Genomic DNA, 144,179 nt, shown 5'->3' on the forward strand with positions numbered 1-144,179 from the left:
CCCAGTACGTTCGAGTCCTACCCCCACCCGTGTACGTGTCGTACCACCGTGTATGTACACCCCAGTACGTTCGAGTCCTACCCCCACCCGTGTACGTGTCGTACCACCGTGTATGTACACCCCTGTACGTTCGAGTAGTACCCCCACCCATGTACGTGTCGTACCACCGTGAATGTACACCCCTGTACGTTCGAGTAGTACCCCCACCCGTGTACATGTCGTACCACCGTATATGTACACCCCTGTACGTTCGAGTCGTACCCCCACCCGTGTACGTGTCATACCACCGTGTACACCCCAGTACGTTCGAGTCCTACCCCCACCCGTGTACGTGTCGTACCACCGTGAATGTACACCCCTGTACGTTCGAGTAGTACCCCCACCCGTGTACGTGTCGTACCACCGTGTATGTACACCCCTGTACGTTCGAGTCCTACCCCCACCCGTGTACGTGTCGTACCACCGTGTATGTACACCCCTGTACGTTCGAGTAGTACCCCCACCCGTGTACGTGTCGTACCACCGTGTATGTACACCCCAGTACGTTTGAGTCGTACCCCCACCCCTGTACGTGTCGTACCACCGTGTATGTACACCCCAGTACGTTCGAGTCCTACCCCCACCCGTGTACGTGTCGTACCCCCGTGTACCTACACCCGTGTACGTCAGAGTCGTACCCCCACCCGCGTATGCATGGAGCGTACCCCCACCACAACATCCTAAGGACGGAGCGCACCCCAGGCCCCAACATCACAACCGAATGTACGACTCGTACCAAGCCACACACAAGGACAGCACTGTACAACAAAATGGCCCATGTACACACCGTATACACGCCAAAAAACGCACGTACACAACCAGGACAAACCAAAACGACACAAGAATACACCATTCGAATGGCACAAAGCCACAAAACATGTCCAACAACTACCAAAACAACACATTCACTGACCTGCAATAGCCAAAAACAAACAGAGGCCCAAAACACCACCACCACACAGTTCAAACACAGCCACACCCACCAATGGACCAATAAAAAGGGCCCACACACACAAACCATGAGCCTTTGCAACAGACTCACTGCTGCCAGACCCCACAGACAACTTACAGCACCAAACTAAAAGCTTCACCACACCTTACACTTGCACACCTTCACACAACCACCTTCTCAAACACACCCTCATCACATTCACACACACACCTGCACAACCACACCCACACACCCACAACCATCCACACCCCCCCCACCATCCACACCCACACCCCTCACCATGCCCACTAACAAGAATCCAAAGTTCATTAACCGAGAGTTGGAGGTCCTTGTCGATGAAATCCTCAGAGTCGAGCCACAGCTCTTTGGAACCTTGGTCAGACAGACCAGCATGTCAGAAAAAACAGCCATGTGGCAGACCATCGTCGATGCTGTGAATGCTGTTGCGGACACCAGAAGGAACAAGCAGGAATGCCAAGCCAGGTGGTACGATCTGCGGAGGAGGGTCCGAGCCAAGATGCTGGATGAACACAACCAGGCCAACGTCACTGGAGGAGGGCCGTCCCGCAGACCCATACACTACCATCCCTGGGAGGAGAGGGTGATGGCCATACTGCCGGTGGAGGCAGTCGAAGGATTAGGAGGACTCCGAGACCCGGGTGAGTACACAAACAACGCACCTCACATGGGGGGAACGTCATCCACAACCAAAATCACAAACAGGCACGCAACCACCCCAAGCTATCGCATGACTCAACCACACTCCATGAACACGCACATGCCACTGCCGCCACCATGCCCCATGCACCCAGCTGGACAATGTCAAGTCACAGGCCACAGAAGACACCAACACATGACACGGTAACCCGGATGGCGGGCCCCAAAATTCACATAGTGCAACTCAGAAGCAGACAACAATGCCCTCTGCCCATATGGCCTAGGTCACAGCCAAACAAACAGTGTGTCCCCACACAGGAAAGACTCGCCAGCAAATGGCGGACGCCTTGCATCAACACATGGGGGTGAAGGCACTGTTTTGCACATGACAGCAGCTAATGAACAGCCAACATTGTGAAAGAGTGGCAGCACTCACCACCACAGCAGCAGCGCAGAGACACACACTACACCCAATGGGTGCCTGGAGATCAGAAACAAACTCACATCAACAAGCCAAGGGCCATTCAAAGATCTGCTAACAGTGTGTGCCCAGGAAGCTGGGCTGAGGTGACAGAGGGTGACACACAGAGGGAGGGAGAGGGGGACAGAGAGGGAGGGAGAGGGGGACAGAGAGGGAGGGAGAGGGGGACAGAGAGGGAGGGAGACACAGGAAGACGGACAGAGGGAGGAGGCTGACACACAGAGGGAGGGAGAGGGGGACAGAGAGGGAGGGAGAGGGGGACAGAGAGGGAGGGAGACACAGGAAGACGGACAGAGGGAGGAGGCTGACACACAGAGGGAGGGAGAGGGGGACAGAGAGGGAGGGAGAGGGGGACAGAGAGGGAGGGAGACACAGGAAGACGGACAGAGGGAGGAGGCTGACACACAGAGGGAGGGAGAGGGGGACAGAGAGGGAGGGAGAGGGGGACAGAGAGGGAGGGAGACACAGGAAGACGGACAGAGGGAGGAGGCTGACACACAGAGGGAGGGAGAGGGGGACAGAGAGGGAGGGAGACACAGGGAGAGCAATTCAGTCCTTTGGTGTGTGGGAATGTCTGCTCGTCAGCAGGTGGACTGCGTGCATGTAGACAAGGGTGGCCAGTGCCAGCACCCCCCCTCTCCTCCATGGCAAAACACAGGGCCATGTCACAACCTGTGCACGAGCACACCGACAGCTACCTGCATCATTGAAGTGTGTGTAACTACTTCATGTGCCCACGTACAGTGCAACACGGAAGGCGCCAATGCACGGCTCGCCACACCTGCCCACTCCACTGCTGACTGCAGTCACACTTGACGCAGCAAGTAAGACTGTGCCACACATAGTTAAAGGCGCCAAACCTGTGCCCAAGGTACACACCCATGCACAAGTGCACTGTGAGTGGAATGCCAGACAGATCCAAATTCCCAGAGGAAATGTTCCAACTTTGAAACTGATGAAACATGGATGTTGCATGGACCAAAATTAACATTGTCTCTCTCACACACAGGTCAACCTCGTGGTTCACCCCCCAACACTGGGGGGGAAGACTCACAGGACCCGGCTCTGCGGGAGGCCGATCCCACCGGCAGCGACGACTCTCACCACCCTGTGGACGACCCCGACCAACCTGGCCCCTCTGGTGTCCAACGACCTGCAGCACCTGCGTCAGGTACAACGGGGCCAACCACCACCCCCACTCCTGCCACTTCCCAGGAGACACCCAGGATCCCTGCCCCACCACGACAAAGCAGCCAGGCTGGCCAGGAGGGACACAGTGTCCCGGGCACCCAGGAGGAGGCAGGCGACAACGCCAATGCCACCCCTCAGGGGTCCCGGAGACCCGATGTGCCCACAAGGGCAGGCCAGGTGCAAGTGGGCAGGGGTGGTGGGAGTGGAGGACGGCGGAGGCGCCAGCCTGACCAGTTGGCTGGGGACCCGGTATATTCCCATGTCAGAAACATCCTGGACACATACCGGCAGGACACCACGGGCCTGGCCCAGGTTGTGTCCGTCCTCGTGGGGATCAAGACCCAGCAGGCCCAGCAACATGCGGAGCTACATGCCTGTCTACTGCAACACCAACGGAGGATGGAGGACGGACAGGCAGAGCTCGTGACGGCGTACACGGGAATTCACGATACACTCCGTCGGATGGCCGACAACATGGGCAACCCTCCCTGTGCCAGAAGGCGTAGAACATCACCACCCACAGGGAGGGATCAGGAGGAGGAGGAAACATCCGATGGAGCATCCCAGACGTCGTCACGGCCTGCTTCTGAGGGTCCCCGCAGGAGGGCGGGTCGTCCACGGAAAAGACCGTGAGGGTCGGCACTACAGCACCATCTCCCAGGACACCTGGCCTGGCACCTGGCCCACTGGAGCAACAGCAGCACAGCATCAAAAGACATTCTCTGCCACATGGCCTTGCTGGTCCCTGTCTGACCAATGTTGACAAAGACTGTGGCATGGACTCTGAGGATTTCAAATGGCAAGGACACCAACTCCCCATCTGAACTTTGGATTCCAAACACCCGGAAAGCCCCTCATGTCATACCCACCCCCCCACCCCCTCCACTAAAATAAAAAGTCACACCATGATGAGAAGATGCCTGCTGGTTGCATTATTACCTTACATGTGTCTTGTAAAGTCTAACCATGCCTGAGTTCTCTTTTGACTTCAACCATCCACACCCTGGGGCATGAGTCTGGCACAGGACACACGGGTCACAGTGTATTAGGCAAGACAGACATGGAGCACCATACACACCGGTGATGGGCCCAACCAGCTGAGGGGGTGGCCGCACAACCGTGCTGACAGACATATTGAGTACAGCAACAGTCATGCGCAGAGGTCAGGGATCATGTCCAGTGTCCTGGGGGGCACCCAGGTATGTGTAGACAGGTGGCAGAACCATGTCCTGCAAGCTTGAGTCAGGTGGATGCAGAGAATGGTGGCCTGGCCAACGTTTGATGCATGGGGATGGCACATGTCACAATACCCACACAGTCATGGACATCATGCACAATACACAGTCCCATCCCACACACACAGCTTGCATGTTGCTACTCGACACATAGACACATAGCCACTATCAGGGAAAACCATGCCAGACATGCTGGATGCACCGTGGCAACACACCAGCATTGACTGAGAAGAGGCACCTTGGAGGCCTAGGGACACCTTTATTAGTCATGTTTTCGGGATTGCAGAGGCAACTTGAAGTACACATGAACACTTCATGTGGAGTAACATGTGGGTCCAACACTGGCACCCCCCTTCTGCAGCACAAATGCGTGATAGCCATGGAACTGGCACACAAGCGTCGGCTAACAGCTAAACACCCACAGCTGCTCACGGAGAGCCTGCCATACACCATTGATCAGCTGATGTAGAAGTCCCACAGCATGTCAACCCAATGCAAACCGTATGTGTCCGAGGGCAGTGTTACACACATTGATGCCATCATCACAATCCACTATCCCATCACTGATGACTGTCAACAAGTCTGACCATCTATTCAGGTGTACCCAGCTGCATGTAATGTGCACCATGGTGATGCGACATGTCTGCAGAGGAACCAAACATCGACAGGGGCAGTGTGCATACATCGTGAACAACTGCCACACCCAATACACCCCTGATGCATCCCTTACCCTAAGGAGACTTCCAAACTTGTCCGTGCCTGTAACGCTGAGTCAGCACACGATGACGTGTCCATGAGGAATAGCAGTGCCACAACAATGCAAGCAGCAGACGGCATGCGCAAGTACCTGGGGAAGAGAGACACACAAGAAGTCAGCCACAAAAAGCACAGCCACTTGCATGTGCATTTACTCGACACATGTATGGATGACAACATGCTAGGTCACAATTATGACTGGGGAAATACAACCATCACTGGCACCATCACTCCAGTGACACACCCACACACACCTCTGACTCACGTGCCATACATGCAGGTGGAGACACACATCACAACACATGCCACACGGGGACCAATGCGTGCACACTCAGACACTGGTACTCACCACTACGCAAAGAAGTCGCGTATGAGCCGAGTCCGGATGTCCTCTTGCGGCTCCACATCCTCCACATCACTAGCCCCATTGCCAAGCCCTTCGTCCTCCACGGGTGGATGGTCCTCGTCATCTTGATCCAGGATGAGTGGCACAGCTTTCTCAACTGCCATGTTGTGCAGCATGCAGCATGCAGCAGACCATGAAGATCTTGCAGACCTTCGCCGGGGCATATGGGAGTGCACCGCCGGTCTTGTGTAGGCACCTGAATCGGCTCTTCAGCAGGCCAAACGTCCTCTCTATCACTCGCCTTGTCCGGCCATGGGCGGTGTTGTAGCGGAGCTGGGCCGGCGTGATGGGGTTGCGGAGAGGTGTGATCAGCCATGGCATGTTGGGATAGCCAGCGTCCCCTACATGGGAAGCACATGGACATCGTTAGAACAGGAGAAGCGGTTGTGCTGGAAGTCTACGCAAAATACAGGACAGACAGACTGTACCCACCAACAACACATGCTTGTTCGTTGCGCAGCTGTGTCATCATTTCAGGCATCCTGCTACGCCTCATGATGTAGGCATCGTGTGCTGATCCTGGGAAACGAGCACAGACATGTGAAATCACCATGTTGGACAGACACACCACAAGGGCATTGATGGAGTGGTAGTGCTTGCGATTGCGGAACGCTACCTCCTGTGCGTGTGGTGGTACCAAAGCTACATGTGTCCCATCTATGGACCCAATGACATGGGGCATCCCTCCCAGGGCATAGAATCCACGCTTGACCCCAGTCAACATTTCAGGGGTTGGGAAATGGATAAACTCATCCAGGTGAATCAACATGGCCTCTAAGAAATCATGCAGCACACGGCAGAACATGCTCTGGGACATGCCACCAACATGAGCTATGGTATTTTGAAAGGTACCCGTGGCTAGAAAATGTAGGGCTGCCATTACCTTCAGCTTGGGTGTCAGTGCCGTAGGATACCTGTGCAGCGGTTGCAGGTGTGGTGCCAGTCTCGCCGTCAAATCCAGAATCAACCGTTGGGGGAAGCGGTAGCACCGGATACAATCATTCTCCCGCATGGCAGCCAAGTCCGGAATTGCTCGGGGAAGAGGCGGCGCTCTGCAGGAATTTGGAAATGACAAGGAGGAGTGAGTGCACCACAACAACAAATAATTTGTCCTGAGCACATGTTAATCTGTCTATACACATATGCGACATACGGAGTGAGGTATGTGCCACATGCCCTGGACACGTATGGCTGGCAGGTGACACTCCTCCCAAGACCCAGCGACACACGCAGATTGAGAACCTCCACATGCCATGGCATGGGATTAGCTGTGTCCCAGTGCAAGTGAACAGCCAGACGCAAGACAGGAGTGACATACACCCACACATCAACAGAAGTAGGATGTCGATTGCAGAGACTGGTAGCGGAACACTAGAGCCACAGGTCACATGACATTACACTAGGACAGGCCACACACCTTGCCATGAAGGTGCACATGTGATGACTCACCACACATTCATAGAGAGGATGCAGACATGTCCTTGTTACGCTACTCCGTGTCCCATGCATGCATACGCACCTCACATCCGATACCACATGTGGCCTGGTGTGCGGAACAGTGTGCCATGGCCATCTACACACAGACACATGTTGGTTGCTGCAACGGCTGCAGCTTTTGAGGGAGCTCAAACATCTACCTAATGTGAACCCCCCACACATACATGACATAGTCACATCGTGCACCGTGGGTAGTGACATGTCAGGTGTGGTAACTCCTGTACCGGGCCTCAGGGGACACTTCCGTGAGTTGGTGTCCGTGCCATGCCAGTGACGCTCATGCCAAGTGTGCAGTACGACATGCACACATGTCAAAGGAGTCAAGGGCATGCCTGGCACACATTGCACCGTCACACATTACATATGTACACATCTCATCATACATCTGGTGCCTTCTCCACTCAGGAGTATTGTGCCACATCACACCATTTCACACCTGTGCCCCACACATGTAGTACTGCCCAGACAATGCCTTGGTGTCCATCCATGGACAAGTATGTCAGCCCTATCCCTTCCTGTGTGCTGCCTGTCACCACTGTGATGTGTGAAAAACACCGTACTTCTGCTAAGAGGGCCTGTGTACCTTCCCGTATCACTATGGGAGTGCTGCCGTATGTGTACCCATCGTGATGGTGAGCGTACAGGCGTGTGTACGAGCCGTACCACTACGAGTACGCATACGCAAGAACACTCATAGTGGTACGGCGCGTACACATGCCTGTACGCTCCCTATCACTATGGGTGTCCTCGCGTATGCGTACTCGTAGTGGTACGGCTCGTACACACGCCTGTACGCTCCCTATCACCATGGGTGTCCTCGCGTATGCGTACTCGTAGTGGTACGGCTCGTACACACGCCTGTACGCTCCCTATCACTATGGGTGTCCTCGCGTATGCGTACTCGTAGTGGTACGGCTCGTACACACGCCTGTACGCTCCCTATCACTATGGGTGTCCTCGCGTATGCGTACTCGTAGTGGTACGGCCCGTACACACACCTGTACGCTCCCTATCACTATGGGTGTCCTCGCGTATGCGTACTCGTAGTGGTACGGCCCGTACACACGCCTGTACGCTCACTATCACTACGAGTATGCATACGCTTGGACACCCATAGTGATAGGGAGCGTACAGGCGTGTGTACGAGCCGTACCACTACGAGTACGCATACGCGAGGACACCCATAGTGATAGGGAGCGTACAGGCGTGTGTACGAGCCGTACCACTACGAGTACGCATACGCGAGGACACCCATAGTGATAGGGAGCGTACAGGCGTGTGTACGGGCCGTTGCTATGCATTTGGGGTGCCCTAGGGCCCCGGAACGCACCGTACCTGTGTGTGAAGATCCAAATTACATAGGGGACACATGGGGGACAAGTATTAAGGCCTACATGCATGCTGGTTGTCATGGAGACCAAGTTTTAAGTTTGAATTTGTTCTGGAAGGTGCACAGCAGAAGTCAGTTGGAATGAATCTACTTTGTTGCAATGTGTTTGTGGGGTTGACATCATGCTGAAGAAAAAAACAGAATAAGAACCCACTGACTGCTAGGTTTGAAGGGATTGGAGGAAACATAGGATGCAAATGTGAGTGACCAATCACTCTGCACTCCTGTGAATGAAATGGGCCAGCAAGGCAGATATAAGGCAGCCAGGTCCCATGAGGTAGCACTTGCCTGCACATCTCTGTATTCCACGACCCAGCTGCTGCTACTGATTCCCTGGAACCATGTCAAGGGCTGTGGAGAGGTCACAGCTATTCACCCTGGAGGAGAACATGGCTTTGGTGGATGTGATCCTCCCACAGTACCCCATGCTGTATGGGCGCCCAGGTTATCAGGTGAGTGCAGTGTCCACTGGCACAGACTGTGTCCCTTTTTTGTGACTGTGACTTCTGCCATTGTGTCCAGGTGTGACACACATGCTATGTACTGTAGGGGGGGGTCCCAGGGGGGGGAATGCCTGATGTCTCCCAGCAGTGCCCAGAGACAGGAGGGGTGGGTGCCTATCACTCCCAGCAGTGCCCAGAGACAGGAGGGGTGGGTGCAGAGTCCTCCCAGCAGTGCCCAGAGACAGGAGGGGTGGGTGCCTATCACTCCCAGCAGTGCCCAGAGACAGGAGGGGTGGGTGCCTATCACTCCCAGCAGTGCCCAGAGACAGGAGGGGTGGGTGCAGAGTCTTCCCACCAGTGCCCAGAGACAGGAGGGGTGGGTGCCTATCACTCCCAGCAGTGCCCAGAGACAGGAGGGGTGGGTGCCTATCACTCCCAGCAGTGCCCAGTGACAGGAGGGGTGGGTGCAGAGTCCTCCCAGCAGTGCCCAGAGACAGGAGGGGTGTGTGCAGAGTCCTCCCAGCAGAGCCCAGAGACAGGAGGGGTGGGTGTGATGCACAGTGTGAGCCTGGATCATTGATTGTGTAGTTGCCCTCATTCCACCTGTGTCCTTTCAATAGCACGTACTGCTTTTGGCCTTCCCCAGAGGATCATGTCCCTATGCCAGAGGTGCAATGCGTTGGATGCATACTATGCCTTGTTGTAAACAGCAAATGTGTTCTAATATGTGTCTCTGTGACATGTGCCAGGTGTATTGATGTAGTGTCACTTGTTCATCCTCACAGGTAGACGCCTCTGCCAAGGAGCAGATATGGCTGACCGCCGTCAGCGCCGTGAGGAGTGCGGATGGTCGGAGGCGGCGCCTGTCCCAGGTGAGGAAACGCTGGCAGGATATCCGGTGCTGGACGCGGAGGATCGCACGGGTCCTGCTGGGGGACTCACCTGAGAGCCATAAGAACCGCGGGCGCCGCCGTCTCTCCCACATCCACAAGCGTGTGCTGGCGGTGGTCTTTCCAGACTTGGACAGGCACCTACAGGAGATGCAGCAGCAGGAAGGGGGTAGGTACATGTGTGTTTGTTGTGTTTCACCAGCATTTGTACGTGCACTGTTCCATGGCTACACTGCCAGGGTTTTATGGTGCTGTGCAGATCCTGTTACCCACAGTGTTGCAGTGCTCTCCTGCCTCCCTTCCCCTCCTTGCAATGTGTTCCCTGGTCTGTGTGTAGTCACTCCGTCACAAGGTTATGTAGCCTGGCACCTTCTCAAAGTGTACTATGCCTGCAGCATCATGTGTGGGGGTGGTGTGTAACAGGTATTGGGACCTTGCCTGTGCCCTGTCCCGTTCTGGACTTGTGGGTTCCATGTCAGACATGGGAGTTAATCTCTCAAGTGCGAGGCCTTCCAGCACGCATGTCCTATGTGGTGGCCTGTGACATGAAGTGCATGAGTGTGCGGTACGCATAGTGCAGGGATGTTAGCGTGTGTTGCAGTCATTCCCATTCAGGAGCATGGAGTTGTGTGGCCACTACTGTCCCCAGGGGCATATTTACCTAGGTCTCATGTGTGTAATCCGAAAATGTCGACAATCAGTGGGGCCGATTCACAGAACTAACTTAAGACAAAATCCTAAACTTACTACTTTTGGTATTGACAGAAGTTAGGATTTTGTCTTAAGTTTGTCTTAAGACAGACTTAAGACAGACTTAAGACAAACTTAAGACAAACTTAAGACAGACTTAAGACAGACTTAAGACAAACTTAAGACAGACTTAAGACAGACTTAAGACAAACTTAAGACAAAATCCTAACTTAAGTCTGTCTTAAGTCTGTCTTAAGTTTGTCTTAAGTCTGTCTTAAGTTTGTCTTAAGTCTGTCTTAAGTCTGTCTTAAGTCTGTCTTAAGTTTGTCTTAAGACAAACTTAAGACAAAATCCTAACTTCTGTGAATACCAAAAGTAGTAAGTTTAGGATTTTGTCTTAAGTTAGTTCTGTGAATCGGGCCCTCTGTGTCTACAGCATAGGTTGTGCTCTGTGCCATTGTCCCCTGGCACCATGTATATTGACGTGAAATGTAGTACAAGTGTCCACTGTCCAGCCTGACCTGATTTTCCCAGTACATACTCACGGTGGCCATTGCCTGTGTGTCTTGTTACAATCATCTCATGATGCCCATTTGTACATGATTATTTGGACAGGCGCACCTTGGGTATTTTGTGTGCAATATAGAAATTTTGCATCCCATGTGTATTTCACCCAGACTAAGAGATGTACGTGCTTCCTGTTTCTCCAAAGAATTGTCTCATGTAGGGGGTGGGTGGTGCGGGCATGGCCGACATGTCAAGACCTGAAATCTCCTTGCTAGGACTGGCCAGTGTGTGATGTTTGCCTGGACATACACTCAAGGTGCAGTGTGCCAGTCAGGGTGGGCATGTTATCAGTATTACCTATGCTGCATGTGCCTCTAGTTCCTGGCTATGGTCCCTGCTCATCCCTATTTCCTGCCACGCTGTGTGGTGCAGATGCAGTGCTGGATTGTCCCCAGGGCCTTGCTCCTCACTCAAAATTCCATGTCATCTCATTTGCTATTGTGTCATGCTCTCCATAGTTTTTCGGTGGCATGGTGGGTCAAACAACTGTGTCTTGCAGGGCCTACATATGTACCTTGTTTAGTAGTTGTAACTCTTCTTTTGTTTCAGGCTATGCACTGTAACCTAAGTAGATTGGACTCATGTGACATATGTATACAGGTGTACGATTAATTTCTGTCTCTTCACCCTGCCCACAGCATCGTCGGGGGACACGGAGGGAGACATGGACACAGACGGCGCAGAGGGACCGAGCACCAGTGCCAGCGGTGACATCGGGGCTGGCACATCAAGTGGGCCTGAGGCGGAGGAGAGTGAACCCGGGGACCTGTCGACTGGCACAACAGAGTATGAAGCTGACGGGTCCGAGGATGATCTCTCCGAGTGGGCGGTGGCTACACCACCATCTGACAGCAGCCCTACATCTCGCACCGCCCCCTCCATTGGCATCAGCCGCCTCCCACGTGCTCGTGTCCCTTCCCAGCGTGCCCAGTCACCGCATGTCTCCTTCCTGCCAGGCACCGCACCCCCTGCCCCTGTCTCCACTGCTGCCGCCAATGCCGAGTCTGTGGACATCCAGCGGCAGTTGCAGGTTGGTCAGACTGCGATCCTTAATGTCCTCCATGCCCACAGCCAAGTCCTCAACAACATGGAGGCATACTTGGAGGGCATTCATTCATTTCAGGCTGACCAACGCAACTTGCTGAGGTCGATAGACTCGACACTGACTGCAGCAGTGGGTCTCCTGCAGCGCTACGTCCCACCCCCTACCCCTGCCCCTTCCACACTTCCCACTCCCATACCTGTCCCACATACACCCAGACGTCAGCATGCACCCACCACAACAGACACAGGCACCACACCAGCAGGGAAGGTCCGCCGCAGACCTCCTGACACGCACACACAGGGTGTAGTAGGCACACCCACTGGGTTGGGGGGCAAACGTGTGACACGCAGCCAGAGTGGGAGTCCGCATTCCACCCAATCCACTCCCTCCAAATCCCCTCCCCTCAGCTCTCCTGGCCACATCTCCCCCAAAGACTCGTTCATGGCCGCTCTGTCCCTGAGCCCCACATTGACACCACCCCACAAGCGGTCAAGGAAGTCCACGGTCAGGGTGCTTGAGTCCCCCCCCTGTCCACACCCTCCCCCAGTGGCGCTGCGACCCATCCCTCTGACCCCCCACCCTCCTTGGGGCCTGTGGTTCCTTCGGGTGCAGGGGAGTCCCTGGAGGACCTTGCCAAGGTGTGCAGCGCGCTCCTAGAATCCACCTTTGGCCCTGCCCCACCCCCTGTGGTGAAGTCCTTCATCCCTGCACCCACGTCGCCTACCCTTCGCCCTCCTGTCCCTGCGGTGCCTGTTCCTTCCCCTCCACATGATGCCCTCACCCCTGTGGAAGACGACGGCTTGTAACTGTGCAGGCAAGCTAGGGGACACGCATCCCACTGTGTCCCCCATCGAGCTGTGACTTCTGGACTGCCCTATGGGCTTTGTAACTATTGAACTGTCTACGAACAAACAATTTTTGATAATGCTGATTAAAGCCATTTTTGTTTCCTTTGAACACTACTGCTTTACTGATATTGCTGTTGGTGGGGCTGCTACATGAATTTGGGTGGTGATCATGTGTTGGGTGTGTGGGAAATGTAGTAGTGTGCTGGTCATAGGGGGGACCCTGGTATCTGTGTGCCATCACACGGTGTTAGCTAGGTTTCTCTGTCCATGTACGCAGTTGCTGCATGGTGGAATTGTACCAGGGTGTATTCCTTCCTCTGTGTACCCTGACATCTTCCCTGCAGGGTGTTCCCAATATGTGGTGCTGAGCTGTGTCTACATCAGCTGGGTGTGTGACGGACTCCTTCAACTTTGCACATGCATGCTGAGCGATGTCTCCACCTGCATCATTCGTGGCATCCTTGGTAGTCATAGTACTTGTGTGTGTGGACTATTGACATGACTTCATGTGGACATGTTTTCTTTTCTGCGCTATGCATGCGTATACTCCCAGCCTCGCACACATGTGGTACATGTACTGCAGGGTCTTTGTGCACCTGACTGACATTTGTGGGCATGGTATCTGTGGCTACTCCACCCTTTGCGTTTCCTGGGCACTGCTGTGAGTGTTAGGCACACACCCCTCCTGTGTCTGGGCACTGCTGGGAGGACTCTGCACACACCCCTCCTGTCTCTGGGCACTGCTGGGAGGACTCTGCACACACCCCTCCTGTCTCTGGGCACTGCTTGGAGGACTCTGCACACACCCCTCCTGTGTCTGGGCACTGCTGGGAGGACTCTGCACCCACCCCTCCTGTGTCTGGGCTCTGCTGGGAGGACTCTGCACACACCCCTCCTGTCTCTGGGCTCTGCTGAGAGGACTCTGCACACACCCCTCCTGTCTCTGGGCACTGCTGGGAGTGATAGGCACCCACCCCTCCTGTCTCTGGGCACTGCTGGGAGTGATAGGCACCCACCCCTCCTGTCTCTGGGCACTGCTGGGAGGACTCTGCACACACCCCTCCTGTGTCTGGGCACTGCTGGGAGGACTCTGCACCCACCCCTCCTGTCTCTGGGCTCTGCTGGGAGGACTCTGCACACACCCCTCCTGTCTCTGGGCACTGCTGGGAGTGATAGGCACCCACCCCTCCTGTGTCTGGGCACTGCTGGGAGTGTTAGGCACCCACCCCTCCTGTCTCTGGGCACTGCTGGGAGGACTCTGCACCCACCCCTCCTGTCTCTGGGCTCTGCTGGGAGGACTCTGCACACACCCATCCTGTCTCTGGGCACTGCTGGGAGTGATAGGCACCCACCCCTCCTATGTCTGGGCACTGCTGGGAGGACTCTGCACACACCCCTCCTATTTAACAATATGTACGCTTTGTCCATACACGTGTGTGGGTTCGCTCCATGGGGGTACGGGTCGTATTTACACTGTTGGGGTGGGGGGTACGCTCAATGCATACGGGTGGGGGACGTGTCATACTTACACTGTTGGGGTGGGGGGTACGCTCCATACATACGCGTGTGAGGGTACGGGTCGTACATACACTGTTGGGGTGGGGGTACGCTCCTTGCATACACGGGTGGGGGTACGTGTCGTACTTACACTGTTGGGGTGGGGGGTACGCTCCATACGTACGCGTGTGAGGGTACGGGTCGTACATACACTGTTGGGGTGGGGGTTCGCTCCATACGAACGCGGGTGAGGGTACGGGTCGTACTTACACTGTTGGGGTGGGGGTTTGCTCCATACGTCCGCGGGTGAGGGTACGGGTCGTACTTACACTGTTGGGGTGGGGGTTCGCTCCATACGTCCACGGGTGAGGGTACGGGTCGAACTTACACTGTTGGGGTGGGGGTACGCTCCATACGTACGCGGGTGGGGGTACGGGTCGTACTTACACTGTTGGGGTGGGGGTTCGCTCCATACGAACGCGGGTGAGGGTACGGGTCGTACTTACACTGTTGGGGTGGGGGTTCGCTCCATACGTCCGCGGGTGAGGGTACGGGTCGTACTTACACTGTTGGGGTGGGGGTACGCTCCATGCATACGCGGGTGGGGGGACGTGTCGTGCGTATAATGTTGGCATGGGGGGTACGCTCCTTGCATACGCGGGTGGGGGTACGTGTCGTACTTACACTGTTGGGGTGGGGGGTACGCTCCATACGTACGCGGGTGGGGGTACGTGTCGTACATACACTGTTGGGGTGGGGGTTCGCTCCATACGAACGTGGGTGAGGGTACGGGTGGTACTTACACTGTTGGGGTGGGGGTTCGCTCCATACGTCCGCGGGTGAGGGTACGGGTCGTACTTACACTGTTGGGGTGGGGGTTCGCTCCATACGGCCGCGGGTGAGGGTACGGGTCGTACTTACACTGTTGGGGTGGGGGGACGCTCCATACATACGCGGGTGGGGGTACGGGCTGTACTTACACTGTTGGCATGGGGGGTACGCTCCATGCATACGCGGGTGGGGGGACGTGTCGTACGTATAATGTTGGCATGGGGGGTACGCTCCTTGCATACGCGGGTGGGGGTACGTGTCGTACTTACACTGTTGGCATGGGGGGTACGCTCCTTGCATACGCGGGTGGGGGTACGTGTCGTACTTACACTGTTGGGGTTGGGGGTACGCTCTATGCATACGGGGTGGGGGTACGGTCCGTACAAATCCGTCCCCACGCTATGTGATGCTTGTGCGGCCCGTACCCAGGCCTTTGCCACGTGGGTACGAGCCGTCCTGCCATTGTTGGGGTGACGTAGGTGTGGGCGTGGTACGATTCGTACCCACGCTCTTAAGGCGTGGGTACGGGACGTACCTGTCTCGTTGTGTTGCCGGTTCGCGTCGTCAAGAACTTCCGTTGTGGCGGTCGCTGGCTTAGCTGGACACGCCCCCAACCCCTCGTAGTGACCAGGGCCTGAGGGTCAGGTATGTCCAGGGCATGTGTGCTGTGTGACTATGGTGGGGGTTTTGTGGCCTGCCCCTGGTCCTGCCCCACCCCTTTCCCCCCTCCCTTTGTTGTTCTGACCTTCTGCGGCGTCTGCGTCGTAACCTGTAGAGGAGGTCGACTGCTATGAGGGCCGGGATGACACGTAGGTTCGGGTCCATGTCTGTCCGTCGCGTACGGGTACTCCTTGTTCGCGTCGTCCTGATTTCACGGCAGTATTTGGCTGCCAGAAAATATTCACCGTGCGGGATGACGTCGGTGCGAATTGTAATTCCTGGTTCGTGAATGGCAGGCTGCGAGCCTCCCGACGTCAGGTCGGCGCTTTCCCGGATCGCATTTGTAGGTTTATTTTCTTCGGTCGGGGTTTTGTACGATTCGTACGGAAATGGTGTTTCCGTGCGAATCGTAATTCCATGTTGGTAGATTTTGATGACCGGGTACGCGTCGGACGGAGAATATGCTCCGTCCGATGGTTCGTACCAGGTTTTACAGGATCGTGATCGGGGCCTGTCCTATGCCACACATTTCTGTACTATTTGAACAAGTTTGTATGGCTAAGGTGTTTGCAAAATATGATTTTAGGGGGGCACACAGCTTAGTTCCCAATAAAGCAGGAGACAAATGGAAGACCGCTCTTAATACTAGATATGCACATTCAGAGTATTTGTTTATGCCATTTGGTCTTTGTAATGCTCCCGCTGAATTTCAACACCGTGTAGATGGTATTTTTTTGGGTATCATGTGTGTATGAATAATGTGGTATATTCAATAGCGGTGACATAAAAACAGAAATTGCTAATCAGACAATGGCAGCTTGATCCTTCCATTAATATTTTGCATCAGGTTTCTAAATCCTTTGCATGCCTGTGCTTTTTCACTTTTGGCCAAGAGCCGCTCCTGTCGGCAGCTGAGCTATGCTTTTTTCTTTGCCAACTGCTAGAAGATGTGAATGATATCTTCCAAAGTCCACAAAAGAAAGAGATGGCTGTGGCACAACAACCCTATGATGTATGAGATCATATGCAGCCTGCTTCCTGTCCCCCATGGCTCCTTCTGCGCCACAGTGTTTCTTGTGCCCCACCTGGCACACCTCATGTCGGAGGATAGTGATGACGTTAACATTTTGCCCCCCCCTGGAAAAATTTCTGCGGATGCCCATGGGTGAGCGTAAGAAAAATCGCCGCTCTGCTGCCGCTGAGCGCTCGCTACCGGAGATCATCACTTCATCTGTCAGCGGGCCTGAAAACGCCCGCTATCCCGAAGATTAACGCATCACCCGCCAGCGGGCCTGAAAACGCCCGCTATCCCGAAGATCGTCGCAGAGCCTGTCAGCGGGTCCCAAAACACCCGCTATCCCGAAGATCGTCGCAGAGCCTGTCAGCGGGTCTGAAAACACTTGCTAACCCAAGTATTTGAATCGCCTGATGGCGGGCCTGAAAACGCTCGCTAAATCCAAGGATTGTCGCATTGTTTGTTAGCGTGCCCCAATGCGCTCGCTAACCCCGAAGTATTGCACCAAGCTCATCACAGCGCAGACGCCAAGCGTTCGCCATTTTCCCTGCAGCGCATCAGGATTGTCGCTCCCTCGCGGAGCGCCACTTTCTTCTGTCGCAGCAAGATCGCACACGCAACAGGCTTGGTGCATCATCCTCCCTTAGCGGCAAGGATTTTATCGCATCACCGGCTTAGCGTGAAGAAGTTTGTCGCTTTGTCCTGCCCGCAAACCCAGCGCATCATCCTCCCTTGCGGTAAGGATTCAACGCATCGCTGGTTAGCGTGAGGAAATTTATCGCTACAACTCCTTAGCGACATTTTTGTTGCCTTGCTACAGAGTCCAGATACCTTGTGAGTAAAAGGGTCGCAGAGACCCCTGCATTGAACTGAACATCATTTTGTGCACCTTGAACTATTTTTGCAGCATTTTTAAAGTAACCATATTTTTCTAGTATTGTGGATTTTTACTGTTATTGGTCTTGTGATTAAGTCTATATAAATATATATATTTTTTATAACTACTTGAGTGGTGTCCATTTGTAGTAATCCTCATTGTATTACTGTGTATGGTCATAAATGCTTCACACACTGCCTCTGAGATAGGCCTAACTGCTCGTGCTACGTTACCACAGGGTTGAGCAGGGGTTATCAAAGGGTGTAGGCTGCTTACTCTGACTTAGGAAGAAGGGTCCCTACTTGGACAGTGGCCAGCCATTGCCAACTAGAGACCCCCATTTCTAACAGGAGTCCAAACATTGGGCCTTCGGCAGGGAAAAAGCACTATCCAAAAACAGATCTCAGTAGCACTTGCCATGTTTTGAGAAGCCGGCGGCCTTAAAAAGCATCCATGAAGGAGTGTGTAGTAAGCTCGCCTGCCAGTCTATAAGCCGAATGCCGTGCAGACAGTGCACGATCCTGTCCTCCCGGTGTAAAAATGACATAAAGCATTTTGTCATACGAATAACTATCCAATATTATTCTGGATAAAGTGACTTTCTTGGAGAGTGCTTGTTGCGGTTCCTATATATGCTCATATTTTACACATTAGCGTGACTAATGTGCAGGGGTAACCTTGGGTAGTAGGCTGCCGGAACTGCCATAGCACCTGTGCATGTTCTTGTGTACACATTAATCTTTGAATTGTGTGTTTTCCATGGTAAAATTGCCTTTTGACACTAACCTTAGACCGAAGTGTGATAATTTCCCTATTTTTTGGACCCTACTAACCCATTTCTTTTTTTTTCCCATACAAAATAAAACAAGTTTGCTTTTCAAGTTAGTGGTCTGAGAGGATGTGTCGTAACATACAGAGCTGTCCACTTTAGGACTGCGGAACCGAGTTCAAGTCTCTGCATCAGCTCTCCTCATGCCTACAAAAAACATGCTGATCGGAGCAAATAAAATTTAACAATGGTGAACCTGAACAAAATACCGAACAGAAACAAAATTACAAATGCTGTAGAAATACTAATCCGTACTAAGGCAATTGTTGAACTCCCTTCGAGTGAATGCATACAGGATTGGATGAACGCTTATAGGAACAAAAGGACACATTTCAAATAAAACGGCATATACAAAATACAACAAGCAATAAATGGCACAGGACCAATTCAAAGAAGAGTGCACTGAAAAAACCATAAAGAAACAAAAGAGTAGGGAGACATGTAACAGGAGCAGTAGCCATGAAAGTGAAAAACACACCCACAAGCGGGACAAATAGCAACGTTTAACCAATAAAAAGAAATAAATTTAGAAAGGCACATGAAGGACTAAATGAAAAGTGATGGGCTTGATGAAAGCCCATAGAGTAGATACAGCATATCTCGAAGAGACAGCGTATGCTCTGCCTAGGCGAGGCCTAAACAGGGCTTGGAGCCCACCAGTTACTTACCATTTGTTGGCTTGCATGGCACTCTTCGTTGCAGCCTCGTAATTTGTCCTTGCAGGCCTAACAATATTTCCATTTCTCTATGTGGAGCAGGGACCAAGCACTGATTGATTCAACTTAATCAGTGCCAGTCCACTGCTCCCAATGTGAGTGAGGAACTATTTGGCTCTGTTTAATTTTTAGTGCCTGTCAAACAGAAGGCGTATGACTGACAAAAATGTGCCCAGCAGGAGAAACAAAACTGCAAAGATTTATTTTCTATAGTTAACTTTCTTTTATTTTGCCAAGTCTTCTTTTCTCACTTTGCACCCATGTTTTCTTTTGTTATTTTTCGTGGGCGCTGTACTCAAAAGATGAGGATTATCTTATTGCAAAGTGACATTATTTCTTTCTTATGTGTAATTTCTGAAATGATGCTCGAACACATACCTGCAGAACACCCAATCCACCCCGCACCAATCTGCCCCACTCAATCCACTCCACCCCAGATCAACACAATCCACCCCACTCCAATCCTCCTAACTATCCCCATTCCAAACTGCTCGGCTCAAATTTTCACTACTCCAATTTTCCACACTCCAATCCAAAACAGTTTGCCCCACTCCAATATGCCTCACTCCAATCCAAAACAATCTGCCCCACTCAATCCAAAACAATCTGCCCCACTCAATCCAAAACAATCTGCCCCACTCCAATCCAAAACAATGTGCACCACTTCAATCTGCCCCACTCCAATCCAAAACAGCCTGCCCCACTCCAATCTGCCCCAATCAATCGAAAACAATCTGCCCCACTCAATCCAAAACAATCTGCCCCACTGCAATAAAAAACAATCTGCCCCACTCCAATCGAACACAATCTGCCCCACTCCAATCTGCCTCACCCCAGTCCAAAAACATCTGCCCACTGCAATCCCCCACTCTAATCCGCCCCAGTCCAATCCAAAACAATCTGCCCCACTCCAATCCATCCAACTCCAATCTGCCCTACGCCAATCCAAAACAATCGACCCCACTCCAAACCACCACACTCCGATCTAAAACTGTCTGCCCCACTCTAATCCGCCCCACTCTAACCTGCCACACTACAATCCAAAGCAATCTGCCCACTCCAATCTGCCCTACTCGAATACCAAACAATCAACCCCACTCAAATTCATACCACTCCAATCCAAAAAATCTGCCCCACTCCAATCCAAAACAATCTGCTCCACTCCAGTCCGCCCAACTACACCCCACTCCAGTCCATATTACTCCAATTTGCCCCACTCCATTCCAGTCCACCTCACCCCACTCCACTCATTCCATCCTAATTCACCCCACTCCAATCTACCACAATCCACCCCACTCTAATCCAATCCACCCTACATAAATCCAATTCACTCCAATCCAGCCCAATTCAATCTACCCCACCCCACACCAATCCAGTCCACCTCACCTCAATCCAATCCAATCCACCCCACTCCCTCCCCAATCCACCCCACTCCCAACCAAACCCACCCCACATCAATCTACCCCACCCAATCTACTCCACCTCAGATCAATACAATCCACCCACTCCAATCCAATCCAAACCACTCACCCCAATCCAATCTACTACAATCCACAACACTACAACCCTTCAAGTGACCCCACTCCAATCTGCCCTACTACAATTTGCCCAACTCCAATACAAAACAATCTGCCCCACTTCAATCCAAAACAATCTGCCCAATCCAATCTAAAACAATGTATCCCACTTCAATCTGCCCTACTCCAATCTGCCCTACTACAATTTGCCCCACTCCAATCAAAAACAATCCGCCCCTCTCAATCCAAAACAATCTGCCCCACTCCAATCCAAAACAATCATCACCACTCAATCCAAAACAATCTGCCCCACTCAATCCAAAAATATCTGCCTCACTCCAATCCAAAACAATTTGCCCACTCCAATCTGCCTCACTTCAACAATCTGCCCAGTCCAACAATCTGCCCCACTCCAATCCAAAACAATACGCCCCACTCCAATCCAAAGCAATCTGCCCCACTCCAATCAAAAACAATCTGCCCCACTCCAATCAAAAACAATCTGCCCCAGCTCAATTTGCCTCACTCCAGTCCAAAACAGTCGGCCCCCCTCAGTTCAAAACAATCTGACCCACTCCAATCCAAAACAATCTGCCCCGCTCCAATCTAAAACAAAATGCCCCACTCCAATCTGCTCCACTTCAATTCAAAACATTCCGCCCCCCTCAGTTCAAAACAATCTGACCCACTCCAATCCAAAACAATCTGCCCCACTCCAATCCAAAACAATCGGCCCCACTCTACTCTGCCCCACACCCATCTTCCCACTACAATCCAAAACAATCTGCTCACTCCAGTACCTCCTCTAATCTGCCCCACTCCAATCTAAATCAATCTGCCCCACTCCAATCCATCCAACTCCAAACTGCCCTACTCCAATCCAAAACAATCTGCCCCACTTCAATCTGCCCCATTCTAATCCAAATACACTCCATTCTAAACCAGTCTGCCCCACTCTAATCCGCCCCACTCTAACCTGCCCCATTACAATTCATACAATCTACCCACCCCAGTCTGCCCCGCTCCAATCCAAAACCTGCAGAGACAGAATATCAAATCAAAAATATAGAATCACACAAATATCGAGGTAAAAATATTGTGTGTCAGGAATATCGACAGACAAATTCTGGTGGTCAAGAATAACGATTTTAGGTAAGTAATATTGATGTTTAAAATATTGAAGAGTTTAATATCATTTGCAAAAATTAAGTGGTCTATTAGGATGTCGGGCCATGCCTGCAGTGGCGGAAAATGCCTTTTTCCGCACGCCAGCAGCTGGCCTCACACCTGCCATATTAGTATGGCCAAACACAGCCAATTTCCCATCCGCCGCGGTGCGACGCGCATCGCCATCAAAGTGCACCCGCCACCGCGGCGGTGGGACACAATGGAGACTCACCGCCGTGCAGAAGGACGTCCCGTCCACTGTACAAATCAGGATGCCACAAAAAGCCAGTCGCACCGCAGGGGAGAAACCACCCAACTAGAGACGGAAGAAGCTCGACAGCGGAGCGCGAAACCTGATTCCCGGTCCAGACCGCAATGGATCCAGCTCTTCACGTCTTTGCGGTGCTGTACCTGATACATCTCTAGCAACTCATGGACCGTCGCGGACGCCGCCGCAGGTACGCAACAACACAATCCCGCACACAACCACAACACACAACTCATGGGCTGATACAGGGTCCCTGGCCACACCAGACACCCTGGTGGGGACAGGAACACACCCACAAGTGTACCCACACAGTTCCTATCTGCCACCAAGTCACACCTCCGCAGCCAGGTCACACATCACCGCGATCTCCAAGTAGTATCCCGGTCATGTCACCGCAGCGGTCAAGACAAGGGAAAACATGCGCACAATGCAGAAGGCAGGGCCAGCGCCAGGCATGGGCAGGGCATAAAGTACTCAGGGCCACACCTCCACACTCCACACACTGGCCCCTCCGTGAATGGACATGCCATGTGCACCCCTCTGTGCACCCCCATACCCGACACCAAGCTAGGTGAATCCACACCCTGCACCACACAACAAACAACAAGGGAGACAGCCACAGCAGGAGTGGTTGCAGAGGAACACACAGCACAGAAGCACAGGCCCAGGGCAACCCACACACCACAACATCACCACTTTTATGGCAAAAAAGCTGAGTAAAAGCACAAAATGAACACACACACATTCAATCAACAAACATCCTACTGGACACACAGCCTGCCAAGTCACACAGACATACCCCACACTGACACACAGCCACATACATTCACCACATGCCACAAGCAATGGAGCACAACATATAGGAAAGCCAAAGTGAGGTGCACACAAATGGGAGGCCAAGGAGACAACCAACAAGCATGTGTACATCACATGCAAGACAAGGAACAGAGAACAACACCCTCACCCCATCAAAGCACACATGGCTGGCACAGGGAGGGAACTCAAACCACAGTCACCTCAGTGCAACAACTCAGGGAGACAGCAAGGCAACCCATGTATAGGCACAGGGATGAAAGGAAGGCCCTGAAGTCAAACTGTGAACAGCCACACATATGTACACAACAACTTCACAGGAGTATGCCAGCAGCACAACACACAGGGCACATTGACACACTCCATGACTGTCAAACACAAGTAGGATTCTCCATACATACCCCCCTCACACCTGAAGCACACAACCCCAGTGTCAGACACACAGAAGGGTGTCAATAATGTCCAGTCAATACACAGACAAACAATCACACTCCCTGGGGGTATCCACAAACATCACACACACACACACAGGGATGCCAGAACCAATGTCTGCACCAAAACAACAGCCAAACACATAACTCAACCGAAACACACACAGAACCACAACAAGACCACACATGACCTGTGCAGCCAAACTGTGGGAAGGCAATGGGAGCACAGACACAACAGGAGTGCACAACCTCATCAGTCAGGAACAATGCACAGACAACATACCACAACACACACAAGAAGTGCACCATCACAGAACAACACAGCCACATCAAACACACAACAGATGCACATGACAATAAATCACATAGCAAACACAGCAGGACATCAGGGGATGAACAACAGGCCAGGACAAAGCAACATACACACACAGCACTGCATGCACAACAAGCAGTGTGTGCACACAAAACATAACAGTCCCACACAGCCATGAGTGACACACCATGAACACCCACAACAACATTCAAAACAGCACACTGACAACATCACACACAGGAAGTCAAGCAGTACCCCAGAATGCACACGTACACCCAACACAACACCCAAAGATGCACAAGTCTGGGACACAAAAGTGGAAACAACTTGACCAGAGGACTGGCCAGCACAGACAGTTGAACTGCACATGAGCAACGATGACTGCTGAACAGGACAAGTACAACACAGATAAATAATTGGGGAAATGTCATGAGTGGCACAGTGCTCCTGGTCAAAGTCACAAATTAAATGATGGGGAGGCACACACAGGCAACACAAGGGGACAGCTGACATCAAAGTGAAGTGGTGTGCACTTCAGAAGTATACATGGCAGGAGTGTACCATACACAAATAGAGGGAGTGCTGACTCACAATGTCAAGGCATCTGAAGCACAGAGAGGGGATGGAATGACACTGCACACAACATGCCACACTGCAGGCAATAAAGCACCATGTGACAGCAATGCATGAGAACATCACACCCTAAATGTCAGTGTGGTTGAGCAGGTATGCACAATGAGTACAAACAGTATCAAGACACACAGCTGTTCAACAAAACAAAACCCTGACTTGCCAGTCACACACACTGCATACTCACAATTGGTTAAAGCAACAAGTAGGAGGCAGCCAGAACTGCAAGGACACACCAACACATTCACAGTGCACAACATACAACTCACACATGTGCACACAATCACAGGCCTGAACAATCCAAACAACAGGCAACGAACTCCTGGGTGACGCTTGTGTGTAGTTGATATTGCATGGGCACACACACATCAACACCCACAACAAACTCACCCCTTCACACTGCTCACTTCTTCACACCCAAGTGCACACATTGAAAGTAACCCATGTGACTAGGATGACTGCTCATCACAACATGACCATACACCTACACTGCTGGGCACACAGAAAGTAAGAACACACATACATGATGACCCTGGCCAGCCTGCCTGCAATCCTGTGGAAAGAATTCCACACTATGCTGGCAGTGCCCCCAAACCTGACATGTGTACAAGATATCAAACATGAACAAAGAATGAAAATGACAACGTACCATCTAAAAACAACATCATTGCACCCACAAGTATCACAGTCAGGAAGAACTGAAGTCCCTGTCACCCCAGTACAAAATTGAACAAGTCAGACAAGCCATTGGTAATGTTGAAGTGGCACACACGGCATGTGGCACAGTAAACCATATACACACAGAAAAAACTTTATTCAGGAAGGACACTGACAAAACAGACAACAGGAGCAACTGTCTTTATTCACAAATTGCACAGATAGGCACCAATATTAGACAAGAGCAAGGCACAAAATGCAGAGCCTGTACCTGAGAAGCTGCACAGGCAGGGGATACACAGCAGTGAACGACAAGGCCAGTGGGCAGTATAAAGTGCAGAGTGAGTCCATGAGAAGCTGCACAGTGATTAGTTCAACACAGCAAGAAGCAACAAGGCCAGTGGCCAGTTCAAAGTGCAGAGTATGTCCATGAGAAGCTGCACAGGCAGGGGGCAAACAGCAAGGCCAGTGGCCAGTCCAAGGTGCAGCTGAGGTACATAAGAAGCTGCACAGGGAATAGTCCAACACAGCAGTGAACGACAAGGTCAGTAGGCAGGACAAAGTGCAGAGTGAGTCCATGAGAAGCTGCACAGGGAATAGTTTAACACAGCAAGGAGCAACGAGGCCAGTGGTCAAAACAAAGTGCAGAGTGAGTCCATGAGAAGCTGCACAGGGAATGTGTGTGACTGTTCCCTGCCATGGTCAGCAACACAGTCAGGGGTGTCACGATGGGCAGCACAGGCCCCGCTGTGGGAGAGACAGGTGTGTGAGGATGACCAACATTCAGACTTGGCTGTCAGTAGGACTGGGAGCTGGCTGTGTGTCGGGCACAGTTGGAGCACTTGACTGGGGAGTGAGAGGCCCAGCTGAGGTAGAGCTATCTGCTGCTTGGACCAGGCACGTGGAGGAGGAGTCATGCTGACGTGAGACACAGTTGGGTGGGAGATTGTGGAGGGGTGCCTTTCCACTTCTTGGGGATTCTAAATGGCTTGCCTGACTTTGGATCAATGGGAAGTGGTGTGGACACAACAGGCACACGCAACACCAAGGCTGCATCAGGTGCAGACGGTGGCCCTCCCTCTGGGGACGTGCTGGATCCAGTGGGACACTTCGCCTAGCCTTGGCTCTGCCCCTCCATGCCCTCCTTTCCCTGCTTCACTGGGCTTTGAATGGAAGTCGAGGTAGTGGGTGAATCTGCCTTGGAGCCCTTCTTATGTGTAGCCTTGGCAGGCACCACCTTCTCAGTGGGCACAGAGACTGTCTGCTTGTCTTTGCGAGACGCTTTTGGGACAGGAGAGTCCTTGGCTGGGGATGCCTCTGAGGCATGTGACCCTGAGGTCTGCTTCTTCGCCTTTTGGGCCTTGGTGCCGCCTGATGGGGTTTTCTCTTTGTGCTCTGGGGTGGCTTTGATTTTCTGTGGGGATGGTGTCTGAGGCCTGGACCGCTTGGGCTGCTGCTGCTGTGTGCTACGTGTGCTGTATCGTGACAGGTCACTATCGTCAGACATGGCCACTGGCATGGGGGTGGACTAAGGGACTGGAGCTGGACTACGAGATTGTGTCAGTTGAAGGGCTGCCATCACTGCGGAGGACATTGACTGGACAGTCCGGAGCAGCCCACCCACGTCTGAATGTATGTCCTCCATGAGAGCAACCACCTGTGCCAATTCTTTGTCGTGGTCTATGAATGCATTGAGGAGAGCTGTTTGGCCTACACTCAGCTGGTGCAAAAGGTCCACAGACTCTGCACTGATGGCAGCAAGGGTGACAGGGGCAGCGGTGCCTGGGGTGAAGGACACTCTTCCCCTCTTACTGGTGCGAACACGGGCAGCACCAGAGGAAATAGCTGGGGGGGTGGGCACAGTTCGCTGTGTGGTGGAAGATGTTGCAGAGTCCCTGTTCCCTGTGCCCACCAACATGGATGCGTCACCACTGGCATCAGATGAGGTAGAACTCTGCATCTCGAGCTGTGATTCCTCCAGCAGACTCCGGTCCCCCTCCGAGGCGCTGGTCACATCTGTGTCACTGGGCTCCTGTGCAGCTGTTGTGCTTGTTTCCCCACCACTGGTGTCCATCCCCTGTCCCTCCGTGACCACGGGAGATGCTGCATGAGAGGTCAGTTCAGTGGCAGCAACAGAACAAACATATGCAAGCAAAGCAACACTGAGGATGACTAAATCTACATGTTGCACGCCAATCTGTGCAATAACATTGTGCAAACACACTTTTGTCACTCAAACAGTGCGTGTAAACAAGAAAACCAGGCATAAGTGAGCAATGTGATGACCACACAGCACAACATCCTGCATGTGGCTCCGTTCAAACAGTAACACAAATACCCCAGACATGAAGCCCACCGCCCAGAATGCTATTGAAATGCCCAGTACTCAAATTCCCTTTGGTAGTACAGGTAGGACATATGCATGACAGCTGCACCCAGCAAAGAGGCCACTCACAAGCCACTGCATCACACTACCAACATTACATAGCCCAGCGCTGGCACAGGCTTGGTATACATGCAGCCAAACACAGCCAAAGTCACCCTTGCCAGAATACTCACCCCCACTTTGCTGCTGATGCTCCTTCAATCGTGCATCCAGCTCAGGGTGTGTCACGGCCAAGATGCGGCATATCAGTGGTGTCATGCTGCGCCGTGCCAACCTGCCACTGCGAGGGAGCAGCCCCAGTGTCATCTCCGCAACGTTCTTTGCCAGCCATGAAATGTCGTCCCACCTCTTGTTGCAGTGGTTGCGCTGGCGGTTTGACACACCCAGGGCCCGCACCTTGGTCGCAATGGCCCTCCACACGGCCTTACGCTGGTGTACTTTGAGCTGCAGGCATGGGAGACAAGAGTGGGAAAACATCAGTGACACAGTGTTATGTAACAAAATCCCTCAGAACAGTAGCATTATATTGACTCATTCCAACTCCACAGATATGTCTTGCAGAGACAGGAATGCCTCTCACAGGGTACATCTGCATGTGAGAAGCACATGTAAATGCATGCAGGTGTGAGGGGGACACAGTACCTGCACATCTCACATACACGCAGGATGCTAGCACAGAAAGCCATGTGTAGTCTGCCCAATCTACTGTCCATTTCCTGGTAGAGCAAGACATACGTCACATGTCAACATGTGTTTAGGGGGAGACTTACTGTGTCCAACACTGCTCAGGCCTCAACGACCTTGCCCTGTGAATAGCTCACTGTGTCATGGATGTCACATTGAGGGACATGATCTCACAAACCCACACCCTTCTCACAGGGCCAGTCGTGTGCAATCTAAAGGGCTGATATGGCTCATTGATGGAGAGTCCTGCAAAAAACACACATGTAACACTCTGTACATTCAGTGATGGGTCCTTGTCAGATTGGGCGGTGACTGTGCAGGCCAGGTTGCCTCACACTGAGATGGACAACAGGGACCCACAGGGCCATTCACACAAGCAATCACTGTCCTGACTCCTGCATTATCAACTTGCTGCATCACTGTATGGCTGACAAGACAAGACATGTCCCTCCATTCTTGATGTGCAGACAGGGAAACGTGTGAAATAGGCTAGACACCCCTTACCCATTGAGACAGCATGTTAGGCAGTGCATGACCCAACCCCACACTCTCAGGCGCATACTGCATCAGACCGACTACGTGTGCCCCCCTGCACTTTCACCCCCCACTGTTGAAGACTTACCAAGACATTTGGGGCACCATATAGCCTTGGGTACTGTGTGAGCACCTCGTCCACCAGGACCTCCAGCTCCTCGCTTGTGAAGGGACTGGCACAGATCTTCTCAGTCCTTGCCATCACAGTGGACATGAGACAGCAGTGGCGGCAGTGGGTGGTGAGAAGTCTCAGGAAGCAGTCCCTGGAGGCAGCAGCAGGTGAGGGGTCTCAGGCAGCAGTCCCTGGAGTCAGCAGCAGGTGAGGGGTCTCAGGCAGCAGTCCCTGGAGTCAGCAGCAGGTGAGGGGTGTCAGGCAGCAGGGGCCAGGAGGTAGCTACCGCGAGTTGGGTGCCATACAGTGACATGGGTGACCGGGATTTGGGTGGCGGAGCATGCCAACCGCCATTTGGCAATACATATATATCAATGACTACCACCATTGTGTACCTGGCATTGGCGGTGAAACACCGGAGGGGCCAGGTGGTAGTTACCGCAAGTTGGGTACCATACAGTGACATGGGTGACCGGGATTTGGGTGGTTGCGCATGCCAACCTCCATTTGGCAATACATATATATCAATGACTACCATGATTGTGAACCTGGCATTCGCGGTGAAACACTGCAGGGGCTAGGCGGTAGCTACCACGAATTGGGTGCCATACAGTGACATGGGTGACCGGGATTTGGGTGGCGGGTGACTGTGACAGCACCAATGGACACATCATGCTGTGTTAATGGGCATCTGTCAGTCATCCACAGTGCACAGTGTCCCCATGGTGGATGGCATGTCACAGTGCACACAATGCCAATGTGCCATGTACCCAACTGCTGAGCACCAAGGAAACACAAAAAACTTCCTTCACATATATACTTCAATTAGTGGCAATATGTCCATAAGATAAGGTACAGACCAAGAGTGTTATAAGAAATTAATCAATTTATTGTATCAATGTATCAAAATATATAATTTTCATATTGTTTATATATCCATTTTAAAAAAAAAAATATACAGTGCAAAGACAATAACAATGATAAAAAGGAACACATCCTGACCAAGCACAAAACGTAATAACAGAGTCAATGAGTGAGAAAGCATGGAAAAACCCAAATCAGATTTAAAAACAACAAGAACAATTTTACAAGACAATGGATGACAAAACTCAATACAACATGTAAATACAATTAAATAATAAACAGAGAAAAAAGCGCCGACGCGCGTTTCGCAGATCCCATGAAACTCAAAATGCTCCTTCTTCAGGGCCCATTATGTGAGTCTTTTTGGAAACAGGTCATGAATTCAGTTCCAATATCATTTAGTACCGGGCTTCACTCAACATTAACAACTGTTGGTTTTCCAAAGGGTCCAATGATTGAATAAGTACCCTGGGCAGACATAGCCAAATGGTAACTTCTATGGATAAATCACAGATAGCTGAGAGTAGCCCACTGGGAGAAAGATAATCAAATGGTATCGCGGGGGTAAGTCCAAATGGTTTAAAGGATACTTAAGAAAGACCAAATCTGATAAATGTTGGTAATAACCAAGGGTAAGGTACAACGTTAGATGGCACAACTGTGAGGGCTTAAACCGTAATTTTAAAGCCAATATACGGGGCTAGAGGTCATCACTACTTAAAACTCAATCTGTATGGTTCCAATTATTTGCCATCTTCCGACGATCAAAGATACAGATTCTACCAGCGTCAATACCCGCTAAGGTAGAACCCCACAGCTGAGCACACACGCCATGTTTGTGTATGTGATTTCTTAGATTGGCATGTACTCCCTCACATGTCATTTGTGATATTGATGTGCCTGTACACAGGACAGTGTTGATATGGACTCCCCAATGTGTACACATGTCAAGGTGTAAAAGTGCAGGGAATATCACTGTGATGTACTACAATTTGAAGAGTGTCCATATGTGCCTGTTCGCTTATGTTTGACCATGCATACACTCATCATGTATGCTCAGCCTGTGGTCATTGTGTTGTTGATGTGTGCCAGGTTCAACTAACGCCTGAAGGTGTGTCAGGTGCAGCAGCTAGGTGTGAGACAGTGGTGTTGCATTTTTACACCATTGCTGGATGATATACTCCCAGGCGTGCCTATGGTGAGCATGGCCATTGCATATGTGCATATGGATATGTGCATTCTCATATGGCGAGTATGATTTGGATGTACTTGCTGGGTGTCAGTTGACAGGTGTACGATCAGTGTAGCTGAAGGAGTCTCTACATGTCAGCTGGTCTGTAACACAATTTAGATGACAGTCACTGTTGGAGTCGTGTCCGCCAAAACGTGAGATGCTGTGCCCATCTCATGATGTATTGCATTGACATGTGTCCACTTTTATCTCAACTAGGAGGAGACCAAATCTGCATTGTCCCTTTACGGTGCTGGCAGACATGGAGAATGAGGAGATCATCCGGAAATTCCGTCTGGATAGAGTCACCCTACGGACCCTTTGTGCTCATTTGGAGCCCCACCTGCAGCCTCGCCGAACATATCCAGCAGCTTTCATCCCCACGTCTAAGGTGACGGTGACCCTGCATTTTTTTGCCACTGGATCGTTCCAGCACACGTTGTCCAGTGCAGGTGGGATGTCGCAACCCATGTTCAGCATGGTGCTACGGGATGTCCTGTCCGCCATGATCAGATACAAGGACACATATATCCATTTCCCCAGGGGGCAGGAATTGGCTGCTGTGAAGGGAGATTTTTATCCCCTTGGACACATCCCCCATGTGGTTAGTGCCATTGATTGCACCCATGTTGGCTTGTACCACCACAGGCACGTGAGCACATCTACCGGAATCGGAAACATTTCCACTCCATAAATGTGCAGGTGGTGTGCCAGGCAGACATGATCATCTCGCACGTGTGTGCCAAATTTCCAGGCTCGGCCCATGACTCCTACATCCTGTGGAACAGCATTGTACCACAGCTGATGGCTAATCTGCTTCCCGAGCGTGCATGGATTGTGTGTGAGTATGCCTAGTCAAATAGCATGCTGTGGGTGTGACATGCTGTCCTCTGACCCAGCCACAGTGCAATGTGTATCTGTGTTTGTCACACATAGGAGACTCTGCACATTCCAACCGTCCTTGGTTGCTGAGCCGACTGCGGAATCCCAGGACACCAGCTGATGTCCGCTACAATGATGCCCATGGGAGGACACGTTGTGTGGTGGAGCGCACCTTTGGTCTGCTGAAGTCACGTTTCCGCTGCCTGGTCAAGACCGGAGGTGCGCTGATGTACTCGCCCGGGAAGGTGTGTCAGATTGTAGTGGCATGCTGCATGCTCCACAACCTAGCCATTCGCAAGGAGATCCCCCTGCTCCTGGATGCTGATGAGCAGCAAAGGCCCCCGCTTGCAAACCAATCCGTGTCCAGTGATGAGGACAGTGGAGAGGAGGAAGGTGTTGACCTGCGTCAACAGCTCATCACCTGCTACTTCACTTGAAGGTGAGTGACAATGTACAACTGATCCATTGTCTGATGATGTTGCTGTTGTTGTGAAGGTGTATGTGGGCTTTGTGACTGCAGCCGGTTGTTGACTCAGTGGTGGCTGACAATGTTTCTGGAACAGGGCAGTTTTGTACTTCGACAGGATGTGTATGTTGGCACTTGTTGCCCATTGTGATGTGTGCATGTTGGATTATCTTGATGGTAGGTGTTATGTGATGTCTATGATGCCACAACAAGACTAGTGAATGTTGTTCTGTTGTGTTTTCCTAGGTGCCTTCAACCTCTCCTTGCCTACATACATTACATGCTCCTGGTACATTGTAATCATGTTGAAGACAGTACATCCTGCAATAAAGACGGAGCAGACACAACAACATATGGGTAAGGATTTTTTATTTACAATGGTAACACGTGAGGGGGTGAACATTTACATTGAGGTGATTAGTGGAGCAGTGAGTTGTCAATTATGGTAGATGAGATAATCGAGTTGCCACCACATTGATGTGGTGACCCAGTCCAACAGACAGATGCCATTCACAAGGCAGTGTGGGGAAGGACAGTCCAAAAAGTCAATGCAGTGGTGAAGAGGGTTGCCATCAGGGCTGGCTCTGTGGCTGGCATTTGGCAGGTGCTTTGCCTTCAGATACTACCAGTGTTTTCTTAGGACGGCCCCTTCGTCGCTTGGCAGGGGGGGGCCTCTGCTGTAGGGCCAGTGGGGTCTGAGGACTCACCCGTCTTTGTGGGCGCAGGGGAGGATGGTGAACTGTCATCCTGCGGCCCACCAGAGGGAGGTGGAGGTGTTGGTTGCGGCGATGGCCTGTCCCTCAGTACCGCCACTTGCTGGCCCAAGAGGTCCACAATTTGTCCCATGCAGGTGTCAATGGACCTCATCAGCAGGATGAGCTCGCGGAACACTTCGTCCGACCGGCCAGTTTGTCCCTGGGCCAGTTCATATGCCCCAAGGACTCTGTTGATGTGGTTCAGGGATTGGGTCCCAGCCTGTGAGTGACCCTGCCCCTCCCACCTTCCGTGCTGCTATGGACCTGTTGCCTCACCACTGTAGGCACCCGCATCCTCTCCCTGCCCTACTCAGTCCGTGGTGTGGGGTGGTCATCCTCTGGGACAGGGAGAGTGTTGCAGGCAGCACTGGTGGTGGTGGTGGTGGTGGTGGCAGAGGACGCACAGGCCGTAACAGCAGGGGTCTGCAGAGACGTTGTTATTGCAGCAGATGTGGTGGAGGGGATGATGTGGTCCTGAGACCTGTTGCGCCCTGGCACACCAGATGGGCCGGCTTCGAGCTCATCGTCCAGAGAATCCTGGGAGTCAACATCCGAGAGTCCATGTACCGGGGGGTGGGAGACTGGCTGTGCAGGTTGCTGGTGTTGTCCTCTGCAGTGAGTTCTTGGTCACCTGTGGGTCAGATGGGAGATGGTCATTGTAGTGCACCCCGAAAGCTTTGTGTTAGCTGTATGTCATTCACTGTGCACCACACAGTTGACTAATCATCACATTTTGTTGTATGTGCACTACTGTGCCTCCTGACATGGTGCTGTGGTACATGCATTACTTGTCCATGGTGTGAGTTGTCAATACCTACCATGCACAACGTGCATGATTTCTGAGTACAGGGACATGTTGCCATCTAGGGACTAGCGCAAGAATTTTTTTTCGGTGAGGACTCTTTTTCGCTTACTCTGCCCTGTCAGATGTTACATCTGGCCATGAACAGGCCATTGTCAGCTCCTGCATACGTTTGCCTTGTCATGTGCATATCTGGATTTGTACCACCAACAATTCTTTCTTGTTTCTCGTTTGGCCCTTGCTGCTCTGGCCCCATGGCACTTACACATGGAATTCAGTGCTGTGCATGATGGTGTGTCACACTTTGGTTGCTGTGACAGTCTCATTTGCTTAGATTTGTGCACACTGAGTGGCAATAGGATCTGTGTGTGTGTGTGTGCAATGAGAGGGCTGGTGTTGTCATGTGGCACCATGCTTTTAGTGGATAATGGCTGTGTGCGCAAATTGGCTACTTACCTGTTCTGTTTTCCCATTTGGCTTTGACTTGACACATCTGTGTGTGTTTGTGGTGGAGGCTTGCATCCTGCTCAGGGGTGTGACTAGCAAGCATGATATGTCTACCTACCTGTTAGTTTGTTTGTGGTGATACAATGGCTGACACATGCATCTGAGTGGGAGGGGAGGCTCCATCATGATGGTTGTGGGGACGAGTTGGCCTGGGGTGAGTTGTTCAGGAATCCCACCTCCCAGGGAACATGTCTGCCTACCTGTTAGCTTGTTTGTAGTGAGCCAATGGCTTGGAACTGCTTCTGGGTGTGGAATGCTCCATCCTGCTTGTGTTGGGACAGGGCTGCCTGGTGGGGGTTGTATTGCAAGCCCACCCCGACCTCCCTGTGAGGATGGCTACCTACCTATTAGATGACGGTCAACAATGCAATGTGTGCAACATGCTTTTGGGTGGGGGTGGTGCTCCATCCTGCTCAGGGGTGGGACAGGGTGCATGGTGGAGTTGTAGTGCAGGCCTCTCACAACCACACAGCCTCCATGGCAAGATGGCTACCTACCTGTTAGTTTGTTTGTAGTGGGACCATGGTGTCCAAAAGCTTCTGGGTGGTGTGGAGTGCTCCATCCTGCTCAGGGGTGGGACAGCGGGCAAGGTGGGAGTTGTTGTGCAGGCCTCCCACCCCCACAGAGCCTCCAAGGCAAGATGGCTACCTACATGTTAGTTTGTTTGTAGTGCGACAATGGCTTCCATATGCTTCTGGGTGGTGTGGAGTGCTCCATCCTGCTTAGGGGTGGGACAGGGGGCATGGTGGGAGTTGTTGTGCTGGCTACCTGTGCACATGCCCCCATGGTGATTTTGCTAGCTACGTTTGGGGTGGATGTGAGTGAGTGAATGTTGGATCTGTGAGACATGTGTTGGGGAGTGTGTGGTGCATATGAATGTACTTGTGCCTAGGAGGTGTAGCTTTGTAGTTGTGCAAGACAGTACATAGTAGTGTGGTGGTATTCATTTGTTTGTACTTACCAGCCTCCACACCCCCGGCTACTCCTGTGAGACTCTCTGGATGCAGTATGGCGAGCACCTTCTCCTCCCATGCAGTGAATGGTTTTGGTGGGATGGGAGGGCCACCGCCAGTCCTCTCAGCCAGCTCACAGTTCTTGCTCCTCTTCTGTTTGACAACCCTCTTCAGGTCATGCCACCGCTTCATGATTTAATTTTTTGAGCACGGGGTGGTCCCTACTGCATTGACCTTATCGACTATCCTTGCCCACATTTGAGCTCTTGTGGCTAATGGTGTCTGTTGGACCAGGTTACCAAACAGTTGTGGTTCCACTCTGACTATCTCACCTACCATTACCTTCAACTCAGTCCCTGTGAATTTTGGCATTTTATGTGTTGTCATGGTGTGTGATGTGCAAAGGGGTTGTGGGTGCAGGGGTGTGAGTGGTGGAGGGGGTGATGTGTATGGTGTGTGATGTGCAGGGGGGTCAGAGGTGCAGGTTTGGAAGTGGTGGTGGTGTGTGTGGTGTGAGTAGTGCTGGTGTGTTGCTTTGCCTATCCTTTGTTGTCAGGGTTAGTGGCCTTAATTTTTGGAATGTTGCAAAGGATTGTGGTCAGGGAAGGGGCTGGTTTTATACTCAGCTATGTGGGTGTGTCTAAATGGGTTATTTCTGTCAGGTGTGTTGTGTGGGTTGTCCTGGGATTTGTATTTTTGTATTTACCATGTGGTTGTGTCATTGGGGTGTGTTCTGTGTTTTGGGGGAATGGCTAGTTTGCTGTGTGCACTTTGTGGTCTTGTTGTGGGTTTTTTCTTTAGTCCGTCATATTTGTCACGGAGCGTACGTAGCGGTGGTTGTGCTGCAGCTCTTTCGCCGGCTCTGCAATTCATCACTGTTTGTGACCACGGCGGGCGGAAACTGCGGAACGTACCGCGTGGGCATCGGGGTTATCCTAATTTTCCATGCGGTATCTCCACTGTCTTGGCGGCGGTTTGATTGCTTTCCGTCGCGAATGCGACCGCCGCGGACGGGTTTTGGCCATCTCCGTCCGCTATGGGTGGTTTTTCTTGGCCTCGTTCCACCGCGGTCTGTGTTTTTTGGCGGTTGATCCTAATTTGGATGCTGGATTTTCCACAGTGCCGGCAGGCGGTTGATTTCCGGATCCATGGCGGTCAGGGTGGTTTTCTGCCCGCCATCCTAATAGACCCCATAGTTGTTAAAAATATTGATTTTTTATCAATGTGATATATTTTAGTATATATTTTATATGTATGTGATGTATGTTTTTTAGTATAAGAATTGTTTGTGTTTTTATTATATGTGTTAAAATTTTAGTATTTATTAATTTTTTTAATTGAATTTTGCATTTTTAGTTCAGTAGCGGTTTGTGGGTTTTTAGGGAAATAGGGTGGGATGTAATTAAATTATATAAAATGTATTGAATATTTTTAATAGTTCATAAAACATTTATTTGAATTTTTTCATTTTTAGTTCCATAGCGGATTGTGGGTTTATAGGGGGATAGGGTGGGAAGTAATTTAATTATATTAGATTTATTGAATATTTTTTATTTACTAATATTTGTTTAATTGAGATGTTATAGTGTTAAATGTGTAAAGTAATTTATTATGAATTAATTTGTTGTTAATTAAATTTAATTAATTAATTGCCAATTAATTATGGTCATTGTGTAGTTCATTTTTGGTGCGTGTTGTGGTTTTTATAGGTGTAAATGGTGGGAAGTAATTTATTTTTAGTTGATGAATTAATAATTAGTAGTTAATTAATTTTAAATAATTAAATAGTAATTAATTATGGTACTTGTGGAATTCGTTTTAGGTGTGTGTTGTGGCGTTTATTGGTGTAAATGGTGGGAAGTAATTTTTTTTAATTGATGCAATAATAATTAGTTGTTAGTTAATTTAAATTAATTAATAAGAAATTAATGATGGTAATTGTGTGAATAATTGTAGGTGTGTGTTGTGGATATTATAGTGTTAAAGCATGTGTATTCAATGAATGTTTATTTATTTTATTAATAATATTTTTTAATTGATTATTAATTATGCTAATTATCGAAATAAATTGAAATAAAACTTTTGAAGTGTTTTTTTATTGGTGTTATAGGGCAGGAAATAAAATTAATTCATTTATGTTTTAAATAATTTGTTTGTTTGTTAATATTTGCTCCTTTCAAATCATTATTGTTTATAAATGTATTTATTAATTAGTTTTGTATAATCTTTGTAGCTTTTTGTTATGTGCAATTTATCTCATATTATGTCTTCTTTTTAAATGTTTAATATATTTAATTGTATATTTTTTTAATATTGTTTGTTTATTTTTTAAAAATCTTTCTATTGTTTAAATGTTATTAGTATTTTTTGTTTCTCTGCTATCCAACACTTTCCCTAATGTTGCACTCACTGCAGTAGAAATAGTAATTTTTACCCCTCCACTATTTAATACTTCCCTACTGTTGCAGTCATTCCAGTGGGAATAGTAACTTTTGCCCCTCCGCTATCCAGCACTTTCCCTACTGTTGCACTCACTGGAGTGGGAATAGTAATTTTTGCCCCTTCGCTATCCAACACTTTCCCTACTGTTGCACTCACTGGAGGGGGAATAATAATTTTTACCCATTAACTATCCAATTCTTTCCCTACTGTTGCACCCACTGGAGTGGGAATAGTAATTTTTACCCCTCCGCTCTCCAACACTTATCCTACTGTTGCACTCACTGGAGTTGGAAAAGTAAATTTAATTCCTCCGTTATCCAGCACTTACCCTACTTTTTCACTCACTGGAGTGGGAATAGTACTTTTTACCCCTCCACTATCCAACACTTTCCCTACTGTTACACTCTTTGGAGTGGGAATAGTAATTTTTGCCCCTTCGCTATCCAAACTTTCCCTACTGTTGCACTCACTGGAGTGGGAATAGTAATTTTTACCCCTTTGCTGTCCCATACTTTCCCTTCTGTTGCATGCACTGGAGTGGGAATAGTAATTTTTACCCCCCCCCCCACTATCCAACACTTTCTCTACTGTTGCACTCACAGAAGTTGGAATTGTAAATGTAATTATTCTGATATCCAACATTTTCCTACTGTTGCATTTATTGTATTGTGAAATATAAGTTTACATTTTTTAAAATAATTTAATGATTTAATTTATTAGAGAATGTTTTTTATTTTAAATTATAGATATATATATATTTTGGTGCTGATTCCGATCCGGTAAAAACAATTTCCGTATGACTCATATCCATATTTTTTGTCCGACCCGTGAAGTACGATTCGTACGGGAAAAAGTACATACGGATCGACCCGATCCGTACGAATCGTAGCGGGAAAAGTTGTACGAGACGCACCCGGACACTTTTCCGTACGATTCGTAAAAATACAGTCCGAGCGTGCAAGTACGATCCGGACCGGCTATCCGATTTACGAATCGTACTGAAAGCATCCTGTACACGGGGAATAACTCTACCCGCTACGAAGCGAAGTTTGTACGACTCATAGCCCGGGAAAAGTTGTTCCCGGGGTATGAGTCGTACAGGCCCCCCCCCTGCGTATGTACACACCGTACCCCCCGCGTATGTACGCACCGTACCCCCGCATATGTACGCACCGTACCCCCCTGCGTATGCGCTGGGGGTACGGTGCGTACATACGCGGGGGGCCTGTACGACTCGTACCCCTGGGGATTCAGCTTTTACGGCTGTTATTGGCTCCCGTAAAAAAAGAGCCGTACGGAGTGCCGTAGGGACGAATCGTACTTGCTGGGCCATAAAACGCTGCTTACATACATATGGACGTCGCGTACAGGCTGTTCCAGATCAGATTTGTAGTTTTTTTTTACCCGTACGGTATTTTGTACGATTCGTACGGAAATAGGCTTTCTGTACGAATCGTACTTCCTAGGTTGTACGGACAGTTTACCGGGTACGAGTCGTACGGAGAAAACGCTCCGTACGACGATTAGTAGGGCCTTTTTACAGGATCGGAATCGGCCCCCTAATGTTTATATAATTTTAAAGTTAAAGCTTAAAAATTAAATAAAGATAATAGTTAAATATATGTATATGTATAGATTATTATGTTTGTGTGTTTATATTTTTTAATTACGTTTATTGGTTATATTTAGTTAAAATGTATATTAAATTAATTTTGCTAAAACTTTAATATTTGATATATTTTATTTTATATATATTTTTAAATCGATATTTTTGATTCAATATTTTTGTACTTACCTGTTTAAGTATAGGGAGTCAATATTTTTGCATTCTATATTTTTGCATCGATATTTTTAACATCGATATTATGTCAATGATCAAATCCAAAACAGTCAACCCCACTCCAATCCATCCCACTCCAATCTTCCCCACTGCAATCCAAAACAATATGCCCCATTCCAACCCAAAACAATTTGCCCCAATCCAGTCTGTCCCACTCCAGTCTGCCCCACTCCAGTCTGCCCCACTCCAGTCTGCCCCACTCCAGTCTGCCCCACTCCAGTCCAGTCCACCTCACCCTAATCCACCCATTCTATCCCAATAAGTCCTACTCCAATCACCCAAAATCCACCCCACTCCAATCTGACCCACCCTACATCAATCCACTTCACTACAATCCAGCCTAAACCAATCTACCCCATCCACTCCAATCCAGTCCACCTCACCCCAATCCAATCCAATCCAATCTGCCCTACTCCAATCCAATACAATCTACCCCACTCCAATCTGCCCCATTCCAATCCACTCCAATCTGCCCCACTCTGATCCAACACGATTTACCCACTCCAATCTGCTCCACTTCAACAATCTGCCCCAGTCCAATCCAAAACAATCTGCCCCACTTTAATCCAAAACAATTTTCCCCACTCCAATCCAACACAATCTGCCTCACTCCAGTCTGCCCCACTCTAATCCACCCCATTCCAATCTGCCTAACTCCAATACAAACAATCTGCCCACTCCAATCCACCCCACTCCTATCAAAAACAACCTGCCCCACTCCAATCAATCCTACTCCAATCTGCTTTACTCCAATCCAAAACAATCTGCCCCACTCCAATCCACCACACCCCAATCCAAAACAGTCTGCCCCTCTCTGATCTGCGCCACTCTAACCTGCCAAATTACAATCCAAAACAATCTGCCCACTCCAATCCTAAACAATCTGCTCCACTTCAGTCTGCATCAATCCAGTCCGCCCCACTCCAGCCAGTCCCACTCCAATCTGCCCCACTTCAGTCCACCCCACTCCAGTCCACCACACTTCACTGCATTCCAGTCAACCTCACCCCAATCCACCAATTCCATCCCAATTCACCCCACTCCAATCTACCACAATCCACCTCACCTCACCTCCCTCCAATCCAATCCACCCTACATCAATCCAATTCACTCCAACCCAGCCCAATCCAACATACCCCACTCCACACCAATCCAGTCCACCTCACCTCAATCCAATCCACCTCATTCCCTCCCCAATCCACCCCACTACAATGCAATTCACCTGCTTCATGCCACACTAATCTGCCCTACTCAATCCACTCCACCCCAGATCAATACAATCCACCCCAATCCAAACTACTCACCCCAATCCAATCTACTACAATCCACCACACTCTAATCCTTCAACCCATCCCACTCCAATCTGCCCCACTTCAATTCGCCCCACTCCAACCAAAAACAATCTGCCCCAGTCCAATACAAAATAATCTACCCACTCCAATCCACCCCACTCCAATCCGCCCCACTCCAGACCGCCCCACTCCAGACCTCCTACTACATTCCAGCCCACCTCACCCCAAGCCTTCCATTCCATCCCAAATAACCCCACTCCAAGCCCCCACAACGCACCCCACTCCAATCCAATCCACTCTACAGCAATCCAATTCACTCCAATCCAATCTACCCCACCCCACTCCAATCCAGTCCACCTCACCCCAATCCAATCCACACCACACCAATCGAAAACAATCTGTCCCACTCCAATCTGCCCCAATCCAATCCAAAACAATCTGCCACACTCTAATCCAATACAATCTGCCCCATTCCAATCCAAAGAAATCTGCCCACTCCAATCCCCAACTCTAATCTGTCCCACTCCAATCCTTTCAACTTCAATCTTCCCCACTCCAGTCCGCCCCACTTCACTCCATTCCAGTCCACCTCACCCCAATCCACCAATTTCATCCCAATACTCCCCACTCCAATCTACCACAATCCATCTCACCTCACTCCAATCCAATCCACCCTGCATCACTCCAATCCACTTCAATCAAGCCCAATTGAATGCACTCCACTCCACACCAATCCAGTCCACCTCACCCCAATCCAATCCACCTCACCCCCTCCCCGATCCACCCTACTACAATCGAATCCACCCGCCTCCCTCCACACTAATCTGCCCTACTCAATCCACTACACCCGATCAATACAATCCTCCCCACTCCAATCCAAACTACAATCCAATCCACTACAATCCACCACACTCTAATCCTTCAACCCACCCCACTCCAATCAGCCCGCTTCAATTCACCCCACTCCAACCCAAAACAATCTGCCCCACTCCAATCCAAATAATCTGCCCCACTCCAATCCAAATAATCTGCCCACTCCAATCTGCCCTCTCCAATAAACCCCACTCCAATCTGCCCCGATCCACTCCACCCCACTCCATTCCAGTCCACCTCACCCCAAGCCACCCATTTCATCCCAATTCACCCCACTCCAAGCCACCACAATCCACCCCACTCCAATTCAATCCAGTCCACTTCACCCCAATCCAATTCAATCCACGCCACACCAATCCAAAACAATCTGTCCCACTCCAATCTGCCACACTCCAATCCAAAACAATTTGCCCCATTCAATCCAAAACAATCTGCCCCACTCTAATCCAAAACAATCTGCCTCACTCCAATCAAATACAATCCGCCCAACTCCAATGACCCCCATTCCAATCCAAACAATCTGCCCCACTCCAATCCAAAACAATCTGCCCACTCCAATCCCCAAATCTAATCTGCCTCCACTCCAATTCTTCCAACTTCAATCTGCCCTACTCCAATCCAAAACAATCTGCCTCACTTCAATCTGCCCCACTCTAATTTACCACACTCCAATCCAAAACAGTCTGCCTCACTCTCACTCTAATCTGCCCCACTCCAATCCAAAACTACCTGCCCAATCCAATCTGTCCGCTCCAATCCAAACCAATCACCCTTACTTCAATCCATCCCACTCCAATTCAAAACAATCTGCCCAACTCCAGTCGGCCTTACTCCAGTCTGCCCTACTCCAATCTGCCCCCACTCCAATCTGCCCCCACTCCATTCCAGTCCACCTAACCCCAAGCCACCCATTCCATCCCGATTCACCCCACTCCAAGCCACTACAATCCACCCCACTCCACTCCAATCCACCCTACATCAATCCAATCCAGCACAATCCAATCTACCCCACTCCACTCCACTCCAATCCAGTCCACCTCACCCCAATCCAATTCAATCCTATCCACACCACACCAATCCAAAACAATCTGTCACACTCCAATCTGCCCCACTCTAATCCAAAACAATTTGCCTCACTCACTCCAAAACAATCTGCCCCACTGTAATCCAAAACAATCTGCCTCACTCCAATCTAATACAATCTGCCCCATTCCAATGCAAAACAATCTGTCCTACTCCAATCCAAAACAATCTGCCCACTCCAATCCCCAACTCTAATCTGCCCAACTCCAATCCTTCCAACTTCAATCTGCCCCACTCCACCTCACTTCACTCCATTCCAGTCCACCTCACTCCAATCCACCAATTCCATCCCAATTCACCCACTCTAATCTACCACAATCCACCTCACCTCACTCCAATCCAATCCACTTCACATCAATCCAATACACTCCAATCCAGCCCAATCCAATGTATCCCACTCCACACAAATCCAGTCCACCTCACCCCAATGCATTCCACCTCACTCCCTCCCTAATACACCCCACTACAATCCAATACGCCGCCTCACACCACACTAATCTGCCCTACTCGATCCACTCCACCCCAGATCAATACAATCCACCCCACTCAAATCCAACTACTAACCCCATTCCAATACACTACAATCCACCACATTCTAATCCTTCAATTTACCCCACTCCAATCTGCCCCACTTCAATTTGCCCCACTCCAACCCAAAACAATCTGCCCCACTTCAATCCAAAATAATCTGCCCACTCCAATCTGCCACAGTCCAGTCCGCCCACTCCATTCCAGTCCACCTCACCCCAAGCCACCTATTCCATACCAATTCACCTCACTCCAAGCCACCACAATCCACCCCAATCCAAACCACCATACATCAACACAATTCACTCCAATCCAGCCCAATCCAATCCAATCTACCCAACTCCCCTCCAAACCAGTCCACCTCACCCCAATCCAATTCAATCCAATCCACACCACACCAGTCCAAAACAATATGCCTCACTCCAATCCCCAACTCTAATCTGCCCCCACTCCAATCCTTCCAACTTCAATCTGCCCTACTCCAACCCAAAACCTTCTGCCTCACTTCAATATACCCCACTCTAATCCACCACACTCCAGTCCAAAACAGTTGCCACACTCTAATCTGCTCCACTCCAATCCAAAACGATCTACCCAATCCAATCTGCCCAGCTCCAAACCAAAACAATCAACCCCACTCCAATCCATCCCACTCCAATCTTCCCCACTCCAATCCAAAACAATCTGCCTCACTCCATTCTGCCCCACTCAAGTCCACCCTACTCCAATCTGCCCCACTCAAATCTGCCCCACTCCATACCAGTCCACCTCAACCCAAGTCTCCCATTCCATCCCTGTGCACCACACTCCAAGGAACCACAATCCACTCACTGCAATCCAATCCACACTACATCAATCCAATTGACTCCAATCCAGCCCAATCCAATCTACCCCACACCACTCCACTCCAATCCAGTCCACCTCACCCCAATCTCATCCAATCCCCACCACACCAATCCAAAACAATCTGTCCCACTCCAATCTGCCCCATTCAACTCCAAAACAATTTGCCCCACTCAATCCAATATAATCTGCCCCACTCCAATACAAAACAATCTGCCTCACTCCAATCCAATACAATCTACCCCAATCCAATCTGCCCCATTCCAATCCAAAACAATATGCCCCACTCCAGTTTAAAACATTCTGCCTCACTCCAATCTGCCCCACTCCAATCCAAAATAATCTTCCCCACTCCAATCCAAAACAATCTACCCCCACTCCAATCAACTGCATTCTAATCTGCCCCACATCAATCCAAAACTATCTGCCCCACTCTAATCCAAAACAATCTATCCCACTCCAATTCACCCCACTCCAATCGAACCCACCTCACCTCACCCCAAACCAATCCACCTCACCCCAATCCACCCCACTGCAATCCCATCCACCACCAACACACCCCAATCCAGACAAATCCATCCTATCCCACTCCAATCCACCCCACTCAACCCACCCCGCCCTAATACAGTCAACCTCAATCCAATCCACCTCAATCCAATCTACCCCACTCAATTCAATACACCTCACTCCAATCCAATACACCTCATTCCAATGCATTCTGCTGCACTCCAATCCACTCCACTCCTCGCCAATCCAATTCACCCAGCTCCAATTCACCCCACTCCAATTCACCCCATTCCATTCCACCTCACTCCATTCCACCCAACTCCAGTCTACCCCACCCCACTCCAATCCACCCAATCCAGTCCACCTCATCCACCCCACCCCATTTTAATCCACCCCACTCCAATCCACCCCACTCTGCTGCAGTCCAATCCAATCCACTCCACTCTACTCCAGTCCACCACACTCTATCCCAATTCAATCCACTCCATCCCAGTTCGGTCCACCACACTGAATCTAATCATTCCAGCCACAACACTCCAATCTACCCCACTTGAATACAATCCACACCACTCATGTCCACTCCACCCCCTCCAGTCAAATTCACCCAACTCCAATCCACCCCCTGCACTCCACTCCACCCCAACCCACTCTAATCTAATCCACCCACCCCTCCCCAATCAAATCCACCCCACTTCAAATCACCCCAATACAATCCATCTCACCCCATTTCAATCCACCCTACCCCACTCCAATTAAACCTCATTCAGTCCACTCACTCCAATCCATTCCACTCCACTCAATTCCTCCCACTCTACCCCAGTCCAATCCACCCTAATCTACTCCAATTCAAACCACCCCACTACCTCAATCCACTCCACCCTATTTTACCCCACTCCACTCTACCACACTTTCTGCCACTGAACCACTGAACTCTACTCCCCCCACTCAACTCTACGACACTCTACTCTCCCCTATTCCAATCTACTCCAACAAATCCAGTCTAGGACACTCTACTCCCCCACTCCTCTCTAGGACTCTCTATCCCGCTAACTTCTAGCTATGCTGAACAGCAGCCACACTGGTGTACAACATGGCAAAAGCACATTGCCAAAGCCCATAGCTCTAATATAGACGAGACCTGTTGGCTTCACCAATGCTTGTTATAATTATTGATTCAATTGCTTATTCTAATGTTGGTTTGTTACATATTCCCATGTATGTTTATCAAGTAGAACAACATGATGTTCCACTGAGCTCTCTCCTAAAGATTTATATGAAGACAGTCAAACCTTGCTGCTATAATACTGATGATTGTTGCAGAATCTCAAAAGACAAAAAACCGACTACAAATTACTGTGATAGAATTTCTTTTGGCAAGCATCCTCTGGTAAATCTTCAAACCAATGATAAATTGTAAACGTCCCTTGCATCTAATTTGGAAAATACATCACAGAAAAATAAGTGTTTGAAACTTGAGTGACAAGCTCTACTCTCATACACTTTATTTTTGGTGGCATGGCTTGCCTGCCAGCTAGAAGGCCACTCTTTGGAGCTCTTTCTCCACAAAGCTTCGATTCATAACATAGAACTGTTGCTTACATCTCACAGAGGTGTATTAAACTATAGCAGAGATCTTCCTAGTAGCACGTGCCAAAAGTATAGAGTAGACCTAAATTACTCCTGGGCTGCTGTGAAAGTATCAACGTGTTCCCAGTACTGGGAGGGGGGATTAGCTACTCTGTTAGGAAAGGAAGACTGTGCTGCAAAATATTAATCTCTGCTGTGGTAGTGTGAAGTGATGTTGAGGCCAGGTTATCTGTCGTCTCATCGGACTGAGGACAGAGTGCTTCCTGGGGGATTTTGTAATGAGCGTTGACAATGCTAGGAACAGCATACACTGCAAGATCACTGAAGTTACCTCAGGAAACTAAAGAAATGAGTGGTCCTTACCTCAGCAAACGATTAGTCCAGGAAGAATTCCGTTCAAGCCTTATTTTGCTGTAGTTTCCTACTAAGCTGGCTCTTGCGTGTCCCAAAGCTACAAAGGATAGCGGTATTAGAGACCCAGCATGTCTTAGTAGTGATGGTGGTGGGGTTCTCTCTTAGTAGACAAATGCTCTAAGCCCCACTGGTTGAGTTGAAGGGGAATGTGGCAGAGTTGAGGAGAGCAACAAGCTGCTTTGAACTGCCCCTGGTTCAGACTGGCAGCACTAATAATGCAACACGGAAGTAAAATGATATTATACAGCTACATGATTTAGAATGGGTATAACATTGCCTGGAAGAACAACAAATGAGTGGAAACCCCTTGCCAATTTAATTTAAATAAGTCTTCCTTCAACTTTTGTCAAATCCCGTTTGGGAGAGTCCAGAGCAAACAAAGGCTACTGTGTCCCAACTGTGGTGGTTGATGTCGTTTGCCATTGTGGTGGTTTATGTTGTTTGCCACTGGTGTCCTGAGGTCCTTCCCACAATTACTCTGTGAGGTTGGCGAAGTACAACCCTTTCCACACTAGAAGCTCTGGGCAGTAAAGGACTGCAGTCATAGTCTTCTCAGGAAGTTAGGGGGGAGTACAAGCTATCGCTAAATCAAACCCAGTGCTCGTATTTTAAGAAAATACAGTACTTTTTAATCACACAGCAGTACCACATATTTCACAATTCAATCCAATGTACTAGGCAATGATCCTGGTTACAATTCTCCCTTTTTGGTACTGCACACACTGATTTACCTCATGTTAATCCCATTGAACCTTTCATAGCCTGTTCCCCCAAACAGTTGGAGCAGTAGCATGAATCAGGCGTAGGTGTAGTGTCAAACACCCTAAGAGGTCCATTAAGATGGCAGGTGGAAAAGCACCCCGACCGCCAATGGAAGCAGAAAACAACCGCCCGCCAGCACCATGGGGAAACCGGCGGCCAAATTAGGATCAACCGCCCAAAAAATCAGACTGCGGCGGAACGAGGCCAAGAAAAACTGCCCATAGCGGGCGGAGATGGCCAAAATCCGTCCGCGGCGGTTGGATTTGCGGCAGAAAAACACCAACCCGCCACAAGTATGGTGGAGACACCACACCGGAAATTAGGATATCCCCGACGGTCCCGCGGTACGTACCGCTGTCTCCGACAGCCGCGGTCGCACAATGGGATGAATGGGAGAGCCAGCGGAAGAGCTGAAGCACAGCCACCGCGGCGGACGATCCGTAAAAAATATGGCGGACAAAGCAAAAAACCCACAAGAAGGCGAAAAAGTGCACACAGAAAACTAGCCATGCCCCCCATATACACAAAACAGACCCCAATGACACAACCACATGGCAAAAAGCAAAAATACAAATCCCAGGACAACACACCTGTCAGCAACACCCCAATTGGACACACCCACATAGCTGAGTATAAAACCAGCCTCTTCCCTGACCACAATCCCTTGCAATACTCCAGGAGAGAAGGGACACATACCCCAGCTGACAGGAGAGGGAAAGGACACAACATCACTAGCCACACCACATACTGCCCCACCACCACCTCTACACCAGCACAACTAAACCCCCTGCACAACGCACAACGCACAACACACACCATACACAGGACAACCACAACCACCACTACACTCCTGCACCCACAACCACTTTGCACACCACACACCATGGCCACACAGAAAATGCCAAAATTCACTGAGAGTGAGTTGAAGGTCATGGTAGATGAGATAGTCAGAGTGGAACCACAGCTTTTTGGTACCCTGGTCCAACAGACACCATTAGCCACAAGGCCACAAATGTGGGCAAGGATAGTTCAAAGGGTCAATGCGGTAGGGACCACCCCAAGATCAAAAAAGGAGATCATGAAGCGTTGGCATGATCTGAAGAGGGTGGTCAAGGAGAGGAGGAGGAGCAAGAACCGTGAGCTGACTCAGAGGACTGGCGGTGGCCCTCCCATTCCACCAAACCAATTCACACAATGGGAGGAGAAGGTGCCTGCCATACTGCATCCAGAGAGTCTCACAGGAGTAGCCGGGGGAGTGGAGGCTGGTAAGTACAAACAAATGACTACCGCCACTCTGTTATGTACTGTCTTGCACAACTACAAAGCTACACCACCTAGGACACATACCATCCATCTGCACCACACACTCACAAAAACATGGCTCACAGATCCAACATTCACCCACTCCCATTCACCCCAAACGTATCTACCAACATTACCATGGGGCATGTGTACAGGCAGACAGCACTACAACTCCCACCAGGCCCCCTGGCCCACAGCATCAGCAAGATGGATCCCTCCCCCACCCCACCTAGAAGCATGTGTCAGCCATTACACAACCCACATCAAACTCACAGGTAGGTAGCCATCTTCCGCGGGAGGGTGTCTGGGGGTGGGGAGCCTGTACCACTACTCCCACCATGCCCCCTGTCCCACAGCCTAGCAAGATTGATCCCTCCCACCACCCCACCCAGAAACATGTGTCAGCCATTACACAACCCACATCAAACTCACAGGTAGGTAGCCATCTTCCCCAGGAGGGTGTCTGGGGGTGGGGGGCCTGCACCACTACTCCCACCATGCATTCTGTCCCACACTTGAGCAGGATGGAACCCTCCCCCCAGCAGTTGGAAGCCATTACAACACCCTCATCAAACTTACAGGTAGGTAGCCATCTTCACAGTGAGGGTGCTTGTGGCTGGGAGGCCTGTACTACTACTCCCAACATTCCCTCTGTCCCACACCTGAGCAGGATGGAGCACTACCCCACCCAGAAGCAGTTGGAAGCCATTGCAGTACACCAAACAAACTTACAGGTAGGTAGCCATCTTCACAGTGAGGGTGTTTGCGGGTGGGAGGCCTGCACCACTACTCCCACTGTGCCCCCTGTCCCACACCTGAGCAGGATGGAGCCCTCCCCCCCAGCAGTTGGAAGCCAATACATCACCCACATCAAACTTACAGTTAGGTAGCCATCTTCACAGTGAGGGTGTTTGTGGGTGGGAGGCCTGCACCACTACTCCCACCATGCCCCCCTGTCCCACACCTGAGCAGGATGGAGCCCCCCTCAGCAGTTAGAAGCCATTACATCACCCTCATCAAACTTACAGTTAGGTAGCCATCTTCACAGTGAGGGTGTTTGTGGGTGGGAGTCCCGCACTACTACTCCCAACATTCCCTCTGTCCCACACCTGAGCAGGATGGAGCACACCCCCACCCAGAAGCAGTTGGAATCCATTGCAGTACACCACACAAACTTACAGGTAAGTAGCCAGTACGTGCACCCACCCATTTGTCACAAATTAAATGGTGCCATATGACAACACCAGCCCTCTCATTGCACAAAGAGGCGTACCTACCCCATTGCCAAGCACTGTGTGCACACAGGTAAGCTAAGGAAACTGTCACAGATACCAAAGTGTGACACACCAATGTACAAGTAGAAGAAAGTCAGGGCACAATCATGCACAGCACCTAGTTACATGTGCATCGCCATGGGGCAAGTGCAACAAGGACCATTCGAAAACTTTGAAAGCATATGTGGTGGCACAAATCAAGATATCCACATGACAGGACAAAGTGATGCAGGAGATGACAATGGCCAGTCCATGGCCAGATGTGACGTCTGCCAGGTCAGACAAATAAACAATGAGTTCTCAATTAAACACATGTTGTGCCAGGCCCTAGATGACAACAAGTACCTGTAAACCTTAATTGTGCACGGGTCGCATGGTATGCCTTGACACCTCACACCATGGACAAGTAATGCCTGTACCACTGCATCATGTACAAAAAGTGAATGACACACAGCTAACACAAAGCTTGCCGGGTGCACTACAATGACCATTTCCCATCGGACCCACAGGTGACCAAGAACTCACTGCAGAGGACAACACCAGCAACCTGCAGAGCCAGTCTCCCCCCCCGGTACATGGACTCTCGGAGGGTGACTCCCAGGATTCCATGGACGATGAGCTTGAGGCCAGCCAATCTGGTGTGCCAGGGAGCAACAGGTCCCAGGACCCCATTGTCCCCCCACCACATCTGCACCAACAACAACTTCACAGCAGATCCCTGCTGTCATGGCCTGTGCGGCCACCGTCACTACCACCACCACCACCACCAGTACTGCCTGCAACACCCTCCCTGTCCCAGAGGATGACCAGCACACACCAACGATGGAGGAGGGCAGGGCGAGGATGCTGGTACCCACGGTGGTGAGGCAACAGGTCCGTGGCAGCAGGGCATGTGGGAGGGACAGGGTCACCCACGGACACCAGGAGGCTGGGACCCACTCCCTGGAACACATCACCAGAGCCCTGGGTGCATACGAACAGGCCCAGGGACGAACAGGCCGGTCGGACAAATTGTTGCACAAGCTCATCCTGCTGATGAGGTCCATCGACACCCGCATGGGACAAATCGTGGACCTCTTGGGCCAGCAAATGGCGGTACTGAGGGACAGGCATGCGTCACAGACAACACCTCCACCTTCCTCTGGTGGGCCGCACGATGACAGTTCACCATCCTCCCCTGCGCCCACAGAGAGGGGTGAGTCCTCAGACCCCACTGGCCCTGCATCAGGGCCCCCCGCCAAACGACGAAGGGGCTGTCCCAAGAAGACCCTGAGAGAGTCTGGAGGCCAAGCACCTGCCAGACGCAGGTCATGGATCCAGCCATGATGGCAACCCTCTCCACCACTGCATTGACTTTTTGGACTGTCCTTCCCCACACTGCCTTGTGAATGGCATCTGTCTGTTGGACTGGGTCACCACAGCAATGTGGTGACTACTCGATTATCTCATCTACTACAACTGTCAACTCACTGCTCCACCCCACCCCCCGAATAGAAATGTACACCCCCTCGCATCTCACCATTACAAATAAAATATCCTTACACACATGTTGTCGTGTCTGCTCCGTCTTTATTGCAGGATGAACAGTCTTCAACATGATCACAATGTACCAAGAGCATGGGCTGTATGTAGGCAAGGAGAAGTCGAAGGCACCTAGGGAAACACAACAGAACAACTGTCACTGGTCTGGGTGTGGCATCACAGACATCACACAACCCCTACCATCAGAATAACCCAACATGCACATGTCACAATGGCCAACAAGTGTCAACATACACGTCCTGTTGATGATCCCAAATGACATGTACCAGAAACATTTCCAACCACCACTGAGTCTGCAACTGGTTGATGTTACAATTCTCACATGCCCCTTCACGACAACAGCAATATAAGCAGACAATGGGTATGTTGCACATTGACACCCACCGTAAAGTGAAGTATCGGGTGAAGAGCTGTTCACGCAGGTCAACAACTTCCTCCTCTCCACTGTCCTCATCACTGAACACGGCTTGGTTTGCAGGCTGGGGCCTTGGGTCCTCATCATCATCCAGGAGCAGGGGAATCTCCTTGCGAATGGCTAGGTTGTGGATAATGCAGCATGCCACTACAATCTGACACATCTTCCTGGGCGAGTATGCCAGTGCACCTCCGGTCTTGTCCAGGCAGCGGAAGCGTGACTTGAGCAGACCAAAAGTACGCTCCACCACACGACGTGTCCTCCCATGGGCCTCATTGTAGCGGACTTCAGCCGGGGACCTGGGATTCCGCAGTGGGCTCAGCAACCAGGGACGGTTGGGATATGCAGAGTCACCTAGGTATGACAAACACAAATAGACATTGCAATGTCGCAGAGGCTGGGGGCAGCAGGTCACACACCCAGCACTCCACACGACTAGGCATACTCACCCACAATCCGTGCACGCTCGGAAAGAAGATTAGCCATCAGCTGGGGCACTATGCTGTTCCGCAGGATGTTAGAGTCATGGGCCGAGCCTGGGAATTTGGCACACATGTGCGAGATGGTCATATCTGCCAGGTACACCACCTGCACATTGATGGAGTGGTAATGCTTGCGATTGCGGTAAATGTGCTCACTTGCCTGTGGTGACACAAGACCGACATGGGTGCAATAAATGGCCCCAACAACATTGGGGATGTGTCCAAGGGGATAGAAGTCTCCCTTCGCAGCTGGCAATTCAGCACCCCTGGGGAAATGGATGTATCTGTCCTTGTATAACATCATGGCGGACAGTATATCACGCAGCACCATGCTGAACATCGGTTGTGACATCCCACCAGCACTGGCCACTGTCTCTTGGAACGATCCAGTGGCTAATAAATGCAGGGCTGCCATCACCTTATAAGTAGGGGTGAAAGCTGTTGGATATGTCCTGCGGGGCTGCAGCTGGGGCTCCAACAGATCACAAAGGGTTTTCAGGGTGGCTCTGTCCAGGCGGCATTTCCGTATGATCGCAACATCCTCCATGTCCTCCAGCACCGTCAAGTGACAAATTAAATTTGGCCTCCTCCTAGTGGAGATGATAGTGAACATGTGTTACTGCAGTACATCATGAGATGTGCACAGCACATCACGTTCTGGATGACACAATGGCAACAATGACTGACATCAACCTTGACTAACAGACCAGCTCACATGTAGGGACACCTCCATGTGCACAAAGGCCACACCTGTCAACTTACACAAGACAAGTACCTCAAACACCACCTTGGTCAATGTGAATTCACATAGGGTTACGGCTACATTTCAAATGGGCACACCTGGGAGTATAGCATCCATCAAATGTGTAACTAATCTAACCCACTGTCTCATACCTAGCTGCTGTACCGGTCACACCTCAATGCGTCATTACAACCTGGCACACATCCACCACACAATAACCACAGTCGGCGCTGGAATGACGAATGTGTGCATGAGCAGACATGAGAGGCAATGCAACATAGTTCATCATTCATTGGGACGAGCATCACTGTGATTGTCACTGCCCCTTAACACATTGACATGTGTACACATTGCAGAGTCCAGAACAGCACTGTCCTGCCTACACCAACATCACATCCATAAGTGACATGTGAGTGGGTACAGGCCAATCTACGAAACACACACACAAACATGGCATGTGTAGCCATCAGTGGAGTAAATGGGAGATTGGCCTCGTGTGCACGGTGATGTTCCATTGACCATCTTGGCACTGTGCCCTGTTGATGTTTGACAGATGGCCATTGAGATTGTATGGCACCCACATCGCGGTAGCTACTGCCTGGCCCCGGCGGTGTGTCACCAGTACCCCCATTCACACAAGTGCAGTAGTCATAGGCAAGGAGACATGCCCATATGGCGGTGGGCATGCTCGGCCACCCAAATCGCGGTGCCTCGTGTCAATGCATAGCAAAACCAAAGGAAATGATGGACGGAATGTTGAACATTGCAAGCCCTCACCCCCAGTCAACTGATCTGGGTTTAATCCATCACCATTCTTTAGCCCACTCTGCCACCCCAGTTCAGATATGGCCATATGCAAATCAGTCTGACCCTGTGCCTCATGGGAACAGTCCAGCCCGAACTGAGAAGCCATGTCTTCCCTGGACCGGAAACAAGCTTCCTAGGACCGGTTTCTGGCCTTTCAGCCGTCTTCAGCCAGGCTTGCTTGAATCCAGTGGCAAAGTGAGCAAGGGGCTCACGTCTGAGCATACCCTGCCAACTTATGGCGAACAAAGCAAAACCAAAGGAAATGATGGACGGAGTGTTGAACATTGCAAGCACTCACCCCCAGTCAACTGATCTGGGTTTAATCCATCACCATTCTTTAGCCCACTCTGCCACCCCAGTTCAGACATGGCCATATGCAAATCAGTCTGACCCTGTGCCTCATGGGAACAGTCCAGCCCGAACTGCCAAGCCATGTCTTCCCTGGACCGGAAACAAGCTTCCTAGGACCAGTTTCTGGCCTTTCAGCCGTCTTCAGCCAGGCTTGCTTGAATCCAGTGGCAAAGTGAGCAAGGGACTCACGTCTGAGCATACCCTGCCAACGTATGGCGAACAAAGCAAAACCAAAGGAAATGATGGACGGAGTGTTGAACATTGCAAGCACTCACCCCCAGTCAACTGATCTGGGTTTAATCCATCACCATTCTTTAGCCCACTCTGCCACCCCAGTTCAGACATGGCCATATGCAAATCAGTCTGACCCTGTGCCTCATGGGAACAGTCCAGCCCGAACTGCCAAGCCGTGTCTTCCCTGGACCGGAAACAAGCTTCCTAGGACCAGTTTCTGGCCTTTCAGCCGTCTTCAGCCAGGCTTGCTTGAATCCAGTGGCAAAGTGAGCAAGGGACTCACGTCTGAGCATACCCTGCGAACTTATGGCGAACAAAGCAAAACCAAAGGAAATGATGGACGGAGTGTTGAACATTGCAAGCACTCACCCCCAGTCAACTGATCTGGGTTTAATCCATCACCATTCTTTAGCCCACTCTGCCACCCCAGTTCAGACATGGCCATATGCAAATCAGTCTGACCCTGTGCCTCATGGGAACAGTCCAGCCCGAACTGCCAAGCCATGTCTTCCCTGGAGCGGAAACAAGCTTCCGAGGACCGGTTTCTGGCATTTCAGCCGTCTTCAGCCAGGCTTGCTTGAATCCAGTGGCAAAGTGAGCAAGGGACTCACATCTGAGCATACCCTGCCAACTTATGGCGAACAAATCAAAACCAAAGGAAATGATGGACGGAGTGTTGAACATTGCAAGCACTCACCCCCAGTCAACTGATCTGGGTTTAATCCATCACCATTCTTTAGCCCACTCTGCCACCCCAGTTCAGACATGGCCATATGCAAATCAGTCTGACCCTGTGCCTCATGGGAACAGTCCAGCCCGAACTGCCAAGCCATGTCTTCCCTGGACCGTGTCAATGCATGGCACTCAAATCGTGGTAGAAACCGCCTGGCCCCGGCGGTGTGTCACCAGTACCCCCATTCACACAAGTGCGGTAGTCATAGGCATGGAGACATGCCCATATGGCGGTGGGCATGCTCCGCCACCCAAATCACGGTGCCTTGTGTCAATGCATGGCACCCATATCGCGGTAGCAACCGCCTGGCCCCAGCGGTGTGACACCAGCACCCCCATTCACACAAGTGCGGTAGTCATAGGCATGGAGACATGTGGAAATGGTGGTTGGCATGCTCCGCCACTAAAATCACGGTAACACACACCGGGCCCCTGCGGTGTGTCACCGCCATGGAGGTTGCCCTAGAGCCAATGCGAAGCCTGATAGCGGTGGCATGATGCAATTTTGAAGATCGCGATTTGAAAGATGCACCATCGCGGTAGTGCACCCTGGCCCCCAGCATTGTATCACCGCCATGGAGCATGCCCTTACACCCAATGACAGCCATGATTGTGGTGACATGATGCAATTTTGAAGATCGCGGTAGGCGTGCTCTGCCACCGCGGAGGCGGACATTGGCTGCATTTGAAAGATGCACCATCGCGGTAGCGCACCCCGGGCCCCAGCGTTGTATAACTGCCATGGAGCATGCCCTTACAGCCAATGGGAGCCATGATTGTGGTGACATGATGCAATTTTGAAGGTCGCGGTAGGCGTGCTCCGCCACCGTGGAGGCGGTCATTGGATGCATTTGAAAGAGGCAGACCTGGACCACCAATTGCTGCAGCTTGGCACCTTTAAAACGACCCCAGGGGGCTATATGTGTGTGGGAGTGACCCTCACATTGCCACTGCTCCCAGAGCTGGCTGCCTGAGACCCCTTACCTGCTGCTGCCTCCAGGGACTGCTGCCTGAGACCCCTCACCTGCTGCTGCCTCCAGGGACTGCTGCCTGAGACCCCTCACCTGCTGCTGCCTCCAGGGACTGCTGCCTGAGACCCCTCACCACCCAAATCCCCTGCTGTTGTCTCATGTCCACAGTGATGGCAAGGAAAGAGAAGATCCGTGCCAGTCTCTTCACGAGTGAGGAGCTGGAGGTCCTGGTGGACGAGGTGCTCACACAGTACCCAAGGCTATATGGTGCCCCAAATGTCATGGTAAGACTTCAACAGTGGTGGGGTAGGGCAGGGGGGCCACACATGTAGTTGGACTGATGCAGTATGTGCCTGGGAGTGTGGGGTAGTGTCATGCACTGCCTGACATGCTGTCTCCAGTGGTAGGGTGTGTGTACCCAATGCCACAGCTTTCCTTCCCTGCACATGTATGTATGAGAGACCTGTGTTGTGTTGTCAGCCACACAGTGACACAGAAGGTTGTTCATGCTGTAGTCAGGACAGTGATTGCTTGGCTGGATGGCTGTGTGTGCCCCTGTAGTCCATCTCAGTGTGAGCCCAGCTGGACAGCACAGTCCCCGTCTACAAAGACAAGGACACATCACTTCACTTACAGAGTATGACATCAGGCTTTTCACATTGCACTCCAGCTATGGTCCATCTCAGCACTGTAGTTTGCACACAACTGCCCTTGTGAATGGCATTTTGTATTTGTGAGATCATGTCGCTCTATGTGACCACCAGGACACATTCAACTATTCACAGGACAGGGACATTGATGGCTGCGCAGTCTTGGACACAGTGAGTCCACCCCCAAACACAGGTTGACATGTGATGTATGTGTGGCTCAAGCCAACAATGGACTGGAGATGTGGGCAGGCTATATGGGTGTTTCAGTGCTGGCATCCTGCATGTGTGTGAGATGTGCAGGGACTGTGTTCCCCCTCACACCTGCATGCTTTAACATCATCTTTTCCCATGCAGGGGTCCCATGTGAGCTGTACTATAGTCTCTGATTGACCTATCGTTGGATATGTGATGATTTTGTATCTTGCTGCTATACTGATAGATGTCAGTACATGACACTGTGTCACTGATCATTTCCCCTCTTGTCTCCCATGCCTGCAGCTCAAGGTACACCAGCGTAAGGCTGTGTGGAGGGCCATTGCAGCAAAGGTGCGAGCTCTGGGGGTCTCAAACCGACGGCGCACCCACTGCCACAAGAGATGGGACGACATCAGCCGGCTGGCAAAGAATGTGGCGGAGATGACCTTGGGCCTGCTTCCTCACACTGGGCATCTGGTACGGCGCAGCATGACACCATGGGGCGCATCTTGGCGGTGACACAGCCTGAGCTGGATGCACGTCAGAAGGAGCATCAGCAGCAAGCCAGGGGTGAGCATTTGGGGAGTCTGACTTTGGCTGGGAGTGGCTGCATGTGTACAGAGCCTGTGCCAACGCTGGCCTATGTGATGTTGGTAGTGTGATGCTGTGGCATGTAAGTGGCTGCTGGCCTGGGTGCCGGTGGCATGCATTTGCGCTACCTGTACTTATAAAGGTGATTTGGATACGGTGCCTTCACATTACATTCTGAGTTGTGCTCTTCAGGTTTCTTCTGCATTGGGGTAGTCTTGGGAATCCCATGGGAGGGAACGGCAGTGTGCCCGATCTGACTGTGCGTACATCAATGCGTCCATTGCATGCACTCATATTGGGGAGGCCTACACATCTTACTGCAATGTGCAGCATTATATTATCCCCAAGGTACGACATGGTGGGTGGCATGGGCTAATGTCCATTGTGGACTGTCATGTTGTAGTCTGGGTCTGTGTTGTCCCCTCCTGTTCCATCCAGTTCTGTCATTGGCAACAAGTAGTGTGCCCCCATCATGTCCCTAGGTGTGCTCAGAACTAGTTGTGTGTCTGTTTGAACAGAGCCACAAGCAGGGAGTTGTGCTGTGTGGTCATCACATGGCTCACTCATGCCGGAGTTTCCAGTTTCCACGCACTGCATGAGACTATATAGTGAGTTGGCACGATGTGATTGTACAAGGTGGTGTGCAACATGTAGATTTGGTCAACTTTTGTCATGCATTGCTTGCATATGTTTGTTCTGTTGCTGCCACTGACCTGACTCTACATCTCTCTCTCTCATGCAGCATCACCTGTGGTTATGGAGGGACAGGAGATGGACACCAGTGGGGGTGAAACTAGCACAACAGCTGCCCAGGAGCCCAGTGACACAGATGTCACCAGCACCTCAGAGGGGGACAGGAGTCTGCTGGAGGAGTCCCAGCCTGAGACGCAAAGCATCACATCATCCGATGCCAGCGGGGATGCATCCATGTTGGAGGGCACAGGGAACGGGGACTCTGCATCGACTTCTACCACACAGCGGCCATTGCCCACCCTCCCAGCCACTTCCTCTGGTGCTGCCCGTGTCCGCCTCAGTAAGAGGGGAAGAGTGTCCTTCACCCCTGGCACCGCTTCCCCTGCCCCCCCTGCTGCCATCAGTGCTGAGTCTGTAGACCTTTTGCGCCAGCTGTGTGTAGGCCAGACAGCTCTCCTCAATGCCTTCATTGACCACGACAAGAAATTGGCCCAGGTGGTTGCTTTCATGGAGGGCATACATTCTGACGTGGGTTGGCTGCACCGGACAGTCCAGGCTTTGTCATCAACAGTGACATCTGCCCTGCGACAGGCACATACTCACAGTCCAGCTCTGGTCCCTTTGTCCACCCCCAGGCAGTGGCCACGGTCCACATACATCAAAGTCACGATACAGCACACGAAGCACACAGCACAGGGGCATAACAAACACCCCCGCAGTCCCCACGGTGCGGGGGGCCCCCACTCTTCAGTAAATGAAGGGGGCCCCTCAGCGCTTCGGTAGAGAGCTGTGAGAGAGAGGCTTGCTCTAAAGCAAGCCTCTCTCTCTCTCTCTAAAGCAGCCTCTAAAGCAGCCTGCACTGAGCTCCTGCGCTGACCAGGACTGAAGTTACATTGTTTCTGTTCAGTCAGAGCCAGGCCAGTCAGACTAGGAATAGGCTGCTGTGCAGAAAGAACTCTGTCAGCAATCCAACATGTAAAAACAAGATCCAGGCTTCCTGATATGGCCAGTGCGATGGAAGCAGGTTAGGGTGACGTGGTAATGATTTGCGTACATGTGGAAGACAGTAATACCTTTCAAGGGTACATGCTGAACAGGACTATAAACGTGTCAATGATGCTGAAGTCAGTGATTACATGCAGTCATATTAGCCATGAAAACATCTCCTTCTCAAAGTTCGAAATACTGACGAGTGTCGAGGTGTGTGCTGTATTCTAGATGTGTATAAGTGGCCTTACTAACTTCATGAACAAGCATTGTGCTGCACATTATCTGACATTATCTGATGGACAGGCATTCTGTGCAAAGTAACTGAAGGATAGGCATTCTGTAGCACGTTAACTGATGGACAGGCATTCTTTTCAAAGCAACGGATGGATAAAAATTCTGTGCAAAGCAACTGATGGATAAACATTCTGTGGCATAGTAGCTGATGGACAGTGGTTCTGTGCAAAGGGACTGATGGATAAACATTCTGTGGCACATCAACTGATGGACAGGTATTCTATGCAGTGTAATTATGTGGATAGTAATTGTGTGGTATTGAGTGTACTGGAATTATGTGGAGTGGGATTGTGTGTCATGGAGTGGGATTGTGTGTCTTGGAGTGAGATTATCTGGAATGGTAATTTGTGTTGTGGGGTGCTATGTAGTGGAGTTTACTTATGTGGTGTGCTGTTAAATATTGTTGAATTATGTGGTGTGGAATGGAAATGTGTAGAGTTGAATTTGTGTGACGTGGAAGTGTGCGCTATCGAGTGAAAATTGTGTTGAGTGGTATTATGAGGCATGGTGTGGTGTAGTTATGTGGAATGTTGCTACGTGGCATAGCCTGGATTTATATGGAGTGTATTTACGCAATATGGAGTAAACCATAATTATGTGAAGGTAAATTATGTGGTGCTGAGTGGTATTATGTGGAGTGTAATTATGTTGTGTGATGAATTGTGTGGGGATGAATTGTGGAATTGTGTGACGTGTGGATTATGTGGCATGGTGTGGTGTATAATTGTGCGGAGTGGAATTATGCAGCATGTTGCAGAGTTGTATTTTGTGGAGGGGAATTATGTGTTTTGGAGACGAGTGTAAATATGTTGTGTGAAGTATAATTACATAGGTTGAAGTGGAATTATGTGTAGTTGAATTGTGTTGTGTGGAGTGGAATTATGTGGTTTGGAGTGGTATTAACCTGTGTGGAATGTTATTATGTGATGTGGAATTATGTGGTACGGAGTGAAGTGGAAATATGTGTTTTTTAATTTTTAGGATTGTAATTATGTGGTATGGAATATTGTAGGGTTAAATTATTTATAGTTGAATTGTGTGGCATGGAATTATGAGATGTTCAAATTTGCTGTGTGTGGTAGAATTAGCATAGCTGCCAAGGTTTCAGATTGCTATGTGTGACATTTTCATAATTTCATTGTAATTATGATTGACATCTCAACGGCTATGAGTGACACTTTCTCGTGAGCAAAATCAAGCAATGAAAAATAGGGAAACATATAAATATCAGAAATTACACCCATTTGAGCAACTAGAAACTCTAAGAAAGTCACTGAACTAAAGTGCGCTAACAGCAGGCTACTGAAAACTGAGCAGAGTCAGACTGCGTGAATGTCACCCATTATTACCTGAAACCTTGGCATCTATGAGTGAATCAGTGTGAAAATGTGCTCTAATTGAGATGTATTCCTCTGCACACTCATGGTGACCAGCCTACTGGGTGTCTTTGCAAATTTGCAAGTGCCAAGCAGATTTCCATCAGCTACATATTAATGAAACTGTACAAAATAAATACATAGGATGTTCTCTGCAAAAATCAGATGTTTGCCTGCGCCAGGTTACACGTACTCCAGCACTTTAAAAGTGGCAGTTCATTCAAGGTCCAATCAGGCCTCCCATAATGTCTGGTTACTCTGCGTAGAAATGCTGCAAAGTTTTTTTTAAATGCTAACCTGTGGTCAGATCAAACCTTCCAAAAATAGCTGCTTTCATCTATGAATAATCAGTCAGTTTCTGGGATGCTAAAATCGCAGTAGCATCCAGTGACCTACCCTCTAGTGCCTCCTCAGTGATCTTCTGTCTGAGGTAGGGTGCAACGGGGATCTAACATGTTTTAGGACTATGTGGTCTAGACTGCCCTGGTCTGCAGTGTTTCGTCCATTTAGCCAGGAGTGTGAGAGGAGGGGAGATCCGAGCATGAAGCAGTGTGTGCAGTGGTGCCTCTGATGCTACCAGACTAGAGTTAGGCCACAGCTCCCTGCGCCACGGTAGGCACCTAGACCCTCAGCGCAATCAGCTCATCTGCGGAGCAAGGTCTGTAGGTGCATTCATACAACACCTGCTGGGCGGAGGAAACCTGAGGCCTCTTCTGTGTGTGTGTAAATTGGGCCTCACGGGCCTGCAACCAACAGGCAGAGGCCCGAACTTGAGAGGCTGGTTGAGGCAATATAGTAGACTGTTAGAGCATGCCTCTCGATGGACTCTAGTCAAAAGAGGAGCATTGAGGACTGCGGGAGGGCCAACAGGTGTTGGATGGCTGCGTGGTGACTGACCACAGTAACAGGTGGAACTACGAGAGATGACTGGAGGCGCTAACCCTCTGAGGAGCAATAATTCATGGCAGTAAGGGGAGGGGAGGTTATGTCGATACACTCCGAGAGCGTAATGTGCGGTATCAATACAATGTCACCTGGTTACAGTAACGCTTTCGGAAACCATTGTCACGCATTTAGCAACTACTCAATGTAACACGCTTAATCAGTGCAGCCATATATCTATCTTGCATCTGAAGAAATCAACGCTCTGACACAGGTAAAAGTTACCAATACACCTAGGTCACAGGAGTTACGAGACCGTCACAATTAACGTTTTTGGGGCATATTATCAAGAAACTGCGTTAAATTATCGCCGCTTTAGCGGCAGAAAACTGCAGCTAAAGCGGCGATAATGGACTTGATAATATGCTCTTGAGAATTCCCATAGAACCCCATGTACTGGTGTCAACATGGGCTTCTATTGGAATTCTCTGCGGCATATTATCAAGCCCATTATCGCCGCTTTAGCGGCAGTTTTCTGCCGCTAAAGCGGCGATAATTTTAACGCTGTGCTTGATAATATGCCCCTTTGTTTTTTATCCCGGTATGTCTGCTGCTGAAAGTAGCTAATACCGCCATGTGAAAGTTTAGAAAAAAACAGATAGTAATCAGCCTCGAAACAGACTCCCGCATGTTATTCCTTTAATACTTACTCATCGTTATGTCCGTTCCCCCAACAACAAAACAGCAATCAAATTGGGCACTTCAGCGCTGTGGTGTCATCGTGTTGGAATCTTACTCCCGGGTCACATCACCCACTCCAGAACTCCGGTGCCCTTCTCAAGCCCCTAGCTCCCGTCAGGAACCAGTCCTTGCAGATGTCGCACTCGAAGCGGCTGACATCGTAGGGCTGCCGGTGCATGACGCGCGCATGCACCAGCAACAAATCCTCGCGAGTCCTAACTTTATGGACACACTACGGAAATACGGCAAAATGTTGTGGGCATAGAAAAGGGACATTCATTGCAGGAATACCAAACAGGCAGCTGTACTGCATAACAAAATTTACAGCATCGCGTTTAGGAGACGGTGGAAGCACCAGAAAACAGACGGCGGCCACATGGAAATAATACTACACCAGCATTGATTAGCAGCACTGGTACCTGAGGAGGCGCGATGCCTGTTGTGCGTGATTTTGCATTTCAGTGCGGTGACGCGGATCACCACACCTAAATGCGATAGTCTAATGCCAGATGCGTGGTTCTTGGCAGGGCTGAATCAGGTGGCGTGGATTTGGACATGCTGTGCACACTAATGCATTTATGTCATAGGGTATAAAGTTGACGTTTGTCTATTTTTCTTTGTAAAAGTAATATGGGCTGTTTCTTTACCTTCGGGTACTTTCGTAACATTTTGTATAGTTAAATTGTATTGTTGCATCGTGTGCGCATGCAGGGAAGAACGCGTGTCTGGCAGACATGCAACAAATCATCCTATGTCTCAGTATTAACTTCCACACTTCTAAGCCGTAATTCCAATCTTAGAATGAGTTAACTGTTTGCTTTGCAACGACAGTTAGAAAAACAAGTAAGTACTTTGCGAGCCTGTATAAGTAGCAAAGGTTTTAAAGGGACTTGTTTTTGTGCAAGGTATTGCTTTTCTCAGTTCACGGAAGGGATCAAAAACATCTCCAGATAAAAATAGGGTTGACAGGATGGTGCAATAGCAGAATATTGATATGTGTGGATCTAGTGAGGACTGCGGGCAGCAGCAGGTGCTTGATACGCTATTTGCATAAGAAAGTACTATATATTTTTTTTGTTATCCTCCATTAGTTATTAGTAAGGAAGGGGGGAGAGAAGCGTTCACCGACAGCATTCGGTTAGTCTTACGGAGACAAAGAATGCTGTGGTCTGTGGTAGATGCCGCCCAGAAGTCATAGGTATATGCATCAGGAGCTGCCATTGAAAGGAAGTGGAATTGCGGTTTAGACGTTGCCGGTACTGATGGCTACTGTGCGGTTGCAGACTTCGCTGGGCTGACAGTGGGTGGGGAAATGCTACACTGTCACTATAGGTTTCATTACATGAATTGCGCATTCTCTCTGGTGTTTGTCCTTGGGGTACTTGCTGACTGGTGCTACACATGGGATCAGGTTTGCCTTTGACAGGAGGTATGGATTAGTGGGGTACATAGTGTAAAATAATGTTGGTGTGAAGAAACAAAAACTCGGACCCTTTGTACATTTAATATTATTGTGTGCATCATGAAAAGTAGCAGAAACGGCTTTGATGCCGTAGAGGCTAGCAGGAAGAACTGTTTTGGGGTGGTCAGTTGAAGAGATTATTTAACATCTTTTAAACTACCACAGTGGCATTGGGGAGGGCAGCAGCTGAAAGGCTCTGTCTTTGCTGGTATGCAATGGTTAAATGGGGACCGGCCATCAGTCTTCCTGTCGGTGGTGGACAGGGGAGCAGTGGGCGGCGGTCACGGGTTCACAGTGACATTCGAGGGGTGGTTTTAAAGGCGGGTGGAAAAGCATAACTGCGGGTTTCGTAGGGGTGAGAGTATAGTTAATGGCTGCGTTAATAGCAGGCACGAAGGCAGTGGTCTGTGTTTGGATATGGTCCACTGAGCGGGCTTCGCTTGAAGGTGGGTCATCAAGTAGAAGGATGTGTTTGGTTGGCCGGCTGGAGGCAGTGTTATGTAACTTTGCTGGAGGGCGCAGCAGCAGTATTTACTGATGTATGTAAATCGCCCGATGAAGGGCGGATGTGACCAATAGAGGAACCAGAATCCTTTTTTTATGGCTGGGGTGAGCCCCTGTAGTATAGCGGGTCGCTGGCCTGAGAGCTCTTGACTGACATGGAGAATGGGGTGCGCCCTCCATGTACTTTGCAGGGGGGCCCCCTCAAGTTGTGTTATGCCACTGACAAAGCAGCAGCAACCCAAGTGGTCCCGGGCGCAGACCCCATCCCCACAGAAGACCAAAGCTACCCCAAAGCGCAGGGAGAAAAGCCCGTCAGGCGACACCAGTGGACAAAAAGCAAAGCAGCAGACCTCAGGCACACATGCCTCAGTGGCATCCCCATCCAAGGACTCTCCTGCCCCTGAAGCATCGCGCAAAGATAATCGTACAGTGTCTGTGCCCACCAAGGACGTGGTGCATGCCAAGGGTACACCTAGAAAGAGCTCCAAGGCAGAATCACCAACCGCCTCGACTCCCATTCCAAGCCCAGTGAAGCAGGGGCTGGAGGGCACTGTAGGGGTAACACCTAGTAAACAGGGGAAGGGGGGCAGAGGCGAAGCCAGGCAAAGCGTTCCGCAGGGTCCAGCACATCACCAGAGGGGCTGCCAGCGCCTGCACCTGCTGCAGCTGTGGTGGTGAGTGTGCCTGTTGTGCCCACACCACTTCCCATTGATCCACAGTCAGTCAAGTCATTTAGTATCCCCCAGAAGTGGAAGGGCACCCCTCCACAATCTCCCAGCCACACCGTGTCTCCCATCTGCATGACTCCACCTCCACGTGCCACTACACCACCTGGTCCAAGCAGCCCTCCGACTTGCCAAGCCACTGATAGCTCTACCTCAGCTGGGACGCTCTCTCCCCTGTCAAGTGCCCCGACAGTCCCTGAGACACAGCCAGCTCCCAGTCCGCCTGACAGGCAAGTCTGAGTGGTAGTCACCCTTACACACCTGTCACTCACACAGGTGGGCCTGTACTGCACATTGTTGCCCCCTGACTGTGTTGCTGACCATGGAAAGGTACAGTCACACACATTCCCTATGCAGCTTCTCATGGACATACTCTGCACCCTGAACTGGCCACTGGCCTTGTTGCTCTTTGCTGTGTTGAACTATTCCCTGTGCAGCTTCTCATGAACTCAGTCTGCACTTTGTCCTGCCCACTGGCCTTGTCGTTCACTGCTGTGTGCCCCCTGCCTGTGCAGCTTCTCATGGACTTAGTCTGCACTTTGTCCTGCCCACTGGCCTTGTCGTTCACTGCTGTGTGCCCCCTGCCTGTGCAGCTTCTCATGGACATGCTCTGCATCTTGTGCCTTGCTCTTCTCTTCTCATGGTACCTATCTGTGCAATATGTGAATAAAGACAATTGCTCATGTTGTCTATTTTGTCAGTGTCCTTACTGAATAAAGTTATTTTTCTGTGTGTAAATAGTGTACTGTGCCACATGGTCTGTGTGGCACTTCAACACAGTCAATGTTTGGGCTCACTTACACTCTTTTTTTCAGGGGTACAGGGTCTTCAGTTCTTCTTGACCGAAATACCTGTGGTGGCAATGGTGTCAATTTCGAATGGTTAGCAGTAGTCATTTACTTGATTAGTTCATGTTGGCTATATTGTACACGTCAGGTGGGGGGCACTGCCAGCACAGAGCGGGTTTCTGCACACAGTATTGCAGGCAGGCTGTCCAGGGTCATCATGTGTGTGTGTTCTTCCTATATGTGTGCCCAGTGCTGTATGTGTGTGGTCATCTTGTCATGGCCAGTCATCCTAGTCCCATGGCTTACTTTCCCTTTGTGCTCTTGGATGGCCAGGTAGTGTGCAGTGTGAAGGGGGTGAGTTTGTGGGGAGAGTTGATGTGTACATGCCTCTGCAATGTCAACCACACACATGTGTCACCCAGGCAGGAGTTGTGTGCCTGTTGTTTTGATTGTTCATCTCTGTGGATGTGGTTGTATGCCCATGTGTGAGTTGTATGTTGTGCACTGTGCAGTGTGTTGGTGTGTCCTTGCAGTTCTGTCTGACTCCTCTTGTTGTTTTTGTCACTTGTGAATATGCAGAGAGTGTTAATGGCAAGTCAGTGTTGTGTTTTGACGCACATCCATGTATCTGGTGGCTGTTTGTGGGGACTGTGCAGACCTGCTGCTCCACACTGCCATTGTAGTTGTGTTTTCTCATGCCTTGCTGTCACATGGTGCCTTCTTGCCTCCAGTGTGGCATGTTGTGTGTGTTGTCATGCCATCCCCTATCTGTGCTTCAGCTACCTAACCATTGTGGGTCTGCACTCCCTCTTTTTGTGTATGGTACACTCCTGCCATGTCTCCTACTGACATGCAGTACACTTCGCTTTGGTGTGAGCTGTCCCCTTGGTTTGTATGTGTTTGTGCCTCCCCATGACTTCATTTGTGACACTGTGCTTTGTGGTGAAGTTCTTTGGCCAGGGCCAATGTGTCACTCAGGGCATTTCCCCAATGGGTCATGTGTGATGTTCTGGTACTGTTTGTCAGTCATGGTTGCTCCTATGCAGTTCAACTGTGTGTGCTGCCCAGTCCTGTGGTCAAGTTGTTTCCACCTTTGTGTCCCAGACTTGTGCATCTATTGGGTGTTGTGTTGGATATATGTGTGTTATTTGTGTTTTTGCTTCACTTCATGGGTGTGCTGTTGTCTTTGTGCTGTGCTGTATGGTGTTGTGTGGGTTGCTGTTCTGTCACTGATGTCTGTGTGTGTCTGGTATGCTTGGTGTGCACACACAGCTTGTTGTGCATGCAGTGCTATGTGTGTATGTTGCCTTATGATTGCCTGGTGTGCATCCCCTGATGTCGTGCTGTGTTTGCTATGTGATTGTTCTGCCTGTGCATCTGTTGTTTGTTTGCTGTGGCTGTGTTGTTCTGTGATGGTGCACTTCTTGTGTGTGTTGTGGTATGTTGTCTGTGCATTGTTCCTGAGTGAGGAGGTTGTGCACTCCCACTGCCTTTCCCCAGTTTAGCAGCACAGGGCATGTCTGTTGTTGTTGTTGCGACTCTGTGTGTGTTTCTTTTGGGCTATGTGTTTTTCTGTTGAATGTGTTTCCACATTTGTGGTGGCATCCCTGTGTGTGTGTCAGTGCTTAATTTGTAAAATATTAAGTGCAGATGCTCAATTTTTTTTAGGAGACCACACCCACTTGTGTGGCTCCGCCCACTTCCTCCAGAGGCTCCACCCACTCCCTTTTTTGGCTCCACCCACCTCCACAAGCCTCAAAACATCAGAGCCACCTCCTCACATCTTGAGTTGCGCAAGAAGCTGAAGACCTGGCTCTTCACATAAGCACCTCCGGGACCTCACACCTACACAGCTGCCCAAGTGCCTGAATACCCTCTCGGTGATTAGTGTGATACACACATCAATATATCATAACATTATGTAACATATGGCCTATGACAACAACTTAAATGTGAACTCAAATTAGAGAATGTGTGTAATTCTCAAAGTGCAGCTTTAGGAAAGGTCATTTGAGGACTTGAGGCAGCTTTGCAAACTAAAGAGAAATTGAATGTACTGTGCTGTTTAAAAGAAAGGAAGGGGTGAAGGAAGGAATACATTAAAGAAGGCAGCAACAAATGCAGGCAGGAAGAGGAGTACCGGAAAAAGGAAATATATGAGTAATGGATGAAAGAAGGAGGAAATTAGAAAAGAATGTGAAAGGGAGAAATAAAGGAATAGAGAGAAAGGAAGTGAATGATGTGTGATGGATGAATAGAAAGTAGAAGGGATAGGAGCAAGATAAGCATTAGGAATGGTTGATAAGAAAGGAAGAAATTAAAGTAGAGGTGATGGAAGAAGCAGGAAAAAAGAAAGTAAGGAAATAATGGAGGAAAAAAGATTAAATGCACCAAGGGAGGAAGGATGGGGAATGAATGAAGGTGTAAGGAAGCAAGAACGTAATGAGGGTGTAAGGAAGCAAGAAGCAAGAGGGGAAAGGAGGAATGGCTGAAGGTGAAAGAAAAAAGGAAGGAAAGAAAGGAGGTCAGGGGAATGGATGTGAGTATGAAGTGTACTGGGTCAAGAAGGGACAGAGAGAATAATGACAGTGTAAAATTGCAAAGAAATAAATAAAAAAAAAGATTAAAATATATTTGTGTCCTTACCACACCATGAATGTTTGTAAAGCACATATTCACCAAAGGGGGCCTTGACAACGAATTTAAAATGTTATTATCCAGCTCAACAGCACAAATGTTATCGACCTCAGAAAGATGAAAGACCGAGTTGCCTCTCCAAGATTTAAATTTATGACCCTGAGAACAAACACGGGTTCCTGGATTAGATATAAAGAAACGTGCGAGAAGGAAAAACATAAAAGGGAGAGTGGGGAAGGAGGAGAGGTCTGAAGGCAAAGATAAATACGGTAGACAAAGAATGTGAAGAGAAGTAACTAAAGCAGAGATAGGGAGTGCAAGACTGTGGAACATGATGAGAATGAAAAAAGGAAAGAGGAGGAACGGAAGAAGAGCAGACAGCGGGGAGTGCGTGAAAATGAGAGTGGAAGGGAAAGATGAGAAGGTGAAAAATGAAAAGCAGTTAATGAGGGCAGGTGGCGAATAAGAAGAAACGTGGATGTAGGGCAGAAAGTGAAAGAAGAATGGAGAGAAGGGAAGGAGTAAGGTGTGAAGGGGAGGAAGAAAAGCAGATATTGAGGAAGAGTAAGAAAACAGTACACAACAGCTTTATTAAATATAGAGTAATAAATTATGTAAAGTTGAGGGGTGACAGGGCTGTGTCATTCTTGGCCTGTCTCATCAATGCATAGCTGTGCTGTCCAAGACACACAATAGCGATTTAGGGCACCATATCACTGAATGGCAAGCTTGGGAGCACACCATTTGCGCATGCACTGTGAAAGCACGTGCCATTGTTAGTTTTAAGGACTCGTTCTTTCAGAGTGTATGTGAACATGGCGGTTCCCCCCCACCTCCTCAAGCTTGGTGTACGCGCCGCCAAAAGCGATTATTGCACCTGACTCCAGGAACGGTAAAGCCGGCGCTGCCAACACGTTCACTTAGAAAATCATTAATTCAACCACTCACATTGACTTGAGTATTGAACAATACATCACAAATTAACTCCATGTGAAGATAGAAACAATGTCATATTTTTAAATTGCGGCTTCCTTTTACATTTTGTCCACTTCAGGCTTGTATGCACAGGTCTGTCTGTAGTGTATCCTAAACATTCTACATTTTAACAAGTGTGCACAAATCATTTGCACAACATGAATGACGCTACAGTCCTCAAGAGGCAACAGTGATGGAATATTGAAAAAGTCATATAACTCTTTCAATTTAGCTTCTTAATGATAATTCTTTTTTCAAAACAATTAACCCTATCCATCTCATAATAAGCCAATTACATATAGTGTAGTGGGTCAGGGATGGCATTTTACCGTAAGTGGATTTAATAAAGAAGACGGACAATGGTTTCCGCAACATACTATTGCTCATTTTGCTTTTGGACATTCTAATCAACCGGCATGTATGTTTGGATCAATCAGTTTAAGCTGCTGGGTTCATTCATCTAGTAATTGAATTTAGTGGAAATGAAATGAAAGGAGACACTTGCAGAGAAAATGAGGTAAGTATGTGAAATTCAAACACACAAATACTTTCCTGCTATTAACTAACCTGTTTCAGCCCACTGACAAACACATTTTAAATCAGGAATCACATACACTTGTGATTCTGGATGATGGGTATCATTTGTAAAAGCTTTCTTTGGTTAGGGTTCTCGTTAGCCAGTCTTTTTAATTTGGTAAAGTCAAAAGCAACTTATAGATTAGAAACTGCCTTCTTTTCAGATGTTTGCTATTTCTTTCATCTATTGCTTCTAACAAATGTGGACTTTTTGTATCCTACAACTGAGCCAATGCGAACTATCTGTCGCAAAGAAAAGAGAACACTACAAAAATGCACAAAGTCCTAATTTTCAAGGCAAATTCAGTATCAACACTTCTTATCTCTGGAGCAATCCTTGTAATGGGAGAGTGCCACCACATCTCATTAGCAAAGATGTACTCTTAGACAGTGAGTACCTGCACTTCTGCATTTCTATTTGAAGTACTGGTAGTACCGGTAGTAAAAGGAGAGCATGGTGAGATGGAAATGTGCAACAAGAAACACTTTCACGGGGAGACAGAAGTGCCATTGAGTTTGAGACATACTCACTAAGTGACCCCTGTCACTGGGGCGTAACCCTAAAGTCCACGGATAAGGTTCACAGTTGTATGCATTATTTAGTTATGTTTTTTTCACAGAAGTTCCCTTATTTGGCCTTTCCCTTCCTCACCCCGAGCCCACCACAGGGTCTAAGTGTCCCCCGACAGTGGCCCACCCAGCCGTTGGTGGAGTGGGATACCCAAAGACAGAGTATCCTCATTTGAGGGCAAGGGCCCTCCCAGTGCCGAAAATGATTTGCTCCACTTACGACTTACCTGATCATTGAGAGGTGATGGACTAGTCACATTGTGTTGTGTCAGGTTGTGCTGACTGGGTTAAGCATGCCCTTCTATGCCTGCTACCCAGCTGCTCCCCGTAATGCTGCCATGGCCTGTGCCACGCTAAGAGAGTGCTGGCAGTTTCTAAGTGCAGAGCAGCACATTTACACAGGGGTTAGTGGTGGGCCATGAGCACTTTGAATGCAGAATTACAGACCGCTCCTGGTCAGTGTGATAAAGATGCATGCTAAGCACTCTTTTTTTTAATTTCAGAAAGGCCTGGTAGCGAAATAAACTACGGAGGGTTTCATAGCATCCTGCTATCAAACCCAAACTATGTGATTCAAGCGCAGCCTCTGGCAACCATTGGTCGGATTTCCAAAGGCACTAAATCTGAAGTGCATGCCCTCGGCACGAAAGACAGAAGTTTAATGGAATGTGCCTTAATGCCGATATGTATTAATTTTTTGTGCAGCTCTTGTAAATCTAAACTATGCTGTATGTGTGAAGCAGAACACTCTGCCAAGTAGATTTGTGCATTGGCGAATCTTGATGTTGTTTTTTGTGAACAGAGGACTGACCCGTCTGTCATCACAGAGTGTAATTGCCATTTATGCTCTCATCGGGTGCACAGTACACACTAGGGCTTTTCAAGGCTGCAAAGTTTTTATCTGGTAACCTTCAAAAAGGTTGTATAGTTTTTTCTGCTTTGCCACATTTGCACAAAAATCATGACTTTTGCGCAGTGGTCGAAGTGGAGGGGGGGGGGAAAGTAGGGGAACTATGGGCGGGAATCACCAATGGATTTGGTCAGTGGGCGGAGTCATAGGTGTGGCAGAAAGAGCAAAATATCCCAATTTTCAGCATTTGTTTCCCATTTCACTAACCGGTTACAGCTTATTACGTTATTTAATTTAACCAATAGCTACACGTGTTTATTTAAGGTTTAATATGAATTATAGACATTAAAATACATTCACAAAGTGGGATACGTTTTCCAATCACAGAATGTCCCAAATATCCTTAAAAGCGGAATCTCAAGCCATTTGTCTCCCAGCCATGGAGTTTCTGTCATTAGCACTTCTCCTCCCTTTTTCCACAAGAGCAGTTCAAACATGAATGGCAAATTTTTGTAGTTTGCAAATGCTTTCCACATAAGTATGGCTTTGCCATATTTGCCACATAATACATCATCTGCTGCATAATCTGACGATTTTAACTAATAAATTGTTTATAGCACTAAAAATGTGACTTTTGCTGCTGTGACATGGAGGGCCCTTTGCAAAGGTTGACTGGTCACCTTTCTCACTGCTGCAGTTGTGTATTCCACTGATACTAAGAAGGAAAAATCTTTGCAGAGACTGTTAGTTTGTGCAAAAATGTCAAAATAATAAAGTATCAGAAAATGTAAATCACCACTAATACCAGTGTAGGGAGTCAGAGCACTTTACATCACACATATTACACAGAGACAATCATTCATACGTATGTAAATCACTGTATAGGAAATGTTACATAAGACAAAGGACTACAACGTGTAGGAGTCACATGACAACCATACTAGTAGGCAGCATAGTTTAATAGTGATTGGTCTGGAGAAACACAAACTCAGAATTTAAAACGTAATACCATGATTGGGGGTTCTCTTTAATAATCAGAATTGATTTCTACCCCAATTAACTCTTTTTTGCAACATTAGGATAATCGAAGACTGGGGGAAAAAACATAACGCTCTAATTTATACCTTGGAGTTTTGCATGCAGCTCTTACATGACAGTTAATAACTCACTGTTCTATGTTAGGATTTTAACTTGTTAAGTACAAGTAACAATAGAGTCTTTCTGACAAAAGCAGTAACCCACTGACCTATTCACATTATGTGCACTTTGTGATCTGCATGGCACATGTTCGTAGCAGCAGGCACATCAACCCTCTGCCATTCCTTTTCATGAGTCAAACCTTCCACTAGACAAAACACCATCTCTCTCTACTAAGAACATTAATCACTGGAGTTATCATGGCAAGTGCTTTTAAAACCATATTATACTTACAAACACGACGCCCCAACCCGAAGTTAGCGCCCGTGCGGTCAAACTGCCCTAGAGCCACCCTGCTCAAGGGACCTGTGACCTCAGTGACAGAGTCACTGTCACTCTATGGTGTGCTACTTCATAGGTCTGTCCCCAAGACCGGAGGTGAACGTCATGGATTGTGGTGGACAGGCCTTCAAGGTTAATCCACACGTGCCACAGCTAGGGTCCACCTGCTGGTGCTAATACATAAGGGCTTTTAAGATCTTGCGGCGCCTTCTAAGGTCTAGCATGGAAATGTGCTCCCTCAGAGAGTGGTCTTGGATTCTGGTCATTAAGGCTGAACCTGGTTCCCCATTTCCAAATTCAGCAGCTCTCACCATAGCGTCACATCCTCTCCCCCTCGAACACCATACTGCCCCACTAAGAGAAACCTGCACTGCACTGATCCGCTGTAAACACCTGGATGGGACTCAGTTAAAATTACGCACTAGACAAGAGCAATATGCTGCATAAAAAAAATTAACAACATCCTAGAAAAAACAAACACTCATAGGGAATTGAAGATTTAGTAAAGCATGTGAAATGTAAGCAGGAACACCACGGTTACCTTTTTCCTTTTACACTCATTATTCAGAAATTAGTGAGTCCTTTTGCATGAAAAGTTAAGGCCATGACTACAGGGTCCGGGAGGGACCCACTTCAATGCCCAATCCGTATATCCTTACAAAACATAAGCAGTAAGTGAATGATGGACGGAGCGTTTGAGCATTACAAACACTCACCCCCAGTCAACTGATCTGGGTTTAATCCATCATCATTCTTTAGCTCACTCCGCCACCCCAGTTCAGACATGGCCATATGCAAATCAGTCTGACCCTGAGCCTTAGGGGAACAGTCCAGCCCGAACTGCCAATCTGATTTGCATATGACCATGTCTAAAATGGGCTGGTGGAGTGAGCTAAAGAATGATGATGGATTAAACCCAGATCACTTGACTGGGGGTGAGTGTTTGATTTGCTCAAACGCTCCGTCCATTATCCCCTTTGGGTTTGCTTTGTTCGCCCTAAGTTGTCAGGGTATGCCCAGCCGTGAGTCCCTTGCTCACTTTGCCACTGGGGGCGAGTGCTTGCAATGGTCAACACTCCGTTCATCATCCCCTTTGGTTTTCCCTGGTTTAAAAAGGACCAGATCCATGAACACAGGGCCGGTGTACACATGTTGTTTTCCAATCCACCCATCAATTAGGTATTGCTGCACCTCCCTTTATGGTGCACTTTCCCACCCAGGGAAAACAACGCTGTTCAAAGAGAGACATGAAAACAAAAGTAGCGCTTCACTGGCAAACTCTGTAAAGTGGCGCTAATGTGTTTAGGTGTGAATAAATCAATCTGGCCACTGTGCAACCACTCTGTCTTGCTTTAATTAGTTAGTTATTTATTTTTCACATTTGAAATGTTTTATTTCTCTCCACCCCGAGGCTGCACCTAGAATTTGAAAAATGTCAGAAAAAGACAATGTTTCCAGCAAAAATGTTTTTCTTTTTTGGATCCATTTCACAGGGGAGCAAATAAACGAAAGGATGAAAGAGAGTGTAATGCCCGTTTCTTGAAGTCTCGGTTTTCATTAACTGAGGAGGAGCGAGACAGAAAGCGAGGGAACAAAGAGGGGGGGCAGCTACCAGCGGCAGGAGAACTGGACACTGTCCTTGTCTTCTGTTGGCACTTGGTACGAAGGAAAAGAGAGTCCTTTTCCTTCTCTGCCCGTTCCGCCCGTCCCCAATAGCTGAGGATTAACTATCGGCCTTAGCGATTAATGCCGTCGGGGAGGCTTTTACCACCATTTATGTCACACATATCTTTATGTAACATTGACAAGATGGTTCTGCGTGAGACATGTTTCACAAAGAACAGGGCGCGCGCCACCGCTCATAGATTAACTCCACAAAAAGGGAAATCGTCAGAGATGACGTTTCGAAGGTGTCCACGGAAAAGCTTTGCAAACAGTACACTTGCCAGCCTTCAGTGTGTTTGGCACTGGTGTTGTGTGCTGCTGGTGTTAGAGGGGTATGTGTGTAGATTCTTACTGGTGTTTGCCAGTCCTGAGGTGTGTAGATGGGCCCTGTGTGTAGTGCTGCTGGTGTACGCCTGTGAAGTAGTTGTATGAATGTGTGGCTGTTCACAGTTTGACTTCAGGGCCTTCCTTTCATCCTTGTGCCTATACGTGGTTTGCCTTGCTGTTTCCCTGTGTTGTTGCACTGAGCTGTCTGTGGTTCGAGTTCACTGACTGTGCCAGCCATGTGTGCTTTGATGGTGTGAGGGTGTTGTGCTCTGTTCCTTGTTGTGAGAAATTGACCTAATATATGCTGTCCACTAGTTATAGTGGGCACCCTGAATCAGTCCAAACAACCCCTTATGGTGATAGGTTAAAGATAACCTTTATTGAAAGCTATCCTAGTGGTAGCTATGGAGAGCAGCCTTCTGGCTAAGTCTTGAAGGAATGTAAAGCAGCTTGTTTTACCAGTCTATAATCTCTTGAATGACCAAATTAAATGACAACCACACCAGGTATATATTTAAAATATATGTATTTAAGATAAAACACACCTCTCTAGTCTCTTTATGAGGCTGGAGTTCGAAGTACTTAAGTTACAAGTCAGTATTCAACAGTAAAAGCACAAATACACGTTTGGGCCCTAGGGGCGTACCAAACCATATACCAATAAAGTGGTATAAGAACCACGACTGAGCTAGACACAAGACCTAGAGCCTGTAGAAGTGCTTGGACCAAAAGGAACCACCCAAGGTAGTGACACAGGGGACCCACGGGAGACGCGTGTAGTGTCAGAGAACAAAGCCCCTAATCGCCGTTAACTTCTATGGGGAATGTCACGGTTGGAAATTGAGAGTTTAAGGACACTTAGAGGATGACTACGAGCGAACCCTTTTGGACTTAGAGGTGTCTAGGGCCAACACCCAAGGGAGCACCGGAGTACTCGAGTTACCTCACCCAGGGAAGCTGGGTGCATAGCTGTCTTTTGGTGTTGGGTCGCGTCGCTGTGAAGATGAGAAGTGTCCGAAGAGATCCAAGCCTGGATCGAAGATGGAGGGAACCTGAAAGCAGAGGGGACAGAGTCTGGGTCACTTACCGGTGACCAGGGGCACGATAGTCCAATGCCCACAGATGTCGGGTGCTTCTGGTGAGTTGATGGGTGTCTTGACTCTTCAGCCACGAGGTCCAGGAGGCGTCGACGATGACCAGGCGCCGGATTCGAGCTATCCCACAAAGTATGTCGAGTGCTGCAGTATCAGTGACAAGGATGGACCCAACAAGCCTTGGCAACGGCAAGTCACGTGGAAATAGAAGAAGGACGTCGGTGCAGACCAGCAATGTCTGGGGGACTCACCCAGCAAGGGTAAGTCGGGGCACATCTGGAGCAACCAGGAAAGCCCAATCAGAAGAGGAGTAGCCTTCGTGGGGACCCACTAGCCAAAGGGCTAGCGATCGCAAAGGAGCCTCGAGCGGTCGCACTTGAAACTGGCCCCCGGGTCACTCGTGGAGTGGAGGCCAGAGATCTTCAGTGCAGGAGGTGCTCAAGGCTGGGGCTACTTGGAGCCCAAAGCACAACTTCGAGAACGACCAGGAAGATGATGTACAGGTAAAAGTTCACAGTGTCCAGGGGTCACGGTTCCACATCACCCATGATAGCCACGGGCCTCAGCTTTGCTGTGGACCCAGGGTAGCCTCAGGGAAGTCTGGAAATCTACCTCTGGTGATGCAAAGACTTCGGCGTCCGGCAGGAGCTTCAGAGTTGCAGACCAGACAGTTCCTTCTTTGGTGCCTGCCAAGCAGGGGAGTCACTCCCGGACCCCAAGGGAGATTTCTTCAGTCTTCTAGTTGAAATAGAACATCAAAGGTCCAGGATATATGTTGCAGAGTTTCGTCCAGGGTAATCTAAAGTCTCAAGGACTGGGTTCCCATACTTATACTAAGTTTGGGGGTTGGATATACGCTAGGGACCCACCTATGGGAGGGTTTGGAAAGAGGGCTGGTTACACCCATTTCCTTTGTCCAGTTTCATGCCAGAGCAGGAGCAGGTATCCCCTGAAACCGGTTTGAACTGGACTATGCACAGGGACACCAAGTGTGCCCCGAGTGCAGGACTTCAAAGCACCAGAGAGTGCTCCCGCCCAGCCCCAATACACATCTGCCTGTCTGGGGAGGTGGTTACACCTCCCTGGGACAGGAAACCTTTTGTCCAGGCCTCCCGTGCCAGAGTTTCGGTCAGCAGCAAGAGGCCAGACCCGTGTCTGTGGCAGTGGCATCCATTTTGTGATGCCAGGGCTTTAGAAAGTCTTTACCGGGTAGACCAGTGTGAACATGTCTCTCCCTCTAGAAGGGTGGAATGCTACCCCCACCGCCAGAACTGGTGAGGGGGGTAGTATTCCAAAGTGTTTGACACCAAACACGACATGTTTCCGTGCAGCCAGTCCAAAGTTAGCATTTACAGCGAGGTTATAATGCAATTAAGAGTATATGGTCAGGCTGCACCACAAACAGCATCAGAGGAGGTACTCCGAATGTTGCAGAGGGGCTCTGCTCATGCAGGGGCACCCTCTCACATAAAAACCAAGCACACTGCCTTCAGGATTGTTAAGGCCTGCCATAGGAGTGACTTATAGGTTTTATATTTGTGTGCAATGGTAGTGATATAGGTAGCCTATACCACAGTAAGGGGTGCATGCACCACCTTGCCCAGGCTGCAGTAGCAGACCTGTGGTGTCATTTTGGAGTGCTTCCCAGGGGTGGCATAATACATGCTTCAGCCCCTGGTAGGCCTCTGTGGTACCTATGCCCTGGATACATAGTATACCATATACTAGGGACTTATAAGGCATTCCAGAATCCAATTAGAGAAGTCCCTAATGTACATGGAAACCATTTTAGAGGGGAAGCAGCTAGGCTGGGGTCCTGATTAGTAGGGCTACAGCCAGACTAAGGTCGAAAAACAGTGAAACACCTGCAAAAAGTGGGGGTACCCTTGTGAAGCAGATCCTACTCTCCTACACTTGTGTTGATATGATGTACACATGCTTGTTGTGTGTCTTCATGGCCTTCCATTTGTGTGCAGCCCACCTTGGTTTCCATACTCATTGTGCTCCATTGCTGTTGTCATGTGGGGTGTGTATGTATGTGTGTTTCAGTCGGTGGTATGTATGTGTGACTGTGCAGGCTGTGTGTCCATTTGGATGTTAATTCCTTGTATGTGTTCATTTGTTGCTTGTCCTCATTTATATTTCCATGAGTGTGGTGGTGTGGTGGTGTGTGTGTTTCCCTGGCCTTGTGCTACTGTGTTGTGTGTTGTGTGTTCCTGTGCAGCCACTCCTGCAGTGTGTGTCTGCATGATTGTTTGTTGTGTGGTGCAGGATGTGTATTGCCCTGGCTTGTTGTTGTGCATGGGGTGCACAGGAGGGGAACATGGCATGTGCCTTCATGGGGTGTGCTAGTGTGTGGTGGGAGGGGGTGTGGCCCTGTGGTCTTTGTGCCCTGCCCATGCCTGGCACTGGTCCTGCCTTCTGCATTGTGCGCATGGATTTGCTTGTGTTCGCCGCTGCAGTGACGTGACCGGGACATTGCTGCATGGTGGCGGTAACTGTGTGTCCAGGATCCAGTGGAGTGACTTTGTGGCAGGTGGGTAATGTGTGGGTGCCCTTGTGGATGTGTCCCTGTCCCCCCTAGGGTGTCTGATGTGGATTTGGACCTTGTGTCAGCCTGTGTGTTGTGTATTGTGTTTGTGTTGTTGCGTAACTGAGCGGCATCCACGGCGGTCCATGAGTTCCTGGTGATGTAGCAGGTACAGCACCAGAAAAACGTGTAGAGCTGGGTCCATGGCGGTCGTGACCGGGACTCTGGTTTCGGGCTCCGCTGTCGAGCTTCCGCCGTCTCTGGTTGGGTGGTGTCTCCACTGCAGTGCGTCTGCTTGCTTGAGTCATCCTAATTTGTGGAGCGGCGCGGACGTCATTCCGTATGGCGGTGAGTATCCATTGGCTCACACCACTACGGTGGCGAGCGCACTTTGATGGCGGTGCGCGTCGCACCGCGGAGGTCGGGTAATGGCCTATGTTTGATAATATGGCGGGCGTGAGGTCCGCTGCTCGAGGGCGGAACAAGGCATTTTTCCACACCGCCAGCGCCACGGTGGTGCCACCGCCCAACATCCTAATGGACCCCTATGTGTCAAAAGCGCACTCGGTTCATGCTTGTCAAGTTTCTCAGCACTGGTGGTGTAGTGGGTAATGTGTTTGGTCTCCCACAGTGACCTTGCTTTACTCCCGCAGGCAGAAGCCCACGGTAAGCAAAGACAGTCTTGGGAACTGCTGGGGGGGAGGGGAAGATGCAGTCCACATCTCCATACACGTGGTTGCCTGGTTCAGTTCAGCAGTTAGCAGCATCTCTGGTGCTTACCGCCAGGTGTGGTCCTAGCTGCTGAAGTTCTGTCTGTTCTTGGGATGAGAGTTAGCCCCAACTGGGTTCCTCAGCTGATTCAGATATGAGCAACAACCAGATCAGTACAGTCACCACAACAGTTGTAGTCCTTATCGGGCCAATGTAGGCAATTGAGATTTTGGTCAGGTCAAAGAAGTCAATTATAGCCCCAGTCGGGCCAACACAATCAATACCTGAAGAAGTACCTGTCAGGAACTCAGAGTCAGATCTACTAATGCTTTGCATCCGGTTTGCATCATTAACCAACACAAATCAGGATTTGAGTTGCATAGTATTTCATAGTAAAGCAAACTTGCGGTATGTGCTGCTTTGCATTATGGTGCGTCTAGGGGATGTTCTGTGGGCGGTGAATGGGCATTCCCATGCAATCTACTCATGGGTTTTGATGCAAACTCCTATCCACTAACATTGATAGACAGGAATTAGTGCCAAAACATTGCTCCTTCTTTGCATGTGTGCTAAAAAGTACAGCACACATACAAAGTGAAAAAAACTTGAAAACATAGTTTATAATTCAAAGCTATCTCTAAACAATTACCCTACACAATTGAGTCAGTATAGGAATCCACCATTCAATATATTCCATAACATCGTTGGAGAGCAAACTATCCATGCCAGATGCCTTGGAGCATTTCATCCTCAAAATAATCTTGAGAATATTATCAGGATTTAAAGTGATCCTGGGAGATCCATAGTGGGCTGACCTTGTGATCTCTCTTCCTGTTGGAAGTAAATCTAGATTCAACATACGAAACCCATGTGATTCTGGGGATACCACAATTTAGGCATTTTCCAGTGTTTTGCCCCTGTCCATTTTGCTACCATCTTCCAGAATAACTGGTGTTTCTCCTCTTGCCTTATATCTAACATCCAAGTCAAGTGTGTTTTACATAATTCTTCCTTCTTGAGTATGGTTTTTATATTGCTGCTTAGCGAGATGGATGGATGGATGCCTAATCAGGGTTTCAATATTTCCTTCAGAGTCTAGAAGCTTTTTCCCAGCAGCCTTCACTTCAGGAACAAAGCAAGGAGAGTGCAAGTTCATCACTCGGCCCCCATGTTTGCTTATCTGCGCCTGTAGTGCCTTCGATTATGAACGGAGAGAACATTATATTTCATAATTAATTCATATGACAGATAACTTGAGCAGATAAATACTCTCCATAACAATGTGAGAAGCTGGAATTTATTTTTGTCACTCCCGGTACTTGCAGTAACAGTGTCATTGGCTACCAGCCTATTGCAGGCAGCCTAGGCTTGGTTCAGGGACAGTGTGAAAATCTCTATGTCTATGCATTGAGCTGTTTAAACTAGGCAGAAACCACATTTTTTTAAAAGAGAAAACAGGGATCCTGAGACAAACGTACAATCAATAATTGAGGAGCACTGTGATCTGGTGAAACTATAGGGAATATTACCGGAAAATCTATCATGGACGCAGACCATATGGATCTACATTTGGAAGTGTTAGCAACAGCGAGAGAAATACAGCAAAAAATATTTGGAGAGGGAGAAAAGGAAAGGTGTATTCTGTGAATGCAAATGAATTCCCTCCTTCAGCAAATAACTGTTGCCTTCTGGCAAAAAGACATTATCTACTCTTTGAACAACTGCTCCCAACCGCACCCACCCCATAATCTTCACCTGCTTGGAGGTCATTACCAGTCCCAAAGAAGAGGGATACCACTGTGTGCCAGAAGAAGCAGAGGGCACACAGCGAGCCTCAGTTTGTTAGTGTGTCATGAATTATTTTATATTCTTGTTAATAAGTCATACTTGCTGCCCTTGTGCAAAGGGAAAAATATAACTATGTTTACTATCTTACAGGAAAATTGAAAGTAACTTTTGCAACAGTGAGATGAATACTCATATAGTAGATCTATTTTTGTTTGCAGATGACACAACTAATGAAGGTAAGAAAAAGTATGAACAAAATAAATAGCTACATATTCTCACTTGACTGGAAAAGGACACTTTTAGCCCAGCAAACACGTCCATTTCATGTGGTGAGTTCATTTGGAGGTATCAATATTCACGAGCTAATACTGGGATTTAAAAGATAAAACGTTACCAAAGCCCGGTATAAAGATTCAAAGTTGCTAGTCCCGATAATAATCTGAAACACAACTAAGCATTATGCTCTCGGTTTACTTATGAGATCCGCTGATGTCAAGGCTAGTATGAATAGCCTTTGTTTATTGTTGCTTTCCCATCTGATCACAATCACATTACTTGCTCTGCTTGCCTCGAAGTGAAGTAAAAGATTGTTTGAAATGGCCACAATGCATGCATGTCGGAGAGTTTCCCTTTGCTGGGCCCCAGTGCTAAACTATGTGGTGCAGTAAAAACACAAATACACAGCACGGGCAGGGGAGCCTGTGTCCTAGTCCCAAATTCGTCCATTTACCTCTATGACAAAGTGTTTTTTGGATGGGACAATGACAACAAATTCGTCTACTTTCCTCAACAACACAGTGCATTTTTTTGATGGGCAATGATACTAAATCCTAGCACCCCAACACAGGGCCGGCTTTAGTGCTGGTGGCGCCCTGTGCGACAATGTTTGTTGGCGCCCCCCCAATGACCACCTCCACCACGGATTCTCTCACTAGCCCCTTTTAACAGTGACCAAGTCTCCATAACCAAACTCTCTCAGATGCATTGAAATAGTTATACAGCACCACTCATACCAGTGTAGGGTGTCCGACCACTTTGCATCACACACACATTACAAAGAGACAATCAATCATACGAGTGTAAATCAGTGTATAGGAAATGTTACTCAAGCCAAAGGACTGAAAGTGTAGGAGTCACATGTCACCCATACTGGTAGGCAGTATAGTTTAAGAGTGCTTGGTGTGGAGAAGCACAAACTCAGAGTCGAAAAAGAAACAGCATAGTTGGGAGTTTTCTTTAATAATAAGAATCGATTTCTAGCCAAATTAACCCTTTTTGCAACATTAACCAATATTCTAATAATAACGTATACTTTGCAGTGTGTATGCAGTTCTAGGATGAAAGTTAATAGCTCACTTTTCTACATTAGGACTTTCAGTTATAAATTGCAAGTAACAAAGGATGTCTCTTTTGAAAGCAGTAACCTGCTGATCTGTGTACATCATACACACTCAGTAATCTACTTGGTACACGTTCTTTGCAGTAGGCATATTAAGCCTCTGCATTAACTTCACCTAAAAGTCAAAACCTCAACTATACAAAATGCTGATCCCTCTCCAGGAAGATAATTAATCATACGAGCTATCTTGACATTTATGTGAGGCCTGGTAATTGCCGGGGGAAAGAAACGCTACAGCAGGTGCTTCAAAAGCATAATAAACTTTCAAACACGGCGCCCCCAGGAAGCCAGCACCCGGTGCGGTGGCACCGGTCGCACCGCCCTAAAGCCGGCCCTGCCCCAACAGATGTAGATTTGATGCTATGGTCTTCCGATCAGACTCCTCTGTGTCAATCCAGTCCCCCAATGGGCTCAGGAGGGTGCCCACTGAGACTGTATACCTTTAGATCGCACTCCTTCTCTACCCTCTTCTGGGCAGAGATCAATAGAGCCTATGTTCAGAGAGATCCCTGGACGAAACCAAATTCAGTGCACCCTCCAACACGTCATCTTTAATAGTCAGTGTATTGACAATTTGGGAGGAGTAGGAGGAAGGCTTGGGGGTGACAAGATGAGTAGCGCCATGAAAGGAAAAACATACAAAAACCAGTCCACAAGGGTGCCAGCACCTTTCAGAAAAATAATTTAAACAGACTTTCTCTGAATCTAAGGGGTGTACGAGTGTACACACCCGCCAACCGTGCCCAGCGGTTTGCCCTAAAATGACATACCAGTAGGTATAAAAATAAAGTCGGGCAGGACTTAAGTCAGTCACGAAGTACCCCAGTAACTAGCACTCATGTTTGGTGTCTGCACTTTTTTCTAGGCTTTTTTTCTAGGCTCTTCGATTTCTAGGCCAATGTTACATTGGTGATGAGGAGGGTCGTTCACCCTGTAGTCTACGGTGGTGTAGTGGCACCTGCAGCATTGTTTGGTAGGGCATTCCGGCACGTGGTGCAAGGAGCTCACCAGCTGATGGAGTCATCCAGCCACAGGGAAAGCTCTGCGGCTGCTCCCCGCCAGGGTGAAGAAAAGGTGAGCTGCTCCCAGGCGGGCCCAGATCAGCCGCCGCTCTGCTACGGGCAGCCGGCGACGCCCACAGTCCCGAGGGAAACGAGGAAGAGGCACCAGAAGACTCCATGGCCTGACCATGCGGCACCCCTCTGCGGATGTTTTCAACTGCCTCAGGGACCACGCGCATGTCAGGAGGCCAGGCAGGGGAGCAGTTCAGGGTGTGGCCCTCACTCTTGCGGTCTGTGAACGAACAGGAAAGCGACCTCTGCCGAGGCCTGCAGCCTCATGCTCACGTTTCCTTCCCCACCTGGGTGTGCTCTGGCCCCAGGACTACTGGTACTGATACACGGGATGGCAGACTGCGTGGACAGTGGTTCTACCACATGCCCGACCCATCCTCCACCCTTGCCTCCAGCAAGGAAGAGGTTTAGGCGCCTGTACCACTACCGGCTGCTACAATATTTTACATGCTAAAGAAGGTCAGAAAGAAGAGGTAACGCTGAACTTGAAAGGAAGGACACAAAAGGTGGTACACGATTTCTCTCAGTCACTGCAGAGCCACACCCACTGAGAAGTTCAACTGCCCGTCCCCGTGAGTGGTCGGCATGGACACTTGCATCTCAGAGCCTACACCCTCGGTCTGGTGGCTGTCCGTTCGCCCTAGTCAGAGCGACAGCGCTCGTACCGCGAGGCGCCTGTAGGAAGTATTTGCTCGCTCTCTGCCAATCATGTCAGCCATACCAGTTATTGAACGGTTAGTGGTCGATGGCGCACAATCCTCTTTGGCCCCAAAATGGAAAGACTGGATGGACCGAAAGGAACCATGATCAACGCGCGCCAAGGGGAGGAAGAAGTCACTTACAACTTTTCTTTCTTCAAGAAAGTATATGATGACACGAGAGCCTCGGATGATCATGAGGAGGAGGCCTCTTTCAGCAAGGAGGACACCACTCAAACTCCCCAATCTCTTTTCAGAACAGTGCTCCAGGAGGGTCACCATCACCCTATACCAGGTCCAGATGCTCTAACGCCACTCTCCAAGGGCCAAACAAGAATCGGGACTCTGGATCCCAAATGCCCATCTGCTCAGGGTGTAGTGACTGCTCAAGATATGGACTGAAAAGCAACCCAGCTCCATTGTCCCACCTGGCGCGGTTCCTGGTGTGAAGACGGCAAAGCACATGACAGCTGTCGGCCGACTGTTAATAGTATGAACTTTCGTGGTAGACAATGTTGTTGGCACCCCATTCCTGGCCATGGTGATATTGGCATGTTATGCAGTTTACGCAATTGTTGTTTTTTTGTTAAAGTTGAGGAGGAATGTAGTGTTCCACTGGTTCCACTGAGAGAGGGGTGTATGAGTGTACACACCCGCCAACCGTGACCAGTGGTTTGCCCTAAAGTGATGCACCAGGAGGTATAAAAATAAAAGTGGGACAGTCACAAAGTACCCCAGTAACTAGCACTCGCGTTTGGTGACTGCACCTATTTCTATGACCTTTAACTCCTAGGCCAGCATTAGAGCAGGGAGCAAGCAGGGAGTTTAAGAGCACTTCTGTCGGTGCCCTGGGCTTGGAATAGCTCACACATGCTGAAAGCTGGCCATGAAAGGGGGTCTCTGTGCATAGGCCCTTCAAAGGCTGACACTCTCAGAGGTTCATTTGGAGTTCGCTGGAGGGAAAGCTCTGCTGTAAACCTAGGATCCTGCTCTTCTAAACCTGCGGTTTTCCCATCCAATATACAAATGTAGGAATTCATTGTTTTATAATATTTAGAAAGGATTTCCAATTTAGTACAACATCCAAGTGGGTAAAACATATGTTGATGGAGCCGTTGGTATTAATAAGTGCATAAATGAATAAATGGTCAATTAATAAATATACACTTTTTGATTGTCACTGAAAGTCTTTAGGAACTGTCCTGTTTCTAGGAGCTAACTGCTCATAGGTACCATGGACCACAAGTTTTTATTAGTTCAGCGCTTTCATTTTCAATTCATAAGGTGTTCATGTCAAACGCATCAGTGACGAATGTCTGCACACTTTAACCATCATATTTATTTTTAAAATATAGTTTGTGCTGGAAAATAACTGTATTACTTGCAATTTGATGGCATTGTTTTAATTTGGGAAAAAATTGACATCGGTTGAGTTAGGTTATCAACATTGCCAATACTCCTTCTACCATTAGTATAGGACCATAGTGCTTTTTTAGGTCTCGCCTAGGCAGCGCATGCCCTGTCTCGTCGAGACATTCCGTATACAGTATAGCGGGGGAAGCTCCGCCCACTTTCCGCCGTCTATCTTTTTTATTGGCCGAAATCCTAAATGCTGCAATCTGATTGATTTTTGGCAACTTAATCCCGCCTTCTGACGGCCATGTTGTCATTTTTCTCCATCCATAGCTATCGGTCCCTTTACTTTTAAAACTCTTTTGCTCCACTGCCTCACCCCATTCCCTCCAGCAGTCTGTAAGTTCTCTGCCCACCACCACCCCCCCACCCACTCCCGTTTGTGCCTTCTTGAACACCCACACTTTTGTTTACAATGCAATAGGACTCGCGTAAATACAAGTCCTATTGCATTTGTAAATGCTTGTCTTCTTCTCCGATTGGCTTAGTGAATTTGGACTCTTTTTTGCCTGATCTGTCCAGCAATGCTTTTCATCGTACGCATGCGCGCCAAAACTTCTGCTTCACGTTATAACTCATCCGCCCACTATTCCTGTGATATCCTATAGGTAGGGCTGGAAGTACATGGTGCACGTTTGGACCCCGCGGGCTACCTCCGACCCTTTGTCTGCGCTCCCTCTCTGTCCTCTGCTCGCCGGCTGTGGCTCCAGGGCTCACCCGGGCTCTCTTGGCCCTTCCTAGAGTCTGCTCATCCCCGCGGTCCGAGCCTTGCACCCCAGGTCCAGCCTGACTTCCCCGTCCTATGCCGTCCCCTCAGTCACGATGGCCCCCACTCTGGCCAAGGCTGCTGCCTCCTTTCCACCACCATGCTGAGCCTTTGTTTCTGGGAGGCCCGGGGCCAAAGCTGCGCCGACAGCCGCCAGGTGCTGGGGGGCAAAGGCTTCAGCCTCAGCATGGTTCTGCCCAGCCTCATCTCTGGTAAGTAGGAAGCCAGGGTGGTGGGTGCGTGCGTGGGGGAGAAGGTATGGTTGTGTCCGTGGGAGTTGCCGGGGTCACGCAGTGCTTCGAGGGAATCTAACCCTGTAATGTATGGACAGATCCAGCTGTGCGCATCGAGGCATCTTCAGCGGTGCAGCCACATACTCCAACTTTGTAATTCAGTGCCAGCGAGGCATTCCACTGTGCAGTGCAGCCATGGAATACAGTGTATCGAAGCACTTCTGCACGGACTCCAGTGCGTTCTGGGGACTTTGTAGTGCTGTGGGAGAATCCAGTTGTGCGACATACACAGGGAACCCAAGGCAGTCAGTAGCTCTTTATACCCTGAAGGGATCCAGCTGTGCAGTGCAGGCCAGGAATCCAGTGTTGGTGTCCGTGAAATCCATTGCACTCTGTGGACATGTATACCCTGTTTGCGGAATCCAGATGTGCAACTTGACCGGGAGACCAAGGCAGTCAGGGATCTTTATAAAATGAAGGTATCCAGCTGTGCAGTACAGCCATGGAATCCAGTGTTCGTGTCAGTGAGATCCAGTGCAGTCAGGGATATGTATAACTAGTGAGGGAATCTTGCTGTACAATGTGAGCAGGGGATCTTCATAAAATGAGAGAATCCAGTGTGCGTAGGGGGTTGAACTTCATAGTGCAGTGCGGCGATCTCTCCGTTCAGCACAGTCAGGGACTCCATGGCAGTCTATGGATCTTTACAGCATAGAAGCATGAGGGGATACAGCTGCGCCGTGCACTCAGGGAATCAAGTGTGACAGTGGAATCAAGTGCAGTCGGGATATGGATGGTGTAGCGAGGGAATCTAGCTGTTGGTGCAGGCAGGGAAAATAGGACGCTCGGGTGTTTCATCTCAGAAGTGATGCAATCCAGATGTGCAAAGTAATTCATTCAGGTTTGCAGCGCAACAAAGGTGCCCAGCAGTGCGGTGCAGTTAGAAGATCCAGTGCTGTTCGATAACCCAGCCATGCCACAGACTCAGGAATTCAGTTGCTGGCAGTAATTAAGCGAAGGCGCTTTGCAGTGCAGCTCGGGAAGCCAGCCTTGCAGTGTAGCCAGGGAATCTGGTGCAGTGCAGCCAAATGATCCAGGTGTGCACTGCAACCAGAATACTCAGACATTGCAAATGGGAGGCGCAGCCATGTCTTGAAACTGAGAGATCCATCCGTGCAGTGCTCTCGCCTGGGAGCCCAGCCTAGCCAATGGATCCAGCAGTGCAGCCGAGAATCCAGGTGTGCACTGCATGCACGGGGTTGCAGAGGTGTTATACAGTCAGAGAATCACGCAGGGCACGGAAGCGCAAACAGGGGGCGAAGTTTCCACAAATCCAGGTGTGCAGTGCCTGAAGTGGCTCTTTACAACGCAGCTGAGCATTCCAGCTTTGTGGTGTGGCCTCTGAGAGCAGCCAAGCAGCCAGAGGCCCTAACCGCCTGCACAGTGCAGTCACTCTTGCAGTGCTTCTGAGAGAGTGAGCCGTTCACTGCGAGCAGAATGCACGTGGATGTACAGGGGTGCTCCAGAGTTTGCGGCAACAGCGCCAACCCCCCCCCCCCTCTAACCCCCCGCTCCCCAGGACTGTGCACTGGCAGCACTGCCTCCACGCTGGAGCCGGTGCAGGCCTGTTCACCGAGCCATGTCTGAAGCCTCCCTACCAGTGCTTTATGGAATGCACGGCGTGTTCGCAAGAAGTGGCGGCTGTGTGTGAACAAGTGCATTTTTATCAAGAAATTCATGTTTCTTGCTTGGAAAGGCTAGATTTGTGGACAACAGTCAATGCTTTGTAAGAAATTCTTTTTTAAACTTAGAGCCGTTGTAATTTTGAAAGTGAAGGAGAAACTGAATTATATACTTCATCAATACAGCAATGAATACACAATAAAGTGTATTAAGAACTTCTTCTTATACAAGTCCCTTCTCACCTATATCCATATCAACTGACCTCACATCATGCCCTACCCCTTCCAAATAACCTTCTGAGTCACTGGTCCCCCCGACCACTGATTCTTACAATCCACTCACCTGCTCCTCTGCAAATATATCCAGGCCCATTATGAAACCCCTCCTTGTCTTTCATTTCAACCTCCCTTTACCCAAGAACACCCCTGGCCATTGGCATAAAATGCGTATTTCTTTCACAGATTATTTATTTCTGCTGCTTCCTAAAAAAGTTATTTCCAAGTTATCAGGATGTCTTCCAAAACCTCAATGCCACTACTGATATCTAACAAAAAATCCAACCCAGGCCAGCATGCCACAAACTCAGTAAAAGACATTGTCATTTACACCTCCAATAGTCCAAACTCTGGCAAATGCGAGAACAATTTGCATTGTAAATGCTTGTTCATCTGGGCACCGTTTGTGTATTTTTCTAGGTTTTCCATTGATCATCCGCTGCAACTTAATTCAGCCTAGCTGCAAGCAATCTGGATTTGTCGCCTCTTTGCTGAAGAAAGCACATTATGTGGTCTCAGGCACATGGTGACTGTTTGTGCCATGTCCACCCACAGAGGGCACTGGTGCAGACTAGGGCTGTTATGGTATTACAGCATTGCTGTGGATTGCTGAGCATATGTATTGAGCAGTCTACAGCAATGTTGTAATACCATATTGAGTAAAGGAAGCTTGTTTCTGCCACATTGGATATTATAGGGTTCCTGGCATGAGGGGCAACTGGTGCATCAGAGAAGTCTCAGCAGCTTTGAACGCCACTCATTTCATTGTGCTGGAGAGTGGACACTACAACAATCAGAGTACCTCTTGAACTTCTGTCATGTCTCCAAGCTAATCCTGGTCAAACCAACAGATTTCTCTAGTTCCCTCAGGTCAGCGGGTCGGGACAATTGACAGGTGTCCTGTGAACCTTTCCAACACTTACCAAGAATTGAGTCACTTGCCAGAGAAAGGTGGTATATTTCCTTCAAATCCTAACCCAATTCAGGAGTGAGACTTCCAATTTTTGAAGCCAAAAATGGCTTTATTTTGTCTGTCTTCTGCCTGAAATTGCATCTGATTCAATAGAGGTTGTTGGACCCAGCCCTTCTGGCAGGTTCACCCCGAAACTTTTTGCTTTTTATTGGTGACTTGGTGTAGTGATTTTTGGGTTTCTGCGCACTTCACCGCTGTGTCCCAGGGTAAAGTGCGTGCGTGTTGTGAGGTTGGCCTGCCCTCCCATAGGAATGCATGGGGGAATGTATGTGTCCTGGTAGTTCCTGATGCGTGGGGTGTGCAGGCCCGAGTTTGGTATGTGCGGACTCGTGTGATTGAATGCTGCGCGATGATGTGTGCGGCGTGCATGTACCTAGTGTGGAAGTGCCACTTCTAGAAGTGGGCACTTCAGTTTGCAGTATGAAATGTGTGGCTTGTCTGGCGATTGGCTGGTAGAGGTCATGTGACGGACTAGGGAAATCCCCAGAGTCAGGAGGAGTCACCCAGTGGTGAATGGGGAGTTTAGCATACTGATGGCTGGGGAGGAATACACCTGGGTCCTGAATAGGGCAGGGCTTTCCCCACACAATGCTGGCTCCGGCCCCTGTGGTGCGTCTGATGACCCTAGCCCTGCCAGTGAATAGGGAGAGGGGCTGAGCAAAACAAAGTGCTCAGGAACCTGTTGTAACTGGTTCGCCCCTTCCCTACACCTTCAGACAAAGACTTTTACTGTATAAAAAAGGGGCTGTGTCCCATTACAATTTGTTCTCTTGCAGGATCCACTTGAGGGGGGGGCCTGCTGCTGCTGGGCGCCAGGAGAGACCGCCACTGGGGACTGCCTCCCTGCTGGAGGGCCCTGTGAGCTGGCTCTGGGCCCAGTCTTTGCCCCCCTGCTCTTGGAGGACTTTCTGCTGGACCTTTTTGACTTGCAGCGCCTGGGAGCGCTTTATGGGCTTTAGAGCGCTGGGAGCGCTGTGTTGCTGTATAGCGCTGTGAGCGCTTTGGTCCTGATAGCGGGTGCCCACCCCGTGATTTTGCCGGTGTCCGCCAGGTTCGGCGGGTGCCCACCCCGCCGTTGTGCTCATTTGCGAGGGAGCCTACCCCTCTCCTTGCCGAGGAAATCACCGCCGCGGCCGGGCTTGGGCCGGAAGTCAGGCGGGCCGAGGGCGGGCCTCCGGGACAACCGGAACTTAGAGAAGGAGGGCGGGAGCCTACCCCGCCTCCTACCGAGCGTCGCGGTTGCAGCCTGGTCGGGGAAGTGAAGATCCAGGCGGGAGCCCACCCCGCGCTGGACCGTGAGTAGGAGTGCGGCCAGAGCTTGTGCGGAGGGGGCACGAGGCACGTTGTCGGTGCCTGCCCCTCCGCAGTGCAAAAGAAGCCTCGAAGTCCTCCCGTCCGCCGGAGCAGAGAGAGCAGAGACGACGCGGGAGTCCCCTGAAGGCAGCCCGGTAAGTGCAAAGGGCTGGGGGACTCCGCGCATGTGCTGAGGGGGCATTTCTGCAGTTTCCACGAGCCCGTGAGGCTCCAACCTAGAGGGGGCATTTCTGCAGTGTCCACGAGCCCCGTGAGGCTCCAACGTTGGGGGCAGTACTTGCTCAGAGTCCAGAGGGACTCTAACGACGGCTCATTATTGGTTCAGAGCCACGAAGGCTCTAGGGGGCATTCTTCCTAGCCAGAGCCCAGGAGAGGCTCCACGAGAGTGGCGGATTTGCTTTGAGGGGCACAGTGGTGCCCACGCTCAGTTCTACAGCTGCCCAGCACTTAGTGGGCAGCTGCAACGTTTAGGTTGGGAACCTTTTACGCTTTTTGCTTGCGCAACTTTACTGGGACAGGGCGTCCTAGCCCCTACAAGGCCAGTTGGCCTAGGGACTGCCACAGGTGGTGGCTTATATGAGTTCTTGCGCAATTGTGTTGCCCTGCACCGCTGAATGTGTGTTTATGTATCATGTGCCTTGTTTTACACCGCTGAATGTTTTATGCATCATGTGTTTTCTTCCATGACACCGCTGAATGTTTTATGCATCATGTGTTTTCTTTCCTAGCACCTCTGAATGTTTTATGCATCATGTGTTTACCTGCACGGCACCTCTGAATGAGTTTATGCGTCATGTGCCATGTCCTACACCTCTGAATGTTTTATGCATCATGTGTAATGTGCGTTTACCCCTACAGGTATTGTGATACTTAGGTGGTTGTTTGTTTTCTCCTAGCACAGGTGGTACTAGTGAGGTCCTAGTTCCCTGCGTGACATTCTCCTAAAGTGGTTAGGGTTTGCGTAGGTGGTACTTTCTGGTTACCAGTAGTTACTGGTTGTGTGCTATATATGTTATTTTGTGCTACAGTAATTTTATTCCTATGTTCTAAATTTTATATTCTAAAAGTGCTAATTCCTGACAGTGGTCCATGTGGCCCTGTCCCCTGTACATATAATCCCTTGTAAATTCTGCCCGTGCCTGTTGGCACATTGTAAAGTGTGTGTTTTTATCTAATGTGTTGTGTCTAATACAAAGGCTATTTTTATAGAATACCTTGTGTGGAGTTTCCTTTGTGGTGGGCCTTGGGTGTTGATGCTGGGTGCGCGCGCAAACGCTTTACACCTTGCCTCAGAGATAAGCCTGACTGCTCGTGCCAAGCTACCATGGGGGTGAGCAGGGGTTATCTTTGGCGTGTAACTTCCTTGCCCTGACTAGAGTGGTGGTTTCTGCCTGGCTTTGGCGCAAGCCCTAGCCAACCAGAAATCGCCAGTTCTAACATTGGTGATCAGCGGTGGGATTTGGACTTGCGTTTGCGCTGTACCGCAGCAGCAACTGGCCGCACTACAAAACTCTGCATTAGATAACCACATTTTAGGGATTATTGTTTTTGAAGTTCCATTATTTCTTCTCCTAAAGGTGTCCTTTGTGAATTATGTACTCCTGTGTTAGCTCAGACCCCAGGTTCCTTGTGTTAAACTCTTCTCGAGAACGTCCGCCAAAATAGAGTCTGGTTTTAATTTCTGTGGGCTGTTTAGATACAGTATGGGGGAGTTGGTTGATTTTTGTGAGGAGAGAGACATAGCAGTGAGTATGTCAGACTCCCAGTCAAAACTCAGGGAAAACTTGATCAATTGGCAGAAGGATGAATGGGACCGTGAGCGCAGTGAGGAGGATAGGGCCCGGGCCGCACGCCGAGAGGGTGGTGGGTCTGAGGGGAGCCCTGAAGAATCTGAAGAGGAGGAAGATTTCCTGACAGGGACGCCAGTAGAGAGTGAAGACCCCACAGATAGGGAGTCCCTTGCTGGGTCCAGTGTCAGGAGCAGCACCCCATCCCTTTCCCTGTCCCCAGAGGAGTGGATAGATAGGAGGGAGGAAAGGGAGCATCAGCTGGCCATGGAGAAGCTCAGGTTAGAGCATGCCAAGGAGATGGCGCAGCTGGGGGTGGAGGAGAGGATGGCGGAGGCTGAGAGGGCCCTCGCCAGGGAGAGGTTAGCTCTGGAGGGTAAATTGTCCCCTGAGCGCAGTTTTAATTTTCTGGGCTCCCCAGGGAGGGTTGAGTCCAGTGGTGGCAGCAATAGAGAGACCAGTGCAGAGAGTCCCATTCCCCATTCCCAGAGTATGGTACCTGTTTTCCAGGAGGAGGAATGTAGGTTGACATTCAGGGGCAGTAAGAAACTGCCTCACCAGTCTTGGGACACGGTTGTGGGTGAATGTGAGGATACACTGGATGATTGGTTAAGGGTAAACACGAAACTGGATTTTGACGGACTGTATGCTCTGGTCATCAAAGAGCAGCTGCTCGGTAGTTGTTATCCCGGGTTGCGCCAGCACCTGTTGAGGTATGGCTCTTTTTGCCCATGGGAGCTGGCAGAGGAAGCAGACCGTTGGGAGAGTGCCCAAGGTTCTGATGAGGTATGGGAGAGTGCTTCCAACAGCAGTGGCTCAGGGATCTTCCCGTCTTGGATGGGGGTAGAGGTTCAGAGTAGCCCAGCTAGGTCCCAGAGTAGTGAGAGGGGTGTAGGGGCTCACGGCCTATCTCCGCGGAGTAGGAGTTAGTGGGTGACTTTGAGTCCCCAGAGGCCCGAAACCCAGTCTCAGAGCCTGGATGGTTTTTTCAGGGAACACCAGGTAGGGGGCCTAGGCTGTCCTGTTAGGCCACTTGAGGAGGATCGCCCAGTGTATGGAGAACCTGGAGTCTCTGTAAGTAGAGCTCCAGTGGTTCTGGTGTCAGGCAGTACTGACTGGGAGGGTACAGAAGTCCAGTGAGAGGAGTGGCATGGGGCTGTGTTCCCCGGTGGAGGAGCCATTGGGTCAGGGACCGGCCGGGAGGGCTGGGTCTCCTAGAGGTGACCATGGTGACTACACGTCTGTCCTGGGGGATCTTCGCGCACTGTCAGGTGGACAGGGGGCGGGAGATCTGCGCCAGGCAGACTGTCATGCAACATATGAGGCATATGTTACTCTTGGGGGGATACTGTGTGAGTCCCCAGAAGTCCGGGAGTGCCAGGCAACTATTCCACCAAAGGTTCTAGACCAGAGGTTGGGAGGCCAGGTTCAGGATCAGCCTGACCTGAAGGGTAGGACAACTGTAACCAGTGTCCTGACCGGTTCTTCTTCCAGAGGTACCGCCCCAGTTGGTGGGGAGCAGGACTCTGGAAGGGGGTGCAGAGGGTGGGAGAGCCCACCTCTGACCCCGGTGCAACCTGAGGGGTTAAACCCTAGGTTGGGAGACCAGTTCTCAGGGAGAGGTCCTGAGCTGGTGGGAAAGTTGATTTCTGAGGGTGCCTCTCAGAGGAGGAGAGGACGGAACCCCAGAAGAAGAGGTAGGGGGAGGAGAGCCTCACCCGTGACTGTTGGTCAGCTTGAGGGTACGGACCCTGGGCTGGAAGATCAGTGGATGTTTAGAACAGCCCTGATGAGGGGAAGAGTGGAAAATGGTCACTATGTGCCAGGGGTTACTACCCCCCATTCTGTGGTTAGGCAAGGACCAGTGGCGCCTAGATGGCCTAGGGCCTGGTCCTGGCCGCAGACAGCTGAGGAGTACCAGTGGGGTAGCCCAGTTGGTCCGCCGGGTTTTTCCAGAGGGAACCACGTGGGTTCAGAGTGGCGTAAAACCGGAGAGTGGCCCTGCCGTTGCGGGCCTGCGTCCGTGTTTTATCGCCCAAAGCAGGGAAGACCATCACGGTGGTGATTGGTCTGCCCTGCGTTTTGGCTGGAAGGGGGTTGTGTTGGACCCAGCCCTTCTGGCAGGTTCACCCCGAAACTTTTTGCTTTTTATTGGTGACTTGGTGTAGTGATTTTTGGGTTTCTGCGCACTTTACCGCTGTGTCCCAGGGTAAAGTGCGTGCGTGTTGTGAGGTTGGCCTGCCCTCCCATAGGAATGCATGGGGGAATATATGTGTCCTGGTAGTTCCTGGTGCATGGGGTGTGCAGGCCCGAGTTTGGTATGTGCGGACTCGTGTGATTGAATGCTGCGCGATGATGTGTGCGGCGTGCATGTACCTAGTGTGGAAGTGCCACTTCTAGAAGTGGGCACTTCAGTGTGCAGTATGAAATGTGTGGCTTGTCTGGCGATTGGCTGGCGGAGGTCATGTGACGGACTAGGGAAATCACAAGAGTCAGGAGGAGTCACCCAGTGGTGAATGGGGAGTTTAGCATACTGATGGCTGGGGAGGAATACACCTGGGTCCTGAATAGGGCAGGGCTTTCCCCACACAATGCTGGCTCCGGCCCCTGTGGTGCGTCTGATGACCCTAGCCCTGCCAGTGAATAGGGAGAGGGGCTGAGCAAAACAAAGTGCTCAGGAACCTGTTGTAACTGGTTCGCCCCTTCCCTACACCTTCAGACAAAGACTTTTACTGTATAAAAAAGGGGCTGTGTCCCCTTACAATTTGTTCTCTTGCAGGATCCACTTGAGGGGGGGCCTGCTGCTGCTGGGCGCCAGGAGAGACCACCACTGGGGACTGCCTCCCTGCTGGAGGGCCCTGTGAGCTGGCTCTGGGCCCAGTCTTTGCCCCCCTGCTCTTGGAGGACTTTCTGCTGGACCTTTTTGACTTGCAGCGCCTGGGAGCGCTTTATGGGCTTTAGAGCGCTGGGAGCGCTGTGTTGCTGTATAGCGCTGTGAGCGCTTTGGTCCTGATAGCGGGTGCCCACCCCGTGATTTTGCCGGTGTCCGCCAGGTTCGGCGGGTGCCCACCCCGCCGTTGTGCTCATTTGCGAGGGAGCCTACCCCTCTCCTTGCCGAGGAAATCACCGCCGCGGCCGGGCTTGGGCCGGAAGTCAGGCGGACCGAGGGCGGGCCTCCGGGACAACCGGAACTTAGAGAAGGAGGGCGGGAGCCTACCCCGCCTCCTACCGAGCGTCGCGGTTGCAGCCTGGTCGGGGAAGTGAAGATCCAGGCGGGAGCCCACCCCGCGCTGGACCGTGAGTAGGAGTGCGGCCAGAGCTTGTGCGGAGGGGGCGCGAGGCACGTTGTCGGTGCCTGCCCCTCCGCGGTGCAAAAGAAGCCTCGAAGTCCTCCCGTCCGCCGGAGCAGAGAGAGCAGAGACGACACGGGAGTCCCCTGAAGGCAGCCCGGAAAGTGCAAAGGGCTGGGGGACTCCGCTTTGTGCTGAGGGGGCATTTCTGCAGTGTCCACGAGCCCCGTGAGGCTCCAACGTCGGGGGCAGTACTTGCTCAGAGTCCAGAGGGACTCTAACGACGGCTCATTATTGGTTCAGAGCCACGAAGGCTCTAGGGGGCATTCTTCTTAGCCAGAGCCCAGGAGAGGCTCCACGAGAGTGGCGGATTTGCTTTGAGGGGCACAGTGGTGCCCACGCTCAGTTCTACAGCTGCCCAGCACTTAGTGGGCAGCTGCAACGTTTAAGTTGGGAACCTTTTACGCTTTTTGCTTGCGCAGCTTTACTGGGACAGGGCGTCCTAGCCCCCACAAGGCCAGTTGGCCTAGGGACTGCCACAGGTGGTGGCTTATATGAGTTCTTGCGCAATTGTGTTGCCCGGCACCGCTGAATGTGTGTTTATGCATCATGTGCCTTGTTTTACACCGCTGAATGTTTTATGCATCATGTGTTTTCTTCCATGACACCGCTGAATGTTTTATGCATCATGTGTTTACCTGCCCGGCACCACTGAATGAGTTTATGCGTCATGTGCCATGTCCTACACCTCTGAATGTTTTATGCATCATGTGTAATGTGCGTTTACCCCTACAGGTATTGTGATACTTAGGTGATTGTTTGTTTTCTCCTAGTACAGGTGGTACTAGTGAGGTCCTAGTTCCCTGCGTGACATTCTCCTAAAGTGGTTAGGGTTGCGTAGGTGGTACTTTCTGGTTACCAGTAGTTACTGGTTGTGTGCTATATATGCTATTTTGTGCTACAGTAATTTTATTCCTATGTTCTAAATTTTATATTCTAAAAGTGCTAATTCCTGACAGTGGTCCATGTGGCCCTGTCCCCTGTACATATAATCCCTTGTAAATTCTGCCCGTGCCTGTTGGCACATTGTAAAGTGTGTGTTTTTATCTAATGTGTTGTGTCTAATACAAAGGCTATTTTTATAGAATACCTTGTGTGGAGTTTCCTTTGTGGTGGGCCTTGGGTGTTGTTGCTGGGTGTGCGCGCAAACGCTTTACACCTTGCCTCAGAGATAAGCCTGACTGCTCGTGCCAAGCTACCAAGGGGGTGAGCAGGGGTTATCTTTGGCGTGTAACTTCCTTGCCCTGACTAGAGTGGTGGTTTCTGCCTGGCTTTGGCGCAAGCCCTAGCCAACCAGAAATCGCCAGTTCTAACAGAGGTCAACTGGGGAAATAAAATCTTCTGATTCTTTTTTTAAAGTCTCCCTCTTTCCTCTTCTAAAATGTTGGCATGTAAGCTTTTCCCGGAATGCTCGCTCTGTCTCTCTCTCTCTCTCTCTCTCTCTCTGGCTATTGAAAGCCAAAGAGGTGCAGAACACATGCAAAATTACAGTAGCAAACAAACATCAAAACAAGGAACGAACAGAATGTAAATGTTATGATATTTTTGAAGATTTTCATTCCTACGAAGTCTACTAATTAGAATTAGCCACCAAAGGTCCGCCATCAGAGCAGGTGCAGTACGTTTTCTCATACCTGTTTAGTACAGACATATTACAGGCATGTTCAGGGCTGGACTGGGAACCCAAAGCAACCCTGGCAAATGTTGTCAGACCAGTCCGCATAAGTTGCTTAGCGAACGAGCACAGCCCCTGAGGTAGAGAGCTACACAAGATGGAGCATTAAACAAAGCTAGTCAGGTAAGAATCGCCTCGGAAATGTTCGTGCTTCGTGTGCACAGTTGTGAAAATGTCACACGTGGCCTTTAAAAATCAGTGCTTGGCGCTACGTTTATTTCTGCTTGAATTTCCGTGGCGCTACATTTTGATGTTATCACTCAACAGCAGCGACACTATTTAAAAGCTCAAAATAGAACCGGTGTATTATGCGATTCGGTGCCCTCTTCCAAATGTACTGTGTGCGCGTTCCACAGGGACTTGCTTACTGCCGCGTTTCTCTCTCCGCATCTCTACCTAGACCTTGTACCATCGACATGCAGATAAACCACTCCAAATGTCTCATTTTACACCCTCACCCAGGCCTTCTCTCTAGGGCACAGGTCTTCAAACTGTGGGGCGCGCCCCCCTGGGGGAGCGTGGATGGGTTCCCGGGGGGCGCAAAGGCCTCTGTAAGTGCATGTAAATGAAGACGCGCCTGGAAGTGTGGCGATCGTTATTTGCTGCATTTCCAGGCTGTCTTTATTTTCTCCGAAGCCCTTAAAGTGCCGTGGGGCCAGAGGTCAGTGGGTGTGCTGTTGGGGGCTCGGCTGGGCAGAGTCTGGAGTCTTATTAAGACACCAGCACGCCTGAGTTTTTCACAGGTCTTTAAAGACCATTTGCATACCTTTGGAAACTGGTTACTGAGGCTTAGTTTTTTTTTCTTTTTCCAGTACCCCCTGGGCCCCGACTCTGCCTCTTCCTTACATTTGTATTGTAAATTTACTGCTGTAGTGTGAAAATGCATTTCATGAAAAGGAATATGAAAAAGGGTTGCCAATAGAAAAAATGCCAGCCATGTATGTTTAAAGAGCCTGCAAAGACCTTGCTTTGATACTAAATAGGGCCTTAAATAAAAAAAGTATGTATTCATTTGTAATGTGACTTTCTGTCCCTTTTATTTTCAGTCATGAAACATGCAGGCAGCCCTAGAACACATTTAAAAGTGCTATATTTGTTTCTCTGAGTATGCACAGATAAGTGCTGAAAATAGGGCTTTAGGTGACTGATTATTTTTGCACCGTCTGCAACATCAAAATAATGAGCTGGCAACCCTAATTATAAGACTGGAAGTTTGCTGCAGGATCAGCACATTATTTCCTTCACCCTCGATTCCCTGATTAATTCCATAATAGCAACAGTTTAATTTATGTCTGAAACCCTACGCCCCATCAATAACATGCTGATTAACTTCAAGTGTCTGGGAATTCACCCTGCATTCAGACAACTCACTCCTCATTCTCACCCTTCACTTTCACGCTCACCCTGCACTCACAGCGCATAGTTATGGTTTTCCCGCATTTGCCACATAATCTATTGTCTGCTGCATAATTTGCAGATTAAAAAATGCAGCAACACATGTTACCTCACAGTGGAAGGCCCTTTCTAAAGGTTGACTGGTCACCTTTCTGTTGCTTATTGCTATATGTGGGTGTTAATGTGGTACTTATGAGGGGCAATAAAGGCCAGGACAGTGTCAACAAGTGTAAAAATAGCAAAATAGTGCAGTAATGCTATCACAAAATATGCAGCATAATTCGCCTTTGCTTGCTGCAAAAGTTAGTCAACCATGCTGCATAATTTGCCCTTCTCCTGCCGCATAATTCTAATGGCCCTGTTTCTAGTGCTATGCGGTCCCAGCCTGTGGCAGAAAGCACTGTGAATATGTAAGTCATTATTTTAAAACAGTATTTACATACTCTAAGCTAGGCCGCTGTAAAATGATGCAGTGATTGAGATAAAACAAGTTCTTACAAAACATATTTTGTAGTAATAAGTTATCAAACTGTATCCAATGCAGACATTTTTGTGTCTCCACTATTCCAGATCCCAGCTGATAACTCCTTTACATTACATCTTAAAAATAATATATCTTTGCCACCATAAAGCTTTAAGCAGATCCACTGGAATTATTCAGCAGAAGAGGACAACATTATGCGGCAGGTTTGACTAAATTATGCAGCAAGAAAAGGTAAATTATGCAGCACAATGCACCACATTTTGTGGTTAGCATTACTTCATTATTTTGTCATTTTAACTCACGGTAACGCTGTCAGGGGAAATATTTCACCTCATTAGTACCAGTGTAGCACCCAAATACAGCAGTAAGCAACTACAAGATTACCAATCAATCTTTGCAGAGGGCCTTCCACTGCTCCGGAACACTTTGTCACGCTTTAAGTAACTTTTGTTCCGTTTCAGCTAGAATCAAGATTTTTTTGTTGAAATCTGCAGATTATGTAGCAAATGCAGTACACTGATAATTACGTGGAAAACGCTGCTGCTGCTGCAGAAACTCATAACTCCATTGTTTCTTTTTTAACTTTCTGCACTACCACCCACACTTCGATTTCAGGCAGAGGCATATCAAAGTCAGTATTAACCATTCAGGGGCAGTTGTTTTGTGGAAGCTGAGTCCATGGGGTGGCAGGTAGAAGGCCAGTAGGGTGCATTCAGATGCAAAGCCCTAATCCTCTCGATCCTTGGGGCCTCACAGTAATAGTCTAGGAGACAGAGGAAAGGAGCGAGATTCACAGATATTGTCAGAGAGAAGGCCCAGAATAGGGAGCACTGTATGCGGACTCATTTTTATGTTTACAAATGGCCAGAGACCGCTTCTTCAGAGAGATACCCCAAAGAAGAGGACAATATAAGTGTTTTTTTTTTTTTTTTAAGGGACATTCATTAGTGAAGCTGGTACTGCTGCCAAGTGTGTAAGTGGCCACTGCTGGTTATCATAAAGGAGCAGATGCAGCAGGACTGGGGCCCAGGGATTTGAGGGGCCCACTGCATCACAATTATGACTGTCTACCTTTAAAAAAAAGGGGCATCAGAGCTTATTGTCCTTTCAAGCATTAGGACAGAGGTGATGATCCATCATGGAGGGGAAGAGGTAAAAAAGGCAAAGGAGATAGCCTGCTACTCAGGACTGCAGTTATCATTAGTGCAGCAGGTATAGTTGCATTGGGGTCAAAGAGTGTGAGGGGCTCACAACACCCCAATTATGTGGAGCAGTTTGTTTGGGATATCTGGTTTTGTTTTATGGTTTTGCTGTTTTATAAGTCTCATATTTGGTGCAATTCATAAACTATAGAAAAAATATTCCTGAAATCATCTCATAAGCCCCGCTCTCTACACGCAGCCATGTTCCTCTCGCTCCCCCAATCCTTGTCATAAAGTTTTGTAGGGGGGCCGATCTCAAAACATTTTGCTTAGGGGGGGCTCAGAATAAAAAAGTTTGAAGACCTCTGCTCTAGGGCATGACGGACGACATCCAGTCACCCCGAGATTAACGGGTCTAAAATTAAAACAGCAGGCATCTTTCATAGCACTCGCCGTGCAAGGAATCTCCTCTAGGCACGTGAAATGGTTATTTAAACAAAAGCAATCCGAGTGACCTACAGCATGTTTACTTTACCATTTACTACCGCTGGCGTTATGAGGGTTTCTTCTAAAAAATAAAAGGCAGTGATGACAGTTTATGGTCAAATACAGAGTATTTTGCCAACGGCCTCATTACCCCGTGGCCTGAGGAAAATTACGTCTTTACCCCGGGGCTTCCTGTGACCATAGACCTCCTGAATTAACAGATACTGCAGACTAGACCCCTGAACCTTCCTGAGTAATGAGCACTTACCAGTGAAATCTATAATTCCAGGGCCAATATTTCATCATTCTTCCTTCTAATTTCCCCTGGAAATTTTGGCTGCTTTCATCAAGGAGAACTAGTCCATGCAGTTTCTGTGCGCCACTGCGCCTAGCAACTTCCAAAAAGGCCACTAACTCTATTAAACCACCAACACAGCAAGACAGTTGTCAATCATTAATACTGTGTCCTAAAAGCTCCATTGTTACACAAACGTTTTGGCAATGCTAAGGGGCCTTATGTAAGTTGTGGCACAACAACTATAGGGTGGAATGCTTGAATTAATCTCAGCCACTGGCATTTAATCTGGGCCACATTCCGTCATCATTTTAGGTTTCCTGTATCTATACAGACTGGGAGCATTCATATGCAAATCAGTTACAGTGAGTTAGGGACTTGTAAATAGACACGCACCTTCTGTTTAGAGAGTTTTGCATATCACAAAAAGTGGTGAATGGACTCTGCCTTGCAGGGTGTAGCCAAGACTCATTTGTATATGTCCAGTGCCTGTCTATAATGGCATAGAGAAGCTAAAAAGGGATGGATTGGAATGCTCGGCTTTTGTGCCTGCTGTGTGCTATTTATCAAAGAACAACTCTCTTAATGTGGGCGTAGCAGGTTGGCAGTCCTACACCTGCTGCTAGCGTGCAAACCAGGCCATGCAGGGATTCAGGAGTTACAGACAGAGCAGCCACAAGGTAAGAGCGGAGGCTCTATCCTACTAGCAAGGTGCATAAATAAGTTGGACTGAAGCCCAGGAATCACACGCAACATTGTGCCATTGGCACAAATTCACCACAGTTCATAGACTGTGGATAGAGTAAAGGAGCAGCATGCATAACGGTCACTGTTTTCAGAAATGGGGTTTTAAGCTTCAGATAGTTGCTATCTGGTTTTATAGTCCAATTAGTTCAGGGGAAGCAACCCAAGACAACAATACCCAGAATGCATTAAGCTGTCCCCTGAAGGTCCAGTACTGATACCCGGTTCTGTGATGACTAAGAGGCTTGATACTTGAAACTGCATTCTGCAAGGAACTTTATCGTTTGCACATCTGGGTAGCCAGTTGTTTGAATAACAGTGGACCAGTGAATATCTAGTCTTGTTCAGGGAGCAGGGTGCCTTACGTACCTAAGGTGTTAGCGGCACCTGTTGGATTCTATAGAATGCCCTCGGTCACTCTGGTGTCTCTACTCGTGGATGCTTGTAAATTATCATAAATCGCAATGCATAAGAGTTGCCCCGAACTCTGCAACCCTTGGTTTGACAGACTTATTTTGAAGCCGTGTGCTTTTCTAGCATCTCCACATTTCAGTGATTTTAAAACGACCCATCTTGCCTCCAATCTACCATCCCGACTGCGATCCTTGTGGTACTTTGTTTTGTTTCAATTATATTGAATTAATTATGCCCCCCCCTCCTTCGAGCCTTTAAACCCAATTGCACCTTTTGAAGCAAGTGACCTCTGTTTTCTGCTATGATTGATGTTTATTTCTGTTTACTGTTTTTGATGTTTTTTCTGTTATTGATTTTTAATAAAATAATTAAATACGCTTTCCTGATTCCTGCATCATTTTAATGTCACCTTACTTGCTTGGAAGCACTACTGCAGGTGTCACTGCTTACAAGGCATAATACGTTTGAAAGACAGATTCGTTGCCTGCAACTTAGGCATCTGACTGCCATCCATCTTTCTAAATCTTTCACTGCTAATTGAGCAGACTGGTTTTAGAACCAGTGCCAGTACATACCTTAGGAGCATCACATGCATTTCAGCCAGCCTAATGCAGGCAGCCTCATGCATACGTCCACTTCCAGCCCTGCATACAGATAGTAGAGAGTCTGGCTGGTACACCTGCAGCACCATCCTAATGGAGACAGCCATAATTCACAGGGTCAGATGGATAAAGAGACTTTGGAAAAAGCATTACGGTGGCCTGCCTCTCTCCACTGCACACCAATGGCAATTTTCACTCCGGGCACTATTTTCTCAAATACCTTTCTCCTGCTGTTGCAGGCAGGGCATGCTCTCTCCTAATGCTTTTTTTAAACATCTTTATACCACGGGTGCTAAATTCATTTGCAATACAATAGGTCTCGCATTTACGAAAGTTCAAGCTATTGGCATTGTAAATAATGCCTTTTAATTATCTTTTTTTTTAAATACTCATGAATAGAAGGCAGTCATTCACAATGCCAATAGCTCAAATGCTTGTAAATGTGAAACCGGTTGCATTGCAAATGCTTGTTTCATAGTATATTCAATTGTATTAGCTTTTAAAGTAAATGATGACTTTACAGTGCACCAGGATACAACAATCTTTGTTGGTGCCCTTCAATGATGCCCTTGATAGAGATCAGGGTATGAATAATATTCCCACAACCACGGATAGAGTACTCTCACAGTTACACGCACATGCATACATCATACGCTAGGGCCCATTTCACTAACATACGCTCAAATACTCTTACCAGCAATAAACCTGTGGAAAGAAAATCTCCTAATCACCCTGCATCTATATCGAGGTCGATAAGACCTGGTTTTTGTGACTATCCTTAAACATAATCTATACAACATATACAGCAATAATCAAAAATGTAAACCCAATAATTGACAAGAAAGAATATCCAACACCATGTTTAAAATTATATTGCTTTATCTAAAATTAGTCAAAGTAAATCAATCAGAGTAAATCATTTTCTCATAGTTACCTATTCTAGCTAAATGTCAGAACGGGTCAGGACAAGTCTCTCGGTAAATGTCTCTCAAGACGAAGTCCCTTCAGCATCAATCCTCAGCAACGTAGATTCGGTACGCGGCAAAGGCAAAATGGCAAGTGGCAAAGCCCTCTCTAGGCTAACATTTCTTATAGCTTCTAAACAATGGAAAGATACATTGGAAACATAAAAAAAAACTGTAATGTCCGCCGGACTTGCTGAGCAGAGCGAGAAGGAAAGGATGTAACATCGCTACATTTGAGAATCTCCGCTCAGGAAAAGTCCACATAATGAAGACTACGGAACAGGAACCAAGAAAATAAAACATGTATCATATTAGCTCCACTTCTCCTCGGCAATCGAGCCACAGTTCAGAGCTTCTCTCTAAGGCTCCTTTGTTTCCCAAGGCTGCCAAGGACATTTTCACTTCACTTGGAGAACTCCCAAAAACTGCTGCTGTCCTCATGGAAAGTTTTTCAAACAAGCAAACAAGGACCATGGTCAGTTAGCTTCAGGACCATTTCCAGCAGGGGTCTCCCTCGTCACAGTTTTCATATTATAAATCACAGCCAGGCTCACAAATCGGCCATCTTTCTCTAGGCCATCATAGGCCTCAATAGACCATCTTAATTAAAAGAAACAAAAACAACGTTACCACAGCATAGTGATTAAACAGTGTTAACCCCACTAATACCCTTATGTGTATGCATTTATCTAGCACTTGCAACATAAAAAAGCATTAATTCGGAAAGCATTTTGTGCTCAAAAATAAACAGCACATAGCAACGTTTAAACATGAAAACACGCACGTTATTTTTTAAACAGCACATTTATGCACACCCACGTGTAACTCTCTCTTGTTAAGACAAACGGATTGATTAATATAAACACACTTGCACAAGACAAATAATTAATTATTAATTATTAATAAATTAGTACAACGAATAGACATGCCAGAGCTTCAAAAGCCACTGAATTTTCAAACTGAAAACTCTGCTCCAGCAATCCCCCCTTTGGTGATTTTATCACCAAATAAACCCAAAAAAAAAAAAATTTGTGAAAATTTAGTCCCATTTTAGGAGAAATCGGAAATGTCTTTTCCCCTTACACAACATTACACACCAGTCACTCTTTCATCATCCCTTTTTGTCTCTAAGTAAACACTCTCCCTCAATTCCTCTAATTCAATTTCTTGCGGTTCTCTTTTCAACCTCTTGTTTCTCTTTTCTTTATTCAACTTCTTCTTCCCTCCCCTGTTTTTACAACACACACACACCAATCTTATTATCAATAAAGCAACAATTATACAAGTTAAAGGAAACAATATTCTACCTATAATAGTACTACATATTTTTGCAATAAAATCTTTAACAGCTATCATTTTATTAGCTATTTTAGTCCATAAATTCTCAGCTTCAAGTGGTACTAATTCTTCATGCAAATCAGTAATATTTTTGATATAGACCTTCAGGTCTTTGCTTTCGTCTGGAATGTAAGTGCAACAATGTTGAACTTTCAGCATTCCACAGACTCCACCCTCCTTGGCCAATAGAATATCAAGGGCAAGTCGATTTTGCATAGACATGGCACGTACGGCACTTAATTCCGTATTCACCAAAAGAAACCCTCCAGCGGTATTTGTCGATAAGCGATCAACCACTGTGGACAGTTTCCGAATTCCATAAGCATTTAAAGAAATTCCCACTGCTGGAATCCATACCCCCAAAAATATCACCCACTATTTTAGACCAAGTGTTAGCTTCTTTAGCTGGATTCAGCTCTTTGTTCATTGGCAAGTGCCCAAAAATACTATCTCTGTTAGACATCTTATAATCTACTTTCCCTAACAAATAAAAAACACTACTTAAAATACTACAGGAAATACCATATGTAGCTGGTAAATGATGATAAGTAACACCCTCTGAAACGGATGCAGGTAATTGCATACAGACGTAGCAATCCCTTACTTCCATTGTTTTCACATATTCATATAACAATTTTGAAAAAATATTACTAGAAAAGTTATTAATTGACCTATCTTTGTGTATGTAAGTATTACTAATTCTAATTGGAACTACTTTTTGCGAACTCTTCTCTACATTTGTCACATTCTCCGTATGCATCTCAAACTCTACTTTAAAAGTAACTAATAAAACTAAAACACCCCATAGAAGCATTAATAATCCAGTACAGCAGCAGCACATCCTACACCACCTTTTGAAGAAGGCACATCTATTTCTATTATCCTCTATGTTAGCCATTTTAGCCTCTACTACTCCACTACTGTTGGAACTTTTCAATTCTTCAGCAATTCTTCAGCTTTCAGTTTATCCAAATGATCTTTTCGTTCACTTAATCCAAGTGAATCCTTCCTTTATTCAGTTTGGATACTTGTCATTCTTCACTTCAATTTCTTCAACATCAAATTGTATTAGATCTCCAACATCAAAATCCTCAGTACTCGACTCTTCTCCAATGTCAGTCAAGAGTACTTTCAGAATTTCACCAGTATCTTCCTCAACCACTTCTCTCAAGATCTCTTCCGGATTATCTCGAGTCACTGTTTCTTCTTTTCCTCCTTCAGACAGTGCCACATAAGACCATTCCGGTGATCTGTACTTTTGGTTGGGTCTTCTTACTCTTTTTATTTCCACTGGTTCGTTTGACTCCTTTGATTCTTCTCCTTCAGCTTTTGAACTTTGACTCGAAACTTCATTCACTTGTTCAGCTTTCGATGTACTTACTCTTATTATTTTGTATCTCAGCCTCTTAACTCTATTGTTAGGCCAACGATCTCCTCTTAACACCTTTTTCGGCTTTATTTCTTTATTACTTCTTTCTCCAATCCAAGTTCTCTTTCTCAGAACTCGACCCTCTGTTTGTTCATCTTCATCATCTGTTTCAAGTGCCTCTTGTTTCCGTTTTCCAGCAGCTTTCTTCTTTTCCACAGATTTCTTCACCACTGTTTGAGACTTCCCTACTTCTGTCCCTCCTCGGGTCTCCGACACGCAATCTTCTTGCTGTCTACTTGTCCCTTCACCTAGCTCATCAAGAATGTTCCCTACACCTCCTCGGGGGTCTTCCGCAATCTGTCCCTCTCTATCTTCTTCTGACCCTACTTCTTCAAGTATAATCTCAAGTGGTTCTTCAATCTCCTCCTCTTCTGATTCAGGAGTAGTCTCTGTGTGATTTCTTTTTTCTTTTCTTTTTCCTTCACTGCTGTTTGAAACTTCAGGCTCTCTTACAGAATTTGATCTTTTCTCCGATACTCGCAGTGGTTCATTCGAAGCTTTTCCTACTTCTTTCCCCACTGATTCTGTATCTTCATCATCACTGGAATCTGACTCTTCAAAATACTCTTTACCAGTCCCTTCTTTTGGGTTTGGAACTCTCAGAGTATGACTTGCATGTACCCAGTGCTTCACTCCAGCACATTTCACTGCAGTCGTCGTAGTCAGAATAACTTGTCTTGGCCTTCCCCACCTTGGAATCAAGCAATTTCTTCTTCTGTGAACTTTTATCCTCACCCAGTCTCCTGGACTCAGATCATGGGCTTGCTTCTTCTCAAGTGTGGTAGCTTCTTCTCCAACCTGGTGAAACACAGAATGAACTGCGTCAGCCAGGCCTTTACAGTAATCCAAAATCATGTCATCAGTTATCGTCACCAACTTATTGACAGGCACGAATGCATGGCGCATTGCACGTCCCATTATTATTTCGTGCGGACTCAAACCAGTAGTTCTATCTGGAGTAGATCTCATAGTCATCAGAACTAGAGGTAAAACATCTGGCCATTTCATACCAGTGGCTAAACACATTTTTCCAATCCTATTCTTGATTGTGCCATTAATCTGCTCAATCACACCAGAAGCCTCTGGTCGGTATGCACAATGTAGCTTCTGCTGTATTTTCAATGCTTCACAAATCAAACTCATAAGCTCATTTTGAAAGTGTCCACCTCTATCAGACTCAACTGTTACTGGAAACCCGTACCTAGGAATCAACTCCCTTAACAGTAACTTTGCCACTGTTAATCCATCATTTCTTCTAGTCGGGTAAGCTTCCACCCACCTTGAAAACAAACAGACTACGACTAGAACATACCTCAATCTGTTTACTTGGGGCATCTCAATGAAATCAATCTGCATTCTTGTAAAAGGACCTCCTTCTCTGCCTATTGTTCCCAGACTCACCACTGTCTTTTTCCCAGTGTTAAATTGCTGACAAACCAAACACCTCTGACAGATGCTTTCTGCAATTGTCCTGAACGTTGCATTGTACCAGGTCTGCTTGAACGACCTAACCATCGCGTCCCTCCCCAAATGTCCCTGGCCATGATACATCCTTGCCATTGACGACAAGATGGAGTTAGGCATCACTGGTCTGCCATCTCTGTAGACCCAAACATGGTCTGTTTCTCTTGGAGCACATCCTGCCTTAATCCAATCTTTTTTCTCTTCCTCTCCTGCCTCATCTTGCAACTGTTTCACTTCATCCCATGTTTCTAAGACATTAGTAAACATCACAGAGAGTAAAGACATTTCCCCTTCTCTGTCCCTGTTGATGGACTGATTTGTTTTGGCACAGTATTGCGCAACATCGTTGGCATAACGGTTTCCGACCGTTATAAAATCCTCCCCTTGTCCATGGGCAGCACATTTTACAACTGCTAACTCCTTAGGCAGCTGTATCGCCTCAAGCAATTTACCAATCATTTCAGCATTCTTTATCGGAGTTCCACTCGATGTCAAGAAACCTCTTTGTAGCCAAAGTTGGCCAAAATCATGCACCACTCCAAATCCATACTGACTATCAGTCATTACAGTTGTCCTCAAATCTTTCCCAATTTCGCAAGCTTTTGTCAATGCTATCAATTCAGCAACTTGCGCAGACTTCACTCCTTTCAATGGTGATGCTTCCATGACCTCTGAAACTTTGCATACCGCATATGCTGCACATAGCACACCATCATCATTTCTCAGGCATGATCCATCCACAAACAACACATGATCACTCTCATTCAAGGGTAGATCCCTTATGTCTGGTCTCGGTTTTGTACAGTACTCAAGCACATCCAAACAATCATGATCATCTTCCATTTTCACACCCACATTTTCAATATCTGGTAAAAGTGTCGCTGGATTCACATTTACACATCTCTCAAGCGTCACATTTGATGCTCCCAGAATCACTTTTTCATATTTAGTCAACCGACTATGTGACATGTACTGAGTTCTGCTTCTTGTCAAAAGAATTGCCACATTGTGAGGTACGAATACCCTTACAGGATATCCCATTATGATTCCCTCACTCTGTTCCAGACTCCTGCATGTTGCAGCCACAGATTTCAGACAACCTGGTAAACCCACAGCTACAGGGTCAAGTGTCGATGAGAAGTACGCAATAGGCCTTCTCAGTAATCCATGTTTCTGAATTAACACTGAAAGTGCACATCCATTCCTTTCACTGCAGTACAGCTCAAATTCTTTTTCGTAGTCAGGCATACCCAAGGCTGGAGCCTCACACATTTTACTCTTGAGCTCTTCAAATGCTGCCATTTGTTCTGCATCTAAATCCAATGGATCTGTCATTTCACTTTTTGTCAGTTTAATCAGTGGCTTTGCTATCAAGGAAAAATTAATTATCCACTGACGACAATAACCCACCATACCCAGGAACATTCTCACTTCTCTCTGGGTTTTTGGAGCTTTCATTTCTCTGATTATTCTGATCCTGTCATCAGTCACTTTTCTCAGACCTTTTTCAATATTGTGTCCAAGATAATGCACCTCTTTCTTGCAAAATTGTAATTTGGCTGGAGACACCTTTAACCCTCCATCTCCCAGATGATTCAGTAAAGCTATGGTATCTACTTCACAAGCTTCACGTGTCTTTGATGCCACCAGTAGGTCATCAATATACTGCACTAGCACTGAACTCTCGGGCATGATCAAACTTTCCAACGATTTCTTCAATAACTGATTGATTATCGAAGGACTCTCTGTATACCCCTGTGGGATTCGACACCATGCTAAGATACGCTGGCCAAACCTAAATGCAAAAATCGGCTGGCTATCATGATGCAATGGAATTGAAAAGAACGCATGACACAAATCAATCACTGTATACCACTCAGCATCATGTGGAATTTGATACAGGATCACTGATGGATTTGGCACAATAGGACAACATGCCACCACAATTTGATTAACTTTTCTCAAATCCTGTACGATCCTAAATTTCCCATTGGGCTTTTTTAGTCCCATTATCGGTGAATTACACGGACTACTCAGTAGTTCTCTCAGGACTCCTTGCTGAATCATTTTCTCAATTATAGGAGTTATCCCTTCAATTATTTCTGGTGTCATTTTGTATTGAGGAATGTTAGGATATGTAATTCCCTCTTTTACTGCAATTTTCACTGGATCTACATTATTCATCAATCCCACATCCTCTCCAGTAAAATCCCAAACTGTCCTTTTCACTGTGTCTCTCAACTCTCGAGGCAAATCCTCCGGATTAAACACAGCAAATGCACCAATTAACTCACTTTCTCTATTCTCTAGAGTCACTCGGTACAAAACATCTTCATCTGGTGTCTCAAAGGCTATTCCATCCGGTGTACAAAAAATTGTGCAGTTCATCCTGCACAACAAGTCCCTACCCAATAGGTTCACTGGACTCGTGTCACAGACAATAAATCTGTGCATGTCTGAAAATTTCCCTATCTGTACTCTTACAGGTTCAGTAAGACGTGTTTTGATTTGCGTATTGGCTACACCAACTACTTGGATTGCTTCATCTGAGAGAGGAAGATTTCTAACATCTGTTGACCTGACAGTTGATCTTGTCGCACCTGTGTCTACCAAAAAAGTAACACTCTCCTCATTTATTTTCCCATCCACAAATGGTCCTGCCTGGTCTATTTCTAGAGTTGCACCAAGTATGCACTCTTCTTCCTCTCCTCGGCACCGTCAATAATCACCCTCAGACTCACTCCCTTCACTCTTTAACAAGTACTGTTGTACTTTGTTAGAACGTCTTGGTTTGTTTACCTGCTCATCATTGTAGAATCCTGAATCCTGATTATACTTTTGCAACCCTCTATTCTGCGGCAAGGGCGGTTTTGGCTCTTGACTCTGCTGTCTCACAACTTTCTGTTGTTGCTGCTGTTGATTATTTCCTTCGTTCTGCACCTGTTGATTTAAGGATTTGTTTTCATTACTTACTAATGGTGGATTAGGACACTCCGATCTCCAATGCCCCAATTGGCCACAGTTGTGACAAGGAAACTTTTTCTTCGCTTCCTCAATTCTTCCTTTTCCTTTCCCTGCATATCTAGGTCTATTCCCTGCATTATTTCCTGGATTATTTGCCTGTTCCACTAACTGTGCTTCCTGTCTCTCCGCAACTTTCACTTGTGCCCACATTGCTTTCTCTTTCAGCTTTCTTTGTTTTGCTTCAATTTCATCACTGAAGTATTTTGCATGTCTCATGATCTCATCTACTTTCTTACTCTGCCAATCCACTGTGTGCTCACGAATTCTCTCACCAATTTCAGGTCTAAAGCCATATACAAATCTGTATACAAAATTACTCAAATCTTTGTCACCCAGGTGTTCATCTCCACTGAATTGTTTAAATGCCAGTATCAGCCTTTCGTAAAAAGCATGAACTGATTCTTTCGCTTCCTGTTGTGTTCGATCTATCTTTACCCAGTCTGTCTCTTTTGCAGGTACTTTACTCTTCAGGTATACCATCACCTGATCATACTTCCTCATTACCTCTGGATCTGGTGCTCCTGTTCTTGGGTCTCTTGGATATTCCTCAGTAGGCCAACTCACAACTATTTTACACTCAGTCCACAAGTCTGCTGGAACAATTATATCAAACAGACTATTCAGGTCAACCCACAGCACTTTTGACAATTTCACAAACCTATCTACCTGCCTATACCACTCGACGGGCTATTCTCTCAATCGAGGGAAATCATTCGTGAATGATAAAATATCCTGTCTGGTCCATGGAACATGTACATATCCTCCTCCAGGTATTTCTCTCATAAAATAATTATCCACTGTTTTCTCCTTTTCTCTCACTGGAAACGCTGAATAAGTTGTTCTATCTTCAGCCTCATCTCTTTTCTTGTACCACCTATCCTTCCACTTTTCTACATCACCCCATCTTCGCAACAATGCTACCATTTCCTTAATCTGTCCTGTTCTACCAGTAGCATTTACATTTTCAATATCCTTCTCTGTAAAATCCATCCTGTAAGTTCTTTGTAAAGCTTTCACTTTATCAATGTCAACTCCCTGCTCATTTGCTATAGCTCTTAGCCTGTCATGTGTATTTCTTGCTCTCCAGGTAACACTCTTGCACATAAACATTAGTTCACCATCATGATGACTCTTCAGAATCTCTGTTGGAACTGTTCCTGTAACAAGCTCTTCTAGTTCTACACGTAACCTAGCTACATCAATTACTTGTGAATCTTTATCCTTTTTCTGTAGAACCTTCATCCAATCATTCAAATCATCAACTGTTATTTCAGCAGTTTTTCTCACTGGAACCACTCTCTTTTGCGGTTCTAAAATTGGCATCCCTGAACAACTAGCTTCACTAGCATCCAATATTTCACTACATGTGTCATGTCTTGATTGTCTCAGGTCATTTCTTTCTGCTCTTTTGCCTGAATCTCCTGAAGGACCAACTGAATTTGTCAGATTATTCCCAACATATGGAATCACCAGTCCATTCTCACCTGTCCTCTGTTTGTCAAACACAGGCATAACCGGACCTATTGTTACAGGCACCGTAACAGCTTCTAGATTCTTCGTTAACTCCCTAATCTTCTCTGTCAACTCTGTTGTAGTTCTAGCTAATTGTCTGGCATTCTCATCAAGGTAATGATCACTTCTTACCTCAGGTGTCTCATTTTCTGTCTCACTAACACAAACTGTATCTCTTATCGGAGAAACAACTGGTGTACTTTTATCCGGTTCTGGTCTATATGGAGGTGGTCTCTTGTAAATCATGTCATTCAAGACTTCATCCTCATACTCATTAACTCCATATTTTCTTATTTCTGACTCAGGAACCCTTTCTGCTCCTCCTTCAACTGTTCTCATCGGATATAATCCCTCTGACATACTAACATCTCGCCACCTTTTCATTCGATCATGATGAGTCTCACGATCATGTCTCCTCCCAAACATATACCTATAGTACCCTCCAGATCTCTGTTTTTCTCTCTCATGTACTTCCTCTTCCCATTCCACTAAAGCCTCGAACTGTGTAGGTCTCGGTCTCGGGTCAAGACATAGCATATTTTCCCGTAAATTTCTCAACACGGCCAGATTAAATGAACCATGTTCCGGAAATGCTAGAACACCATCTTCTTTAGTATACCTAACCCAATTCTCCAACCATATACAGGTATGAAACCCATGTCTTGCAGCCATGAAGGATGCAGGTGTTTTCGGTGGAGGTAACAACTCACCCTCTCTTGTTTTAACATCTTTATCCTTGCTAAACCACTCTTTAATTTTTCCCAAAAATGTTTTCTTCTTTTTCTCTTCTTGGTAATACATTTTAGCGTTTACAAAGAACTCTCTACTCTTTCCGTATTATAAATATACAATACGAATTTTCAACCAATTGCAGCGCGACTCACACTAACGCACCAATCCTGGAACGTCTGCGTCACTAAACAGCCCTTCCAATCCTTGCGCGGCTCACACTAACGCACCAATCCTTGCGCGAGCACTATTCTGATCTACCATCCAATCAGAGCGCGGTCTTTCTGACGTCAACAGTCGCTGATTGCAGCTTCTGCTCTGTCTTCTGTCACTCGTCTACCCCTCCTTTACAAAATCTTTTCAGTAGACTTCGTGTCAAATTTCTACAAAATCTATTAGTTACAACATAAAAACATCTCCATTGTCTGCTTCGCTAACCATAGAATAGTAAAAGAGAGTCTATTTCATAAGAGACCTTTCATTGACACAGTAGCACTTCCTCTACTCTGCCCTACTAACATACATTCATTAACTGTTTCCTCTAGGACTTGTCCAAAGAGTCTTACAATCAACTAAATGTACAAACATTCACGCACATTCATACAAGAAAATATAGTACATACGCACAGAATCCTGCTTCCCGAGAACAGACAATCTGCTCCACTACAGAATTATAACATACATCAACTAAGCAAGCTTTCTTTGCCCAGTTCTTCAAACAAGCTCAGAGAATATCTATTACTCCTCCCGCGATAAGCTTTAACGGAAATCCTTACGGATCCCTGGGACTTAAGACCAGAGTTTCACAGATAACCTTCACTATCATACACACTCCTTATATACCAGAAATATCTAATAGTAACATACGACGATGTCACTGATTCCGAACCCAGACAATGTGACGCGCAACTTCAATTGTCACACGTTATTCCCCTTCCAATTCCGTCTTTCCCGAGAGCAGCATATACTTCCCTCTGCCCTACTACGGAACTGCTACAGCTTCCAAATTCCAGAAGCACTACATATAACTCAACATTACGACTCCAACATATAGTATTAGTACATATACCAACATGAACCAATAATCAATAATCAATAATCAATAATCTAATTTACAAGCAATCTTATCAGATCAAGATAATCATCAAAAACCATCAAACTCTGCTACCAGGAAATTGATAGAGATCAGGGTATGAATAATATTCCCACTACCACGGATAGAGTACTCTCACAGTTACACGCACATGCATACATCATACGCTAGGGCCCATTTCACTAACATACGCTCAAATACTCTTACCAGCAATAAACCTGTGGAAAGAAAATCTCCTAATCACCCTGCATCTATATCGAGGTCGATAAGACCTGGTTTTTGTGACTATCCTTAAACATAATCTATACAACATATACAGCAATAATCAAAAATGTAAACCCAATAATTGACAAGAAAGAATATCCAACACCATGTTTAAAATTATATTGCTTTATCTAAAATTAGTCAAAGTAAATCAATCAGAGTAAATCATTTTCTCATAGTTACCTATTCTAGCTAAATGTCAGAACGGGTCAGGACAAGTCTCTCGGTAAATGTCTCTCAAGACGAAGTCCCTTCAGCATCAATCCTCAGCAACGTAGATTCGGTACGCGGCAAAGGCAAAATGGCAAGTGGCAAAGCCCTCTCTAGGCTAACATTTCTTATAGTTTCTAAACAATGGAAAGATACATTGGAAACATAAAAAAAAACTGTAATGTCCGCCGGACTTGCTGAGCAGAGCGAGAAGGAAAGGATGTAACATCGCTACATTTGAGAATCTCCGCTCAGGAAAAGCCCACATAATGAAGACTACGGAACAGGAACCAAGAAAATAAAACATGTATCATATTAGCTCCACTTCTCCTCGGCAATCGAGCCACAGTTCAGAGCTTCTCTCTAAGGCTCCTTTGTTTCCCAAGGCTGCCAAGGACATTTTCACTTCACTTGGAGAACTCCCAAAAACTGCTGCTGTCCTCATGGAAAGTTTTTCAAACAAGCAAACAAGGACCATGGTCAGTTAGCTTCAGGACCATTTCCAGCAGGGGTCTCCCTCGTCACAGTTTTCATATTATAAATCACAGCCAGGCTCACAAATCGGCCATCTTTCTCTAGGCCATCATAGGCCTCAATAGACCATCTTAATTAAAAGAAACAAAAACAACGTTACCACAGCATAGTGATTAAACAGTGTTAACCCCACTAATACCCTTATGTGTATGCATTTATCTAGCACTTGCAACATAAAAAAGCATTAATTCGGAAAGCATTTTGTGCTCAAAAATAAACAGCACATAGCAACGTTTAAACATGAAAACACGCACGTTATTTTTTAAACAGCACATTTATGCACACCCACGTGTAACTCTCTCTTGTTAAGACAAACGGATTGATTAATATAAACACACTTGCACAAGACAAATAATTAATTATTAATTATTAATAAATTAGTACAACGAATAGACATGCCAGAGCTTCAAAAGCCACTGAATTTTCAAACTGAAAACTCTGCTCCAGCACCCTCACTATCACCTTGCAACAGTGCCCCTCATCGCTCCATAGTTCCTCTACCACATGTATTTCATTTGTTTTATAGTGCCTCTCATACCAGTGTAGGGTGTTGGAGCACTATAAATCCCACACACATAGAGACAATGAATAATGCATTGTGTAAATCAGTGTTTAAAAAATGTTATATTAGACAAAGGGGACTAAGAGGTGTAGACATTTTTTAAGCATGCTTGGTCTGGAGAAGCACAATCTTAGGATTCAAAACATAAAACCATGGTTAGTGCTGGCTTTACTATTTCTACCCAAACAAACCCTTTTTAGCAACATTAGGATAATGAAAGTCAGGGAAAAACAACGTTCTAACATAAACCATGCAGTTTGCATACAGCTCTTTGATGGCAGTTCATAGCTCACTGTGCTAGACTATGATTGTAACTTATGAACTGCACAGTAACAAAAGGATACTGAGCTATGCACATAAATATAGTTCAGTGATCTGTGTGGTGCACGTTCAATTCCAGCAGTCATATTAACCCTCTGCACTACCTTAGATGAGTCAAAACTGCCACTAGACAAATATTCAGTTCCGCCAGTGGAATTGGCGGAATTTTGGCAACTTTATGTTACTATTGTAATGTGGAGCTCCGGCCAAATTCTGCCAGTTGCTGTGTGGTGGAATGTTTTCTTGCGCATGGCTCCAAAATGGTAAGTTAGCGAAGGAGATTTGGTGTCCCTTAGCAGATTTCTGGTCGCTAGGAGGACATCTGGGGAGATTTTTCTAATGTGGGCGGTTGCGACTGTTCGCAGTCAGAAGACTTATGCTCAAGTAGCAAATCTACTTAAGTGGTAGCAAAATCAACTCGAGTAGCTGCGGCCTCTGGCACACCGCATGGTGCCATTCATGCTAATCTGTCAGTGCTAAAAGCGGTAACAGCGCTAATTCACAGCGCGGAGAGTGGTGTGCCTTTTTCCACCTGTTGGCACAACTCTGTGAAATCATTCAGAGTTTATATGTAACTCTGAGGAATTCTGCAGAGTCAAATTCCACGAGTTTTGGCCAAATAGAAAAAAACTCTGAGCTCTCTTTAGCAGGAATATGAATCACCAGAGATATCTCAACACTTTTGTTGTTGCTGAAAACTGCTGGATCTACAGGGGTGCAAAAGAACATTCTGCTGGCCTGCTCATGTTGTTACTGGGGCCAGTATTGCATCACTGCTGCAGAACCGGTCCCACAGTAACAAAACTGGCCCCCATCCTTCCAGGCTTCCAGGGGGACCGCCGATGCCCGCTATGGCAAGTCCGGCCTTGGACATGTTGCACACTTGGCCTCTCTTTGGAAACCCAGCTTGTTATCAGCCAGCGTCCTTGGTGGAGAAACACGTTCCCCGGAAGCAGGAGCATGCGCCTCTCCGACTCAGGGAGCTACAGATGCATTTGTCCTGCTTCAAGGACGATCATGACAACGTTTCCCAATGTGTTCTTACGCAGTGATAAGACACAGATTCTACGGAAGATATTTGAAAGGGTGAAAAGGATGATATGAAAAAGAGTGTTGCTTATAACATGGCCCGCTGCCGCCGCGAATCCCCGACGCAGCACGGCCTTTTTAGCAACAGACTTTACCGCTTGGGGGCCTTGGTAGTGTCCGGTCGGGGGCCCTGGCTCCCAGGCCGAGTGCTTTGGCACGATGCTTGTCCCTCTCCCCCCATCATGGGGACATGGCTGGATGCCATGCAGCCATCGTACGTAATGTAACTAGATGGGGTTGGACATTGGGTGCCCACCTGCACCTCCTTGCTCTTTAACTGTGGAGGCTGGCTTGCATCCCCAGAATTAGAGTCGATGCTGTCCACAGGCAGGCAGTCATTATCCCCTTCGTTAACACTTGACCAGGGGAGGCTGGGTGATATCCCTCACGTATCACTCCTCTCTATTGTGGTACATCTAGGGGACTCACTATTTTGTTGCTTGCACCACCTGGGGTCACCATCATTGTTTTTCCACAAATGAACGCACCAGAGACGACCAATTTCATTAAAGGGGCAAGAGACATCCTCTTCTGTTCATTACGTATAAGCCACTCTCAGTGTCAATTTGTGGGCTGTGGTTGTCCCACACTTCCGCCACACTAGGCCTAGCAAAGTCCCTTTTTTCCATCAGTTAGTGACGTGGTTATCTCCTCATCCAGCCGTGGGACCAGGAATTACCCTGAAGTTCACTGTGCCTCATACATCCCCTCCTATTCCTCCTCCTATCCTTAATAGGTGGGAGTGCACAACCAGACAAGACAGCTGAGCCATTCTATTGCACCCCTTCTGATAAGGGAACTTGTGGGGGTGACCCCCACCTGGAATGCAGGGTTGGGGCCTCACCTATTTTTATAGGCTGGTCTTTATCCCCTCATCTCTTCTTCCACGCCTGGCCACATTGGTGCATGCAGTAATACTGACCACCCAGCGCTTGCATCAGCCCAACCAGCCCCTTTTGCCTTGCATGTGTAATGGCTATGAAGTTACCAGGGCTATACACTTCAGCCCAAAGATGGCCGGGGCAAAGTGATGAAGAAATAGCGCTCTATTAAAGACCTCCTTCAATTTAGCCAAAATGAGGCCTGAACAATTAGAGAGAGGCAGTGGTGTCGCACAAGCAGGCAGTTCGCTATTCCTTGGCCACAACCAGACCTAGTGGTAACTAAAGACTTCCTGATATAGGCCATCCCTCGCCTCAAGAACAACATACAAACAGTGAACTCTTCAGTGAATTCTTCAGCAGAATCTCAGGGAAATGAAAAAGAATACTGCTGCAAGGTGATGACTGCAACCACCCCCAGCAACGACTGCTCACTCTGGAACCAAGCTATCGCTTGTGTTCCATTTCAGGGAGGACCTGATCTGGCAGTTTGGGCTGGACTGTTCACATTGGAGCAGGACCAAGACTGGTTTGCATTTGGCTGGGTCCAAACTGAGGAGACATGGTGTGCAAAATAATGAATGTACAAAACCTGTTTCAGGCTCTAACAGGGTACCTTTAGGGGGACCCTGTCAATCTGGACAGAGCACACTTGACTCCCCTGAGGTTTGGGGGAGCACCTCACAAAATGATGACGTAACGAGAATCCACTTCTACGTAGCAACAAAACTATTATGAACAGCGCCAGATCAATGGAGACAGTCTTGTTCAACAGCCTTCTATCATGGTCTTCCTAGATCTAACCCGATTCACGTTACTGAAGTGATGTCCTTTTTTAAGGCAGTAACTGACTTTCTGCATTTGACGGGTGTCAGATTTTGTTGAGGGGACACCTTTAAGGTCATCTTTGACTGAGAAGAAAAGCATCCTACTGTGTCTTTGATGGAGTAAGCCTGTGTCCTACTAGGCCTCCATTTTCCTGAAGGCAAGCTCTCTGCCCACACTATCTCCTGCAGTGAAGATCCTAGAATATTGCCAGCAACAAATGCTGGAGGAGAAAACAGGACAAGAGTAGATCACACCTGAGGAGCTCCACCAACTTAAGTCAGAGATATCCTTCATCTGACTCGGAGGGGCCCGAGGGCGAACAATAATACCCCTTTCAGGCAGTCAACGTTTGATCAGACTCCACTGTTAATCGTTCATTTGCACCAGAGAGGTCTGGCCCGGGAGGGTGATCTGGAATAGGAAATCAGTTCTATACACCCCTTATCGTATATGCTATTTATGATTTTTGTTCTCTCTCGACATTCTCTCACTCAGAATTGGGGCAGTCCAATTGTCATGTTAACTCACATTTTGTTTTTGATAATTTTGTTTTGCTTTGTAGCATTTTACTGGGGGTTAGGGTCCTAGTCCACTATCCTCGAGCACTGCTTCACAATTTAGTCTCACTATTAGGCTCCCCCGTGCTAACACTTCAGCGCATTTGGACGCTTAACTCTCAATGCAACACACCAAGAGCTCTTTATGAACCATTATATATAATGTTAGAGGCCACAACTACACTGCCACAGATTGGGCATCCTAGGGGAGTTCCGTCCTATGGGTCTAGCCATGCGCTTTGTCTAGGAGACCTATGTCTTACAGTGCAACCAATGCAGGCCGCACTCCTGATACTGTCCCCAACAGTACTTTGCCTCTGGGCCCAACAAGACCGAACGTACAGCAGTCATCATTGGGTTTAAACACTCCTTCCTAACTCACCGTTGAAAGTCGACAAAGGGGTGGGTGGATAGCTATAGCTCAAGGCCTGTGAGCCGGTTTTCATGCAGTTCTGGCATCCTACCACAGGCCAGGAAAGATTTCTAAAACAGGGACCTGCAATATACTGTGACTTTCTCCCTTTACCCATTACTCTTGGGTGGCAATTTTAATTTAGTAATGGGTGCTATTGCAGATAAATCCCAGCTTAGGGTGAGCAGGACGTAATTGGTGGGCCAGATGTTTCTAGATGACTTTGCCGGGTTGCTGTTTGACTATATTGCCCTCCATGGGGACTGCCTATACCCATTTATCATCAGCCTATCAAGCGTACGCTTGTATTGATTGATTTTCTGTTCCTTGACAACAGGTTCATCCACTGCTTACACGAAGCTGAACAGCATCCGCAAACATTATCAGATTATGAACCTATCTCCCTGACTTTAAAGCCAACCAGATGCAATTACCCAGTACTTAGGGCCAGTGGCACCTAAATAATTTCTGTTGAAGGGCCCAGGGATAGTTCACTGAATAAAGAAAGTAGCCTCCAGTATCTGGAGCATAATGACTCCCCAGAGCTCTCCAAAGGGATAAAATGGGATGCTCTCAATGGGGGCATTTATCTAGGAAGCAGCCAGACTTAAATGCATGAGGCTGTAAGCATTGGCAAAGCAATCGAAGCAGCTTGCAACTCTAGAATCCTTTCATAAAGCTAATCCCATGGAGAACGTATGGAAAGACGCCTGTTTGGAGTTCTGGCTCCCCTGTGAGCACTCGAGCATGACAGAGTTAATTATGCTCTCACTAAAACTGGCAGGATATCTGCTACGCCAGTAAGTTGCATGCTAGGCCATACTGACAATATATTAGGTAAATAAAGGATAGCAGAGGAAATGATCAGTCACTTAGGAAGGGAAGCTAACATTCTTCAGTTTATACTGTCAACATCAATATAATGAAAAGACTTAGGCCTGAGTTTCTTTTCTTGACTCGATCACTCTTCCCCACTTAAATGATTCTGCTAGAGGTAATCCTGATGACCCTAATACTAAGGAGGAGGATTCTGGTCGCCCTCATGAGCTAAAAGTCACCCATAGCTCCAGTCCCTGATGGCTTTTGCCAGCCTTTTGTATAAGATATGCACCGCAGATCCTTGGTATCCTGACAGAGGCTTTCCGTCTCTTTTCTTGGTTTCAGGGGCTCACTCCAATCATGTTGGAAGCATGAATATCTCTTCTTCCTAAAGGGTACAGATCCACTACTTTGCCTCTTATATCGTGCAATGTCTGTCCTCAGTAACAATGTCAAACTTTTTGCCAAAGTCCTGTCTAACAAGCTGGTTAAAATACTCTACCGGATTATTCATTCAGACGAGACTGTATTTGTCTTGAGCCACTCACCCAGTGACAACAAGAACAAGCATTAAAAATGCAATAGGTCTCGCCTTTTAGTAAGTTAAAGCCATTTGCTTTGCTATATAAAACCATTAGTAAAGCAAATGGCTTTAACTTAATCAAAGGCGAGACCTATTGCATTTTCAATGCTTGTTATTACTTTCAACCATGCTGCACAGTACATTCCAAAAAAGACACATTAACAAAGCTGAATAGCTCTGGTATTTGGCTACGAGAAAGGTTTTTTTGCCATGTTCTACAGCAGCCATTCTGCTGTACAACATGCCTTAAAGTCTAACCCAATAGTTTCTCGCATAGACAGGACCTACTCTCTTTGCCAATGCTTGTTTCAGTTTGTTTTGAAATTGCAGATTGTTCCCCTCAAGCCCCTCACAGAACTATAGAGGGTATTGATTCTATCTGCAGCTGAGCATTGCACTCACGCACTGATGTGAACATATGTGACTTCCTAGCAGCACCCAAACATTTTTTCTAAATACATGCAATTGCCTTAAAATCGCTCTTTTTGTTGAGTCAGGGCAGCTGGCGAGATCATTATTAAAATAGCTTACCCAGACTTTCCTTAATTGTGCATTATTTTGCAGAAAGGCTTTTTGTGTCAACTTTGTATAATGTGTAATAAGTGTATGCACCGAATACAAAGCACTGATTTAGTGCCTCTGAGAATTAAAAATAAAGCATTAAGCTGTGATGTAAAATGGGAGAAAGAAAGAGATAACCATATAGTGGCTGAACTGCACAATGTAAAACTTGGAAACCTAGCACCAGTCCCGGTTGCAAGTTGACCACATTGTGTGATCCTAGGCAATTACTGTTTTCATAATTCCTCCTTTTCCTTCATCACAAAAGAGCATCAGCTCATCAGCTCACGGTGTAAGCATGTATGAGGAGGGGGCTTGCCTCTAGGTTCACAAACAGCATGGTCGTCACGGCAGAGGGGGCATACATGGTTCTTGTGCGTGTGTTTGGAATCTGTCACTTCTAATAACCACCTCGGTACAATGATGTAATCTTATACACTAAAATGAAATGCCTCGCGTTGTAAAGGATTGCACACCAATAACAAGAGCCAAGATGCAACTGGACTCTCAGCTGTAGTTGCACAGTGACAGGCCTCTTGTAAGTAGTGAACAGGAAATTTCACCAACCTAACGGCAAAGTTCTTTTTTGTGTGTGTGTGTATGTACGTGCGTGCGTGTGTGTATGCAGTTTTATATAGTGGAAACTTAACTTGAAGGTATCAGAGCGCTTTACAAGACCACCAGTTGCATTACAGACGGACACATTAATTTTCTAAATATTTTTTTTAAGCAGAGAGAGAGTTAGTGATTTTCACAATCACAAAATGCTTGAGCCTCCCATCAGTCTCGAACCCGGTTCCCCTAATTCAAAGTCGGCCACTGCGACTGTTAATCCACATCCTCTCTAATGATGTATCCCCCGTGTAAACCTGGCGATCCCCTAATGGCGTCAAGCGAGAGATGAAGTAACACCCCCATGTCGTCCTTTCAGGCTTGGCGTGTGGAGGTGGCCGGTGTTGTGGTGGAATGCCCCGTGCAGCAGCGCCCTTGCGGCGAGCGCGCAGTCCAAGCACCGCACCATCCGCACAAAGGATCTGGGCCCCCTGACCGATGTTTGAATTCTAAATGACAGCAACACCCAGAGTTCAGTGGGCACCTCAAGCCTGTGGGCCCCAGTGCCACTGCACCTGATGCATCAGTCGCCTCTGGAAACATCTGAATATCCGCCAGCTCATTGAAGCTTTGCAGTGCTGACCCCGTGCAGCGCGACCACACAAGCTGCAGTGAGAGTGGACGTAGTGCTGACACACCTGGGGTTTGCACGGCTGCCAGCCCCGCGCACGCCTCCTGTCCCAGGCATGTTTGCAGCACAGGTAGGCTGTGGGGGCAGATCCCGCCCTGCCTGCTCCTTGCGAGGCTCCTGTCTCTGCAGGTGATGGGGTTCGCAGTGGTGCACCCTGCGCAAGCTCGCACCTCTCTCGTCGGCTTCTCTCAGGGCTCGTTAGCTGGGTGGCTCGAGCCGCTAGGGAGACAGGAGTTACTATTTTCTCCTTTGGTGTTGGTGTTAAGATGGCGACGGAGGCCTGAGAGCTGAAGAAGGGCAGAAACTCCAGTTGTTAGAGAGGGAGTGAACAACGGGGTTGCTACAGGCACGAAAGGAGAAGACAAAGATTGCCCAAAGGAGAAAAGGGGTTTGAGGTGGTGCTCCTTGCTTGGAAATAATATTGGCCTTTGTTCACAAAGGTTTGCGCTGTGGGTCACGCAGCGGTGCACAAATTTTCTCTGCATTAACCGGCTTGTTTTGAATTGCGGCCGTGAAAGAATTTTATTTTAATTTTATTTATTTTGCAGAGTTTTATATAGCGTGAACTTGACCCGAATCGGGTATCAGAGAGCTTTACATAGCACCAGTTGCATTACATGAGGACACATTCATTTTTAGGTCTCGTCTGAGACAGCGCATGCTGTCTCTTCGACAAATTTAGTAAGTGGCTTTTAAAAGTGCCACCAGAGGCTTTTGGTGGCCTAAAGCTTGAGTGCGCGTGAGCGTGCACGCCCTCAGCCGTCATATGCCTTTCTGCCATGGCTCATTAAGCCTCCTCTACCCCCTTGCTGTCTGCTCTCACTACCCCCCTCTCTCCTCCCCCTCCCTCCTCCTCCTCCCTCCTCGTTAGCTTGTTATTCTTAAATTAGGACGCATCTGATGTGAATTCTTCAAGGAGCAATTCACTTCCAAGTAAGCCAATGCTACCTCAGACAGTAGACATTTTCTGGTGCTGGTTGTGTGTTTCTTTTCGTCGCAGTTGGCATATAATCACTGTATATAACATTACACCATTAAGCACTCTTAGATCTTTTTCACTATAAGGTAACTTGTTGCACAGTGCCCGTTTTTGATTTAATTCTTTAATTTGTTACAATTAGCGTCCAGTTGTATTAACTTTCTCCACTCCTGCTTAGCTGTTTTCACACTAGTTGCCCAGTCTACTGTTAGGGTTTCCGTTTGGACTACATACAGTTGGGACGAGTTTGTGGGGTTACATTGCGCGTCAGCCTGTCCATGCAAGCCACTGTGCTTTACCTATGGGATTCCCTTAGCCAGCACTGCGCTGTGATTAGGCTATAAGCCCTATCTTTCATTGAGATCACACTCGCATCTCACCGTCTTTATGGCGTTTAGCTCCCATGCTCGTCAGACTTTAATAAGAACATAGGCTAGTTCAGGCGTCTCCTTCACACTTTTATTCCCCCACTGCGCCGACACTCATTTCTTTACTTCTTTCACTGTCCTCGGAACCTCTCCCGTTTCTGCATCGGATATCTATCCACGATTTGGGGCATTGGCGTGATTGTGCATTTCATGCTCTGCTGCAAAATTACAGTTAATCAGTTTGCACTGTCATCATATTTCACGTTCACTGCATCTCGTGACTCCAACTCAGTTACCTGCCTATAAAGATGCTACTTGCACATAGCCTGGTCTGTGCCCGTGTCTTCTTTGCTGCCTGCAACCACTACGGGACTTGCTGATGACATATATTTCCCCACATTTCATGATATTCATAGTGACGTGACAAAGATTGCAAGCTTTTGTGAAGTTGCAACAAATTTCATAGACTTTTGCAAAGTATACCTTTCTATGCAATTTGTATGGCCTCATTCAAAATATAGAACCATCTTTATAGTCAGTGAAGAGGGTGGCTTCAGCAGAACAGGAATATATGTTTTCAATATATGAATGCACACATGCATAATCAGATCAGACTCTTTATTTCCAAGAATTTTTCCAAGAAATGCATTCTTACAGAAATATTGCACATTATTCAATTCATTGACATAAGCAATTACAAATATCATAAAAATCTACAATAAATAGAAATGAATTAAATCAATACAGCAAACACAGAACACCAACCTAAAACAAATATAAAATGGTATATAGATTAAAATATCTTAAAATTAATTCAGCGATCTGCAGCCCATTATCCCACATGTATCAAAATGTTTGAAAGCGCAACAGTTTAACCAACACATGCAAAGCTCATTCCGTCAGTTAAGGCTACAAGAGAGTATTATACAGGCCTACATAACATAAACCGGCAGAGAGACAATCCATTTAAAACAAGCATTGGCATTGCCAATAGGTCTCGCTTTTGGGACCTTATAAGTATTTAGTTATACAGCACAATATCTTTGGTGCAACAACATCAACTGTTGCATGGCTAAACACTTATAAGATACAAGGTTTAGCCATGCAACAGCTGATGATGTTGCACCAAGGATATTGTGCTACAAAACTAACTACTTATAAGGTCCCAAAAGCAAGACCTATTGGCTATGCCAATGCTTGTTTTGTTAGTGATTTGCCCAGAATCACAGGATGTTCAGCGTCATTGCCAAGACTCGAACCCAGTTCCCCAGATTTGAGGTCGCAATAAAGTGGATCCGACTCACAAAGATGTTCTGTATGTGTACCTTACTCCTGACTTTTCATGAGGCACACGTAGTACTCATATAAAAAGATTTGTGATTTGTCCTAACTCCTTCTTCCATGCCCACTCTACAGAAACCGTGCAGAAACCCCCTATCATGTGTGGTGTTGTGAGAAGCAAACACACCCTTTCCGATTTGTTTCATGTTTGCCAGGCAGATTACCTGTTAATGGGAATGTGCAATCTGAACCCAATGGATCGGCGCCTAAGAGCGCAGGGTTTATTTGCAGCACAGTGTGACCCTCACCACTGTAGTAGCAAGGACAGTTTACCAATTTGAGCTGGCATTTCCACTCTAGGCCTCTTTTTCAAAGTAAGGCCCAGTTTGTGGTTAACAATGGTTAGTGGTGTCTTGCCATGTACCCGATGCCAACTTTAAGACAAGCGGCCGCCATTGCGGACGTCAACTATCAGCCTCATTAGAGATTAAAGACAGTCATCAGATCACAAACTGAAACTGGACATGTATCCTTGCCCGCAACAGTGCCCCTGAAACTGGGCAAGGTGCTGGCACACCAGTCTGACCAAGGGGCAATTGTATGACACCGGTCCACCTACTGTTCTGCGGATAAGAAGGCTTTAGAAGACTCACACTGATGGAAGACCGCAGCTGAGTTACAGACGTGTTATACCAAGGAATGCTCGCTGGCAAAGAAAATGTGGGCACATGTTCGTATGAACAGCATGGTTGACTCAGGTGTAGGTTTCCAGGTGAGCAGGGCACAGGAGAGAAGGTGCACACCGGCGACCCCGCACGGCGCACTGGGCGCCGACCACCACTCAGTCCTGGGGCTTCCTGCTCGAACACACAACTCGGGGCCCTTCATGAAAGCAATCTGACGGGGAAGTGACAGATAACATACCCCCGCTTCCTTCTCACCTTACCGCCGAATTAGCTCCTGCACCGTTGGCTGCCAAGTCCTACTCAAACCGAAGGATGGGTGCCACCGTCTGCCCGTCAAGGGCCCGGCCTCACACCAAACAGACATGCCACGGAGGGGCAATCTTCACAGAGCATCTGCGCCAAGGAAATATTTCAGCGAAAAGGAGGACAATTAGAAAGAAAGAGGGAGGGGGGAACACGACGAAAGGAAAATGAATGTGTAGCTGCCTGGTGACTCAGCAGATGTCAAAGCGTGATGTACGAGGCTCAGATAAGCTGTCTGAGCCCCACTGCCAGGCGGCGCTAAATGATTAAGGCCTCTCCGGCTCTAAGCACCATATTTAGAGACTGCGGGGGGGGGCGGCGGAGGGGGGATCTGGAGCCCCGCGTCTCCGCTGTGCCTCCAGATGTTGGCAACTGGTCCAGGCGCTCAAGTGAAACCGTATGGGCAAAAAAATGCACGCGCGTGTGCCCAGCCCTACGCTAATTAAAGTAAACAAAGATGGCGTCAGGCTGTCCACATGTGCGTGCATTTTTTTGTCCGTACACGATGGCGAGAGCAGCCATCTTTGTCCATCTGGATGCGCGTGCTTTCAGCTTTGGCTGAATTGATTGCAAAAGGCCCTCGCATGGCGAGGGCAGCGCATGCGCGCTGCTAACGCCAGGTGAAACCTAAAAAGTCACTCCTATGTATAGGCCTAGCAAGCAGGGAAAAGGTAGTTCTTCTCTACCTCGATACTGAAAAGGTCCTTGACACGGTTGCCTTGTCCTTGATGCAGGACACTATTTTGGCATTGGCTGTCACTTTCATGGGTGGAAAGTGCTCCTGTGTAATTCACCTTTGGCATAGATAACACTCAACAACAATACTTCTGCAACCATGTACATAGAGAAGGGCGCCAGACAGGAGTGCTGCCTTTCCCCCTACTTTTCACCCTTGTGTTGGAGCTCCTACTTCACGCTATCAGGGAATGTCCTGGCATAGTCAGATCAATTTTCAGACTGATTTGTTTGAGATCTCCATATTCGTTTCTCATCACTGATGGAGCCAGAGAGTTCACTGGACCCTTGGTCCCTTTGTAGAGCGGTTTATGGGCATCTCTTGCCTACCCATCAATCTGACTAAATTGGTGAGCCTAACCATGGTTGGTAGCCTATGGTTAGCTACACACAGCAAGCTGTGACCCCCTTCCACAGACTCTCTGACCAAATCACCTATCTTGGCATCCAGCTCACACCTAACATAGTGTTGTGCACATTGTACAACCATCCCACCCTTCTACATGATCCAAAAGCCACCTTGAGTAATTAGATATATGTTACCCTCTCTTGGGTGAGGAAGATTGCGGCATTCAAAATGATGCTTCTCCCCAAGATCCTTTATCTTTTTCAAGCTTTTCCTCACCCATCAGGATAGTGTGTCACAATTCCAAAGCATGTGTAATTTTAATATGATCTAGCAAGAGGGTTTACCTGGGCTGGAATGTATGTGTTTGGCTGCTGACAACCGGAAGGCCGTGGCTTCAGAATCTGGCAAGATACTATCAGGCAACTCAGTTTGGGTACTTGGGTGAATGACTCAGGGGTGAGAACGATACAGCATGGTGCCTCATTGATCCGAATCTTACCTTTAGAGGTTTGGACGAGGTCCTGTAGGACCACAAGTGGCTTGTTCAATCCTGGGGATTTGAGATAGCCTGTCTTATAAACAGGGTATTACCACATATCCCTCACCCTTGACTCAGATTCTTAATAATACAAACTTCACTCCAAGCCTTGACAAAGTGACTTTTGCTGCTGGAATTCAATGGACTATTCCACCAAGTCTAGATTAAAACTGTTGAGGATATCTGGCATGCCTATGGCATCCCGTAATCAAAATGCTTTTGGCATCTTTAATTTAGAAACTGGATCCTACAGCCATCAATCAAAATCTGGGCCACCCACGACCTTACTCCATGTGGGAAAGTCTTACAGAAGCTAATCACTGATGGCCACTTGGTCTACAAATTGTATACAGTCTCTCTATTTTCATGAGGCATGTGGTACCCCGAACTGAAGAACCCATACCAAAAGCAGTGGGACATATAACTAAATATAACCTTAGACCAGAAAACAATGTTGCGCGATCTTCATTAGATCAAACAACTTGGTGCAGCATGTCCAAGGGTGTGAGGTACGATACAAAATACTGTAGGTAAGACACTGCACCCCTGCTCCCCTTTGCTTGGTTGGTTCGATTAGTTGCCCCCCTAGATTTAGCAGCTTTTGGGATGTGAGCTAGAAAATATATCCCAGATCTGGGGGTTGACCTAGCAAAGGACCTGGGATCTATCCTGTTGACTATCTCCCCTGAGGACTCTTATATTTTACTTTCAAGACTGTGCAAGACTGCAAGATGATATCCCAACTCCTACAGGTATCTAGACAAAATATTGGGCAATAAATATTGTGTCAAGAATATCGAGGACAAAAATATTGTGAAGGTAAGTAAAGTTTTACTATATATAACTCCACATATATGTACCTTGAAAATGTATATATACATCGCCATGGTATGTATATTTGAAGATAAGAATAGTAAATCTATATTTACCTAATTGCACGTATGTTCTAGATAGTTTGGTCCTTCATATTTTGACACGATAATCTGTCAACATGATATTTTTGTTTCTGATGTTCTGTCAGTGATCCCTCCTACTAGTTGCAAAACAGGTATTATTGGCTTGATTGGGCCAACAAGACTCCCCACAATCCATGATCTGCACTTGCTCCAGCACCTCTAGAGCCTTCTAGGCCATGAGAATCTGACATGATGCGATTAAAAATGGGACCAGTTTTAAAAGAATATGGAAGCCTGTTCTTGATTACCTCAATAATGATTACAGAGGGCCAACAGACCTACAGAGGGGTATGGTACTATGCCTAATAGATGACACAGGTTCGGAAACACCCCTGTAGCTTCACAGGGAAGGGAATGATCAACCGTTTTGATCTCTAGCCGGATGGTGGAATGGGGGATCTAAGTGGGGAGGTTGGGAAGGGAGGGGCTTCTGTTTTTCACATTTCCGAATGGCTTCTGTTTTATATTACTGCTATACAATTCTCAATAAAAATCAATTCAAATCCAAATGAACGTCGTTCACGTACATGGGTGATTTAGGACATGTAAATCACACCATATAAGTGGTAAGTATTGTTGAATGAGTCAGCCACTTGATAAGTACTGCCGTGCAAGTGTGATACCCCCATTCCCTGAGTAGAATGAATGATTTCATAAATCTCACTTGCTCAGGTCATTCAGCCACTCCGGCATTTTCCTGGTGGGCTGCAGATTTAGGAGCTGCTTCGGGATGCCATGACCTACCCAAGAAACTGGCCTGACCCAATTCTGGTCAACATCTCCTGCAGTTTGGGGCTGATGTGTATTTCTTGTCAGAGGCTGTTTTTGCTTTCCGCTCAGGCCATGCACTTACTTTTCACTGCATCCACGGTACGTTAGACTCAAAACGCTCTTTGAGTTGTGGTGTTTGAAAAGGCCTAGAAAGCTAAACGTCCAATAGCGAGAACTCTGTAAAACATGCAGTAAAAGTTATACAACAGTTCAAGGGGCGTTTGTAAATACAGCCAAGCACGAAGGGAAGGAACTTCAACTATCTTAACCATGCACATAGTTAGACAATCATTAAACACAAGTACATATTTATTATTTGACAGAGTACATATCTGCTTCCATACAGCGTGTCGGGATCGGGAAGCCGACAAGATAAAGAGGTTATCTTGTGTTAAGCCCCAGGAGATAACATCGTTTATTAATGGTGCAAAAGGAATGCAGCTCCAAGCACTCTCGTTCTTTTGTTGTCTGAAAAAATTCTTTACCTTGTACTCACGGAAAATAACTCTTATTGCATCAACTGTTGCTGATTCACAAATGAACTTCATACTGAAGCGTGACCCATGACAATCCAACTGCATTTACCAGTTTACAGGGTCACAATGACCTAAGGTTCTCTTAATTCATTTTACTAGCATCCAACAAATATACAACGTGTGTTATGAGTATGTAACGCAATGTATTTTGAAAAATGCGCCCTGCTAAGTTAAAAGTTATCTGTCAGGATAAAGTGTTGTTTTTTCATCCGAAGTAAAAGCTAAGGATTTTCTAGAAAAAATGGTATAATCTGAATTTGGGAAATTTGATGAAAGAGGTTTGGTATAATCTTAGTCAGAGAATTAAAAAAAAAAAAAGCTAAAATTAAAAAGAAAGGGGAACCAAAAAAGAAAAAAGATAGAGTTAAACAAAAGCAAAAGGGTCGGAAATGTGTGATTGATGATTTTTGGGGTGTGGGAGCTCGTAGGAATGATTTTCTTCTTTTAAATCTTTCCTTATTCCGTGTATTTAATCCACGTTTTATTGCAGTGGGAAGAGAAGAAATGAGTGGAGCACACTGGTGGATTTCTTGTTCCCTTCGAGGAGCAGGTTGGGGGTACACTTCCATTAATTGGCCAAGGGTAATCGAATTGCCTTAGCACAGTTTGGGGGGGGGGGGTGGCTGAGAGGATTGGGGGCGTGAAGATGGGAGGAAGGTAGGGGGAAGGACGGAGGTTGGCTGCATGGTATGGGTCACAAAATGTTAGATGGCAAGCCGAGAATTAGCAGCAGGAGAAACTATAAACAGATCTCGAATGGCATCAAACTGGGGAAAAATACAGTTGCCATAATGCAGGTCAGAAATAAAGGAATCTGCGATGCAGGATAGAATACGCATATGTACAATGAATGCATGTGGGTTGTATGATAGAGGCAACAGGAGCAGAATTACATTGGGCTCAGGGTTTGAAGACCCTATATAGTGTGTATTTAAGAAACCCATGTCCCATGGCAGTGGCGTAGCTAGGCCTTTTGCCGCCCATGGCGGTCCCAGCGTTTTCTGGCCCGCGGCGGGCATAAGAGCACTGGGGGGGGTCTGCCGCCTCAAAACTCATGCCTCCCGGGACGGCCCGCCCCCTCCCTTGCTACTCCACTGTCCCATGAGAGAGAAGGAAAGTACTTGAAGACCTGGGATATTCATTATCAGGTTGTACAATGTAGGGGATTACAGCTGCGGGAGTGGTGATAATCGCCAATAATGTGGCTGGCCCTGCAATCAGGATCCAGACTGATAAAATGGGGAGATGGGTCATTGCAGAGCTGTGTATAGGTTTAGGGAGAGTCGCGCTCTTTTCGGTATATGGATCTAACCTGGACAATCTGGCTGTTTTGTATATTTAAGAATTAATTGTGTGAATTATTGGTTGTACTTGGTGGGTTACACGTTTTAAATTTAACATGGGTTTCCTATCACATGTGTGTCTGTGAATTAAGTTTTATTTCAGGGTCTTAGGTGCAGAGGTAGCCAACAGCGATCAAGAGGAAAAGATGTTAAGAACCCAGTCTACCGATCGCCCCAGAAAGGAATAAAAAAATGGAGGCAATTGGTGACTGTATGGAGGTATACTTTTAGATGTAGGCGGAAGACAAGAAGTAGAATCAAGATTATAACTAGCAAGTTTTGAATGTTGAGGTTGTGACACGTACATCCTGATGTGTGGGGGGAGATGCTCATATGTGTGGTATACAGTTCTCCAGTTTGTAACATGGTTGTATAAGCGGTGAATTGGAAATCTTTATTATTTCTAATACATTCATCAACACCCAAAAAAATGTTTTATCAAAAAAAGATGAATAGATGGGGTTCCAGGTTGGTAGTTCCTTCTAATGTCTTGTAGGTCTGATGTTTACCTGCAGCGGAAACCACTCTCGCAAGAATATTCTTCAAAATAACAAAGGAATTTGAGTTCTTGGGGCAGCATTCTTTCAGCACTATTAATACATTATTTATATGCATATAAAATGTTTTATTAAAAAAAGATGTATAGATGAGGTTTCAGGTTGGTGTTTTTTTCTGATGTCTTTTAGACAGGCAGCTAGGGCTGACCCATCTATACTTAACTGGGTAGGAAGCCATCTTCGGCAGAATATTTCAGGTGAATTTACAAAAAGAACATTATCATTAACTTCTGGGCAATCATTAATTTCCGAGTCAGGTCATTATTATGCTTTTATTAAAAACTTTTACACATCCCTTTAATGCAAAAGACGGTCCATTTGATATTTTTCTCTACAATTCTATAATTGGTGTTTTATATATCACTCTTTGAGAAAACGTATCCTCTTACCGCCTTCATACGCTTCTCTACACATTTTCGTTGTCTTTCCTCACGTTCAATAGCCTTTTCCTTATTGAGGAAATTCCTATGCTCTTTAGTTCCTCCTACTTCCTCCCAAACCAGTGGGACATGAGGGAATGGCATCCGATCAGGCGATGAGCACTTTACTGGAAGGCACTCTTACAAATGTCACCATGGGTGGAAAGTCCCCTACACCAGAGGAGGCTCTGCTTCTCCTGCTCTATTTCAAGGAATACCAACATGGCGGGTCTCCCTATGGAAACTTCACTGAACGATTGACCAGACTCAGCTGAAATATTTCAATATGAAATCTGTTAACACCTAAAAAGTAGCCCAGACAAGGTAACGTAATTGTGTAGTTGTTAGCCCAGACTCAGATGATGAACCTCTACCTGAGCAGGAGCCGAGGCACAAAACCACCAAACAGACCTAGCTATGCGACCATTCAGTATAACATGAATATTTCAGGCACTTAATAAAGAGGAATATATGAATATCAGTCCACGGATCCTGAAGGCCTCTCTCTGAATAGGACATTTTAAAATTTGGGCAGACAGGTGACTCCTCGTTTTCTGCCACAATAGCGATGAGTTTCAGCGAAGCTATCACAGAATCGTGGATGTACTTTAAGTCCCATGAGATCCTATTGCAGGAAACTCACTGGATAAGGGGGAAATAGACTAATAAGTATCAATCATTTAGGCACTGGGACTGGTGTTTTTCCTCTGCCAATTCAACTCAAAGGGATCAGCAATTTTGGTTGAAGAGAGATATCAACCCCTTGATGAGGGGTATTGGGTAATCCTCCCAGTGCATATTAATAGTCAAAAAGTAATCTTTGCCTCTAACTTTGAACCGGTAATAGATAATCCAAAGTATTTATGGAGAATGGGGTGAGAGTTAAGCTATCTGCAGGTGGATGCTTTAATTGTGGGACACTTCAATTGTGTACCAGATCTGCGGTTGGATTCTTCCAACCTGCATAGGATGCAAAGGAAAAGACATATGGGAATGATTTTGAAAGATAAGTCTGGAGTTAAGTTCTACACTAATTATACTAGAAGATTTTATACAGCATCCCGGATCAATATTTTTTTTAGGACCCTCTACTTTCCTTATTACTGACATTTCAGGCTAGGCGAGCGGCCTGATGCACCATCATGCTGTAGTTCTGAAAAGTGCTGTCCGTGTGCCAAGCCGTGTTAAGGGGTGGGAGGAATAGAAGAACTATCTTGAAGGAGGAGGTGACAGATTTGATAACATTAGAGATGAATACAAGCATTTCGGGTAAAGAAAAAGAGGGAAGAACTGGCCTTTCTGCAAACAGAAGTAGATAAAGCTTATCAGGCTCTACTGCCACCGATTGTATTGGGTTGGTGAATTATTGCAAAAGAAAAAAATAAAAAAGGCATTGGTTAATAATCAAACCTTTCTGCAACAGGTCTACGAAGATGAGGATTTCATGGGTTGTTTTTTGAGCTTGGATGGCCAAAGAGGATTAATTGTAATTTGATTACCAATATGAGGGACCCTCACACTGGGAAATGTACGGAAAAGGCAGAGGGAATCAAACTATTTTTTTTACAAATACTATGGCAACCATATTCAGATGATCAGACTTCAAACATAGAGCATGAACGTCTTCCTCACACGATTAAAATTAACTGCTGTGATGGAAGAGGCTGCATCGATTTTATTAAGCCCCTTTTCTGAAAGGGAGGTGGAAGAAGGTATACAACACCTTCGTAATGGCAAGGTTCCTGGAGAAAAAGGATTTGGATCAGAGGTTTAAAAAGGATTTATTCTATATTAAAGGGCCCTGTGACAATTCTATTTAATCAATTGCTTGCCGGGGGTCAGGTACCAGACTCCTTTCAGAGAGGGGTTCTCATGAATATTTTAAAGGCAGGGAAGGAGGCAGAGGATCTGAAATCTTATAGACCTATAACTCTGCTAAATTCAGGTCTATATCAAAGTTTTAGCAAGTTGGATTGATAAGATAGCCCAGTTTCCTATAGAGTAGAGCTAAATGGGCAGAAGGCCTTTGATCTCATAAACTGGGAGTGTTTTTTTTGGTATTTTGGAGAAGTTGCAATTTCCACCCCAGTTACGAGATCCATCTAAGTTTTATACCAAGGCACAACAGCACAGTTAAAAATTAATAATTCTCCAGCAGGCCAAATTGTTCTGAATCAAGGTACCCGTCAAAGCTGTCCTTTCCCCCCTTATTATTTGCCCTTTTTATCGAGCCTTTGGCTTAGTTTATCCATCAGGCTATAAATATGGTATCTCCTTTGCCCAGGGGTGCGAAAATAAAGCTATATGTAGACAACAGTGCTCTATGTTTAGTCCCGGCTGCTTTCAATATTAATAGGCCTTGCAGTCAATTAAAGCCTTTACAACTATAGAGGACTATAAAATCAAGGAAGCCCAAACCGAATGTTTGTTGTTTAATTCTTTCAAGATGTCCTCCCATCAGTTTTGAAGGGAAACTATAAAGCAGGGCCAAAAAGGTATTTGGTGTTATTTTATTCAGCAGATCCGGAGGAACTTTTTAATAATTATTTTAAGCCGTTGCTGAGAAAAATCTTTGATCTATTGGAAACATGGAGAAGCCTCTCATTAATTTTTTGATGGACCACCCGGATTAAAATGTAAATTTTACCCGTTTCTTTTTCTATTCTTTTCTATTCCTTGCAAGTTTCTTTCTTAAAAAAATAGAACAAGCCATATCTTCTTTCTTGTGGAATCAGAAACACCCATGAGTGAAAATGGAAGTGCTACATTTGCCCAAAAGGAAGGGAGGCTTGGGATGCCTCGATTTTCATATATATTACATGGCATTCTCTGTCTTGCAACTCCGGCATTTCCAATGACCTCCTCCACCTTTGATAACTCTATTTGACTAATTATGTTAAAGAAACTGGGGGTCCCTGATCTTAGATGGTTTATTTTAATAAAGCCCTCAAATTTAATCTCACTGCTGAAAAATGAAGTGCTCAGCACATATGGAATTCCTTAGGGTAATCATGAGACTCAATTGCATTATTGCCAATCCCTCTCTCCTGGCATGATTGAAGAAACAATAGGAAAATGGGCTGATTTATCCCGTACAAAAGTAGGGGCTCTGTTTGAAGGGGCCAGATTGAAATCCCCGCAGGCCCTTTTCCTGTGAAAGACATCTTACGTCCAGTCTCATTTTTCATGTAAATCCAAATAAGGGGTATTTTTAGCAATGTATTGGGGAAGGATGTTGAGTCTTCAAGAAGCAGGGACAGCTGTTTCGTGAGGATAAAGTTAATGTTAGTCTGAGCTACTGGTATAAAGTATTGCATTTCGATCTTCGTTATTCCAGCCTTAAAGGTACCCAATTAATTATTTGGGAGGGACAAATGTTGATGTAATTCGCTACGTGCTCTACTATGAAAAATCTAATCTGGTACCCTCTTGGCTTTATGTAATTAGGCACCGTCAAACATTTTAACTTTGTATCACCGAATTTCTTTTTACAACATTTTATTATCAGTGTTTTTCTATCGTAAAGATTTTAAATAATCGAAAAATAAAGTTTTCCATTTCTTACTGTTGAGATTCTGAAAAGGAAGAATGACATTATAAGTTTGGGCTGGTGTATTCTGAGATGAATTGCTTTGCCCTAAAATAGTTGCATTTCAAAGGAAGATCGGGCACTTTTTCTTGGTTTGGCAATTGGCATTATAGGAAGCATAACAATTAGGGAATGAACTGAAACCCCTCCAGTATAAGGGGTTGGGAGGAGAGAAAAAAATCCCAATCTTGCTGGAGTTGTGCCTAATTGAATATTTTGGAGGAACACGTGTGAATGTAATTCATCATATAATTTTGTGTTTGTTAGGGGTGAAAAAAGATTTTATTACTAGCCCTACCTACGTGTCTGGTTTGATGTAATATGTCATGAATTTTCCTTCCTTCGAATAACTGAATTAAAATGAATACAAATACTTTTTTTTAAAAGCGATGAGTTTCATATTGCGTCATTTTATTATGAATGTGTGTCACTGTAGAACAGGAAGTCATCAATACTGCCAGTGGTTAAGTGAATTAAAGTGTAAACAGATCCACCCTTCTCTACCAAGAATTTTGCCAATGAAGTCAACATGCATGCCACGTGTACGGTACACTCCCTCCTAATAGAAGCCAGTGCTTAATTTGAGTCTGTGGTTGCTGGTGGGAGACACTGGCAGTGGCACTTGTTTTTCGGGACCGGTACTTATTTTTCCATATTTAATGAGTGCAAGAGAAGCAAAAAAAACAAAGATCGAAAAGACAGAGGAAGAAAAAAGATGCAAATCGGTTACATACAGAAAGCAGGAACCTGCAATAGCGAGAAAAAGATGCAGGGAGTGGCCGGTAGTGGATTAAAGACTACCTGCCTTGGTATTCGGCATGCTGACGTTTAATTACACCGGCCGCCAGCCTCTGAGTAGGGTTTTGGGCACCGGTACTCCTCCTTTTTCAAATTAAGCACTGAATAGACCTCCAGAGCCTGACAACATCTGAGCAGAAAAATTAGATGCACTTATAAGGGATGATGGAATGACAGGTGATTTCCTATGGTATATTTCAATTAACATTCTCTGATTCTAAGCCACAACACCTGGCTCCACCATTACTGTCCACAGACGTGTCTGTAGTTGGTGTTTCCTTCATGCGAAATAGTTCTCTCTCATGCCTCTTTTTCTACTGTGGTTTGTTCTCTCTACTCTTCTCTCCTCACTCCATCCTCTTCAATTAACTGTTGTCTCACTGCTCCAGTCTCCTCAATCTCTACCCCTTTCCTGCCCCCTCATTTCCTCCTTTACTTTGGGTCTCACTCCTCAATTTTCTTCATTCTGTACGCCCTGGCCTCTCTTAAATCTTTATCATGCTTCCTTCCTTCCTCCTCTTCCTCCAGTACTTCGTCTTCCTCTTTTCTGATCTTTAATCATTTGTACTTTTTGATCTTTAATCTTTTTCCTGTGTCTTCTCCACTCTCGCTCTGTTCCTTTTTTCCCCCTTTCCGGCATTTGATCATTCCTACCTCTTCCTCCTCTGCTCTTCCTCATCTCTCATACTCTTGCTCCTGTGATCTTGGATCTCTCTCATTCCCCTTCACCTGCATTTCGTCTGCAATCTTTAAATTCTTTAAATACTGAAATCAATCACTATAAAGCTGGCAAAGGGTGAGAGCAGCAAAATACCACGAGCCGCATGGTTAAACTTTGCGAATGAAAAATTGTCTGGCGATCTGAACAAGACTGGCTTCACACTTGTCTCTGATTCTCCGACTGATGCAGTTGACTTCAACACTTGGAATATGAACGCACTCTAGCAGGCGCATCCTCTTAAAAGATCACTGCCAATCAATTTTGCCCCTGAGTAAAGTGGTTTAATGAGGATTTGTTATTTTTTAAAGGCATGTAAAGAATCTGAATACAATGAAGAGCAAAATATTGCATCGAGGGTGCAAGTTATTTTTATCTTCCATCCCTTAAAAAAAAGGAAATTAGGAGTGCTCTTGCAGATTAGCATGATAGTAGAATCATTCCCTTCACTGATTACTCCCATCTATCTTCCAACACTTACTGCAGTGTCTGTTATTAAGCAAGAATTTACCTTCAAGATGATCAATAGTATCATATCAGGTTCTGTAATAGCCTCGTGTGCCATGAAGACAATTAAATCGGTCTCTGAAAGTTGTTTCCAGTTCTTACTGAGCTCTCTAATTTGCTGCTATCTAACTCTACGATACAGAGTGGAAGATGGCAACTGTGGTTCCTCTTTGGTCTGCACCCCTTTGGATCAAGGTTGTTGACAAGGCAGATAATATCGAACTTTATCATTACCTGGAAGAACTTGAAAGCAGTGTTAGATGACTGGAGCTGGTTCTGGACAGGGGTGACTCGGACACACTAGTTCTTTTTGACTTGCCCATGGCACCAGGCCTAAACAGTATCCCTCAGGCTATTTATAAGACAGATTCAACAAAATGGGCCAAAGCAATGGTACCGCTCTTCAACCACGTACTCGCAGGAACAACGATCCCAGCCTCCTGGAGAGGCTCTAAAATGTATCCCATCTTCAAACTGGAGTCAGGGAATTACAGTTTGATAGCTCTGATTGATAACGAGGCAAAATATTATGCTGGGGTCCCACTTGTACATCTCAGCGATTGGGCTAACTCGAACTCTATCATTCGTCTTAATCAAACAGGCTTTATCAGGAAGTCAGGCACTACAACAAACATGATCGCTCTGTCACTCAGCATCCAAAATCTCAAAACTTCCTCTCTACCTCTGTTTCATTGTTTATCAACCTGCTTTTGACAGTGTTAACTGCAACAAGCTCTGGGAAAAACGAAGGAACTGGCTAATCCCCCCATATCTCCGGACAGCAATTGAAAACCTATACACCAACACCTGGGTCAGAGTCAAACTGGGGAGCGGAGCCAATCTTTCAAGTGCCATTCCAATAAGAAGCGGTCTTAAACAGGGGTGTGTCTTGGTACCAATTTTATTCAATATATTTCTGGCAGACCTTTCTCCAGCTCTGTCCTCCATAAATTGACACGCCCCTAAACTAGACTCGATACAACTGTCAAATCTTCTGTGTGCCAACAAACTGGTACTACTTAGCAGAACCAGGGTCGGGATGCAGCGCCTCCTGGGAGCAACCGAAGCTAACTCCCTGGCAAAAAGGGCTGAAAATAAACAACAAAAAACTAAACTATGATCCTTGTCGGCTGTGCTTTAAAAAGGAAGGCCAGCTGGTGCCTTAATTAGATGATCGATGAAACAACATGCTATAAGTACCTAGATCTCCTATTTGACAACAACGGCTCATTCAAATCACACAAGGAGGAAGTCAGAAGGAAAGTGATTGCCTTGCCGGCACGGCTCTTGGCCATATTTAAGCAATTGTACGGGCATTCGTTTAGCCCTATACTAGAAATTGCCAGGGCAGAAGTGGTCCCAAACTTGACCTATGGCAGTGAGGCTCTCCGGGGTAGAGATACAACCGTCCTCGACACTCCAATAATACAAATATGCAAGTATATCTTTCAGCTCTCCCGACACACCTCACCAGCTCAGATCAGGTTGGAGCTTGGGTTAACAAAGCAGTCCTGCGCCAGGCGTGCAGCATTTGCCATTTTCTGCTGCAAGCTTAAATTTGCAGAGGAAAACACAAGCAGCAATCATATATGGAAGGAGGTCACTAAGAAATTGCACTCACCAGCCAGAGACTATCTCGATGAAATGATTGATCTGTTAGGACTGGTGGAATTATGGCTGGCTGCAGTGAACTTCAACCATTTTGAAACAACAGTTACAAAAAACGCTAAAATAACCTCCACACTAGAAGACAGGGCAACTTTAGAGAAAAGCTCCCATGCTTGGATCACACCAAATAGTTACAAAACCTTTAGACCACAACAGTACGTGGTTAAAGTATTAAATTGCAGGATAAAAAGCAAATATGTGAACTACCGCCTCAGGATTGTACCGTCTCAAACACACAATAGTAAATGGCTGAGAGTTGAAGGGGACATGACCTGTGGACAATGTGGTCTTGCAACAGAAAATCGGGTCAATACCATTTACCTCTGCAATTCAACGCTAGACATATGCTGACAATGTATGCGCCTGGTCTGGAAACAGTTAGGGTGTGCTGCAGCAGGCAAGCCATTCTGGCCTGCCTTAACTCTACAGATCAGAGAACTATCTCCCGAACTGTAAAGTTTCTTCAAGGAGTAGAGAGGGCCCTATTAAAGGCAATAGCCACACAACTGCCACTGGACACACCCAGTACTGTGACCCTCAGTCTTCCGTAAAAAGGATTTTGCAGACAATTAACCCGATTAATTGCTGCTTAATGTTTATCGCTTGATTTGAACAAACTGTGTTCATAAATGTAAATTGTTTTTATCATAGTCTCTCCCTGCGCAAGCACATTGTCTACCATTTTAAATTTGCTTTTTATGACAGTTTTAACTTTTACCAACTGTTACGATTTTAATTAATCTAACAATAGAGGTTGATTTGAATTGACTTGTCCGTGGCATTCACCACTCTCTCTCACTCCACTTTCTTACAGAGACCTTTTCCATTGGTGTGAAGAACTATTTTAGACAGTATCTATCCCCTTTAATTTTTCCTTTTTGCCCTGTGGTTTACAGCATATCGCAGAGGTAGTCACTTAGCACACTCTCTTCAACATGTATTTCCCCTCTCACTTCTGTAGTTAGGCCTTCTGTTTATTTTCTGTTATGCAGATGATACGCAGCTCATCATTCACTTCGATGATGTGCTGGTAGGCAACTACCCAAGGATTCGTGAGTGAGTGTCTTGTAACTATTGTTGCATAGAGAAGTATAAACTCTTTGGAACTCAGCAATGGAAAGATGGAGGTTCTTTGTTCTAAGAGAAGCTACCTCTCTCTTGACTGGTGCATAGTAGTTGTCTGAGGTGGGCTCGGTGACTACACTTGGCCAATGGTCCATATTTTGAGAATCACATTTTATTGATGTTTTTTCTTAATTACAAACATCACCAAATTAACATCAGCTTTTTATCTCTGTTGAAGATTTAGCTGTAAAATTGTGGCCAAGTTGCTGATAGCTTCTCACCTGGTCAACAGGAATTCTCTTTAACTAGACTACACTGGAAATCCTTAAAAACGTGTCTGATCGACTTGCATTAGAATATCACACAGAACATGCGGTACTTAGTTTAGTATTTCTCTTGCGTGAGAAACGGATAGAGTAGTTTCCGAATATAATTTTACCGAGTGTGTAACTTGTGTTGATATACACGTTCTCCGATATTTCCCACTTAAATAGAGCACTGCTTCCGATTGGTGCCATTCAAACAGCGTTAGCCCCAAGGGTCATTTCTTAACTATACCAGTATCCGGACAGGGGTGCAACTCGCTTAAGGATATAAAAAGAAGGGGATGACAAGTAAATTACGTTCCGAAGATCCTTGTTAACTTTTCTTGTTGATAGTCAGTAGAATCATAGGTACGTTAGCTTTTACAACTTCAACGATCCACTCATTTGGATTCTGCTTATTTGGATGGGAATTAGTTTATTTGAAATCGGGGATTTTTTAGAGTTACTTCCACACAAGAGACATGTTATTTGGGATTTCTATATCGGCACGTGTACAATCCCCCGCTACATTATTACTCGACTACTCAGTTTTTTAGAATAAAACGTAGTTGTTCTATTTCTGCACTAACGTCATGCTCCACTAGTACACTACCGCATACCATATGTAACTTAGCAGAATGGAGATTATGGCTATTGATAATTAGGTTTTAACTTATTTTCGCAGTACTGAAAAGTAACAGGATCTCGCCAAGGATTATATTATCAAGTAACAAGTGACGCCATTACCGCAGAAACCATAGGTGGTTTGGAATTATCACCACCTACTAAGTAGGTCTTCTTACTTAAATATCTACTTTTCTACTCCGAATTTTCTTTATTCTTATAATTACTGTGGCTATAACATCATTTTAATATAGATATCTTCATTCTTTCCAGATATATTTATCAAGCCAAGAATAGGTAGATATGATCGTATGCCGTTTATTATAAACTTTCTTCACAATTATGACACGAGTATACGGCACAAAAAACTTTTTCTTCACCTGATTATACGCGAATTCACACTCCTTAGAACTTAAACACACCGAATCACACCCGCTTCACTTCACCTTGACACTCTTCACGTGGGTGTGTCGTTCACATGTAGGATTCGTTTAATATTTGGCGTATTTCCTCACCAAAGCACGTCTATTCAGCTCTCTCCATCGTGATTAGAATCATAGAATTTCTGCTCTTCTTATGAATTCACAATTCATGGTGATGTTGTCGTTGGTCATACATTTTGTTTTTATCAATTGGATTGAAATTTCACCCACTTTTCGTTGGGTCTCGATTTCCACTACCGTGTTGCTGTGACATTATCATTAAGTACAACAAGTTTTTTAAGAAAGAGACAATACAGTTTTTTTTTTTTTTTTTTTTAAACCTTTATTCTTCAAAAACATGGACACAGCTATTCAGCCGACAACCCGGAGGTTCGGCAGCTTTAAGAGAGCAGAACAAAGAAGCGTCCACAGTGCATAAAAGG

This window comes from Triturus cristatus, chromosome 4_1 (assembly GCF_964204655.1).
Source record: "Triturus cristatus chromosome 4_1, aTriCri1.1, whole genome shotgun sequence".
NCBI classification, from domain to species: Eukaryota; Metazoa; Chordata; class Amphibia; order Caudata; family Salamandridae; genus Triturus; species Triturus cristatus.